Source organism: Eleutherodactylus coqui, chromosome 2, assembly GCF_035609145.1.
Source record: "Eleutherodactylus coqui strain aEleCoq1 chromosome 2, aEleCoq1.hap1, whole genome shotgun sequence".
NCBI classification, from domain to species: domain Eukaryota; kingdom Metazoa; phylum Chordata; class Amphibia; order Anura; family Eleutherodactylidae; genus Eleutherodactylus; species Eleutherodactylus coqui.
This window is the reverse complement of record NC_089838.1, coordinates 1,166,703-1,310,881: the sequence shown is the minus strand read 5'-3', so window position 1 is coordinate 1,310,881 and position 144,179 is coordinate 1,166,703. Positions and strand designations below refer to the sequence as shown.

The following is a 144,179-nucleotide window of genomic DNA, read 5'->3' as shown; positions in this document are numbered from 1 at the left end:
TCACCTTTGTGCCCCGCCCATCTCTGGGGGGTGTACAGGGCTTCATGGCGGAGCTCGAGCAGCGTACGTCCTCCCGGGTCTGCAGCTACTTTTAAGAGGCAGAGGACACCCAGAGCACCAGGTGGAAGGCAGGCAAGTCTGAAGATCCCGGCCCGATATCGGTCGCAAGACCTCTGGTGTTTTTCGGGAGGCTTCACCCTCACCTTTGTGCCCCGCCCGTCTCTGGGGGTGTACAGGTGCACTTATTGCTGTAGGATTATTTGTTTGGGCTGAATCTGTCTTTTTACAGGACTTTATGGTGGAGCTCGAGCAGCGGGCGGCCTCCCGGCTCTGCAGCTACTTTTAAGAGGCCGAGGACACCCAGGCGTCCATCTTGTGAGGAGTGCAAGACAGTTCAATTGAGTCGGAGGTCTGTGCTGACCTCCCGCCGCTCCGAAGGGACAGCTACTCCCCTGGTGACGCAGGTGCTTCAACAACACACTGGTGGATAAATGTGGAATACAGAATCAGGAGGGGTAGAACCAGAACCGGCATCATGACCTCCACTGGGCAGCTTGTAGCTGGGTGCTCCTTGAACTGACGCTCCGCACTGCACCACTTGTGCCGGTTGGATCATTTAGAGTCTAGAAGCCCGGTGATTGGACGAGAGCTACAAGAGGTTATTTTGTCGTTGGTGTTGCAATAAAAGTCGAGATGAGGGAACGTACTCGTCCGAACTTGATGCCTGCTCAAGTATTAGGGTGTACGAGATGCTCGTTACACTAGATGAACACCACGCGGTACTCGAGTCAATTCCATTTCCTTCCCTGCATGTTTAGCGCCATTTTCTGGCCAATACACATGCAGGGAAGGCATTACAACTTCCTCCTGTGACGTTCCTTCTTAGGGCCACATCTGACCGTGTGCATTACTGTTGTGGCTGCTGGGAGCAGTTTTGCACAATTTATTTTTTTTCATCTCGGGCTGTGCAGGCTATTACAGCTATAGAGTTCTCAGTCTGCAGTCAATTATACACAGAGTATAGGGGCAGTACTGGTGAGGCAGGGACAGTGATAGTGTAGAATCCTGTTAACAAGTACCCCAAAAAAGCTCCTTCTTAGGGCTACCTGTGACCGTGTGCATTATACTGCGTCGCTGCTGGTAGTTGCCTCACTATTACCAAGCTCGGCCTTTTGGCAGCCTTGCGTAAAATTTTTTTGGACTGCAGTTTGCGTTACATAACCGCTGTCTGCCTCCAACTGCACACCAATAATCGCAAAATTATTCAGACCGCTCTGTGTCTGCTCTATTCGTAATCCACCATGCTGAGGGGTAGGCGTAGGCCTAGAGTATGTGGACGTGGATGTGGGCGAGGACGCGGAGGTCCAAGTGAGGGTGTGGGCACAGGCCGAGTTCCTGGTCCAGGAGAATCGCAGCCGGCTGTGGGATTAGGAGAGAGGCAAGTTTCTGGGGTCCCCAGCTTCATATCACAATTTGTGCGTCTGCGTGGTAGACCTTTATTACAAACAGCAGTGTGAGCAGGTCCTGTCGTGGATAGCAGAAAATGCATCCAGCAATGTATCGACCATCCAGTCTTCTATGCCGTCCACTGCTGCAACTCTGAATCCTCTCGCTGCTGCTCCTCCTTCCTCCCAGCCTCCTCACTCCATGAAAATGACACATTCTGATGAGCAGACTCCCAGGAACTGTGCTCGGGCCCCTGCCTTGATTGGGAAAAAATTGTTTCTTTCTCAGCTGAGGAGTTTGTCGTGACCGATGCCCAACCTTTGGAAAGTTCCCGGAGTCCGAGTGATGATGCTGGGGACTTCCGGCAACTGTCTCAAGAGCTTTCGGTGGGTGAGGAGGTCAATCATGATGAGACACAGTTGTCTATCTGTGAGGTAGTAGTAAGGGCAGTAAGTCTGAGGGAGGAGCGCACCGAGGATTCGGAGGAAGAGCAGCTGGACGATGAGGTGACTGACCCCACCTGCTTTGCTAAGCCAACTGAGGAGAGGTCTTCAGAGGGGGAGGCAAGTGCAGCAGCAGGGCAGGTTGGAAGAGCCAGTGGGGTGGCCAGGGGTAGAGGCAGGGTCAGAGCCAAGAACCCCCCAACTGTTTCCCAAAGCACCCCCTCGCACCAAGCCACCCTGCAGAGGGCTAGGTCTTCAAAGGTGTGGATGTTTTTCAGTGAGAGCGCGGACGACCGACGAACAGTGGTGTGCAACCTGTGTCGCGCCAAGATCAGCCGGGGAGCCACCACTATCAGCCTCACCACCACCAGCATGCGCAGGCATATGATGGCCAAGCACCCCACAAGGTGGGATGAAGGACATTCACCACCTTCGGGTCACACTACTGCCTCTTCCCCTGTGCCCCAACCTGCCACTCAGATCCAACCCCCCTCTCAGGACACAGGCACGAGCACCTCCCGGCCTGCACCCACACCCTCACCTCCGCTGTCCTCGGCCCCATCCAGCAATGTCTCACAGCGCGGCGTCCAGCTGTCGCTAGCACAAGCGCAAATATGCCGCCACACACATGCACGCTCAAGCTTTAAAGGTGCACATTGCCAAATTGATCAGCCTGGAGATGCTGCCGTATAGGCTTGTGGAAACGGAGGCTTTCACAAACATGATGGCGGCGGCGGTCCCACGCTACTGGGTTCCCAGTCGCCACTATTTTTCCCTGTGTGCCGTCCCAGCCCAACACCAGCACGTCTCCCGCAACATCAATCGTGCCCTCACCAACGCGGTTACTGGAAAGGTCCACATGCACACGTGGACAAGTACTGGCGGGTAGGGCCACTATATCTCCCTGACGGCACATTGGGTGAGTTTGGTGGAGGCTGGGACCGAGTCAGAGCCTGGGACTGCACACGTCCTACCCACACCCAGAATTGCGGGTCCTTCCTCGGTTCTGGTATCTGCGGCGGTCTATGCCACCTCCTCTAAACCCTCCCCCTCCTCCTCCTCCTACGCAACCACTACCTCTCAATTAAGAAATGTGAGCAGCACGTCGCCAGCAGTCAGAGTGGCGCAGCAGCTCAGCGGTGGGCAAGCGTCAGCAGGCCTTGCTGAAACTACTCAGCCTAGGTAACAAGAGGCACACGGCCCCCGAGCTGTTGCATGGTCTGACTGAGTAGACCGACCTCTGGCTTTCACCGCTGAGCCTCCAACCGGGCATGGTCGTGTGTGACAACGGCCGTAACCTGGTGGCGGCTCTGCAGCTCGGCAGCCTCACACCAGTGCCATGCCTGGCCCACATCTTCAATCTGGTGGTTCAGCGGTTTCTGAAAAACTACCCGCACTTGTCAGACCTGCTCGGCAAGGTGCGCCGCGTCTGCACACATTTCCGCAAGTCCACCACTGACGCTGCCACCCTGCAACATCGGTTTAATCTGCCAGAGCACCGGCTGCTTTTCTGACGTGCCCACACGGTGGAACTCTACGCTCCACATGTTGTCCTGGCTGTATGAGCAGCGTAGAGCAATAGTGGAATACCAACTCCAACATGGGCGGCGTAGTGGGAGTCAGCCTCCCTAATTCTTTACCGAGGAGTGGGCCTGGATGGCAGATATCTGCCAGGTCCTTGGAAACTTTGAGGAGTCTACCCAGATGGTGAGCGGCGATGCGGCAATCATTAGCGTCACCATTCCTCTGCTATGCCTGCTGAGAAGTTCGCTGCAAAGCATTAAGGCTGACGCTTTGCGGTCGGAACAGGAGACGGGGAAGAGAGTATGTCGCTTGATAGTCAGAGCACCCTCATGTCTATATCTCAGCGCGTTTTGGAGGAGGGGGAGGAGGGGGAAGAGACAGCTGGGCCCACTGCAGAGGGTACCGATGCTGCTTGCTTCCCATCTGTTCAGCGTGTATGGCCTGTGGACAAGGAGGAAGAGGAGGATCCTGAAAGTGATCTTCCTAGTGAGGACAGCTATGTCTGCGTACTGGCACCCTGGCACACATGGCTGACTTCATGTTAGGCTGCCTTTCTCGTGACCCTCACGTTAGACGCATTCTGGCCACTACCGATTACTGGGTGTACACCCTTCTCGACCTCCGTTATAAGGAGAACCTTTCCACTGTCATTCCCGAAGAGGAAAGGGGTTCGAGAGTGATGCAATGCCACAGGGCCCTGGTGGACAAACTGATGGTAAACTTCCCATCTGACAGCGCTAGCGGCAGAAGGTGCAGTTCCGAGTGCCAAGTAGCAGGGGAGGCACAGAGATCAGGCAGCATGTTCAGCGCAGGCAAGGGAACACTCTCCAAGGCCTTTGCCAGCTTTATGGCTCCCCAGCAAGACTGCGTCACCCCTCCCCAGTCAAGGCTGAGTCAGAGGGAGCACTGTAAAAAGATGGTGAGGGAGTACGTAGCCGATCGTACCACCGTCCTCTGTGATGCCTCTGCTCTATACAACTATTGGGTGTCAAAGCTGGACACGTGGCACGAACTTGCGCTGTATGCCCAGGAGGTGCTGGCTTGCCCTGCCGCTAGCGTCTTTTCAGAGAAGGTGTTTAGTGCAGCTGGGGAAATCATCACAGATAAGCGTACCCGCCTGTCAACTGCCATGCCGACATGATTACACTCATCAAGATGAACAAAGCCTGGATTTCCCCAGACTTCTCTTCTCCACCAGCGTAGAGCAGCGGAACCTAAAGATTCTTTTTGCTGCAACCGCAGATAAAAGCACTCTTCTCTATCACCGGGAAAACGGGGCATTTCTCTTTGTCAATCTGTCTCTGACATTAGTCCTCCTCCTGCTACTCCTTCTCCAGAAACAACATGTCATCGCGCTGAATGGCCAATTTTTCTGCGGCTCAAAAGCCTCATCTACATCTAACAATGTTTTTACAATTTTGCTAAGTTTCGAAAGTATTGATACTTTAACATGAACCAATTTTTTCAACAGGGCTGCCTCCAGGCTCTGTTACTAATTAAGCAACAGTGAGCTGTATCTTTCAAAAAATGTTTATGGGTTTCACCTGCCCTCTCGGTTGATAAATTTTTCAGAGGTACACTTGTACTCTTGGTACACTAATTTTTGGGGCCCACGCCTATACTCTTATCCAACTAATTTTTCCGGCCTTCGCCTACGCTCATGGTACCCCAATGTTTCAGATGTAGGTCTATACTATTACTAGAGAAATTTTACTGGGGTCTGCCTGCCTATACTTCTGCTACAAGAAAGTTACAGGGGTCTGCCTACACTGCTGCCACTTGAATGTTACAGGGCTCTGCCTATACGTCTGCCACGTAAATGTTACAGGGGTCTTCCTATACTGCTGCCACAAGGATGTTACTGGGGTCTGCCTATACTGCTGCCCCGTTAATTTTCCAGGGGTTTGCCTATACTGCTGCCACAAGGATGTTACTGGGGTCTGCCAATACTGCTGATGCATTAATGTTACAGGGGTTTGCCTATACTTCTGCTACAGAAATGTTACTGGGATCTGTCTATAGTGTTACTACAGAAATGTTACAGGGGTCTGCGTATACTTCTGCTACAAAAATGTTACTGGGGTCTGCCTATACTGCTGCCACGTACATTTTACAGGGGTCTGCCTATACTTCTACTACAGAAATAGTGCTGGGGTCTGCCTATACTGCTGCTACAGAACTGATACTGGGGTCTGCCTATACTGCTGCTACAAAAATGTTACTGGGGTCTGTCTATACTTCAACAACAGAAATGGTGGAGGGGTCTGCCCATACTGCTGCTACATAACTGTTACTGGGGTCTGCCTATACTTTTGCCACATTAATGTTAAAGGGGTCTGCCTAAACTACTGCCACTTAAATGTTACAGGAGTCTGCCTATACTTCTGCTACAAGAATGTTACTGGGGTCTGCCTATACTTCTGCCACGTAAATGTTACACGGGGGTTCTGCGTATACCTCTGCTACAAAAATGGTACTGGGGTCTGCCTATGCTTCTGCTACAGAAATGTTACAGGGGTCTGCTTATACTGCTGCTACAGAAATGTTACAGGAGTCTGCCTATACTGCTGCTACATAACTGTTACTGGGGTCTGCCTATACTTCTGCCACATAAATGTTACTTGGGGGTCTGCGTATACTTCTGCTACTAAAATGCTAATGGGGTCTGCCTATACTTCTGCCACGTAAATGTTACAGGGGTCTGCCTATACGTCTGCTACAGAAATGTTACTGGGGTCTGTCTATACTGTTACTACAGAAATGCTGCTGGGGTCTCCCTAGACTTCTGCAACATAACTATTACTGGGTTCAGCTTATACCTTTGCTACAGGAATATTACAGGGGTCTGTGTATACTATGGGTGCACTAAGTCTTCCCATCGTGGTGTTCTACCTATCTGGCCCCCAAAAAAACCACGACTGACTAGGGCATGGATTGTGGGCCGCAGCCAACATGTATTTCCTCTCACGTAACCTCTGCTTTCCAGGGCACTGCAATGGGATTTCTTTATGTACCGTCTGTGTGTTCCTGCTAGCCACCCATGCTGTGGGTGCACACAGATTTGCCATAGCGGAGTTGTACCTGTCTGTCCCCAAAACACTGACAGACTTGGGTAGGGTGCAGAGTGCAGATGGTTTACGCCTTGCATTGTCGATTGAGGTATCCGACACCCAAACAGAATGAGTAGTGTGTGGACACATGGAGTCCCCATTGCTATGTCACTCGCGGCACCTTGGGCCACACAAGGTGTTTGCTGGGACAGAGGCTGACCCAGGGCCCGCTCACATACTTCCCACACCGAGTATTGCTGCATTGTGGAGATGTGTAGAAGTGCTGGGCTGGCACCTGAGTCCCCTTTATGCCCACGTTTGCAGCTCCCGACGGAGGTGGCACAGGATTGGAATGAAGATTGAACGTCAATCTATTATCAATTCTTAACAGCATTGTGTGCTATCGCCCCTCCCCTTTTAAAGAGGGTCGCTGCCTGGCCCTGCCAACCCTCTGCAGTGTGTGCCTCCGGTTCCTCCTCATGGCAGACGCACTTATAAATAGACATGAGGGTGGTGTGGCTATGAGGCCAGCGTGTGGCATGAGGGCAGCTGAAGGTTGCGCAGGGACACTTTGGTGTGCGCTGTGGACACTGGGTCGTGCAGGGGGGTTGGGCAGCATGTAACCCAGGAGAAGAGGCAGCGGTGTGTCCCGAAGGCAGTGATTGTGCTTGGTTGGAGGTAGTGTGGTGCTTAGCTAAGGTGTGCCTTGCTAATGAGGGTTTGTCCGAAGTAAAAATTGTTAGGGGGGTGGCCCAGTCTTGCCACTATTGTGGCTTAATAGTGAGACCAGGGAGCCTGAGATGCAGCCCAACATGTAGCCCCTCGCCTGCCCTATCCGTTTCTGTGTCGTTTCCATCACTTTCGTAGGTTTTGCAGATTTTCACCAATTAAAACCTTAGCGAGCATCGGCGATATACAAAAATGCTCGAGTCGCCCATTGACTTCAATGGGATTCGTTACTCGAAACGAACTCTCGAGCATCACGGAAAGTTCGACTCGAGCAACGAGCACCCGAGCATTTTGGTGCTCGCTCATCTCTTCTAGGGATTACTCACCCCTCAATTTGGCTGTCATCAGATTGTTTGATACTCTTGTGAAGGCAGGTTTGCTTGAATTTAGAGGCAGAAGCCGGACTAGAGGGGTCAAGGATAGAGTTATCAGAGAGAAAGCGTGTGAAGTACGAGATGAAGAGCAGGTTGGAAATGGGTTGGTAGTTGGCAGTGTCAAGGGTCTCCCTTTATATGATGGAGTGTTTGAATGAGGAGGGGAAAATACCTGAGGACAGGGAGAGGTTGAAGATGGTGGTGAGGGAATGACAGCTGGGGAAAGGGACTAAAGGAGGGGAGAGGGTCGCTAGCCCAGTTGGTGGGTCAAGCAGCGAAGAGTAGAGTCTTCTTCCTCTGTCGTTATTTCTAGTATAGATAGTGGGTGTCAGGGCTTGAACCCACAACCTCTTACTTTCTAGTCAAGAGCTCTCTCCGCTAATCAGCTCCACTGCTACCTCATCCTCTGTAATGCCACATGAGACCACCTGCTAACGACTCGGCTTCCACTTGACTACGATTCCTGCCTCATCCTCTGTACTGCAACTGAGACCACCTGCCAACGACCCGGCTTACACTTACATAGTAACAAGTATGTAAGGCCGAATGAAGACATTGTCCATCTAGTCCAGCCTGTCTATCCTCCTGTGTTGATCCAGAGGAAAGCAAAAAACCCCAAGGCCAGAAGCCAATTAGCCCTTTTGGGGGAAAAATTCCTTCCTGACTCCCTAATGGCAATCAGACTGATCCCTGGATCAACCCCTAATAGTTCCTACCTGCCTGTATACCCGGATTAACAATTAGCCTAAGATTTATATCCTGTAATATCTTTCCGCTCCAGAAAGACATCAAGTCCCTTTTAAACTCCTCTATGGATTTTGCCATCACCACGTCCTCAGGCAGAGAGTTCCACAGTCTCACTGCTCTTACAGTAAAGAACCCCCTTCAGTGTTGGTGATGAAACCTGCTTTCTTCTAGACGTACCGGATGCCCTCTTGTTTCCGTCGCAGTCCTGGGTATAAACAGACCATGGGGGAGATCCTTGTGTTGTCCCCTCATGGATTTATACACAGTTATTTGGTCGCCCCTTAGCTGTCTTTTTTCCGGGGTGAATAATCCCAGTTTTGGTGCCTCTCTGAGTATTCCAGTCCCTTCATTCCATGTATTAGTTTAGTTGCCCTTCTTTGAACCCCCTCCAGCACTGTGACATCCTTCCTGAACACCGGTGACCAGAACTGTACGCAGTATTCCATGTGAGGCCTGACAAGTGCCTTATATAGTGGGAGGATGATGTTCTCGTCCTTCGCCCCTATACCTCTTTTACTGCACCCAAGACTTTATTTGCTTTTGCAGCAGCTGACTGGCATTGGTTACTCCAGTTCAGTCTACAGCCCACTAGTACGCCAGGTCTTTTCTCTAGCAGTACCCCATTTAGTGTATATTGGTGACATCCGTTTCTCCTGCCCATGTGCATAGTCTTACATTTATCAACATTGATCTTCATTTGCCATTTTTCTGCCCAAGCCCCCGGCTTATCTCGGTCCGTTTGTAGCCGCACATTGTCCTCCGTTGCATTGGTTATATTGTATAATTTTGTGTCATCTGCAAATATTGATATTTTGCTGTGCAGTCCCTCTATCAGGTCGTTGATAGATATGTTGAACAGAATGGGGCCTAATACTGAGCCCTGTGGCCCCTAACTAGTGACGGGGGCCCAATCAGAGTATGAACCATTTATTACCACTCTCTGCTTTCTATCATTGAGCCAATTTTTTACCCACTTACACACGTTTTCGCCCAGTCCGAGCTTCTCATTTTATATATTAACCTATTATGCGGCACGGTGTCAAATGCTTTAGAGAAGTCCAGATATACGAGATCAATAGACTCTCCCAGGTCCAGCCTAGAACTTACTTCATCGTAGAAGCTGATCAGATTGGTCTGACATGATCGACCTCTCATGAACCCGTGCTGGTGAGGAGTTATTCCCTTGTTCTCCTTGAGGTACTCTTTGATGGCATCTCTCAGAAACCCCTCAAATATTTTTCCCGTTACTGAAGTGAGACTTACTGGCCTGTAGTTTCCAGGCTCACTTTTGGTTCCCTTTTTGTAAATTGGAACCACGTTGGCAATGCGCCAATCCAATGGTACAACCCCGGTCTTGATATTATCCACAAATATTAGATATAGCGGCCTAGCTATCACATCACTTAGTTCCCTAAGTACCCTTGGGTATATTCCATCTGGGCCTGGCGATTTATCGATTTTAATCTACTTTAACCGGTTCCACACTTCCTCTTGCATTAGGTATGAAATATTTTGTGAGGGGTTCATTTTATTCCCCTGCATCTCGTGTGGCATTTCCTTTTCGTTTGTGAATACGCTTGAAAAGAAACTATTTAATAGATTTGCCTTCCCTCCATCATCTTCAATGATTTCCCCTGCATTATTCGTTAAAGGGCCAGCGCTCTCCCTGCAAATCCTTTTGCTGTTAATATAGTTGAAGAATAGTTTTGGGTTGTTTTTGCTCTCTTTGGCGATCAGTCTCTCTGCCTCCTCCTTAGCAATTTTGATCTTTCCTTTACATATTTAGTTTTTTCCCTGTATTTTAGCGCTTCTTCGCTGCCTTCTTGCTTTAGTAGTTTGAACGCTTTCTTTTTTTTCGTTTATTGCCCCCCTTACCGTCTTGTCAAGCCACATTGGTTTCCTTTTACTTGAAGTTCCTTTATTTTTAAAGGGAATGAACTGCTCACATGAGGTGATTAGGATCCTTTTGAAATTTTCCTATTTGTCCTCTGTACTGATATTTTTGAGGATGTTGTCCCAATTAGTGTTTAGTTTGTTTGTCGCTCCTTGATGAGGCTTCTTATTGAATGGCAGCTGGAAGTTCATTATATTGTGGTCACTGTTTCCCAAGTGCCCCTCAACTTCTACCCCCTTTATTCGGTCCCCTTTATTGACTACGATTCCTGCCTCATCCTCTGTACTGCAACTGAGACCACCTGCTAACGACTCGGCTTCCACTTGACTACTCTCCAGTCCGGCTTGGCTACTACACCTGGGCTCCAATCCAGTGCTGGTAACACTTTACAGTGGGAGTGAGATGGATGCAGTGCTGAAGAGACCGGGATCGCTGCTATCCATATAATATTCGGAGATTTCTTTGCGGATGTTTTCGATTTTTGGTTTTTTCGCTTTAAAGTGGGCTATTAGCTCTCCAGCACTGAGATCCATCACGGGTGCCTGTTCTCTGCAGCTGAGCAGGGAGTTGAAGGTATTGAAGAGTTTTTTGGGGTTGTGGGATAGTGAGGAAACAAAGGAGGTGAAATAAACTGGTGATGGGTGAGGTTGTAGGGTTGGACCATAAATTTACAGTGGGTGAAGTCTGTGGACTGTTTGGATTTGCGCCACAGACGTTCACCACACCTAGAGAATCACCAGATAAGGCACGTTTGGGGCATGAGCCAAGGTTGTCATGGTCTGCAGTAGACTGCTCGGGTCACAGGGGGCATGAGAGGAGAGAGATGGGGGACAGGGAAGACTGTAGGGTCTTGGCAAGCTGTTGGTTGTGAACGGTCTGGAAGCTCCTAGAGGTGAGATAGGAGGGAGGGTCTTGGGAGATGCTAGGGTGCCTAATGGAGAAGGAAAGGAGATTGTGGTCAGAGTGGGGGACGTTAGTGAAGTGGGAGGCAGCTCAGAGACAGAGGAAAACTGAGACAAAAACTGAGAGCCAGGATGAGATCTCATTTCCACTCAATTAGAGATGAAAAGACTGAATTACCTGTGGCAAAACATTTTTGTGGTCATTGACACAGCATAGAGCAGATGAGAGTTATCATACTGAAGGGCAACTTCAAGTCACAGCATCACAGAAGGATTTGGGAGTATAAATTTATGGCCATTCTTGATGACCTCAAGAATGGAGTAAACCTCGGAGTGGAGTTCTTGCATCACTGGAGAATATAAAAGGTCTGAAGGAGGCAAGAGGCTGTGTCCTTAAGGAAAGCACCCCAGGGGATGCGTGGAGACACCTGGGACGGCATTGTCTCTCCCCAAAGAGAGCACCCAGAAGGGATGCAACTCCCAATCATTGTTTTATAGACTTTGTAAAAACACACACATTAATTTGAAGGAATTCTGTCATCCAATAGGGATTGTTCTATTTTCCCTGTTTTCAGGTCTAAAGTAAAGATTCACAGGCCTTGTCACGGGACTAATTATTTTCTGTTATGGTCATTCCTCCCTGCTATTTATCCCAACATGCCTGTGCCCTCTCACCCTCTGTCTCTGATATTTCTGAAAACTAAGTTCTCCATGTTTCTGCCCTCTCATGTGATCATGTGTATTTATTAAATACATCTGTATATTTGTTCCATTATAATCCTGAGGAAGGACCGTGCGCAGGTCCCAAAGCTCCCTATAACATCATGTACTTTTGTTGGCCATTAAAAGGTCTCATATCTACAAGATGACTTGGTTTCTCTTACTGAGAACAATCACATTTTGCTCTATTGGCGACACCGGACCAAACTTTTTTTTTTTCCATTTTACTCCATTCACTGTAACTGTAGACTGAAATCTAGACCTCTGTTCTCCTCTAGCTGATTATGGGGTTAATAAATATCTCAGCCTTCCTTGTACAATGTCACATGTGCTAGAACACGCCCTATAAAGTAAACTTTCAGTTTACGCTCTCTGAAGTCATGGCGTCTGCTGATGTGGGAGACGAGCTGCTCTGCTCCATCTGTCTGAGCATTTTTACAGACCCTGTAACCCTGAGATGTGGACACAACTTCTGCCGGGTCTGTATGGATGAGTTCCTGAAGACACAAGATAGGGCTGGAGTTTATTCCTGTCCCGAATGTAGAGCAGTGTTCCAGGAGCGGCCAGCGCTGCAGAGGAACGTAACTCTACATAATGTAGCAGAACGTATCCTGTCTACTCAGCCGAATCAGGAGGAGATCATCGGGATCCGCTGCACTTACTGCATTCACTCTCCTGTACCGGCTGTTAAATCCTGTCTGCTGTGTGAGGCTTCGCTGTGTGATAACCACCTGAGAGTTCACAGCAAGGCAGCAGAACACGTCCTCACTGAGCCCAGCGCCAACCTGGAGGACAGGAAATGTTCTGTCCACAAGAAGATCCTGGAATATTACTGCACCGAGGACGCCGCTTGTATCTGTGTTTATTGCTCAGCAGGAGACCATCGGGGCCATCGGGTGGAGATGCTGGATGAGGCCTCTGAGAGGAAGAAGGAGAAACTGAAGAATGTTCTCCAGAAACTGACCACAAAGAGAGAGAAGACTGAGGAAAGAGTCCGGAATCTGGAGGAGCGATGGAGAAAAGATCAAGAAAAGGCATCTGGGGAAGTAGAGAGAGTCACTGCCCTGTTTATAGGCATCAGGAGACATCTGGACCACCTGGAGAAGAGGGTCCTGAGGGAGATCTCCAGGCAGGAAGAGCTGATGTCACTGTCACTGTCTGATGTCATCCAGAAGCTGGAAGTAAAGAAGGACGAGCTGTCCAGGAAGATGAGGCACATGGAGGAGCTGTGTAACATGACTGATCCATGGACTGTCTTACAGGAGCCAGACATCGGGGACTTGTATGATCCTGAGGAGGAGGGAGGTGAGGAGGCCGTAGGGGGACATGATGGAGGTGATGGGGACACAAGGGGTCCTGATGGAGGTGAGGAGGCCATAAGTGGACCTGATGAAGGTGATGAGGCCACTGGAGGACATGAGATACCTGATTTAGGTGCCGATTTAATTTCACAGATGTTACATGCAGGTATCTCTGATATAATGACATATCTACAGACCATCTTACCCACAAAACCAAAAATGCTGAGGCCACAACCCCACAGCGTCCGATCTCCACCCCATCACACACAAGGTTTACCTTCCTCAGGTACAGAATATGGGGGTGATGGTGTAACTGTCAGGACTGAGGGTGTTGGAGGGAAAGTAATGGCTACAGGAGGTGCAGGGATCTATGTGGAGGGTCCTGCAGATATATTACTGGATGTAAACACAGCTGGTTATAATCTCCGTATATCAGACGACCTGAAAACTGCAATCTGGGAATCAGAAAAGCAGAATCATCCAGAAAGTGCAGAGAGATTCGAGTATAATCAGGTGATGAGCAGGGGGGGATTTTCCTCAGGAAGACATTACTGGGATGTGAAGGTCAGCAGATCAGGGGATTGGAGGGTGGGGATGTGTTATCCCAGTATTGACAGAAGGGGGCGCCAGTCATACATTGGATATAATAACAAGTCCTGGAGTTTATGTAGAGGACTTTGGTGTCATGAAAACAATCAGTATTCAGTGATACATGACAGTAAAGTGATTCAGTTACGTCACCAGATCTCCGATGATAGATTCAGGATCTATGTGGATTATGAGGCCGGGCAGTTGTCCTTTTATGGGCTGTGTGACCCTATCAAACACTTACACACCTTCACAGCCACCTTCACCGAGCCGCTTCACGTCGCATTCCGTGTATGGGCAGGTTGGATAACGATATCAAAGGGGAGGAGTGACTGAGAGAAATAGAAACATGTGATTGTAGGAGCATTGGGCCTGGGCTGTATCTGGGAGGGGGCGGAGGGTGGGACAAGCGGGGCATGTGCCCCAAGCGCAGCTAGCACTGGGTGAAGGAGGAGTCACAGGCCAAACACTATCTTGGCTAATTCACTCAATAATGTCAACTTCACAAGTCCGTGTCCGTGTGCTTTCTGCAAGGCAGACTCCAAAAACCCCAGTACAATCAATAAGACGATGGCTCACCCCTAATGAATGCGGAATCCACACCTCTACATCTAAATAGCAGTCGCAGCTTGGCTCTCAGGAACACTCAAATATCATTTTCATCCACCAAATTCATTAAATAAGAGACATGATATAATTGCACACGGGAGTCACTGTGAAGCCGCGCAGCAAACCAACTGCAAGGTCAGCAATATACTGAAAACAAAGGTCCGGCACCGCGGTGAAATATACTATATTGTATAACATGACAAATGCATTATAGCCACATCAACAGTCCGCCCATATAATAACCCACAGCCTGAATCAGACCCGGCATGGAGAGAGTCTTCACCCTCGCTGCAGCGCAACGTACTTGCCCATGCGTGAGGTTGGCGGAGGTCCACTTGAGCACCAGTCTGCACATATTACCGTACCTGCTTTCGCACACAGAGCCAGTTCACACGTGCGACAAACCCTTTCCGTGAATTGAAAGGCTATTTAACCTAATGAAACCCAGATGTGTTTTTTTTTCGCCTGCGTCTTGCGCAGTGTTTCATGCCTCCTCTTGCGTATTTGCGCATCTCCCATAGGCTTTTATGGGAGCCTTTAATGTACAAAACACAGAACGATTGAGCAGGTCCTACTTTTTTCTGTGCACGTGAAATGTGCGCACAAAACACGCCGATGGGAACAAACCAACTGAAATCAATCGGTTCTATTCCCTGTGTTTAGCATCCATACATTTTCTCGTGGTGTGCAGCAGCCTCACCGCTGATCGCTCACACACATACGGCCGTGTGCAGCAGCCCCTACGCTGAACGCTCACACACATACGGCCGTGTGCAGCAGCCCCACCGCTGATCGCTCACACACATACGGCCGTGTGCAGCAGCCCCACCGCTGAACGCTCACACACATACGGCCGTGTGCAGCAGCCCCACCGCTGAACGCTCACACACATACGGCCGTGTGCAGCAGCCCCTACGCTGAACGCTCACACACATACGGCCGTGTGCAGCAGCCCCTACGCTGAACGCTCACACACATACGGCCGTGTGCAGCAGCCCCACCGCTGATCGCTCACACACATACGGCCGTGTGCAGCAGCCCCACCGCTGATCACTCACACACATACGGCTTTGTGCAGCAGCCCCTACGCTGATCGCTCACACACATACGGCCGTGTGCAGCAGACCCACCCCTGATCACTCACACACATACGGCCGTGTGCAGCAGACCCACCCCTGATCACTCACACACATACGGCCGTGTGCAGCAGACCCACCCCTGATCGCTCACACACATACGGCCGTGTGCAGCAGCCCCACCGCTGATCGCTCACACACATACGGCCGTGTGCAGCAGCCCCACCGCTGATCGCTCAGCGCCATAATAACATTGTCATATGAGATATCACTGCTATAGCTTTAGGTGGTCTATTAATGCCGTTGTCACTTTATAGCCGCATCGTTTTATCATTGTAGTTGGTACACTTGCTGCTCGCTGGTGAAATGGATATTTAAGGGGTCTTGAAAGCCACAATTTCGTGTGCCGTCTGTCAATCATGGCGGCCCCCACAATCAAAGAGCAGAACATCAAGGGCGGACCTGAAGCGATCTACCAGCCGTAGACGGGCGAGCCGCCCCCACGTATCCTCCACCGGCTGTGACTACTAAACCCTTATCAACAATTGTCCAACAAAACACGGCAAAGAAGTAGGGAAAAAACATGGCTGCAAGAAGCCGAGACCACTAGTGAAGTGGGGGAGGGGTATAAAGCCTATAGGAACAACCACTACCGTAAGGGGCGTCAAGACAGACCACTGCTAAGGGGGTGGGGCAGGGGGAAGTGGAGGGGATACCAAAAGTACCTCATAACTCAACAGCGCCACCCTGTGGAGCAGGAATGATGACCCTCTGCTTAGTATATTTGCTGAATCCGCAGATATTAACCTATTATTACACAGAAACAAGAGGAAAAAAGGGGGATGGGGAGAGACAGAAAATAAGCAGAGGGCTTAGGCCTAATGGTCACGGACGGATTTCTGCCACATTTCCCGCGGCTATTAGGTTCTATTGACCCTAATAGCTTTCTGCCTGCCAATGCTCACATAGCAGCATTTCTGCTGCGTGAAAAAAATTGCGCCATGTTCTATTTCTATTACTACATAGTATTATGGAGGCCGCAGAAATGCGCGATCACTCGCAGGCACTAGCGATTTTAAACGCAGTACTCCCACGGCGTAAATCCACGGGCATATCCCACAACGTTTGTGGGCATGAGCCCTTATAACCAGAAAGTGCTTAGGCCTCATGTCCATGGGTGGGTGGGATTCTACCTGCGGGAGCCCACAGCGGGATTCTACCTACGGCAATGGACATTTTCTTACCTGTCCAGGTGTGGTGCGGGTCTTCTCTGTCTCGGCCTGATCCTCCTTCTTCTGCACGGCGGATGCGTGCCGGGCGCATGCGCAGTATTTTTTTTTAATCTCCTGCTATCCTACGGATCCGTGGCAGCGGCTCGGACGGCTTCTATTGACTTTAATGGAAGCCATCAGTGCCGGATCCACAGAAAAATGCAACCTGGATTTGTTTTCTGGATAGAAAGGTCCGCAAATCAAATCCGCGCGTTTTAACCGACCTGCGGATGCCCATGTATCCCTCAGGCAGCCTGATGTGCAGATCTTCCACGTGGGTGACCCACAAATCAGCTCCGCCGTGGACATGAGGCCTTGAAGAGAACGTCTCCACAACACCATAGGCCCTGGTGCCGTTAGGGGAGGTGACGGGGAGCGGGGCTGAATGCTTTATACTCCCCCACCCCCAGGATCCTGTGTGCGCTCTCCCATAGACTTGTATGACAGCACTGGATCACGGGCGAGTATGAGACAATCCCTGGCCCCTATCACCTCCTCTCAAGGAGCCTTCATATAGGACAGCGAATATGTGCCATCTTGCATAATAATCTACCCCAAAATCCACAGTTAGCAGGGATGGCAGACTCTGCTGAAAGCACACGGACCACGTATACAGGCGCATGAATAAGCCCTAAGCCGGGCAATACAGCAGCCGCCAGGCAGACTTATCACCGACCTGTAAGTACGCCAGCTTGGGAACTCTCAGTCGTATTGACATTTAGGCCACTCCCACTCATGCCACGAATTTGATTGCGGCACTTTGCTGCAATTTTACAGCTGCTTTCGGCCGCAGGCTCCGGCCTCCCACAGTGGCTTTTAGTTCACCCCGTCATTGTGATGGTGATGAGGTGCACTAAATATGCACAGTGCTCGAAAACCAAGCGCATGTCTGCGAGGCCCCATTGAAATCGCTGGGAGTGTTATTACGGGATTACCGCAATGTTCCAAGTATCACCGTAATAGCGGTAAAAAGCGGATGTGAGAGAGTGGCCTGAGGAAAGGCGATCCTGCAGCAGCCAGTCACAGCTATATGAGAGCCCACCATTCCTCACGCCCAGCGCTATAATGTGGCTTGTGTTGTTTCCTGCAGACCATATTAGTCCTTGTATCCACATTCACTTACAGCTATCAGTGTTATTAATGTAAGAGTAATCGGATCAGCAGCTCCACTCTTTAGAACCCTTTCAAGGGGAGGCTTACTCACTCTGCAGAGCTGGACCAGGGACTGAACTCCGCTCCCCAAAACGGCACAAAGTTTGATGAAAACCGACAGCAGCCGACCAATCTCCAATGCATAAAAACCTTGACCAATTGATTTCTCAATATGCAGGTAAACAAGACCACGCAACGCTTCGACCAGCTGCTATTAATGTATGCAGGCGTGACATTATGTATCCGGCAGCACTGCCCTTCTGTAATGACTCAATACTCTTCCCCTGCAATAAGGTGTAACTCGGGGTGCTGCCCCTGTGATTGGACCGCCACACACTGCTTTGTTCTAATTTGCACTATTAATAAAGTTAACACTGAGCTCCTCAGAGGACAATAGCGCCTCCACACACAGCTGTCTCTTGTTCTTTCTCCCATGATCATTGTTAGCTAATTTGGACCTCGCAAAAGTCGCAGCATATTTGGGATGTTTAAATAGTCAGACCATGGTCGCCGCGTCCTGAGGAAACCCTCCATACGGTCAGCCCTCAATGTTTCACTGATCATCATTTTGGAAATTCTACCATGGTTCCTCAAAAATAAGACAGTGTCTTATATTAATTTTTATTCAAAAAGGTTTAACTTTTTTACATGTATAGCTGCCTGGACACTATTTAAATTGACTTTTTTAATTAACTGTTAGCAGGGCTTAATTTTAGAGTAGGGCTTATATTTCAAGCATCCTCAAAAAGCCTGAAAAATCATTTTGCATCCTCAAAAATTCTGGAAAATCATGCTATGTCTTATTTTCAGAGTATGTCTTATTTTCAGGGAAACAGGGTAGCTATGATGGTGTTTAGATCACAGAGGGCTTCAACCATTGGGATGCTATATAAATCCTGGCCACCATACAGATAAATTAGGAATTTATTTTATACTCCTTAATCCGCTACATTTGGATTATTCCTAATTAAGCATGCTAGGGGTTCAATGGTTACATCGGGGAGAGGGGGCACCCCTGCCTCGTGCATCTCTGGATACGGATTGGTTTCAGGTCCGTGCATGGGCATTTCAGTGTAGCGGATGGAGAGGAGTGATGGGCTTGTACAGCCATAATGGAGGCTCCGTGTGTTCTCACTTTATCTAGGACTGCAAACAGATAGCTGCAGGAAAGGCTGTCCAAAGCCTTCCCTATACCCAATGTAGGAGCCATGGTAGGTGTCTTCTTCAGGTGTGCGATATGAGAGTGGTTGAGGACTTTCCTGACATTATCTGGGCCCTGTCTTGAGGGTCTGAATCCTACCTGGTCTTTGTGAATAAGATGTGGGAGTGGCAGGCTTAAACATTTGGCGAATACACCTGTCAGCATTCTGTAATCTAGGGTTAATAATGGTATTGAGTGAAGTGGGGTCCTTGTTTGGTTTCGGTATTACCGTCATATGGGCATCAAGGAATTCTCCGGGTGTGCCTCCCTGCTGGGATCTCATGGTGAAGGAGCGGAAGTGAGAGCAGTGATACATTTCTGTAGTGCCGGGCCATGAAGCTGTCGGGGCCAGGGCCTAGTTTGAAGTTATTTCTCAGTTCTTCTATTTCCTCCTCCGTTATTGAGTTGTTGATTATAGGAGGGCTTAGGTTGTAGAAGAGACAGGTGTGTTAATGAATCTCCCGGGGCTGACAGCTGGCCGTGGGGTTTGTCATTGGGTGCTGTAAAATTTGTGAAAAATTTGGGCAATTCTATATGGATCCGAATTACAAGCCCCAGTTCAGGTTCTAATGGAACGGACTAAGTTAATCCATTCTCTGGACTCGGAGTTGGGCCGCTAAGAGTTTAAGCCAAAAAAGAGATGTGGGCTCACCTCACCAGCAGTAACTTTCAATGTTGCAGGAAGATCTGGGATCCAACAGGAGCTCCATCCTCAAGTAGCCGACGGCAAACGGCCAGATTCCATATGAGCAGAAAATAGAGATGGAGGGGAGCTGCTACCGTTAAAAATTTCCTTCTTTATTGAATAAAATAAAGCATACAGCTCACAAGTGCACGCTGAACGCGTTTCGGCAAAAGCCTTTGTCAAAGGCTTGTGCCGAAACGCGTTCAGCGTGCACTTGTGAGCTGTATGCTTTATTTTATTCAATAAAGAAGGAAATTTTTAACGGTAGCAGCTCCCCTCCAACTCTATTTTCCGCTAAGAGTTTGCCTGGGTTGTTTGTGAGTTTGTAGCATAGTGATTGGGTCCATTGTAGGGCTTTTTCCGTGGCCGAGGTGTAAAGAAGATTTAATTGCAATTTTACATCTCTTATGTCTTTAGCTTGTGAGATACTTAGTCTCTGTTGATTGGCCACTTCTAGAAGAGACAGCCGCCTCTCCAGATCTATCAAGGCCTGCGACTTTCTTTTTTTTTTCTTTGCCGAAATGCAAGCAATTTGTCCCCCCATGAAGGCCTTATGAGCCAACCATACCCATGTAGGCCTTATGAGCCAACCATACCCATGTAGGCCTTATGAGCCAACCATACCCATGTAGGCCTTATGAGCCAACCATACCCATGAAGGCCTTATGTGCCAACCATACCCATGTAGGCCTTATGTGCCAACCATACCCATGTAGGCCTTATGAGCCAACCATACCCATGTAGGCCTTATGTGCCAACCATACCCATGTCGGCTGCAAGTCCGAATTAACATTTGTGATAGACATAGGGTTAGCTGCTGTGGAATGTCTGTAAAAATTGTTGGGTCCTTCAGGAGGGTTTGGTTTAATCTCCATCTCTTCGGTGGTCTCAAGCCTTTTTGAGTCAAGCAGTGAGAGAAGAGTAGATCGTGATCAGACCAGGCACATGGACTATGCGTAGCCTTTGTCAGTGTGGGAACAAGGTGTGTAGATATCAATGTCCAATCTATACAGGAGCAGGATCTGTGGGGCTGTGAATAGAGGGTATAACCGTTCTGCATGCTGTCAACCTCTCTCCAGGCGTTTGCCAATGCCAAGTTCTCCATTGTAGCATTCATGGTGGCTCTTCAGGAAGCACCACGTTTGTCAGGCCCAAGTGAAGAGCAATCCAGGGCAGGTAAGAGGATCATGGTAGAAGCTTCCATCAATGTATGTCAGAATTATGGGAGCTCCTTAGCTTGTTTGCAATATGAGAGAAGAGTTTAAATGGCTGATCAGCTGGGGCATGTGAAGTAATAATTGTGATATTTTGGTCCTAGAAGGAGCCATGTAAGAGTACGTACCTGCTATGCCGGTCTATTTCTGATTTGCTAATGGAAATAGGGAGGGAGTTGTGTAAGAGTATGGAGACACCCCGTGTTTCTGGGGGCCCACTGATGAGAAGACTCTAGAGTACTGAGAGTGGAGGCATCTTGTGGTATATTATATTCGGCTTCTCTAAGATATTGTAAAAGGGCTTTACCCATTTTAGTGGGGAATTGAATCCCTTTACGTTGTGGGAGATTAGAACTACTATTTTGGAGATAGAGAATTGGCTAAGACAATCTAAATATGAGTGGAAGGGATAAGGTCATGGTCATCTGTCTACAACCCGCAGAGACCCCAATACTTACCTGCGGATCCGGTGTCCTACGTCCCACATGACGTTTTGGCGTGATGCGCCGCAGCATCATGTGACACACCGGCCACGTCACATGACACGCCCACAGCATCACATTTTGCTGAGTTGATATTGTAATAGGAAATCTTCCCACAATATAATAATAGCTCAGAAGCCCCCCTGAGAGACTCTAGGGTAGAAGTCAGCATTAGTATCATGTCGTCGGCAAAGAGACTACGTTTGTGCTGCCTGGATGCTAGAGGCATGCCTCTGATATTGCCGTTCATGCAGATTGCTTCAGCCAGGGGTTCCATAGTTAAGATAAACAAAGTAGGGGATAGAGGGCACCCCTGTCTGGTCCCATTGGTAATATTGAATGGGTTAGATACATCCCCTATTTATTACAATTCTAGCAGTGGGGGAACCATATAGAGCTTGAATTGCACCTAGAATTGTTCCCTCAAATCCCATCCTTGAGTGTCGAGAAGGCGTATTCCCAGTGGATCCTGTCCAACATCTTCTCTGCATCCAAAGTCAGGAGTAGACAAGGTTGGAGAGGCCTCCACTCTTCCCACTACATCCAGCAGTCTCCTGGTAGCATCTGATTGTCTCCCTCTAACAAATCCCGTCTAATCACTGTGAAGAAGGTCAGGCATTATCTCTGGAAGTCGTAGGGCTAATATGTTACCCTAATATTTAGTATCATTGTTAAGAAGGGAAATTGGTCTGAAATGAGCTGGAGAAGAAGGAGGGTCTTTGCCAGGTTTGGGTATTGTAACTGTTTGCCTGAAGCAATTCCAGAGGGGGGAAACCCTCCAGTATAGCTTGGTGGAATGTGTTAGGCCTCATGTCCACGGGGAAAATCAGGCCCGCTACGGATTCTACATGGAGAATCTGCAGCGGGTCCCTCCTGCCCCGCGGACATGAGGGCTGAAAATAAGAATTTAAAAGTATTTACCTATCCGTAGCGGGCGGGGAAGGTCAGCTGTTCCTCACGGCCGGATCTCCTTTTCCGGCCGGCGGATGAATTCGTCATGTCGGCGACGTGCCGCGCGCATGCGCCGGGCACATCCGCCGAGCCGAAGCAAGAAAGATCCGGCCGTGAGGAAGAGAAGACCTTCCCCGCCCGCTCCGGATGGGTAAATACTTTTAAATTCCTATTTTAGGTCTCCCGCGGATCCGGACGGCTTCCATAGGCTTCAATAGAAGCCCGCGGGAGCCGTCCCCGCGGGAGACCCGCACAAAAATGGAGCATGGTCCAGATTTTTTCATGCTCCATTTTTTTTTAAATCCCTTTTATTGACCATCCGCAGGTATTTATCTTCCCGCGGGTGGTCAATGCATCCCTATGGGGTGCGGATCCGCATGCGGGAGATCCGCTGCGGATCTTAAATCATATTTTGCCCGTGGACATGAGGCCTTAAGCATTTGGGTTGCTAGTTGTAACTTGAGAGTTTTATCATATCCGTTGGTGAAGCCGTCTGGGCCTACAGCCTTGTCGTTCTTGGATTTATTGAGAATATGCAAAATTTCTTTTAAAGAAATAGGAGCATTTAGATCCTCCAACTGTTTTTATTTAATTTTGGGAGTTGGATGGAGGACAGAAAGTGGTCTGTGACAAGGAGGGCTCTTTGTTAAGGTTATACAGGGACTGATAGAAGTTTCTAAAGACTTCGGCTATTTCTGTTGGGTTCGAGATTTTATTGCCCAAAGTTGGATCCACTATAGAAGGAATCCTTTTCTTTGTTCTTTTTGTTTTACTCTGTTGGCCATTAGCTGAGTGAATTTAATATTATTGATATAGTAGGAGGGCTTGAGGCTTTTTAGATTTTTCTCATGTTTATCTATAAGGATATTACGTGCTCTAAGTCTCATATTCCTACATTTGTTACGCAGAGCGGTCAATGGTGCGTTTTGTAGATCTTTTTCTAACCCCCCTAGCTCCGTTAATATGTTTTTGAAGATCATATCTCTTTATTTTTTTGTAAATGGAGCCCTGTTGAATCATCACTCCTCTGATCACAGATTTGTGAGCATTCCACAGAATGGATCAACATGCTCCAGGGGAGTCATTGAACCTGAACTAGTCTTCAAGAGCTTCCCGAACAACCTTCTGGAATTTATGGTTTTTCATTAAGAATGTATTATTTCTCCAGTTTCCGAAAGATGGAACCTGGGGACCTAACTTCAATTTAAGTGTAATTGGGATGTGGTCTGACCATGAAGTCACACCGACCTTAGCTTCTTGGACTCTCTTTAAAATTGGGAAATCTGCCAAGAACATATCAATCCTAGAAAATGATTTATGGCGAAATGAATGGAAGGAGTACTCTCAGGAGTTAACATTTAGACATCTAAAAGTAGTCAAACAGGTTTGTTCTGTGGAGCCAGGGGGATAAGGTCGGGCCTCCTCTTCCACCAGAGGAGCTAGTGTCTAGAGTATTATCTGCTATGGAGGTTAAAGTCTGCACACAAGACCAGGTCGCCCTGTTGGGCCTTCTTTAGTCTCCTCATCACCCTGTCCAGGAATCTAATTTGCTTTTAATTTGAGCATAAATGTTGGATATGGCCAAGGGGAGACCCTCAATCCTGCAGACAAGAATCAGGAACCTTCCCCCAGAGTCCACGATTTCTTCGACAAGTTGAAATTCTAATGAGTGTCTTATAGCTATTAGGACACCAACCTTCTTCTTGGGGGCATTAGCTAAAAAGCTTTTGGAATGCTTGGGGTGAGAGAGTGGAGACCTTGTTCTGGCCGAAGTGAGTCTCCTGGACGCAAACAATGTCCACCTTAGAAGAGATAGCCTCTCCCCACAAAGCTGATCTCTTGTGAGGTGAGTTGAGGCCTTTAGCATTTAGCGATAGCAAATTTAACTCCATTTGGCTTTCCCGGGAAGGAGCCTATGAAGACCCATTTTAGTCTAAGCAATATGTCTTATTCGCAAATGGTTGTTCTGGTGATAGGTCATGGTGGACAAGAGGAGATTCTGGAAGGTGATGCTATTTTGGAGTGGAGAGGGTAGGGAAATATAGCTTTTGGTAAGAGAAAAGAAATCGGTTTTAGAACATTGAAAAACCAACTTGTAAAGAATTAAAGAAAGTGAGCCTTTACGGAGCTTAGGGGCAAATCCAAGCCCGCACATGAAAGGCCATAGTTGGGGGTGTTAACAGTTCAGCCTACCAACGGATGACACCCCTTTGTGTGTCTGAGGACCTCAGGGTAAATTGGCAATCTTTCAGTGCATTAGTCATTGCTGGTTCTTGGAGCCTGTTAGCGTGACCAGTCCTTGGTGACATGAGGAGGTGCAGACTCTAGAGTTATAATGTTGGAAGTACCTTCTTTGTTGATGAACAGTTTGGTGACACTATCCCCTCTCAAAAAAAGGGGCCTCTGGACTCTTGGCGCAAAAAAAATATATATTTATATATCAACTCCTTCAATGGACGGAACGTCTTACAGGACTTATGCATACGGGCATATTGTGACACAATCAGCCTCAGTCACAATAGTCTGTAATGAACAGGTGTACGAGCCAGAGGGGAGCCAAAAAAAATCATTACTTTTCCCAGAACCGGGATGAGAGCTAATAGTCCCTGACAGGGGTGTTCGCAGGAATACACTTGGTTACACAATGGGTTCCCCACCCAGAAATCTCATTAGAAACCCAGTTGACAATTGGGTTATGAATTTTAAACCAGGGTAATCCAAGGATTATATCAGAGGGCAGGCCCTCACATACATACAAGGATATAGCTTCCACATGGAACCGCCTGACCCTTAAACGCACATCCGCAGCAATGTGCCTCAGCATAACGGGGACGGGTCTACAGTGGGAAGTGACATTGGTTTAGGGAGAGTCTCTATCGTCAGATCAGCTTTTAGGGCAAACTGAGAATTATTCCCATTACTGTCCGACCCGCTATGCAGACAAACACCAGCAGATATGAGGTTATCATCTAATATTACCTCAGCCGAGACGTCTTGCCTGGACTTCGCCAACCAAGCAACTTGAGGATCCCGCTGAATCACTGGTCGCTTGTTCTGGGGTCTCACTGGACAACTGTGAATAAAGTGCTCATCATGCCCACAATAGAAGCACAAACCTCTCATTAGGCGAATATCCCTATGTGCTTTATTAGTAGAGACTGTCCCTATCTCCATAGGTTCATCCGCAACCTCTTCAGAGGATATGGACGATGAGGAAGGAGACTCAAACATAGTCTTCTGCTTTCTCTAACGCAGGCAGCAATCAAGCCTTATAGCCAAGGCCATGGCATCCTCCATCGTGCAAGGTGTAGTACTGAACCATTGCATTCATCACCCTGCATGACAGACCAAAACAGAACTGGCTTCTCAAAGCTGGATCATTCCACTGGGTCTCGTTTGCCCAGCGCTGAAACTCCGCACAGTAGTCCGGCAGGACGGTTGCCTTGTAGTATCATGCGGATTTTACTTTCAGCGAGGGCCAGACGATCCGGATCCTCATAGAGCAAGCCTAGAGCTGAGAAAAAACTGTCAACTGAAGACAGTAGATGAGGCAGGAGAAAGGGAAAATGCCCAGGCCTGAGGGTCTCCCGGGAGATAACTATGCCCAGGCCTGAGGGTCTCCCTGTAGCCGGGAGATAACTATGCACAGGCCTGAGGGCCTCCCTGTAACCGGGAGATAACTATGCCCAGGCCTGAGGGCCTCCCGGGAGATAACTATGCCCAGGCCTGAGAGTCTCCTGGGAGATAACTATGCCCAGGCCTGAGGGTCTCCTGGGAGATAACTATGCCCAGGCCTGAGGGTCTCCCTGTGACCAGAAGATAACTATGCCCAGGCCTGAGAGTCTCCCTGTAACCGGAAGATAACTATGCCCAGGCCTGAGGGTCTCCTGGGAGATAACTATGCCCAGGCCTGAGGGTCTCCTGGGAGATAACTATGCCCAGGCCTGAGGGTCTCCCTGTGACCAGAAGATAACTATGCCCAGGCCTGAGGGTCTCCCTGTGACCGGAAGATAACTATGCCCAGGCCTGAGGGCCTCCCGGGAGATAACTATGCCCAGGCCTGAGAGTCTCCTGGGAGATAACTATGCCCAGGCCTGAGGGTCTCCTGGGAGATAACTATGCCCAGGCCTGAGGGTCTCCTGGGAGATAACTATGCCCAGGCCTGAGGGTCTCCCTGTGACCAGAAGATAACTATGCCCAGGCCTGAGGGTCTCCCGGGAGATAACTATGCCCAGGCCTGAGAGTCTCCTGGGAGATAACTATGCCCAGGCCTGAGGGTCTCCTGGGAGATAACTATGCCCAGGCCTGAGGGTCTCCCTGTGACCGGAAGATAACTATGCCCAGGCCTGAGGGCCTCCCGGGAGATAACTATGCCCAGGCCTGAGAGTCTCCTGGGAGATAACTATGCCCAGGCCTGAGGGTCTCCTGGGAGATAACTATGCCCAGGCCTGAGGGTCTCCCTGTGACCGGAAGATAACTATGCCCAGGCCTGAGAGTCTCCTGGGAGATAACTATGCCCAGGCCTGAGGGTCTCCTGGGAGATAACTATGCCCAGGCCTGAGGGTCTCCCTGTGACCGGAAGATAACTATGCCCAGGCCTGAGGGCCTCCCGGGAGATAACTATGCCCAGGCCTGAGAGTCTCCTGGGAGATAACTATGCCCAGGCCTGAGGGTCTCCTGGGAGATAACTATGCCCAGGCCTGAGGGTCTCCCTGTGACCGTAAGATAACTATGCCCAGGCCTGAGGGTCTCCCGGGAGATAACTATGCCCAGGCCTGAGGGTCTCCCTGTAACCGGGAGATAACTATGCCCAGGCCTGAGGGTCTTCCGGGAGATAACTATGCCCAGGCCTGAGGGTCTTCCGGGAGATAACTATGCCCAGGCCTGAGGGTCTTCCGGGAGATAACTATGCCCAGGCCTGAGGGTCTCCCTGTAACTGGGAGATAACTATGCCCAGGCCTGAGGGTCTTCCGGGAGATAACTATGCCCAGGCCTGAGGGTCTCCCTGTAACTGGGAGATAACTATTCCCACACGCTGGGCCTCATCCCCTGAGGAAACTGGCCTTAAACGAAAATATAACTTGCAGGCTTCAGGAAAAGAAGGTCTGGTAGATCAAGCCTGGGTTCAGATTGTGCAGACAAATCAAAAGCTGCAGGCACGGACTTAATGGCGGACAGCAGCTGCATGATGTCCGTTATCTGCAGCATTAACGCCAGCACTTGCAGAACTAGGATCCTGTACAGACATGATACGAAACTGGCTGGTAAGTGCCTGAACCAGATCCACACTGCGTCTAGCACAGTTTATTACGCTACTAGTAGTGTGCACAGGTACGCACGGCGTGGGGCTCCCTGAATCTCACCCACACCAATGTCCCTTCCTGGAGGTAGCCCCAAAGAAAAAAATTATTAAAAATGACACAGTTGCATTTCCCCCACTCCTAAACATTTAGAGGTTTTTAAAGGTTTTCCAGTACATTAAATGGTACCATGAAAAAATACATCCTGCAACAAAGAAGCCCTAAAGTAGGTGTGTCACTAGAAAAATAGCAGTGGGGAGGAGACAGAGGACAAGGGGTTAATCTTGTCTTGTAGATTGGATACACATTCCTGTCATCTTGTACAATCCTAACATAAGGCGCAGTATTACAGAAAGCATGGAGGAGACCAACAAAAGCCGCATTGTGAACCGGCCTACATTAAGGTCATATGAGGGCACTCGCAGGGGGATTACTCAGAACCAAGGACTGCCTTCGCTGTTGGAGGGGTTTTCCTGCATTACACTTTTGATTGGACAGTAATAAAGGGAAGCCGGCTCTGTGCCCTCCTAGCAGATCCAGTACCCTGTAAGGGCACCAACGCCACTACTCAAGCACTTCTATACTTAGCTACCTACCGGTCTGACACGGGAGGTGGAGCGAGACAAGTTTCCAGATACGATGGAGCCAACAGAGTAAATATTACTGATATGGGACTCAACAAACAGCCTTCACTCTACTGTTACCTAAAGGGGTATTCCAGAGAGAATACTGTCCTCAGGGTAGGTCATCAATAGTTGATCGGCTGGGGTTTGTTGCTCGGGACTCTGGCCCATCAACTGATTGTGCGCCCTTTGACAGCGCCCCAAATACACAGGGGCCGTAGTGGAAGTCTCTGCTCCAACCTCTGAAGTGGATGGTGCTTGTAACTGCAGGCATGGCTCAAATTGATTTCAATGAGAACCGCACTTGCAGTTCCAAGCTCCAGCTACTTCACAGACGGCCGCTCTGAGCTCCGTACATTTGCGGCGCTGTCAGCGGGCGCACAACCAGTTGGTCGGCCAGGGTGGATGGAGGGTGTTGGGGCGGAGGAAGAAAGTGTTAAGGCTTGTAGTGAGGATAGTCGTGGAGGTTGGCGTGAAGATGAGGGTATTAATGTGCAGGGTATGAGTGAGCATGGAGTTTATCTGCCTCCTGCCCTGTTGAGCTGCGTCATGTGACTGCATTGACACTTGACCCCGGACACCCATGGGTGCCACCAGATTTATAGGTCAAGCCACAAGACTACAGCTGGGAGTGGCTTGTTAGATTACACGAGTCCAGCGGCTGACCCCATCCTTGTACAGCTAATGAACGGGATGGAGGGGTTTATTGCCCAGCAACACTAGAGGAGACAGAAGTGGGAAAATGCATATAGTAACAAATGAGCCAAAAAGATAGAAAACTGCTATTTAACCCCTTAAGGACACAACCATTTTTGCGGATTTTCATTTCCCTTTTTCAAAAGCCATAACTTTTTTACTTTTCTGTCGCTGCGGCCGTATGAGGGCTTGTTTTTTGTGCGGCGAACTGTACTTTTTCATGGTGCTGTTTTTGGGTCCGTTGACTACATTGTAAAACTTTCATTAATCTTTTTACGATCGCAGGGAGAGAAAACGCATCAATTCTGCCATAGATTGTGGGGTTTTTTCATAGCGTTAGTCATGCAGCATAAATGACACAACCCATTTTTTCTGCGGTCGGTACGGTTACAATAATACCAAAATTCTTATATTTTTTTTTTCGGTTTTTCCCTTTTTCTGCGATAAAACCCTTTTTGGGACATCTTTTTTTTTTTCCAAGTCGCTGCATTTAAAGTCCTGTAACTTTTTTATTTTTCCATGGACGGAGCTCTGTGAGGGCGTGTGTTTTGCGAGACGAGATGTAGTATTTATTGGTACCATTTTGGGGAACATACGGCTTTTTGGATCACTTTTATTGCATTTTTTGGGAGGCAAAATGCTAAAGATTTGTTTTTTGGCGGTTTCTTTATGCTTTTTGCCGTGCAGAATAAAAAGCATGTTCCCCTTATTGTACGCGGCGTTACGGACGTGTTGACACCAAATATGGGGGATTTTCATTTTTTGTTTTTTACCTTTTTTATGCTAATCTAAGAAAGAGCACCTAAAAGGTTTTTTTTTTACATTTTTCTTTTTTGTACATTTTTTTGTCTTTTTTTACACCATCTGTGTCCCTCTGAGGGACTTACACTGCTGCACTGATGATCGCTGTGATAAGGCATGGCAGGACTTCTGTCCTGGCATGCCTTATCACTTAAACAGCGATCACAGGCTCTGCCAATACAGAACGCTGGTATCTGGCGTCCTGTTGCCATGGCAACCAGCCGGGCTCTCTGCGATTATATTGCGAGAGCCCGGCAACTTCACAGAAGGCTCTACATAGATCACAGCAGGGAAGGGGTTAACAGCGGGGGGTGCATCTCTGATGGACCCCGCTGTAGCAGTGGGAGGCCGGCTATGACTGACATCCGGCTCCCGCTGCGGGATAGCGTGAGATCTGTCATGATCTCGCACTATCCCTATGACGAAAGGGTACGTCATTTTGCGGGAAATACCCGGCTCCCATGACATACCCTTACGTCATGGGGAGGGAAGTTGTCTTTGTAAGAAAGCAGCCATGTTTTTCTAACCCCAGACAACCCCTTTAAGATGGACATTCACTTTAAAGGAGTTTTAGGTATCTGGGAAAAAATTGGCAACTTTTTTTGTTCCAGAAATAGCGCCACTCATGTCTCTGTGGCTGTGTTTGGTATTGCATCCTGGCTCAGTTCCTGCGACGACCAGATACCATAGAAGAATGGCAGAGCAGATGGGGTTTTTTTGTGCCATAAGCCCACTTTAAGAATCTAGTAATGCACAAAGCTGTATGTTGTAAGCGAGAGCCCAGCGATCAGTGGTGGAGCTATAGGGGTCACAGTTGTAAACTGCTCCCCCTGACTGCTAGTGCTGTATGAATGAGCCACTTAGGAGACCAAGTGATGCAGCTGAAGGTGATGGACAGGCTGCAGCAGTGAAAAGAAATTGCGTGTGGCAGGGGAAGTCAGACTTTTTGCGCCATGCTCCATGAGTATTTAGCCACGCCCCTGAAGGTGACGATCTGAGTGACGGGACGACAGGCGGATCGCAGCAGCTCCTCCTGAGGAAGAAACTTGTTCCTGGCTGGTTTACTTCTGTTATCAAACTTGCACAGATGAAATTTTACTCCATAACGCCAACCCAAGTGATGTCACACGGGGAAATGGGAGGGGCGGGGCTCATTCTTTATGTGCTTTATAAATACTAAAATATTTATCAAATATTAAATCCATTCCGCTGTTTGTTTCATTTACAATCATTTCAGTATAGACAAAAAAATATTACTGCATTCTATTAAGGTGCCACAAGGTGGAGACAGAGTACAAAGTCTATCTTACATAGGCACAACAGAAGCCTATGGATGACAAGAACATCCTTTACTGCCATCTTGTGGCAGCTGAACAGAAGACAGGTACATCCAAGTGAGGAGTCTGCAATTCACATTGCTGCTACTAGGTGGAGACAAACTACAGTCCAGCTTCGTCTAGAGATGAGGGCAAGAAAGGAAAAGAGTAGCATCTGCTGCCACCTAGCGGGTGCCTAGCAGATTACAGAGAAGTGCACAGACAATTTACTAAAAATGTTATGATTTATCTGTATAGCTATAGGCAGGGGACTCGTAGCTCTGTGTCAGAAAATTGGAACTCAGACCAATATAATGTTGACAACGGGGTCTGGTGGTGGGGTGTCACCAGGTGTAGAGCTGACAATGGGGTCTGGTGGGGGGGATGTCACCAGGTGTAGAGCTGACAACGGGGTCTGGTGGGGGGATGTCACCAGGTGTAGAGCTGACAACGGGGTCTGGTGGGGGGATGTCACCAGGTGTAGAGCTGACAACGGGGTCTAGTGATAAGGTGTCACCAGGTGTAGAGCTGACAACTGGGTCTGGTGGGGGGGTGTCACCAGGTGTAGAGCTGACAACTGGGTCTGGTGGGGGGGATGTCACCAGGTGTAAAACTGACAACGGGGTCTGGTGGGGGGATGTCCCCAGGTGTAGAGCTGACAACGGGGTCTGGTGGGGGGATGTCACCAGGTGGAGGGATGACAACGGGGTCTGGTGGGGGATGTCACCAGGTGTAGAGCTGAAAACAGGGTCTGGTGGGGGGATGTCACCAGGTGTAGAGCTGACAACGGGGTCTGGCGGGGGGATGTCACCAGGTGTAGAGCTGACAACGGGGTCTGGCGGGGGGATGTCACCAAGTGTAGAGCTGACAACAGGGGCTGGTGGGGGGATGTCACCAGGTGTAGAGCTGATAATGGGGTCTGTTGGGGGGATGTCGCCAGGTGTAGAGCTGACAACGGGGTCTGGTGGGGGGGGGATGTCACCAGGTGTAGAGCTGACAACGGGGTCTGGTGGGGGGGATGTCACCAGGTGTAGAGCTGACAACAGGGTCTGGTGGGGGGATGTCACGAGGTGTACAGCTGACAATGGGGGCTGGTGGGGTGATAGCTCTACACCTGGTGACGACAACAGGGTCTGGTGCGGGGATGTCACCAAGTGTAGAGCTGACAACGGGGTCTGGTGGGGGGTTGTCACCAGGTGTAGAGCTGACAACGGGGTCTGGTGAGGGGATGTCACCAGGTGTAGAGCTGACAATGGGGTCTGGTGGGGGGATGTCATCAGGTGTAGAGCTGACAACAGGGTCTGGTGGGGGGATGTCACCAGGTGTAGAGCTGACAACGGGGTCCGGTGGGGGGATGTCACCAGGTGTAGAGCTGATAACGGGGTCTGGTGGGGGGATGTTACCAGGTGTAGAGCTGACAACGGGGTCTGGTGGGGGGATGTTACCAGGTGTAGAGCTGACAACGGGGTCCGGTGGGGGGATGTCACCAGGTGTAGAGCTGATAACGGGGTCTGGTGGGGGGATGTTACCAGGTGTAGAGCTGACAACGGGGTCTGGTGGGGGGATGTTACCAGGTGTAGAGCTGACAACGGGGTCTGGTGGTGAGATGTCACCAGGTGTAGAGCTGACAACGGGGTCTGGTGGGGGGATGTTACCAGGTGTAGAGCTGACAACGGGGTCTGGTGGGGGGTTGTCACCAGGTGTAGAGCTGACAGCGGGGTCTGGTGGGGGGATGTCACCAGGTGTAGAGCTGACAATGGGGTCTGGTGGGGGGATGTTACCAGGTGTAACGCTGACAACGGGGTCTGGTACGGGGTCTGGTAGGGGGATGTCACCAGGTGTAGAGCTGATAACGGGTTCTGGTGTTGGGATTTCACCAGGTGTAGAGCTGACAACGGGGTCTGGCGGTGGGGGGGGGGATGTCACCAGGTGTAGAGCCGTCAACCGGGTCTGGTGGGGGGATGTCACCAGGTGTAGAGCTGAAAACAGGGTCTGGTGAGGGGATGTCACCAGGTGTAAAGCTGACCACGGGGTCTGGTGGGGGGATGTCACCAGGTGTAGAGCTGACAACGGGGTCTGGTGGGGGGATGTCACCAGGTGTAGAGCTGACAACGGGGTCTGGTGGGGTGATGTCATCAGGTGTAGAACTGACATCAGGGTCTGGTGGGGGGATGTTACAAGGTGTAGAGCTGACAACGGGGTCTGGTGGTGGGATGTCACCTGGTGTAGAGCTGACAACGGGGTCTGGTGGGGGGATGGCACCAGCTGTAGAGCTGACAACTGGGTCTGGTGGGGGGATGTCACCAGGTGTAGAGCTGACAATTGGGTCTGGTGGGGGGATGTCACCAGGTGTAGAGCTGACAACGGGGTCTGGTGGGGGGATGTCACCAGGTGTAGAGCTGACAACGGGGTCTGGTGGGGGGATGTCACCAGGTGTAGAGCTGACAACGGGGTCTGGTGGGGGGTTGTCACCAGGTGTAGAGCCGTCAACGGGGTCTGGTGCGGGGATGTCACCAGGTGTAGAGCTGACATCGGGGTCCGGTGGGGGGATGTCACCAGGTGTAGAGCTGACAGCGGGGTCTGGTGGGGGGATGTCACCAGGTGTAGAGCTGACAATGGGGTCTGGTGGGGGGATGTTACCAGGTGTAACGCTGACAACGGGGTCTGGTAGGGGGATGTCACCAGGTGTAGAGCTGATAACGGGTTCTGGTGTTGGGATTTTACCAGGTGTAGAGCTGACAACGGGGTCTGGCGGTGGGATGTCACCAGGTGTAGAGCCGTCAACAGGGTCTGGTGCGGAGATGTCACCAGATGTAGAGCTGACAACGGGGTCTGGTGGGAGGTTGTCACCAGGTGTAGAGCCGTCAACGGGGTCTGGTGGTGGGATGTCACCAGGTGTAGAGCTGACATCGGGGTCTGGTGGGGGGATGTCACCAGGTGTAGAGCTGACAGCGGGGTCTGGTGGGGGGATGTCACCAGGTGTAGAGCTGACAATGGGGTCTGGTGGGGGGATGTTACCAGGTGTAACGCTGACAACAGGGTCTGGTAGGGGGATGTCACCAGGTGTAGAGCTGATAACGGGTTCTGGTGTTGGGATTTTACCAGGTGTAGAGCTGACAACGGGGTCTGGCGGTGGGATGTCACCAGGTGTAGAGCCGTCAACAGGGTCTGGTGCGGGGATGTCACCAGATGTAGAGCTGACAACGGGGTCTGGTGGGAGGTTGTCACCAGGTGTAGAGCCGTCAACGGGGTCTGGTGGTGGGATGTCACCAGGTGTAGAGCTGACAACGGGGTCTGGTGGGGGGATGTCACCAGGTGTAGAGCTGACAACAGAGTCTGGCGGTTAGATGCCCCCAGGTGTAGAGCTGACAACGGGGTCTGGTGGGGGGGATGTCACCAGGTGTAGAGCTGACAACGCGGTCCGGTGGGGGGATGTTACCAGGTGTAGAGCTGACAACGGGGTCTGGCAGGGGTTATGTCACCAGGTGTAGAGCTGAAAACAGGGTCTGGTGAGGGGATGTCACCAGGTGTACAGCTGACATCAGGGTCTGGTGGGGGATGTCATCAGGTGTAGAGCTGACATCAGGGTCTGGTGGGGGGATGTCACCAGGTGAAGAGCTAACAACGGGGTCTGGTGGGGGGGATGTCACCAGGTGTAGAACCGTCAACCGGGTCTGGTGGGGGGATGTCACCAGGTGTAGAGCTGAAAACAGGGTCTGGTGAGGGGATGTCACCAGGTGTAAAGCTGACCACGGGGTCTGGTGGGGTGATGTCATCAGGTGTAGAACTGACATCAGGGTCTGGTGGGGGGATGTTACCAGGTGTAGAGCTGACAACGGGGTCTGGTGGTGGGATGTCACCTGGTGTAGAGCTGACAACGGGGTCTGGTGGGGGGATGGCACCAGCTGTAGAGCTGACAACTGGGTCTGGTGAGGGGATGTCACCAGGTGTAGAGCTGATAACTTGGTCTGGCAGGGCGATGTCACCAGGTGTAGGGCTGACAACGGGGTCTTGTGGGGGGATGGCACCAGGTGTAGAGCTGACAACAGGGGCTGGTGGAGGGATGGCACCAGGTGTAGAGCTGACGACGGGGTCTGGCGGGGGGATGTCACCAGGTGTAGAGCTGACAACGGGGTCTGATGGGGGGATGTCACCAGGTGTAGAGCTGACAACGGGGTCTGATGGGAGGATGTCACCAGGTGTAGAGCTGACAACGGGGGTCTGGTGGTGGGATGTCACCAGGTGTAGAGCTGACGACGGGGTCTGGCGGGGGGATGTCACCAGGTGTAGAGCTGACAACGGGGTCTGATGGGGGGATGTCACCAGGTGTAGAGCTGACAATGGGGTCTGATGGGGGGATGTCACCAGGTGTAGAGCTGACAACGGGGTCTGATGGGGGGATGTCACCAGGTGTAGAGCTGACAACGGGGTCTGGTGGGGGGATGTCACCAACCAATCAGTACGGACATTGCAGCTTCTGGACCTTCCAGAGTCCACTGTTGGCCATGTTATTGGGAGATGGAAGCCCTCCGGTGTGTGCGGTGCCACCACGTTCAGGGAGACTTCGTAAACTGACAGAATGTGGACAGCGAAGCCTTGTAGGAGCTGTGAAGACATCACACACATTGTCTGCCCTCGCTCAGGGGGTCTCACAGGCTGTTGGGACATCCATTAGCACCAGAACTCTCCGTAGGGAACGGCATGTGAAGGGTTACCATGGACGAGCGGCTGCACAAAACATCACAGCAGTGACTGCACAGCGGCGCCTGCGATGGGGCTCGGAGCGACGGACTGTAAGTGAGTGGAAGCAAGTGTTGTGGATGAATCACAGGACCCAATCTTCTGGTTGGAATGCGGCACTTGGGTCTGGCGGTTGCCTGGAGAGCGGTTTCTATGTGACTGCATCGTCCCAACAGTGAGGTCTCGAGGAGGTTCTGTTATGGTGTTGGGGGTTTTCTGCTGGGAAGGATGAGGACCACTGGTTATAGTGAGGTCCACCCTCACCAACGGGTACAGAGATATTCTGGTCAATGCGGCATCACCTACCCGTGGCCATACTTGGGTGCAGCTCCGTGTCTCTACAAATGTGGATACAATTACATTTCACCCCCTTCTATGTGCATCCCAATACTTCTGTCAGCAGGGTGTATATCAGGGGTGTCAAACTCATTGTCACCGAGGGCCACATCGGGCTTATGGTGACCTTCAAAGGGCCGGTTGTAAGACAGTATAGTAAGGACTCGTTCACACCAGCGTATTTGCATACATAATATGCAGTGAATAGAAGCCATTGCTGTCAGTGAGTCATTCACATGATGTATATTGTCACACAGCAGGACCTATATTGTTACATACTGCACCCCGATAGGCCATTGGAGTGAACGGGCCGCGCAAATACCTGGTGAATGCGCAGGAAGCCTATGTATTCTCTTTATATATGCGCACCATCTCAGGGGCCCATCTGCGTTCTTTCTTACATACGCAAATATGCGGGCATAAGCGATTATCGATTGTGCAAATACGCAGCGTATCTGTGCGACCGAAATACGATTACACCCGTGTGAACGAGCCCTAATAGTGACCCCTATAGTGGTCGCAGTAAAAATATTGACCCCCCCACAGAGGCCCCAGTAGTGATAGCGACATAGTAATATATACCCCCTCTCTAGTAATAACCCCTCAGCAACATCATCCCCAGCAGCAGTAATATTAACCCTCCCCCAACCCATATACTTACCTGCTCCCTGCAATCAGCGCTGCTCTCCTTCTGCTCGCGCTGAGCTCGGCTACACACTGACGTCAGTGTGTGCGCCCGACACGCTTCCTCCCTGAGTCCTCTCCTGTGGAACTGAAGAGCAGGGGACTCAGGGGAGGAGGATCCCAGCTGCACACTGACGTCAGTGTGTGTGCCGGGATCAGCAGTAACAGGGGGGAGCTGCGGCACCCCAGCTAGTAATCGCTACAGTGGTGAGCGGCGTCGGTACGCCGCGGGCTACATAACACGAGGCAGTGGGCCTTGTGTTTGACACACATGATGTATATGAAGTCACTGCGTACAGGACGTTGGGTCTACAAGGGACATTCCCTTTAATGCATCGGTATATATAGAACGGTACATGAACCTTCTCTTGTGCTGTAGCATCAGACGCTGGACAGGATTGTGGGGGCGAGAGACACGTGGCTCGCCAGTCGGATGTTATAGGAGGAGTTAGCCAAGTATTTCTGCAGGACGGACCCCGGAGGCGATGAATATCCCAGGTACAGGACTCCTCTGGAATTGGGCTGCAAGAGAAAGAGCAACACATCAGCGTGACGCCAGTGACCGATCCGACACAGGCCGGCTTCCATCTACTGAGGGGGTGCAGCCTGGAGCCCGGATGATACATGGGGGGCAGTAATCACACCACATCAGCGTGACGCCAGTGACCGATCCGACACAGGCCGGCTTCCATCTACTGAGGGGGTGCAGCCTGGAGCCCGGATGATACATGGGGGGCAGTAATCACACCACATCAGCGTGACGCCAGTGACCGATCCGACACAGGCCGGCTTCCATCTACTGAGGGGGTGGAGCCTGGAGCCCGGATGATACATGGGGGTCAGTAATCGCACCACATCAGCGTGACGCCAGTGACTGATCCGACACAGGCCGGCTTCCATCTACTGAGGGGGTGCAGCCTGGAGCCCGGATGATACATGGGGGTCAGTAATCACACCACAATCCTGATTGATCTACGGCATCCAGATCCCCGGGACGTGGGAGGGGGATGCGGCTTCAGAAGTTGGAAATGGAGGTTCTGTACCGCAAAGTGCGTAACGCTGTCCGATGCTGCGCAGAGACGGAGGAGGAGCTTCCAGGCAGAAGTCTTAGGGCCAATGTCCACGGGCGGATGTTATTAGCGGAATCCGCGTGGATTTGACCGCCCCTAGACATGAATGGAGCTCCAGCGATGGATTTTATGGTATTTATTTACTATCCGCGCCGATCTAAGATCGCAGCATGCTCCGTTTTATTGTGGATTCCAGGCGGATCTTGCACCATTGAAGTCTATGGGAGTCGCAGATCCGCGGCGATCCGCACACACATTTAAATACATTTTCGGATCACAGGCGCGGATTTGAAGCCTGGTAGGTGGGAAAAGGGGATTTCTCAGAAACATCTGTCGGCCATTTTGTTTTTCATTAATTTCCGTGCGGAATCGCAATTCAAATCAGCGTCCACCAGTGCGGAAAAAACAGAATCCGCGACCACCCGCAATTAATCTGAGGCTCAGATCCGCAGCGGCGCACTGCGTGCCGCGGACATGAGGCCTCAGAGCCCCGCCTTAACAGACGGACATCTATTAGATCCCCATCAGCGATGTGCCGTCCTCCTGGACAGGAGGGCATACACTGAGGTGCCACGAGTAGGTGGATGATGAAGGGGCCTTACTGCAGGTGATCGGGGCATCTGTTACCACCACAACACCGGGCACAGCGCCTCACCTGCTACCCGGAGCCTAGAGGGCTGGCACCGGGCGTCCGATGAGTCACAGTACCGGCTGTTTCAGGCTGGTGGTTGGGTTCCCATGTGGCCCAGACCCCATGTAGCCGCGGTGCAGGCTGGTGGTGGCTCCATACCGGGCGGTGCTCTCAGGGCATGGGTTGGGTCCACTGGTCCGCCTAAACACGTCACTGACCGCTTCCCGCTATGTTTCACTGTAGCCCCTTCATGGACTTCATGTCCCCCACAATGATGGGATACTCCAGCAGGATAATGCGCCGAGCCATCGGGCCCAAGTTGTCCAGAACCGGTTGGAGGAGCGTTCTGGAGAGTTCTATGAATGTTTCGGCCGGCACGTTCCCCTGACATGAGCCCGATCCAGCATTTATGGGAAGTGGTGGAGAGGTCCATTCACACCTACAAATACCCCGAGGCTGTGGGGGCATCCAGACGGCACAACATCCTACCAGACGTCTTCTGTCCACTTGTGGAGTCAATGCCACGTCAGGTTGTTGGGCTAGAGGGGTCCTACACAGTACTAGTTCCTGTCCCATGACTTTTGGCACATCAGTGTATTATCCTGCACGCTCTCCAGTTACCAGCTTTCAACAAACTGTGACTGCTACTGCTCTGCCAGTGTGTCAGTCTTCACCGCAGTTCTGGTATTCTATTCAAATCTGGGGAATATTAGAAAGCTTGAAATTAGCGTTGCTGTAGGCTTGATCTCTCTTGGAGAGGGCATGCAGTTCCATCTCTGCACACTAGATGTCCCTGTTGGCATTCAGGAAATCACTTCTGCAGTGGCCCTAATGAGAAGCTGAGGTGTAACTATCGGGGTGTGGAGGCTGTGGCCCTGTAGTCTGAGGGGCCCCAAGGTATTTCTTGCCTTTACACATTGGATGTGCGACCTTTGCTCTTCAGACCACATTTACCCGGGCGAGCGGCGGGCGAGCGCTGAGAGACTTGCATGAACAGCGGACTCACGATGCACAAAGCTGCGCCCTGTACATACAGTCCTGAGGGCATCGTAGGGTAAGGTTTTGCGCCTCCTCGGGGGCCGGCCTCCCCTCACAGTTGCTTTCCGCGCCCGGCGGTAACGGCGTCGATTCTCCTGATTACCATCTTTATCGGCTTCTTTGCAAAAGTTATTACAATCCTGAAAGCGTCTGCAGGTCACAAGCGGAACCAACCTGCAGCACATCGCGCCAGGGCAGATAGAGGCAGGGGGGGCATCACCCCCAGCCTTAATGCTGCCCCTCCCCATCCTGGCAAGAAAACCCAATCATTTTACAAAGCAGCAATACCCAAGATACCAACAGATATGTAACCCCCATAGTAAGTGCCCCCCTTAGTGACCCCCATAGTAAGTACCCCCCTTAGAGGCCTCCATAGTAAATGCCCCCCTTAGTGACCCCCATAGTAAGTGCCCCCCTTAGAGGCCTCCATAGTAAATGCCCCCCTTAGAGGCCTCCATAGTAAATGCCCCCTTAGTAACCCCCATAGTAAATGCCCCCCTTAGTGACCCCCATAGTAAGTGCCCCCCTTAGTGACCCCCATAGTAAATGCCCCCCTTAGTGACCCCCATAGTAAGTGCCCCCCTTAGAGGCCTCCATAGTAAATGCCCCCCTTAGTGACCCCCATAGTAAGTGCCCCCCTTAGAGGCCTCCATAGTAAATGCCCCCCTTAGTGACCCCCATAGTAAGTGCCCCCCTTAGAGGCCTCCATAGTAATGGTAACCCCCTTGCTCACCCCAAGTGACCTTGCTAGTGATCCTAGTAGTAATATTGACCCCCCGGTATTAATAGTGTCCTTTGTAGTGACCCTCGTAGTGGCCCCAGTAGTAACAGTGATCCCCATAGTGGCCCCAGTAGTAACAGTGATCCCCATAGTGGCCCCTGTAGTATCAGTGACCCCCATAGTGGCCCCTGTAGTATCAGTGACCCTCATAGTGGCCCCTGTAGTATCAGTGACCCTCATAGTGGCCCCTGTAGTATCAGTGACCCCCATAGTGGCCCCTGTAGTATCAGTGACCCTCATAGTGGCCCCTGTAGTATTAGTGACCCCCATAGTGGCCCCTGTAGTATCAGTGACCAGTAAGGAATAAATAGCAGCCGGCTGGCACCCTAGTGCCACCCCCTGAGGTCCTGCAGTCTCAGGTGGCCTCATGGAAGGGGTGCCCCTGCCCACAGGATGAACCTACTCTACGCGTATGATACTAAGGGGGGGGGGATAGGCAGGGGGTCAGTGTGGCTGTTACCCAAATGCTCTCCTAGACCAGAGCCGGCCTTTAAGGGAACATGGGTACATATATACACCCCATGCAGATGTTGCTCCTAGGTAACCATGGTAATTGGCAGCTTTATAACAAGAAACATCATTATAAGGGAGCAAACTGTAAAATCAGCCATCAGGAGCCAATAGTAATTAATGCCGCAGTCAGTCTGGGTGGTACAGTACATTCAAGGGGTTGTTCAGCTGTAAACTACTCATGGCCTGTCCTCAGGACCAGTCATCAACAGTAGATGGACACAGGCCATTGTCAGAGCACCTTAGTAATCAGCTGTTTGCCAGGCCAGCACACTCATAAACTGAACTGAACTCTGCAAGAAGCAGACAGCTCCATTTTTAGTGTAGTGGCCAGACTTGGTATTACAGGCCAAGTTCCCATTCAAATGAATTGAAACTTTGCCTGTAGTACCAAGCCTGGCCACAACAGTAAGAACGTAGCTGTCTGCTTCCTTTAGAAATCAGCTCAGAGCACAAGCACAGGGGGTCCCAGGCGACAGACTACCGCTAGTCTACTACTGAGGACTTATCCTGAGGATAGGAAACCAACAGTTTATACCTGGACAGCATTACAGATGTCCCCCCAGCCCTGGTCCACAGTGGAAAGCTGACGTCTTACCCCTGCTGAACGGACGGGCCCGCGGTAGTTCTTGCGCCTTCGGTGTCCATTTGGATCTTTGCTATTTCTCTGCCCCGTGCTCAGGACATCTGCCGGACAAAATGGGGGCATTCCCATTAACAATTCATCATGGCGTCCTCCTCTTCGTAAGCCGTAGTGTGACATACAAAGACAAGTATCCATGAGGGTGTACATTGTGGCCCTCCACTTCAGTGCTAAAGCATGCGAAGCAATCGGTCTGGAGTACGGCGGGATTCATCCCCAGCACTGGCGGGGGGCAGCTTGCTGCTGGAGAAACCTTCTCAGCCTTGATTTTGATAGAATTAGGCCATCAGTGTAATTCTTGTTCCTTACCTGCAGAGGGAGCTGCATTAGCAGTGTGAGACCTCGTCTGGCGACACAAGCCATTTCCATCCCTTCCCAACAACAGGAGGCGGTCGGGGCTGAAGTCAGGGTGGGTGGGAGATCCGGTACTCTGCGCCCATGGACTGCATGTAGCTGGAAGGACGACGGCCGGGATCTTCTCTCTGTAGAAGAATAACACTTCTGTCACTATACGAGGTTCCGCAGCAGCTGAGGAAGCACAGGGGAGCATTCTACCTTCTCAGTAGACGCGGCACTTTCTCCAGTTTACCATAAACCGGTGGCGACTTTGGTGTCCGGCGTCTTCCGTCCTTCGTGGCCTCCACCTCCGCTGGCTCTGACAAAGGGGTTTTAGGTTCAGATTTGACGATTTCGTATTTTTCCAATGATTTTCTTGTTTTGTCCTTGAGAGGTGTGAACCAAGCCAGCGCCTACACATCACGCAGGAAAGGGGAATACACCTTATCAATAGATTCCTTCCAACTTGGGTAAAGGTCTGGGCCCTCTGTTCATGGGCCACGCATGCGGGCGCATAACAAAAGGGGCGCAGATAGACCTGGACTAGCAGAAGGACCCATGGGGCCTCTATCACCTGTAGGACCGAGGCCGGTCTCCAACACCCACCTCTTGTCTACACCGACTCCTCTGACCCACCACACCCTGGCAGACAGTCACTATTGATATGGGTAGTCTGTACTGCTCAGTAAAATGAAGAGGGGGGGGGGTAGTGAAAACTTTTCTGTGACCCTTTACAGATGACACATTCATGGGCGCTCTCCATTAGGTCTACAGCTGGATGATTTCTGAAACTCCCAAAGAACTCATAGGACGGCCAATGTCTGGTGAGCACAGTAGGAGGTCCGGATCCCAGAGAGGCATTGGACGGTGCCTCCCTCACAGTAATAGTGCCCCTCAGTGCCTCCCTCACAGTAATAGTGCCCCTCAGTGACTCCCTCACAGTAATAGTATCTCTCAGTATACCCTGCACATTAGTAGTGCCCCTCAGTGCCTCCCTCACAGTAATAGTGCCCTTCAGTGACCCCTTCACATTATTAGTACCCCTCAGTGCCTCCCTCACAGTAATAGTGTCCCTCAGTGCCTCCCTCACATTAATAGTGCCCTTCAGTGACCCCTTCACATTATTAGTGCCCCTCAGTGCCTCCCTCACAGTAATAGTGCCCCTCAGTGACCCCCTCACAGTAATAGTGCCCCTTAGTGACCCCCTCACAGTAATAGTGCCCCTCAGTGACTCCCTCACAGTAATAGTGCCCCTCAGTGACCCCTCACAGTAATAGTGTCCCTCAGTGCCTCCCTCACAGTAATAGTGCCCCTCAGTGGCCCCTCACAGTAATAGTGTCCCTCAGTGCCTCCCTCACATTAATAGTGCCTCTCAGTGACCCCTCACAGTAATAGTATCTCTCAGTATACCCTGCACATTAGTAGTGCCCCTCAGTGCCTCCCTCACAGTAATAGTGCCCTTCAGTGACCCCTTCACATTATTAGTGCCCCTCAGTGACTCCCTCACAGTCATAGTGCCCCTCAGTGGCTCCCTCACAGTAATAGTGGCCCTCAGTGGCCCTTCACAGTAATAGTGCCCCTCAGTGGCCCCTCACAGTAATAGTGCCCCTCAGTGCCTCCCTCACAGTAATAGTGCCTCTCAGTGACCCCTCACAGTAATAGTATCCCTCAGTAAACCCTGCACATTAGTAGTGCCCCTCAGTGCCTCCCTCACAGTAATAGTGCCCCTCAGTGCCTCCCTCACAGTAATAGTGCCACTCAGTGCCTCCCTCACAGTAATAGTGCCCCTCAGTGCCTCCCTCACAGTAATAGTGCCCCTCAGTGCCTCCCTCACAGTAATAGTGCCCCTCAGTGCCTCCCTCACAGTAATAGTGTCCCTCAGTGCCTCCCTCACAGTAATAGTGTCCCTCAGTGCCTCCCTAACAGTAATAGTGCCCCTCAGTGCCTCCCTCACAGTAATAGTGCCCTTCAGTAAAATCCTCACAGTAATAATGCCCCTCAGTGATCCCCTCACATTAGTAATAGTGCCCCTCAGTGACTCCCTTACAGTAATAGTGCCCCTCAGTGACTCCCTCACAGTAATAGTGCCCCTCAGTGCCTCCCTCACAGTAATAGTGCCCCTCAGTAAAATCCTCACAGTAATAATGCCCCTCAGTGATCCCCTCACATTAGTACTAGTGCCCCTCAGTGACTCCCTTACAGTAATAGTGCCCCTCAGTGACTCCCTCACAGTAATAGTGCCCCTCAGTGACTCCCTCACAGTAATAGTGCCCCTCAGTGACTCCCTCACAGTATGTGTCCCTCAGTGACCCCCTCACAGTAATAGTGCCCCTCAGTGACTCCTTCACAGTAATAGTGCCCCTCAGTGACTCCTTCACAGTAATAGTGCCCCTCAGTGATCCCCTCACATTAGTAATAGTGCCCCTCAGTGACCCGCTCTCAGTAATAGTGCCCCTCAGTGACTCCCTTACAGTAATAGTGCCCCTCAGTGACTCCCTCACAGTAATAGTGCCCCTCAGTGACTCCCTCACAGTAATAGTGCCCCTCAGTGACTCCTTCACAGTAATAGTGCCCCTCAGTGACTCCCTCACAGTAATAGTGCCCCTCAGTGACTCCTTCACAGTAATAGTGCCCCTCAGTGACTCCCTCACAGTAATAGTGCCCCTCAGTGACTCCCTCACAGTAATAGTGTCCCTCAGTGACCCCCTCACAGTATGTGTCCCTCAGTGACCCCCTCACAGTAATAGTGCCCCTCAGTGACTCCTTCACAGTAATAGTGCCCCTCAGTGACTCCTTCACAGTAATAGTGCCCCTCAGTGATCCCCTCACATTAGTAATAGTGCCCCTCAGTGACCCGCTCACAGTAATAGTGCCCCTCAGTGACCCGCTCACAGTAATAGTGCTCCTCAGTGCCTCCCTCACAGTAATAGTGCCCCTCAGTGCCTCCCTCACAGTAATAGTGCTCCTCAGTGACCCCTCACAGTAATAGTGCCCCTCAGTGCCTACCTTACAGTAATAGTGCCCCTCAGTAAAATCCTCACAGTAATAATGCCCCTCAGTGATCCCCTCACATTAGTAATAGTGCCCCTCAGTGACTCCCTTACAGTAATAGTGCCCCTCAGTGACTCCCTTACAGTAATAGTGCCCCTCAGTGACTCTCTTACAGTAATAGTGCCCTTCAGTGACGCCCTCACAGTAATAGTGCCCCTCAGTGACCCCCTCACAGTAATAGTGCACCTCAGTGACCCCCTCACAGTATTAGTGCCCCTCAGTGACTCCCTTACAGTAATAGTGCACCTCAGTGACCCCCTCACAGTAATAGTGCCCCTCAGTGACTCCCTTACAGTAATAGTGCTCCTCAGTAAAATCCTCACAGTAACAGTGCCCCTCAGTGACCCCCTCACAGTAATAGTGCCCCTCAGTGACCGCTGGCAGTAATAGTGCCCCTCAGTGACCCCCTCACAGTAATAGTGCCCCTCAGTGCCTCCCTCACAGTAATAGTGCCCTCAGTGACCCCTTCACAGTAATAGTGCCCCTCAGTATACCCCTCACGGTAATAGTGCCCCTCAGTAATCCCCTCACAGTAATAGTGCCCCTCAGTGCCTCCCTCACAGTAATAGTGCCCCTCAGTGCCTCCCTCACAGTAATAGTGCCCCTCAGTGCCTCCCTCACAGTAATAGTGCCCCTCAGTAAACCCTTCACAGTAATAGTGCCCCTCAGTGACTCCCTCACAGTATTAGTGTCCTTCAGTGACCCCTCACAGTAATAGTGTCCCTCAGTGACCCCCTCAGTGATACCTATGGCACGTAATGGAGCTGCAAAAATGTCACCCTTCACTTCTTATATAAAGCTGATTAATGTGAAATATCTTACTTGTCCATGTGGGTTACACAATATGGTTGTGCACTTTGGTTCCGTCACAAACTTGTTCTGCTCTTTCCACACGAAGTCAGTGGGAGGTTTATGAGGGACACCGGCCACAGACGCCCAAACCTGGGATCAATATGGAAAAGATGACATCATGTTTGTATTGCTGTCATACATTGTAGTGTTGACTGTTTTTGGTATTAATGGTAGGTCACCATAAAGTATCTTGTATTATGGAAAAAAGGTCCCTCGGATGCTTCTATATGGACAAAACTGACCCCATGAAGGGATAGGAGAGTCATAGATCTGTTCATCTTTTCAACTTTTGTAGGAGAGAATGACACCAAGACCCTTGAGTCAAATCCCACCTTCCTTGTATACTAGCACTGCTTTGACTATGAAGGCGAAGAAGACTTGCAAAGATTGGCTGCGCCTATAGGGGAAGGGAATAGGACAACCACCTTCCCTCGGGCACCATAGAAGGTATAGTAGTTGCTTTTCTGTTATGTTGCCCTTGACCCCTGTATAGTTCTCACCTATGAGACGTTGACTTTCAGAAATGTTGGCCTATCAAGCAGCCTCTTCAACAAAGGCCAGGTTTTCAAAGCAAGATGAACTATAGAGAGGTCAGGGTGTTAAGAGCTGGTCTAAGAAGAGATGTTTCACTCACCTAGTAAGAACTGAAACCAGTTTTTCTTTAATGTCACTAAAGCACTGGCCAACCCATCATTAAGATCTAATAAGATGTGTCCTCGACTCGTACAATTCATCTTCAAAACCCAACTACTAAATAACTTATTCAAAACTAGACAACTGAAAAAAATAATCTCCAAGATGTGACCACTCATCTGCAGTCCAGTAAACTCATCTTAATCCTACTTCACTCAAAAACTCTCCCTTAAGACCTGACCACTGAAGAAGCCTTTATCCAAGGCTAACCACAGAAAAAGCTGTCAAGCTCAGACTGTTAAAGAACTGGTCTTCAAGACTCAACCATTGAGCAAGCCTTCTTCAAGATCAGACAGCTGAAGAACTCATCAACGAGAACTGAACAAGTCTCCTTCAGGGCCTGACAACTGAAGAACAACTCTTCAAGACATGAGCCATGAACAAGCCTTCTTCCATAAGTGACCACTGATGAATTCTTCAAGAGGAGACCACAAAAAGCCTTCTTCAGGACCTGACATTTGAAGAACCTTTCTTGAAGACCTGACTATTGAACAAGTTTTGTTAAAGATGTGACCTCACAACAGGTTTCCCCTTCCCCTTGGCTTACAGTGACTTCACAGCTTGCGAAGACTCTAGATTTTGGTGGAAACCGATAGATGGACACAGGATGTCCACGAATGTTCTGCTGCAGGAGGTAACTGCCAATGTCTTCTTCTTTATCAAGTGATCGGTTAGTGATCCTCACAAAGTGGCCTTCAGGATGAACCTCTGTGATTTCCAGATCTCCAAGGGCACTGAAGGGTTCATAAACATACGAGAGAAGTAAACGTTCACATGTCACAACAAGTAACCCCCATAGCCTGAAAACCTGGAGATTCAACGTATCGTGATGTCATTCTATGCAGTACATGATGTCATCATACACATTGGCCTCAGTTGGGGCCTCATGGAACTTTTCCATCAGGGCTATACCTTTATGCACATAACACGGCTAAAAATAAGTGCACCTCCCTTAGGTTTGCCGTTTCATCTACACCCATGCAAATTACTTAAGAGTCCTTCCATATCGCCCCTCTTAGTCTAGCAATGTGTGATCCCAGCTATACAAAGATGGGGAGACCTGCTGATGGGGGGTGATTGTGTTGGGAGCTGCTGCTCGGTGTTATATATATCAGCCTGAATTATTGAGTAAGTCTGGTTTATGTAACTTCACTCTCAGCACATCCTGACACATAACATGTCTGAGAAAAGCAAAAGTATGTAAAGCCCGGGGCGAGCAGAGACAAAAATATCAATCTGTCTGTTTGCTCAGGAGCAAAGACACCTGGAGGATCAGGCATCTTGCCGACGGACGGGCAGAATGTGAAGGAGCTTCTGCAGAATGTATCACTTATATTTCAGGGATCATTGCTGATCTTTCTTTACGTATTTTTGCTTTAACTGTGGAATACATGGGGCAAAATAAAGGGGCAAAACAGGACTCCTGGCCGGCGTTACTGCACAAAACCACAAATTCCTCCAAGAACAGGAGGTCCTGCACCTGTTCATTCCTCTTCTTCCTTGGAGGCATATCCCTTGGGCCATCTCCTCCTTGTCGGCTTTGTTTTCGAAGAGGCTGTAACCTGTGTAGGTCTATAATACCCCAAAGGACAGGGGATGGAAAGCCCTGGTGGTGTGACCCTGAGGTCAGATCCCCTTCCGTGTCCATTTTGTTTTTGGAGAGGGCGTGACCTATGTAGGTTTATACTGCCCAATAGGAAAGTGGAAGGCAAAACCTACTGATGCCGTGACCCTCAGGGCCGGACGCCCCTACTTGTCTGCTTTGATTTTGGAGTGGGTGTCACCTGTGTAGGTCTGTAATACCCAATAGGAAATAGATGGAAAACCCGAGGGGTGTGAATCTCAGACCAGATCTCCTTCCTTATCCACTTTGATGGTGGAGGGTGCAACTGGTGTAGGTTTATACTACCCAACAGAAAAGGGAATGGCGAAACTCAGAAGTGCTGCGAGCCTTGGGGCCAGATATCACCTTGTTGTCTGCTTTGTTTTTGGAGAAGGTATGACCTGTGTAGGATTATATTACCCCAATAGGGATGGGGACAGTGAAACCTCATGGTGGTGGGACCCTTGGACCGCCTACCCCTCCTTGTCCACTCTGTTTCTGGACAGGGTGCAGCCTGCGTAAGGGTCCTTTTACAGGGGCCGAACGTTCGCTTTTTCTACGTCATTCAGTGTCTGCATGCATGAAGCTGAATGACAGATCGGTCCGTGTAAACAGACAGGCTTTCATCTATGAACGACTGCCGGCTTACTGTGAATGGAGGCGGGTTGGAACGATCTCCGGCGCACTCCGCCTCCATTCATTCAGCGATGCTCGTTCCTGTGTGAAAGCTCGGGAATGATTGGCGCTGGGACGACCCTTCGGGCATCTGTGCCCAACAGATTATCCTGTGTAAAAGGGCTCCCAAGTCTTTAATACCCAATGGGAAACGGGATGGAAAAACCTTGAGAAGACAGGAGAGTGAAGTCCTAGGACCTTGGCTGCGACGAATGTCAACAGGTATAAAAAAATAAATGACAGAAAGCGGCCATATAGTCCCTGAGACACGAGGCGGGTCTGAACGCCACTTATCCTTCAACATGCAGACAGGCCGGCGGGTGTGAGTGGCTTCTCATCAGTGTCCTCCATATCCGTTACTTGCTCCTCCATATAGCAGCCGGGCTGTCTGCATGTTGAGGGATAAGAGGTGTTCTCGCCGCCCTCGTGTCTCAGGGACTATATGGCCGCTTTCTGTGATTTATTTTTTTGTCTTTTATATTTCCTTTCTGCGATTTTCAACAGGTACAAGCATCAAAAACATTGCTCAACCGACTGTTTCATTTGGGGGTTCCACCAATAGGCTCCATAGTCCAAGAAAGGCAATAGGACGGTCTGTTGGTCTCTCAAGTGGCCGGGTTTTGGGGCGCTTAACAGTTAACCAACTGGACATTCCTTGCCTATAACTTGAGAAATCTCCGAAAGTGAGTTAGGGTGACAGACGTTTATGGTGAGTCAAGGGCCATCAAATCAACAAATGCCAACTGGTAATCAAATCTATAATCTAAAATCCAAGTAATGGAAAATCTATGAACCCAATATTTTTCCCAGAAGAGACGGAAAGAGAAGGGTCTACCAAATTGACACAACCTGAACCTCAAAGTGGTGGGATACTCTTCTGGTCATGGTGGCATCTTCTAACCAAGAAACACCAAATCAGAGTTTTGGTGGGCAGGTCTAAGGCATTTACTTGGACACACGCAATCGAGCAATGGTGGACGTACCATAAAGACAACACCTGTAGCTGCTATGGGGTCCAGTTAAGGTTTCCTCATCCAGGTAATCACACATTGAACTCATTGAGGCTACGATTTAGAGACTTTCGATGAGCATTGATGACGTGTCCGATGGTGAACTGACCTGGATACAGCTGCTTTGGTGCCACTACCAGTCATGGAAGAAGTACTGGTAAGGACTTCAGGGTCCGCAGTGTTTTCCATCATGGAGGCTAAAGAGCATTGTCTTTTGCTATTGTCGGAAGCGATGACACTCAAGATGGGTGCAGTGGACGGCCTCATCACTGGCTCACTGCGCTGACCTTCATCTTCTAGTAGATCTAAAAAGACGTTTACAAAGAGGCAATGTTCAGTTTGGTTTGTGATAATTTGACTGCTAGGTGGCGCTGCTGCATTGCTGATATTGATCTATGACCAGCATACAACAGTCCTGTTACTTGCACAGCCCATATCTTCCTGATCAGTGACCCACCATGGACACAAACGTCTTACCAGGTTTTCCCTCTTCTGATGAAATGTTGTGGTCTGACGCATCTGGGACGCTAGACACCATACTGGAACGTGATGGGGTTAATTTGGGCGCAAGATCACTGGTGTTGGTGTAGTCAGATAGCGGGCTGAAGACCGGTGACTGAAAAGGTTCTGCTAATAAATGTGAGGGAGACGTCGGGGTGTGGAGAGCGTGCAGCGAGCCGCCGGTCATCCTGCATGGAAGAGAGAGACCGTTAGTGGACACAATGATGGCAGAGCCCCGGGCGGCCATGCGAGGAGTCAGTTACTCTTCTTCCTCCCACCATATAACCTCGCAGTGCTCTGTCTGATACATTTGGCCACTCATATCTACACTCAGTGGCCCCTGCATTACAGACCCCCATCAGTAGCCCATTAGAGCTCTTTCGGCATTCAGATCCGCGGCAATTTGTCGTGGCGTAAACTTAACCAGATGATTAAATCATCCTGCAGGAATACCGGCCCCTGCGGACAGCAAGCTTCTTGTAGATGGCGGTGCTGACGTGTTCTGACCGGCTGACGGGAAGGGGTCAGCGATTCATGCTGCTTGCACCAAATTCTGACCTCCCATCAGCAACAGAGATCAGGCTCCATCTGACCAGGGGATGTTTTTCCGTTGCTCAGTGACACAAGTTCTTCCCCCCGGAGTCTCCCCTTTCTGTTTCTCTAAGATGCAATGATGCTGGAACTGGTCGCCCGCTGTTATACCATCCGTGCGGAGGAGCGGTATACTGTACGTTCGGACACGTTAGTTGGAGCTCCAGCGTTGTATTCAGCTGACTGTGCAGCCTGTTGGTCAGAACGATTCCTGACATCCTCCTCCGACCCCTTTCAGTGATGAGTTGTTTCCATCCGCAGGATCTCGCTTCTTTGGATGGTTGCTTTTCTTGATCGCGCCATTCTCAGTATACTCTCCACACCGTTACATGGGAACCCCCACGCGACTGACAGTGAAGCGCTGGCCTCTGACCGGCCTCGGTGGAAGTCACTCCGAGTTGTTACCGTCTGCAGGATCCCTTTTCGCTGGATGTTTTCCTCAATCACGCCATTCTCTGTATACTCTCCACACCGTTACATGATAAACCCCCCGCGGTTGGCGCTGAGACCCCGGCTAGTCTAGCTCCGATGACCGGCTTCACTGGAAGTCGCTCCGATCGCTGGATCTTCCATCTAATGTGGATTCACACTGAAACTGATCCACGGAAAACTTGTCACGTGACTTTATACGGCGCTCTGGCGTCACGGGGAGAATTACCGTACAGGGGGCGCCAATCATGAAAGGAACAGGAGCTCTAACAAAGTGGTCATTCAGCGTATGTACTTATTGCTCCCTCATTATCTGTCCGCCTCACCCTTTATATAAGCCCAGCATTTAGATATAAGGGTGGAGGGATTACACATCAACATGAATCCACCCTAAACCGACCGCACACAAAGGGGAATGAAATTCATCCACCTCCATGCTCTCAAATGATGCTGAACCAGCAGAGGGCGACACTGAGATGTGAACTTCTGAAGACAGCTCTGGATGTGAGTAGAGCATAAGATCCACCTATCCCAGGTGAGGCAGAGCAGCTCAGTGTCAGAGATAGAGTTACCGGTAAAGAGAGAGGAGATGAGTTTACAGACCATAGAGAACATGCCAACTTAAAGGGGTCGTTCACTCTAAACAGTCTCTTTAGGTGTCCTCTACCAGTAACCTGGTCACAGATGGTGGGACCACCTGATGGTGGCACCCCCAGCGATCAACTGTAACCTGGAGTTCAACATTGCAGCAAGTCTTCAATCTCCACCACAGGCTACATGAGGCATTTCAAAGTCCTCATTGCAGTCAATGACATGCTGGGTACAATACCCCACACAACCTGTGGATGGGGATGGCGCCCAAGCCTGGACAAGCTGTACAGTATGAATCTCTGAGCCCAAATACAGACCTCAATACTGGATCCTACACATATCACCTATAGCAGAGGACTACCCGGATCTCTGATAGGAGGCACTTGGCTTCGGGATCACTTACTGCTGTTCTTCTTCCTCCAGCATGGAATTCAGGGCATCCAGCTCGTTCCTCAGGGATACGTTGGTTTCTTCGAAGGTATTCAGCTCCTTTATTTTGGCCAAGAGAAGATCCTGCAGCTCCTGGAAATACAGAAGATATCAGGGTCATCATGGGGAGGTCTTCATCTACGGCAGACAGACAGGAGACAGACAGACAGACAGACAGACAGACAGACAGACAGACAGATAGATAGATAGATAGATAGATAGATAGATAGATAGGAGATAGATAGATAGATAGGAGATAGATAGATAGGAGATAGATAGATAGATAGGAGATAGATAGATAGGAGATAGATAGATGATAGATAGATAGGAGATAGATAGATAGGAGACAGATAGATAGGAGATAGATAGATAGATAGATAGATAGATAGATAGATAGATAGATAGATAGATAGATAGGAGATAGATAGATAGATAGATAGATGGATAGATAGATAGGAGATAGATAGATAGATAGGAGATAGATAGATAGGAGATAGATAGATAGATAGGAGATAGGAAATAGATAGGAGATAGATAGGAGATAGATAGATAGATAGATAGGAGATGGATAGATAGGAGATAGATAGATAGGAGATAGATAGATAGATAGATATGAGATAGATAGATAGATATGACATAGATAGATAGGAGATAGATAGGAGATAGATAGGAGATAGATAGATATGAGATAGATAGATAGATATGACATAGATAGATAGGAGATAGATAGGGAGATAGATAGGAGATAGATAGGGAGATAGATAGGAGATAGATAGATAGGAGATAGATAGATAGATAGATATGACATAGATAGATAGGAGATAGATAGGAGATAGATAGATAGATAGATAGATATGAGATAGATAGGAGATAGATAGATGATAGTAGGATAGATAGATAGATAGGACATAGATAGATAGGAGATAGATATGAGATAGATATGAGATAGATAGATAGATAGATATGAGATAGATAGATGGAGAGATATGAGATGGATGGAGAGATATGAGATGGATGGAGAGATATGAGATGGATGGAGAGATATGAGATGGATGGAGAGATATGAGATGGATGGAGAGATATGAGATAGATGGAGAGATATGAGATAGATGGAGAGATATGAGATAGATGGAGAGATATGAGATAGATGGAGAGATAGGAGATAGATAGATTAGGAGATAGATAGATAGATAAATATGAGATAGATAGATAGATAAATAGATATGAGATAGATAGGAGATAGATAGATAGATAGATAGATAGATAGATAGATAGATAGATAGATAGATAGATAGATAGATAGATAGAGAGGAGATAGATAGACAGGAGACAGATAGATAGATAGATAGACAGGAGACAGATAGATAGGAGACAGGAGACAGATAGATGATAGATAGACAGGAGACAGATAGACAGGAAACAGATAGATAGATAGATAGATGGATAGATAGATAGATATGAGATAGATACAGAGATAGATAGATGATAGATAGACAGGAGACAGATTGACAGGAGACAGATAGGAGATAGATAGATAGATAGATAGATCAGAGATAGATAGATCAGAGATAGATAGATAGGAGATAGATAGATAGATAGGAGATAGATAGATAGATAGGAGATAGATAGATAGATAGGAGATAGATAGATAGGAGATAGATAGATAGGAGATAGATAGATAGATAGGAGATAGATAGATAGATAGGAGATAGATAGATAGATAGGAGATAGATAGATAGATAGGAGATAGATAGATAGATAGGAGATAGATAGATAGGAGATAGATAGATAGGAGATAGATAGATAGATAGGAGATAGATAGATAGATAGGAGATAGATAGATAGATAGGAGATAGATAGATAGGAGATAGATAGATAGGAGATAGATAGATAGGAGATAGATAGATAGGAGATAGATAGATAGGAGATAGATAGATAGGAGATAGATAGATAGGAGATAGATAGATAGGAGATAGATAGATAGGAGATAGATAGATAGGAGATAGATAGATAGATAGGAGATAGATAGATAGGAGATAGATAGATAGGAGATAGATAGATAGGAGATAGATAGATAGGAGATAGATAGATAGGAGATAGATAGATAGGAGATAGATAGATAGGAGATAGATAGATAGATAGGAGATAGATAGATAGGAGATAGATAGATAGATAGGAGATAGATAGATAGATAGGAGATAGATAGATAGATAGATAGGAGATAGATAGATAGGAGATAGATAGATAGGAGATAGATAGATAGGAGATAGATAGATAGGAGATAGATAGATAGGAGATAGATAGATAGGAGATAGATAGATAGGAGATAGATAGATAGGAGATAGATAGATAGGAGAAAGATAGATAGATAGGAGATAGATAGATAGGAGATAGATAGATAGGAGATAGATAGATAGGAGATAGATAGATAGATAGGAGATAGATAGATAGGAGATAGATAGATAGATAGGAGATAGATAGATAGGAGATAGATAGATAGATAGATAGGAGATAGATAGATAGGAGATAGATAGATAGGAGATAGATAGATAGATAGGAGATAGATAGATAGATAGGAGATAGATAGATAGATAGGAGATAGATAGATAGATAGGAGATAGATAGATAGATAGGAGATAGATAGATAGGAGATAGATAGATAGGAGATAGATAGATAGGAGATAGATAGATAGGAGATAGATAGATAGGAGATAGATAGATAGGAGATAGATAGATAGGAGATAGATAGATAGGAGATAGATAGATAGGAGATAGATAGATAGGAGATAGATAGATAGGAGATAGATAGATAGGAGATAGATAGATAGGAGATAGATAGATAGGAGATAGATAGATAGGAGATAGATAGATAGATAGGAGATAGATAGATAGGAGATGGATAGATAGGAGATAGGTAGGAGATAGATAGATAGATAGGAGATAGATAGAGAGATAGATATGAGATAGATAGAGAGATAGATATGAGATAGATAGAGAGATAGGAGATAGATAGATAGATAGATAGATAGATAGATAGATAGATAGATAGGAGATAGATAGATAGATAGATAGATAGATAGATAGATAGATAGATAGATAGATAGATAGATAGATAGATAGATAGATAGATAGATAGATAGGAGATAGATAGAGATAGATAGATAGATAGATAGATAGATAGATAGATAGATAGATAGATAGATAGGAGATAGATAGATAGATAGATAGATAGATATGAGATAGATAGATAGATAGATATGAGATAGATAGATAGATAGATATGAGATAGATAGATAGATAGGAGATAGATAGATAGATAGGAGATAGATAGATAGATAGATAGATAGATATGAGATAGATAGATAGATAGATAGATATGAGATAGATGATAGATAGATAGATAGATATGAGATAGATAGATAGGAGATAGATAGATAGATAGATAGATAGATAGATAGATAGATAGGAGATAGATAGATAGATAGGAGATAGATAGATAGATAGATAGATAGATAGATAGATAGGAGATAGATAGATAGATAGGAGATAGATAGATAGGAGATAGATAGATAGATAGATAGATAGATAGATAGGAGATAGATAGATAGATAGATAGGAGATAGATAGATAGATAGATAGATAGATAGATATGAGATAGATAGATAGATAGATATGAGATAGATAGATAGATAGATATGAGATAGATAGATAGATAGATATGAGATAGATAGATAGATAGGAGATAGATAGATAGATAGGAGATAGATAGATAGGAGATAGATAGATAGATAGATAGAACATAGATAGATAGGAGATAGATAGATAGGAGATAGATAGATAGGAGATAGATAGATAGGAGATAGATAGATAGGAGATAGATAGGAGATAGATAGATAGAAGATAGATAGATAGGAGATAGATAGGAGATAGATAGATAGATAGATAGATATGAGATAGATAGATAGGAGATAGATAGATAGGCGATAGATAGATAGATAGATAGATAGGAGATAGATAGGAGATAGATAGATAGGAGATAGATAGATAGATAGATATAAAATATCCTGTCTGACAAGAAGCTTTCTAGGAACATTTTGTCTCCATTAGGGGAACGTTCCGCCATTACCGCCCCCCCCCCCCCCCCCCCGGCCGCTGATTGTAATGATCTGCGTTCAAGGACTTTGCTGAGCAGCAATAAGAACTCTAATTGAACCTCAGACAATTTCTTTTGTAAGTCTGCGGCGCGGCGGACGCATCATGTGACCTCGGCCAATAACTGGATCCGCTCCAGAATGCTCGATCTTTCCTCTCGAGAAAAACAATTAGGGGCGACAGAATGGAGACGGAATTACTGCGCCGCGTGATTTACAGCATAACGAGCGCACAATTATCTGCCGCGCCGAACACCGCCACATCATTACCTAGAAATGACCCGACTATCACCCTCCCCGAGACATGAGGCTCATCAGGAAAATGATGGTGCGTTCAGGACCACACCTGCGGTCTCATTTACTGAGCAGCTGAATGCAATCTATCTCTCCCTGTTATCAGCCATTCAGGGTGATTGTAGTGTTCTTCAATGACATGAGTGCAGAAACCTCCCGGGCCCCCCTGTAATCACTGCTTTATGTCTGCAGTACGGATATAACCTCCTCATATATGCCTGATATCAGACGCTCCTCTTATAACACCCCGGCACTATTATAAGCCCCCCCTCTCCAGGGTTAGAAGCCCTTTAGATCTGAAGTGAAAATCTAGTTTGGGGCCACTTTAGTGTATTTGGGAATTATTATTAAATATATACTATATATACAGCCTGAATGCTGCCACACAGTGCTGAATAACATCTAGATACAATGACCCCATAATAAAGCTATACAATGCCGGAATAATACCCCCATATGGTGTTTAATGCCTCCTGTACGAGCGCACAGTGCCTACCGCTTATCACCATATACCCCACACAATGCTGCCAGTCAGGGTAAACATACTACTGCCATATAACCCCAAATACACTACCTAAAAGCGGCCAGCCCAGAGTGCCCACATAACACCGCCATCTCCTTCTCACCCCGTATTACATCCAATGTAAAAATAATTAATACTACCAGTAGAGAGGAGCGTTGGACCAGACTGTTAGGGGGTGTTAGGACCAGTGGATGGGGGCACACAAGGTGACCGGGCTCAGGACGCCCCTACAGACCACCAGTAGAGAGGAGCATCTGACCAGACTGTTAAGGGGTGTTGGGACCAGTGGATGGGGGCACACAAGGTGACCGGGCTCAGGACGCCCTCTACAGACCACCAGTAGAGAGGAGCGTCTGACCAGACTGTTAGAAGGTGTTGGGACCAGTGGATGGGGGCACACAAGGTGACTGGGCTCAGGACGCCCCCTACAGACCACTAGTAGAGGGGAGCATCTGACCAGACTGTTAGGAGGTGTTGGGACCAGTGGATGGGGGCACACAAGGTGACTGGGCTCAGGACGCCCCCTACAGACCACTAGTAGAGGGGAGCATCTGACCAGACTGTTAGGAGGTGTTGGGACCAGTGGATGAGGGCACACAAGGTGACCGGGCTCAGGACGCCCCCTACAGACCACCAGTAGAGAGGAGCGTCTGACCAGACTGTTAGGAGGTGTTGGGACCAGTGGATGGGGGCACACAAGGTGATGGGGCTCAGGACGCCCCCTACAGACTACCAGTAGAGAGGAGCGACTGACCAGACTGTTAGGAGGTGTTAGGACCAGTGGATGGGGGCACACAAGGTGACTGGGCTCAGGACGCCCCCTACAGACCATCAGTAGAGAGGAGCGTCTGACCAGACTGTTAGGAGGTGTTGGGACCAGTGGATGGGGGCACACAAGGTGACCGGGCTCAGGACGCCCCCTACAGACCACCAGTAGAGAGTAGCGTCTGACCAGACTGTTAGGAGGTGTTGAGACCAGTGGATGGGGGCACACAAGGTGACCGGGCTCAGGACGCCCCCTACAGACCACCAGTAGAGAGGAGTGTCTGACCAGACTATTAGGAGGTGTTGGGACCAGTGAATGTGTGAGGGCACACAAGGTGACCGGGCTCAGGACGCCCCTATAGCCCACCAGTAGAGGAGCGTCTGACCAGACTGTTAGGGGGTGTTGGGACCAGTGGATGGGGGCACACAAGGTGACCGGGCTCAGGACGCCCCCTACAGACTACCAGTAGAGATGAGTGTCTGACCAGACTGTTAGGGGGTGTTGGGACCAGTGGATGGAGGCACACAAGGTGACCGGGCTCAGGACGCCCCCTATAGCCCACCAGTAGAGGAGCGTCTGACCAGACTGTTAGGGGGTGTTGGGACCAGTGGATGAGGGCACACAAGGTGACCGGGCTCAGGACGCCCCCTACAGACCACCAGTAGAGAGGAGTGTCTGATCATCCGACAAGCACGAGCACCTCCAATATTGTCCGCCATCCAGAGACAGGGGGCACCATTGTTACACCCCTGTGACAGAACCATTTCCAGGCACTTTGGCATGAGGACATTTGCTCTCGCGGCCCCCATTATCGCCCCCATTACATGTACGGCCTGTGACCCCCGCCGTCGCCCCCATTACATGTACGGCCTGTGACCCCCGCCGTCGCCCCCATTACATGTACGGCCTGTGACCCCCGCCGTCGCCCCCATTACATGTACGGCCTGTGACCCCCGCCGTCGCCCTCATCACATGTATGGCCTGTGACCCCCGCCGTCGCCCTCATCACATGTACGGCCTGTGACCCCCGCCGTCGCCCTCATCACATGTACGGCCTGTGACCCCCGCCGTCGCCCCCATCACATGTACGGCCTGTGACCCCCGCCGTCGCCCTCATCACATGTACGGCCTGTGACCCCCGCCGTCGCCCCCATTACACGTATGGCCCCTGACCCCTGCCTCCCCCATCACATGTACGGCCTGTGACCCCCGCCGTCGCCCCCATCACATGTACGGCCTGTGACCCCCGCCGTCGCCCCCATTACACGTATGGCCCCTGACCCCTGCCTCCCCCATCACATGTACGGCCTGTGACCCCCGCCGTCGCCCCCATCACATGTACGGCCTGTGACCCCCGCCGTCGCCCTCATCACATGTACGGCCTGTGACCCCCGCCGTCGCCCCCATTACACGTATGGCCCCTGACCCCTGCCTCCCCCATTACATGTACGGCCCCTGACCCCCGCCGTCGCCCCCATCACATGTACGGCCTCTGACCCCCGCCGTCGCCCCCATCACATGTACGGCCTCTGACCCCCGCCGTCGCCCCCATCACATGTACGGCCTGTGACCCCCGCCGTCGCCCTCATCACATGTACGGCCTGTGACCCCCGCCGTCGCCCCCATCACATGTACGGCCTGTGACCCCCGCCGTCGCCCCCATCACATGTACGGCCTGTGACCCCCGCCGTCGCCCCCATCACATGTACGGCCTGTGACCCCCGCCGTCGCCCCCATCACATGTACGGCCTGTGACCCCCGCCGTCGCCCCCATCACATGTACGGCCTGTGACCCCCGCCGTCGCCCCCATCACATGTACGGCCTGTGACCCCCGCCGTCGCCCCCATCACATGTACGGCCTGTGACCCCCGCCGTCGCCCCCATCACATGTACGGCCTCTGACCCCCGCCGTCGCCCCCATCACATGTACGGCCTCTGACCCCCGCCGTCGCCCCCATCACATGTACGGCCTCTGACCCCCGCCGTCGCCCCCATCACATGTACGGCCTCTGACCCCCACCGCCGCCCCCATTACATGTACGGCCTCTGACCCCCGCCGTCGCCCCCATCACATGTACGGCCTCTGACCCCCACCGTCGCCCCCATTACATGTAAGCTTCTGACCCCCGCCGTCGCCCCCATCACATGTACGGCCTCTGACCCCCACCGTCGCCCCCATTACATGTACGGCCTCTGACCCCCACCGTCGCCCCCATCACATGTACGGCCTCTGACCCCCACCGTCGCCCCCATTACATGTACGGCTTCTGACCCCCGCCGTCACCCCCATTACATGTACGGCCTCTGACCCCCACCGTCGCCCCCATTACATGTACGGCCTCTGACCCCCGCCGTCGCCCCCATCACATGTACGGCCTCTGACCCCCACCGTCGCCCCCATTACATGTACGGCCTCTGACCCCCGCCGTCGCCCCCATTACATGTACGGCCTCTGAGCCCCGCCGTCGCCCTCATTACATGTACGGCCTCTGACCCCTGCCGTCACCCCCATTACATGTACGGCCTCTGACCCCCGCCGTCACCCCCATTACATGTACGGCCTCTGACCCCCGCCGTCGCCCCCATCACATGTACGGCCTCTGACCCCCACCGTCGCCCCCATTACATGTACGGCTTCTGACCCCCGCCGTCGCCTCCATTACATGGACGGCCTCTGACCCCCGCCGTCGCCCCCATTACATGTACGGCCTGTGACCCCCGCCGTCGCCCCCATTACATGTACGGCCTCTGACCCCCGCCGTCGCCCCCATTACATGTACGGCCTCTGACCCCCGCCGTCGCCCCCATTACATGTACGGCCTGTGACCCCCGCCGTCGCCCCCATTACATGTACGGCCTGTGACCCCCGCCGTCGCCCCCATTACATGTACGGCCTCTGACCCCCGCCGTCGCCTCCATTACATGTACGGCTTCTGACCCCCGCCGTCGCCTCCATTACATGGACGGCCTCTGACCCCCGCCGTCGCCCCCATTACATGTACGGCCTGTGACCCCCGCCGTCGCCTCCATTACATGTACGGCCTCTGACCCCCGCCGTCACCTCCATTTGCAGTGATGTGATGAGCGATGAAGCTGGATGCTACAGAGGAACCGGGTGTCTGCAGTGATGAATCCAGGTTTAGTTTGGTCGCTGACTACGGCCGTGTTCGTGTCTGGAGACCTCAGGGTGACGCTTCAATCCTGACTTAGCTGTGGAGCGGCACACTGCCCCCTACCGGTGTGGTGGTCAGGCGGGGGGGAGGGGGGTCATGTTTAATGTGCTGCAGGGGTCACGTGTGCACACTGCCCCCTACTGGTATGATGGTCTGGGGGGCATCACATACAACAGTCGGTCCCCTTAGTGGTGGTATGAGGGACAATGACCGCTCAGCGATATGTTCCGGACATCTGCAGCCAGGATAATGCTCGGCCGCACACACAAGGGGGTCCCAGGAGCCCCCCAACATTGTCACACTGCCCTGGCCGCCCGGTCATCAGATGTATCACCAATATAACATGTATGGGACCGTCTGGGACGCCAACTTCACCAGCCCAGGAAGTCTCACTGCCCCACGGTTCAGTCCTTGCATTCTATTCATGAAGCAGGAGGCTCAGGATGGACGGGAATCATTGTCCACAGACAGAATCCTGACCGACGGGGACTTCTCCCAAATCTGATGTATTATTGGGGATTCAACTTTTTGGCCAAAAATCAAAAATGTCGCCGTGTCCCTATGTTCCCTGTTGCAGGGGCAGGAAGCGCTGCGAGCGGCGATAATGAGGCTGTGAATGGCCCCATTGTTGGGGGAGGGGCGGCGCCGGATGCACAATTACCCATATTATTGGCTGGAATGGGAAATTAATAAGAGGGTCTCCACCTGTGGCTCGCGGAGCCCCCACTGACCTCCAGCCGGACCCCCAGGGCCTCCATGTGCTGCCGGCCTCCCGTGCGCTCGGCCTCCAGCTTCTCCAGCAACGTCCTCTTATCGGAGGCTTCAGAGAAGAGCTGCAAACAGGAGAGACACATTAATGCTGAACACCTGAATACAAGCTATTACTCTCTGCTATCGGCCATTACCTCCCCACCCTTCACAGGGATTACTGCTCCAATCCTGAGAACCTCTAGAGATATCTCCATCCACAGCTGTGATGGTAACGGGGGATCTTAGGGCACAATTATGAGGGCTTCTTCTATGTAATCCCGCCCATGAGCAGAGGCCACGCCTCCATAACCTGCCAGAAGAGTGCCCAATAATCAATGCCAGCAGAGCGCCCCAAAATCACATGACTACAATTAGAGTGCGCCCCTCATAAACGGGGTCCACCGAGCGCCCCAACAAACACTAGCGCTGACCCCTTACCCCTCACAGGTAGCGTCGGGCCATTTTGTTTCCTTCACGCAGCTATTGAGATAAATGATACAAATCTGGCTGCCAGCACTAGGGGGCGCTCACTGCATCCACCATCACTCAGGACCTCTAGGGTGGCCCCAACAGGAAGTCCCAGGGGGCCACTCAGATTAATAGCATGCAGTACATGGACGGGCTGAGCCCCTCTATTCCGGGTCATTGTGGGGGCTTCCAGATTATTGCACTCAGTAACAAATGTCAGACTATTGGATTTCGGTTCATGCGGTTGCTTATTGCAGTAGTGGCGGGTCACGTTAAGGCGCCGTCTCCAGGTCTTAGAAGACCTTTTTGGTGCGGTTTTCCTTTAAAAGCCATCATAGACCATCCGGCCTCATCAGGTGATGGATACGTTCCAAGCGGCGTACGCAGCGGGCGCCATGCTGTTTACAGGCAACGCCATTCCCAGACTCTCCGGGCTCCGAACCATAAAGGGGCCGCGGCTCAGGAGCAACATCAGGTAATGTGGACACGGGAAGACGCGGTTCAAACGTGGTTATGGCGCGGCAGCTGTGTGCGCTATTGTGACTTCACCGACGCACTAAACCGTAGAGAGAGGCATGAAGCGTACGAGGGGGCGCTCACTCGTCCAAGATCCCCGGTGCAGGAATTTCTGGGACTGATCTATATATGTGAATCCGCACACGCTGCGCAACTGCACTGCGACCGCCACACGGTGACACCGCCATGGCCGGCCATAGCTGCAGGAAGCCTCCTCTAGACTCAGTCTCTGATCTTTGAAGGAGGCCTGCAACACAATCACTTAGTTCTGCTACTGTATTCATCTTATTAGCTTAGTTCTGAGGCCCTTATGAGCCTTGTTCTGGTGCTGTAATTATTTTGTGCTGAGCTTGGTTTTGGTATTGTATTTATGTACACAGTTTGGTTCTCGAGCTGTACTCCAGTAGTGAGCTTGGTTCTGGTGCTGTATTTAAGGTATGGGCTTAGTTCCGAGGCCCTTATGAGCCTTGTTCTGGTGCTGTATTTATTTTGTGCTGAGCTTGGTTTTGGTATTGTATTTATGTACACAGTTTGGTTCTCGAGCTGTACTCCAGCAGTGAGCTTGGTTCTGGTGCTGTATTTAAGGTATGGGCTTAGTTCTGAGGCCCTTATGAGCCTTGTTCTGGTGCTGTATTTATTTTGTGCTGAGCTTGGTTTTGGTATTGTATTTATGTACACAGTTTGGTTCTTGAGCTGTACTCCAGTAGTGAGCTTGGTTCTGGTGCTGTATTTAAGGTATGGGCTTAGTTCTGAGGCCCTTATGAGCCTTGTTCTGGTGCCGTAATTATTTTGTGCTGAGCTTGGTTTTGGTATTGTATTTATGTACACGGTTTGGTTCTCGAGCTGTACTCCAGCAGTGAGCTTGGTTCTGGTGCTGTATCTATTATATGAACTTAGTTCTGGTGCTGTATTTATGTTCTGAGCTTGGTTCTGGTTCAGCATTCATTCACGGAGTTGTTCCGGTATGGGCACGCTGCTAGCTGTCTGCACAATCAAAATAGAAGCAGACTGTCTATGAGTGAAATATACATCACTCTCCTCTTGGCTGGGAGGTAAGGGGGGGGGGCACATTCCACACATGGTGCCATCTACAACAAGGCTGGCACAGATACAGCAGCACACATGCAGCACTGAGTAATGAAGACACTGCGCCACAAGGGCGCTGCAGCGCTGCCGCATACACGTGATTTTATGCTCCAGCGATTTTAGGACCGCACAGCTTGGCAAGTGCGACAAAGTCGTATGACAGTCATGGTTGGCGGGTGTAACTATAGTAGGAGCAGCGGCGGGATAAGCAGCACAGGAACTTGTCTCCCTGCTGCGGGTCATTGGCGTCATCACCAACACCGCATTCTAAATAGATGAGTGGCGCCCTTAAAAAATGCGCCAAAGATTTCCATAAAAGCGTAGTAAAGACGTGACCGTAAACTCCTGGCCTGCCCCTCGCTGCCTCTCCGACGGCCCACCTCTTCCAACTGTGACTTCTGCAGAAAACTTGGGAGTAGAGAACAGTAAGGAGGCGATGATCCCTTCAGGAGCCGGGAAAGCTGGGTGCCAAGATGGCCGCTTTATTAGCGTCTAAAATGGCAGTCATCCAACCGCAAAGTAGAATATGACACAGCCTGACAATGTTTTTGGGGTACATGCGGGTTAACTCCTCGTCTGCCACCCCCACTATTCCCCCGCAAGTACGGTAAATGGTTTTTGGTCCATGTTGCAGTACCCCGCCTCACGGCGGTCACACCTGCGCCTCTACAATTAGTCCAGCTGAATAAACACTGGCGATGCATTATTAAGTATGTGCCCCCCTTTGAAGAAGACCCAGGTGTTCAGTTCCTGCCTCTGGAACAGAGAAAAACAGGATTCATCCCCATCTATACAATGGAGGGGGCGGGGGAGGGGGGACTGCCAGAAGTATCAGCGCCTAACAAGGCTGAGGGGCACCGGGAGACGCGGTAATGAGGGCTCTGTATGCCTCCTCAGGCTTCTGTCCTCAACCAGAAGCCTGGGTGCAAGATGCTGGCGGGGGAATCAATATGAATGGGCACACACGCCAATTATATGCCCACAGATAACAGCGCTCTATTAATCTGTTAATTTGTTACTGAAAAGGGTCCAAAACACAAATATTTACATACAAATTGATTCTAATGAGAGATTTGCATCTTGTGCTCATTTCTGCCCCTACAGTACGAAAGAGGAACAACAGCGCCAGCTAACAAGTGCGCTATTGTAACAGGGAAGTGGAGGAGAGCGCAGGTCAGAGGTCAGCGTGAGAAAGAGGGGCAACTGTTCCAGAAAAAACCCTTTAATCAGTAACTGTTGTGAAATATCATCAGAGTAACAGAGAGGAAATAATAACCCAAGTCACCGGTAGCCGAGCAAGGAGGTAATGGATTCCAGATTTGGTCTCGGTTCAGAGATCACAAAACTTCTGGGTATTAATGAAAGAGTAATCTATTAAAGGCTAATTATAAAACGACAGAAGAAGTTTCATCAGAATATAACTACTATAATACTGCTCCTATGTACAAGAATATAACTACTATAATACTGCCCCCTATGTACAAGAATATAACTACTATAATACTGCCCCCTATGTACAAGAATATAACTACTATAATACTGCCTCCTATGTACAAGAATATAACTACTATAATACTGCTCCTATGTACAAGAATATAACTACTATAATACTGCTCCCTATGTACAAGAATATAACTACTATAATACTGCCTCTTATGTACAAGAATATAACTACTATAATACTGCCCCCTATGTGCAAGAATATAACTACTATAATACTGCCCCCTATGTACAAGAATATAACTACTATAATACTGCCCCCTATGTACAAGAATATAACTACTATAATACTGCCCCCTATGTACAAGACTATAACTACTATAATACTGCTCCCTATGTACAAGAATATAACTACTATAATACTGCTCCCTATGTACAAGAATATAACTACTATAATACTGCCCCTATATACAAGAATATAACTACTATAATACTGCCCCCTATGTACAAGAATATAACTACTATAATACTGCCCCCTATGTACAAGAATATAACTACTATAATACTGCCCCCTATGTACAAGAATATAACTACTATAATACTGCCTCCTATATACAAGAATATAACTACTATAATACTGCTCCTATGTACAAGAATATAACTACTATAATACTGCCTCCTATGTACAAGAATATAACTACTATAATACTGCCCCCTATGTACAACGATATAACTACTATAATACTGCTCCCTATGTACAAGAATATAACTACTATAATACTGTCCCCTATGTACAAGAATATAACTACTATAATACTGCCCCCTATGTACAAGAATATAACTACTATAATACTGCCCCCTATGTATAGGAATATAACTACTATAATACTGCCGCTATGTACAAGAATATAACTACTATAATACTGCTCCTATGTACAAGAATATAACTACTATAATACTGCCCCCTATGTACAAGAAAATAACTACTATAATACTGCCCCCTATGTACAAGAATATAACTACTATAATACTGTCCCTATGTACAAGAATATAACTACTATAATACTGCCCCCTATGTACAAGAATATAACCACTATAATACTACCCCCTATGTACAAGAATATAACTACTATAATACTGCCCCCTATGTACAAGAATATAACTGCTATAATACTGCCATCTATATACAAGAATATAACTACTAGAATACTGCCCCCTATGTACAAGAATATAACTACTATAATACTGTCCCTATGTACAAGAATATAACTACTATAATACTGCCCCCTATGTACAAGAATATAACTACTATAATACTGCTCCCTATGTACAAGAATATAACTACTATAATACTGCCCCCTATGTACAAGAATATAACTACTATAATACTGCCTCCTATGTACAAGAATATAACTACTCTAATACTGCCCCCTATGTACAAGAATATAACTACTATAATACTGCCCCCTATGTACAAGAATATAACTACTATAATACTGCCCCCTATGTACAAGAATATAACTACTATAATACTGCCCCCCATGTGCAAGAATATAACTACTATAATACTGTCCCCTATGTACAAGAATATAACTACTATAATACTGCTCCTATGTACAAGAATATAACTACTATAATACTGCCCCCTATGTACAAGAATATAACTACTATAATACTGCCTCCTATGTACAAGAATATAACTACTATAATACTGCCTCCTATGTACAAGAATATAACTACTATAATACTGCCTCCTATGTACAAGAATATAAATACTAGAATACTGCCCCCTATGTACAAGAATATAACTACTATAATACTGTCCCCTATGTACAAGAATATAACTGCTATAATACTGCCCCCTATGTACAAGAATATAACTTCTATTATACTGCTCCCCATGTACAAGAATATATCTACTATAATACTGCTCCTATGTACAAGAATATAACTACTATAATACTGCCCCCTATGTACAAGAATATAACTACTATAATACTGCCCCCTATGTACAAGAATATAACTACTATAATACTGCCCCCTATGTACAAGAATATAACTGCTATAATACTGATCCTATGTACAAGAATATAACTACTATAATACTGCTCCCTATGTACAAGAATATAACTACTATAATACTGCTCCCTATGTACAAGAATATAACTACTATAATACTGCCCCCTATGTACAAGAACATAACTACTATAATACTGCCCCCTATGTACCAGAATATAACTACTATAATACTGCCTCCTATGTACAAGAATATAACTGATATAATACTGCCCCCTATGTACAAGAGTATAACTACTATAATACTGCCCCCTATGTACAAGAATATAACTACTATAATACTGCCCCCTATGTACAAGAATATAACTACTATAATACTGCCCCTATGTACAAGAATATAACTACTATAATACTGCCCCTATGTACAAGAATATAACTGCTATAATACTGATCCTATGTACAAGAATATAACTACTATAATACTGCCCCTATGTACAAGAATATAACTACTATAATACTGCCTCCTATGTCCAAGAATATAACTGATATAATACTGCCCCCTATGTACAAGAACATAACTACTATAATACTGCCCCCTATGTACAAGAATATAACTACTATAATACTGCCCCCTATGTACAAGAATATAACTACTATAATACTGCCCCCTATGTACAAGAATATAACTACTATAATACTGCTCCCCTATGTACAAGAATATACCTACTATAATACTGCCCCCTATGTACAAGAATATAACTACTATAATACTGCTCCCCTATGTACAAGAATATAACTACTATAATACTGCTCCCCTATGTACAAGAATATAACTACTATAATACTGCCCCCTATGTACAAGAATATAACTACTATAATACTGCCCCCTATGTGCTACAATATAACTACTATAATACTGCCCCCTATGTACAAGAATATAACTACTATAATACTGCCCCCCTTGTACAAGAATATAACTACTATAATACCGCCCCCTATGTACAAGAATATAACTACTATAATATTGCCCCCTATGTGCTACAATATAACTACTATAATACTGCCCCCTATGTACAAGAATATAACTACTATAATACTGCCCCCTATGTACCAGAATATAACTACTATAATACTGCCCCTATGTACAAGAATATAACTACTATAATACTGCTCCTATGTACAAGAATATAACTACTATAATACTGCCCCCTATGTACAAGAATATAACTACTATAATACTGCCCCCTATGTACAAGAATATAACTACTATAATACTGCCCCCTATGTACAAGAATATAACTACTATAATACTGCCCCTATGTACAAGTATATATCTACTATAATACTGCCTCTATGTACAAGAATATAACTACTATAATACTGCCCCCTATGTACAAGAATATAACTACTATAATACTGCCCCCTATGTACAAGAATATAACTACTATAATACTGCTCCCTATGTACCAGAATATATCTACTATAATACTGCCCCCTATGTACAAGAATATAACTACTATAATACTGCCTCCTATGTACAAGAGTATAACTACTATAATACTGCCCCTTATGTACAAGAATATAACTACTATAATACTGCTCCTATGTACAAGAATATAACTACTATAATACTGCTCCTATGTACAAGAATATAACTACTATAATACTGCCCCCTATGTACAAGAATATAACTACTATAATACTGCTCCAATGTACAAGAATATAACTACTATAATACTGCCTCCTATATACAAGAATATAACTACTATAATACTGCCCCCTATGTACAAGAATATAACCACTATAATACTGCCCCCTATGTACAAGAATATAACTACTATAATACTGCCCCCTATGTACAAGAATATAACTACTATAATACTGCCCCCTATGTACAAGAATATAACTACTATAATACTGCTCCCTATGTACCAGAATATAACTACTATAATACTGCCCCCTATGTACAAGAATATAACTACTATAATACTGCCCCCTATGTACAAGAATATAACTACTATAATACTGCCTCCTATGTACAAGAGTATAACTACTATAATACTGCCCCTTATGTACAAGAATATAACTACTATAATACTGCCCCCTATGTACAAGTATATATCTACTATAATACTGCCTCTATGTACAAGAATAAACCTACTATATTACTGCCCCCTATGTACAAGAATATAACTACTATAATACTGCCCCCTATGTACAAGAATATAACTACTATAATACTGCTCCTATGTACAAGAATATAACTACTATAATACTGCCCCTATGTACAAGAATATAACTACTATAATACTGCCCCCTATGTACAAGAATATAACTACTATAATACTGCCTCCTATGTACAAGAATATAACTACTATAATACTGCCCCCTATGTACAAGAATATAACTACTATAATACTGCCCCCTATGTACAAGAATATAACTACTATAATACTGCCCTCTATGTACATGAATATAACTGCTATAATACTGCCCCCTATGTACAAGTATATAACTACTATAATACTGCCTCCTATGTACAAGAATATAACTACTATAATACTGCCCCATGTACAAGAATATAACTACTATAATACTGCCCCCTATATACAAGAATATAACTACTATAATACTGCCCCCTATATACAAGAATATAACTACTATAATACTGCCCCCTATGTACAAGAATATAACTACTATAATACTGCCCTCTATGTACAAGAATATAACTACTATAATACTGCCTCCTATGTACAAGAATATAACTACTATAATACTGCTCCCTATGTACAAGAATATAACTACTATAATACTGCCCCCTATGTACAAGAATATAACTACTATAATACTGCCTCCTATGTACAAGAATATAACTACTATAATACTGCCCTCTATGTACAAGAATATAACTACTATAATACTGCCCCCTATGTACAAGAATATAACTACTATAATACTGCCTCCTATGTACAAGAATATAACTACTATAATACTGCTCCCTATGTACAAGAATATAACTACTATAATACTGCCCCCTATGTACAAGTATATAACTACTATAATACTGCCCCTGTGTACAAGAATATAACTACTATAATACTGGCCCCTATGTACAAGAATATAACTACTATAATACTGGCCCCTATGTACAAGAATATAACTACTATAATACTGCCTCCTATGTACAAGAATATAACTACTATAATACTGCCCCCTATGTACAAGAATATAACTACTATAATACTGCCCCCTATGTACAAGAATATAACTACTATAATACTGTCCCCTATGTACAAGAATATAACTACTATAATACTGCTCCCTATGTACAAGAATATAACTACTATAATACTGCTCCTATGTACAGGAATATAACTACTATAATACTGCCCCCTATGTACAAGAATATAACTACTATAATACTGCCTCCTATGTACAAGAATATAACTACTATAATACTGCACCCTATGTACAAGAATATAACTACTATAATACTGTCCCCTATGTACAAGAATATAACTACTATAATACTGCCCCCTATGTACAAGAATATAACTACTATAATACTACCCCCTATGTACAAGAATATAACTACTATAATACTGCCCCTATGTACAAGAATATAACTACTATAATACTGCTCCTATGTACAGGAATATAACTACTATAATACTGCCCCCTATGTACAAGAATATAACTACTATAATACTGCCTCCTATGTACAAGAATATAACTACTATAATACTGCCCCCCTATGTACAAGAATATAACTACTATAATACTGCCCCCTATGTACAAGAATATAACTACTATAATACTACCCCCTATGTACAAGAATATAACTACTATAATACTGCCCCCTATGTACAAGAATATAACTACTATAATACTGCTCCTATGTACAAGAATATAACTACTATAATACTGCCCCCTATGTACAAGAATATAACTACTATAATACTGCCCCCAATGTACAAGAATATAACTACTATAATACTGCCCCCAATGTACAAGAATATAACTACTATAATACTGCTCCCTATGTACATGAATATAACTACTATAATACTGCCGCCTATGTACAAGAATATAACTACTATAATACTGCCCCCTATGTACAAGAATATAACTACTATAATACTGCCCCCTATGTACAAGAATATAACTACTATAATACTGCCCCCTATGTACAAGAATATAACTACTATAATACTGCCCCCTATGTACAAGAATATAACTACTATAATACTGCCCCCTATGTACAAGAATATAACTACTATAATACTGCCCCTATGTACAAGAATATAACTACTATAATACTGCCCCCTATGTACAAGAATATAACTACTATAATACTGCCCACTATGTACAAGAATATAACTACTATAATACTGCCTCCTACATACAAGAATATAACTACTATAATACTGCCCCCTATGTACAAGAATATAACTACTATAATACTGCTCCCTATGTACAAGAATATAACTACTATAATACTGCCCCCTATGTACAAGTATATATCTACTATAATACTGCCCCCTATGTACAAGAATATAACTACTATAATACTGCCCCCTATGTACAAGAATATAACTACTATAATACTGCCCCTATGTACAAGAATATAACTACTATAATACTGCCCACTATGTACAAGAATATACCTACTATAATACTGCCCCCTATGTACAAGAATATAACTACTATAATACTGCCTCCTACATACAAGAATATAACTACTATAATACTGCCCCTATGTACAAGAATATAACTACTATAATACTGCCCCCTATGTACAAGAATATAACTACTATAATACTGCCCCCTATGTACAAGTATATAACTACTATAATACTGCCCCCTATGTACAAGTATATATCTACTATAACAGTGACCCCATTCACACCACTAAGGGTTTGTTACAATGTAGCAGTGCAGTCAGGCTGGGTGGTGTAGGACAGGGGTCCCCAACCGCCGGGCTGCGGACCGGGGCCGGGCCGTTGGGTGTTTAGCGCCGGTCCGCGGCACCGCCAGGAACTTTTGCTCTAAACACAAGGCCCGCGGGCCGAATCCGGCCCTCTGCCTTGTGCTATGTGGCCCGCGGCGTGCCGACGCCGCCGACCACTGAAGTGATTACCAGCGGGGGCGCCGCAGTTCACCGCTGGTAATCGCGCTGATGCCGGCGCACACACTGACGTCTGTGCAGCCAGGATTCTCTTCCCCAAGTCCCCTGCTCATTAGTTCCGCAGGAGAGGACTCGGGGAGGAAGCGTTCCGGGCCGACGTCAGGGCAAGCAGACAGAGAGCGACAGCAGGGAGGAGGTAAGTATATGGGTTGGGGGGCTGCCTATTACGGGGGGGGGGGCTACTTATTACTGGGAGGGCTACTTACTACTGGGGGACCTGCTTATTACTTGGGCGGGGGGGGTGCTTATTACTGGGAGAGGAGGGCTACTTATTACAGGGGAAGGGGCTGCCTATTACTGGGGGGGCTACTTACTACTGGGGGACCTGCTTATTACTGGGGGGGGGCTACTTATTACAGGGGAAGGGGCTGCTTATTACTGGGGGGGGGCTACTTATTACAGGGGAAGGGGCTGCCTATTACGGGGGGGGGGGGCTGCCTATTACTGGGGGGGGTCCTGCTTATTACTGGAGGGGTTGCTTACTGGGGGGGCTGCTTATTACTGGGGGGGGTACTTATTACAGGGGAAGGGGCTGCCTATTACTGGGGGGGGGCTGCCTATTACTGGCTGGGGGAACCTGATTACTGGGGGGACCTGCTTATTACTGGGGGTGTTGCTTACTGGGGGGGCTGCTTATTACGGGGGGGGGGGTACTTATTACAGGGGAAGGGGCTGCTTATTACTGGGGGGGGGGACCTGCTTATTACTGGGGGGGGGACCTGCTTATTACTGGGGGGGGATTGCTTACTGGGGAGTGGCTGCTTATTACTGGGGGGGATTGCTTACTGGGGGGGGCTGCTTATCACTGGGGGGGGGCTGCTTATTACTGGGGTGGGGTGGGGGCTACTTATTACAGGGGAAGGGACTGCTTATTACTGGGGAGGGCTGCCTATTACTTGGGGGGGGCGCTGCCTATTACTGGGGGGGACCTGCATATTACTGGGGGGGACCTGCTTATTACCAGGGGGAGGGGCTGCTAATTACTGAGAGGTGGGGGCTGTCTATTACTGAGGGATAGGGGCTGCCTATTACTGGGGGGGGAGATAAATTATATGCTGCCCTATGTGTGTACTGGGGGGGGGGGGGGGGAGATTATACACTGCCCTATGTGTGTACTGCCAGGACATTCTAAATGTCATAACTAAATAAGAATGCACTAAACTCCAACCCCCTTCATAACCCCGCCCCATATAACCAAAGCCCCGCCCATGTCCCGCCCAACCCTGCTGGGCCTTGTAAAAATGGTCTTGCTTGAAGCCGATCCTTGGTGCCAAAAAGGTTGGGGACCCCTGGTGTAGGCGGTCCGCTTTAGCTCGCTCTGCATGCTCTGACTGATACAGTGTAGCAGTAATCGCTGAGGATATGTTCATTAGGATGATTGAGCTTTATTTACATGAGACTTGAGGTCTGGATTGATTCTTTCCTCCTGCAGTCCGACGTCTCGCAGTAAACAGGTTCTTGAGTCGTCTTCTGCGCTTCCTCCCTGCTGTACATCAGGTTTTGGCTTTGATGTGTTCTAAAAGGCAAACTCATCTTAAGCGGCTCCACTTTTGCTCCCCATCACCCGGTGACAGTAGGACTGAGTGAGGGGGGAGGGAAGACCCCGGTGACCCCTTGTTTTACCTGTCACTGACATGATTGCTTCTCACTGATGACTTCCATCTAAGTGACGGTTACAAGATCTTATTTTCCCGTCTTCTATAATCAGTGGGGGCGGCCGGCGGCGGCTCCTCGTCTGCACCACTGCAAACCTGATTGCTCCTAATTTCGATACTAACGCAATTAGTTGTGAGAGTAAAGGGGTCTTTTAACCTCTTCTGTGACAGGTGGTGGAGGAGGCGAACATGAGGGGACACAAGTGTTGAGTCTAAGGGACCCCATTGGCTCGCAGTTCGGCATGCTTAGAGCAGTAGTATGTGCTCCCCTTGAAGCCATAAAGCGAGAGTCAACCATTTTCGAGGATGTAGAGAATTATCTTTGGTCAACTAACTTCCCAAGGGGGCGTGACTATAGGGGGCAGAGGAATCTGTCCTGTATGCTGGATATGACTTTAGACAAGCTTCAACTGTATGTTGGATATGACCCAAATAAGCTCCGCCTGTATGTTAGTGACAACCCCAGATAGCTCTTGTCTATGACCCTAGAGATGTTCTGGCCTGTATGTCGATATGACCCTAGATAAGCTCCGGCCCGGCCATCCTGTGCTCCGGGAGCCTGAGCCCGGCCATCCTGTGCTCCGGGAGCCTGAGCCCGGCCATCCTGTGCTCCGGGAGCCTGAGCCCGGCCATCCTGTGCTCCGGGAGCCTGAGCCCGGCCATCCTGTGCTCCGGGAGCCTGAGCCCGGCCATCCTGTGCTCCGGGAGCCTGAGCCCGGCCATCCTGTGCTCCGGGAGCCTGAGCCCGGCCATCCTGTTTTCCGGGAGCCTGAGCCCGGCCATCCTGTTTTCCGGGAGCCTGAGCCCGGCCATCCTGTTTTCCGGGAGCCTGAGCCCGGCCATCCTGTTTTCCGGGAGCCTGAGCCCGGCCATCCTGTTTTCCGGGAGCCTGAGCCCGGCCATCCTGTTCTCCGGGAGCCTGAGCCCGGCCATCCTGTTCTCCGGGAGCCTGAGCCCGGCCATCCTGTTCTCCGGGAGCCTGAGCCCGGCCATCCTGTTCTCCGGGAGCCTGAGCCCGGCCATCCTGTTCTCCGGGAGCCTGAGCCCGGCCATCCTGTTCTCCGGGAGCCTGAGCCCGGCCATCCTGTGCTCCGGGAGCCTGAGCCCGGCCATCCTGTGCTCCGGGAGCCTGAGCCCGGCCATCCTGTGCTCCGGGAGCCTGAGCCCGGTCATCCTGTGCTCCGGGAGCCTGAGCCCGGTCATCCTGTGCTCCGGGAGCCTGAGCCCGGTCATCCTGTGCTCCGGGAGCCTGAGCCCGGTCATCCTGTGCTCCGGGAGCCTGAGCCCGGTCATCCTGTGCTCCGGGAGCCTGAGCCCGGTCATCCTGTGCTCCGGGAGCCTGAGCCCGGTCATCCTGTGCTCCGGGAGCCTGAGCCCGGTCATCCTGTGCTCCGGGAGCCTGAGCCCGGTCATCCTGTGCTCCGGGAGCCTGAGCCCGGTCATCCTGTGCTCCGGGAGCCTGAGCCCGGTCATCCTGTGCTCCGGGAGCCTGAGCCCGGTCATCTTGTGCTCCGGGAGCCTGAGCCTGGTCATCCTGTTCTCCGGGAGCCTGAGCCCGGTCATCCTGTTCTCCGGGAGCCTGAGCCCGGTCATCTTGTGCTCCGGGAGCCTGAGCCCGGTCATCCTGTTCTCCGGGAGCCTGAGCCCGGTCATCCTGTTCTCCGGGAGCCTGAGCCCGGTCATCCTGTTCTCCGGGAGCCTGAGCCCGGTCATCTTGTGCTTCGGGAGCCTGAGCCCGGTCATACATTGGGTCTTATATGATTCTGGACTTCTCTGTTTGTTCCTCTCGCCGTCCAGGTCATACGCAGCAGCTTTCGCCAGCAGCTCCAACGCATCAATCCTCTTCCTATCAGCTTTCCTGGCAGTCCCGCTCTCACCTCCATGCATGGCTCTAGGATAATGGTGGTATGCACTATCCTGCGTTTAGTTGCTATGCCGATATCCCTTCTTTTCCAGATTTTCTCCATGTTTAGCCTTGCGCTTCGGCCCAATGTTATCCTACGTTTTATCTCTGGCATAGATTCGCCAGCCTGGGCAATTTTTGAGCCGAGGATGATGAAGTCTCGCCACATTCTACGGCCTCGTTGTCCATTTGAATTTGGCCATTTTTGGGTAAGATCTAAATAATTTTGGGCCTGTATGTTGTAGACAAATCCAGAAGAGCTCCGAGCTGTACGTTGGCTGCAGTCTGAAGAAGCTCCAGCATGTCCATAGGGACAATGCCATTGAAGACTAGAACATGGGGAGACAACCCCGGCAGGAGTCATCATGGCGGCCAGCGAGGTTCGGCTTAGATCGTAGAGGAAGAGCGTTTTATGCGGGGGTTACAACCGCTCGCCGGAGAGGCCGCTTCTGAAAGCTGTCGACTCTTACAGACGACTTGTCCCGGCTCCAGCATGACATCACCTGCGTATGCTGAGCGTTCATGAGCAGCACGGATCTACACATGTACCTCCCGTAACCCGCGGGGTGCGCCCAGCGATTATACCTCATGCAGGGCAGGACGCTGATCGTATCCAGGGAAGGCCGAGTATAGGGAGATTACCATGCAGAGCACATGCAGCCAGGCCGGCCGGCGGCACGCTGCGCCGCTGATCACATAGCGTCCGCCCGTCGCATCTGTATTCGCTCTGTTAATATTTGCTTACGTAATAATTCATCGGCACGAGGTGCGGCGGACGGCGATCCGGATAACTGCATCTCGGGATTCACAGGACGGCCGCACTAACCCTAATGTTATAATGTGCGGCGGAGGGGGGGGGGGCAGATATTTACATGCGGCGCGTCTTATTTTTAACCCTTTAAAAGGACCCCGTTGAACAGAACTCTAAAGATATGCAGAGATTTTCGGATTTTTTGGGATAGGAGAAAATTATGAAATTGTCGCAAAAAGACCATTTCTGCTGCTGCTTGTCATCGTTCTTTATCAGTCCGTTCGTTAATCATCAGTGGCGCAGAGACGGTCGGCAGTCATTAAGGCTCTGAGGGGTTCATCTCATTAATGCTGACAACGTTTGGAGAAGCCTGTTTTGTATCTTTTGATGGACCCTTCCTCTCTTTGATGCTTTGTCCTGTGATGATCGTTTTCCGTTATCTACAGAGCGGCCCCTTAGTTGGAGCTCCGCCCTCTTTATCCGGGCTCCGTCACGCCGGCGTTTGTAACGGGAGTTTTTCCGTATGTCAAAAAATTTGCACTAGAAGCAATGCTTTACAACGGCAGCGGTCACATGTGCGAATGTTACATGCGGAAAAACGCCTGCTGGGAATATTATAGGGCGCCAATTCGCAGAACACACGGGACTGCGGCAAACCGATGTCTGAGTAGGGAAACCCCCTGGATGCGGTCAGTTTCAGTGTGAATCCACATTAGATGTGAAGATCCAGCGATCGGAGCGACTTCCAACGAGGCCGGTCATCGGTGCTAGACTAGCCGGGGTCTCACCGCCAACCGCGGGGGGGGGGGGGGGTATCATGTAACGGTGTGGAGAGTATACAGAGAATGGCGTGATCGAGGAAAACATCCAGCGAAAGGGGGATCCTGCGGACGGAAACAACTCATCACTGAAAGGGGTCGGAGGAGGATGTCAGGAATCGTTCTGCCCAACAGGCTGCACAGTCAGCTGAATACAACGCTGGAGCTCCAACTAACGTGTCCGAACGCACAACTCGCCGTTCCTCCGCACGGATAATATAATAGCGGGCGACCAGTTCCAGCGCCATTGTGTCTAAGAGAAACAGACTCCAGCGGGCAAAAGAGCGCAAAACTTGTATCACTGAGCAGCGGGAAATCATCTCCTGGTCAGATGGAGCCAGATTTATGTGCTGATGGGGGTCAGAATTTGGCACAAGCAGCATGAATCGCTGACCCCTTCCTGTCAGCCGGTCAGAACATGTCAGCACCGTCATCTACAAGAAGCTTCCTGTCCGCAGGGGCCGGTATTCATCTATGACTTTTATCAGTTCTCAATGCTAAAGGAGGTCTAGCACGCTACTGGATGGGGGAGGGGCGCTAATTAAGGGGTCATTTAATGTATAAAACAATATTTAATGAAAAGCATTTCCCCAAAAACATAAAGAAGAAAAACAAAACTAAAAATTCCTCAGTCGTCTGTTTTTGTTTAATATATCTGATTTTAGAAATGTTTTTTTTATTTTTACCTTTCTTACAATTTTTAATATGTTAGTAAATAGAAAACTAAGACACAACCACGCCAAGACACAACCACGCCAAGACACAACCACCCCAAAGCACAACCACGCCAAGACACAACCACCCCAAAGCACAACCACCCCAAAGCACAACCACCCCAAAGCACAACCACGCCAAGACACAACCACCCCAAAGCACAACCACCCCAAAGCACAACCACCCCAAAGCACAACCACCCCACAGCACAACCACCCCACAGCACAACCACCCCACGGCACAACCACCCCACGGCACAACCACCCCACGGCACAACCACCCCACGGCACAACCACCCCACGGCACAACCACGCCAAGGCACAGCCACGCCAAGGCACAGCCACGCCAAGGCACAGCCACCCCAAGGCACAACCACCCCAAGGCACAACCACGCCAAGGCACAACCACGCCAAGGCACAACCACGCCAAGGCACAGCCACGCCAAGGCACAGCCACCCCAAGGCACAGCCACCCCAAGGCACAGCCACCCCAAGGCACAGCCACCCCAAGGCACAACCACGCCAAGGCACAACCACGCCAAGGCACAACCACGCCAAGGCACAACCACGCCAAGGCACAACCACGCCAAGGCACAACCACGCCAAGACACAACCACGCCAAGGCACAACCACGCCAAGGCACAACCACGCCAAGGCACAACCACCCCAAGGCACAACCACCCCAAGGCACAACCACCCCAAGGCACAACCACGCCAAGGCACAACCACCCCAAGGCACAACCACCCCAAGGCACAACCACCCCAAGGCACAACCACCCCAAGGCACAACCACGCCAAGGCACAACCACGCCAAGACACAACCACGCCAAGACACAACCACCCCAAGGCACAACCACCCCAAGGCACAACCACCCCAAGGCACAACCACCCCAAGGCACAACCACCCCAAGGCACAACCACGCCAAGGCACAACCACGCCAAGACACAACCACGCCAAGACACAACCACCCCAAGGCACAACCACGCCAAGGCACAACCACGCCAAGGCACAACCACGCCAAGGCACAACCACCCCAAGGCACAAACACGCCAAGACACAACCACCCCGAGGCACAACCACGCCAAGACACAACCACCCCGAGGCACAACCACGCCAAGGCACAACCACGCCAAGGCACAACCACGCCAAGGCACAACCACGCCAAGACACAACCACCCCAAGCTCTGGCGGATCAGTTTGGCACATCTTTAGGACTTTGTAAAAAAAATTTGGATTTTTTTAAGCTAAAATTTTAGAATTATTTTAATTTGCCTAATTTTTCATGAATACTTTGGAGATTTGTTATCATTTCCGTTTGTTTTATATTTAATGACGGCCATTTCTTCCACCCTTCAGAACTAAAATCTCCTTGAGTCGTCTTCCCTCAAGCTGTTGGACATTTCTACTTTACCTCTGTTTCCAGGACAGCTGGGTGCGGACCGGAGGGCCAGGTTGGCTGTCATGCAGCTTTCGCTGTGCGCTATGGGTTACCGCTGAGGTGATAAGTGGTGCCCAGATACCTCCGGCGCCACTTCTGTTGGGAAACAATGGGATCGGACACATTAGATATCGGACTTGAAGCATTCTTGCGTCTGCTGTCAGGTGATTGACTTTCGAAGTGACCGATATCCACTGACAGATGCGATGTGTACGGACAGCGTTGATCTTGTACGTGACGCCGCGGTGAGGCAATATGAGGAGGTAATCTGGGCGCCGTCCTAAGGACCCATCCAATGTTATCTGGCTGCCGCACATTCCTTGTAAGCAGCCACACGATTACAGCTCAGTCCTAAGATTTGTAGTGCTGTCTTCCCGCCCTCACAGGTAGATGTAGACGGTCCCTGTGCTTTGTGTGGCTCCCGGCCGTTTACATCACTAGTTTCAAAAAATAATATATCTTTGTAAACCCGCCTCCCCTTTACCCTCCCGCACACATTTATGCTGCACGCTACAAACAAAAAAAAGCCAGCATGCTTCAGGTGTTCATTTCTTCTCCCAAAAACCCAATCCGCGATGAGACTGCAGCAAAACACAAGGCCTCCCGGGGAATGAGGCCGCGTCCTCCGAGGTGGGACCGATGAGACTGCAGCAAAACACAAGGCCTCCCGAGGAATGAGGCCGCGTCCTCCGAAGTGGGACCGATGAGACTGCAGCAAAGCACAAGGCCTCCCGAGGAATGAGGCCGCGTCCTCCGAGGTGGGACCGATGAGACTGCAGCAAAACACAAGGCCTCCCGAGGAATGAGGCCGCGTCCTCCGAGGTGGGACCGATGAGACTGCAGCAAAACACAAGGCCTCCCGAGGAATGAGGCCGCGTCCTCCGAGGTGGGACCGATGAGACTGCAGCAAAACACAAGGCCTCCCGAGGAATGAGGCCGCGTCCTCCGAGGTGGGACCGATGAGACTGCAGCAAAACACAAGGCCTCCCGAGGAATGAGGCCGCGTCCTCCGAGGTGGGACCGATGAGACTGCAGCAAAACACAAGGCCTCCCGAGGAATGAGGCCGCGTCCTCCGAGGTGGGACCGATGAGACTGCAGCAAAACACAAGGCCTCCCGGGGAATGAGGCCGCGTCCTCCGAGGTGGGACCGATGAGACTGCAGCAAAACACAAGGCCTCCCGAGGAATGGGGCCGCGTCCTCTGAGGTGGGACCGATGAGACTGCAGCAAAACACAAGGCCTCCCGAGGAATGAGGCCGCGTCCTCCGAGGTGGGACCGATGAGACTGCAGCAAAACACAAGGCCTCCCGAGGAATGGGGCCGCGTCCTCCGAGGTGGGACCGATGAGACTGCAGCAAAACACAAGGCCTCCCGAGGAATGAGGCCCGGCATGGAATGCAGAGAGGCTTCAAAGAAAAATTCTAATTCTCCCCAAAAATTTATTGCACAAAAACACATGATTTTGGTGTTGTGGAAACCGGCCGGACGACAGGAAGAGTCCTCGCCCCGTGCAGAGTCCTCGCCCCGTGCAGAGTCCTCGCCCCGTGCAGAGTCCTCGCCCCGTGCAGAGTCCTCGCCCCGTGCAGAGTCCTCGCCCCGTGCAGAGTCCTCGCCCCGTGCAGAGTCCTCGCCCCGTGCAGAGTCCTCGCCCCGTGCAGAGTCCTCGCCCCGTGCAGAGTCCTCGCCCCGTGCAGAGTCCTCGCCCCGTGCAGAGTCCTCGCCCCGTGCAGAGTCCTCGCCCCGTGCAGAGTCCTCGCCCCGTGCAGAGTCCTCGCCCCGTGCAGAGTCCTCGCCCCGTGCAGAGTCCTCGCCCCGTGCAGAGTCCTCGCCCCGTGCAGAGTCCTCGCCCCGTGCAGAATCCTCGCCCCGTGCAGAATCCTCGCCCCGTGCAGAATCCTCGCCCCGTGCAGAGTCCTCGCCCCGTGCAGAGTCCTCGCCCCGTGCAGAATCCTCGCCCCGTGCAGAATCCTCGCCCCGTGCAGAATCCGCTGGTGCCGACGTAGTAGCTGGTGCCGACGTAGTAGCTGGTGCCGACGTAGTAGCTGCTGGTGACTGAGCTACTCATGCTGATGGAGCCACTGGTGCAGACGGAGCCGCTGGTGCTGAAGAGCCGCTGGTGCTGAGGAGCCGCTGGTGCCGACAAAGCCGCTGGTGCCGACGGAGCCGCTGGTGCTGATGGAGCCGCTGGTCCCGACGGAGCCGCTGGTGCTGATGGAGCCTACGGAGCCGCTGGTGCTGATGGAGCAGCTGGTGATGACGGAGCCGCTGGTGCTGACGGAGCAGCTGGTGATGACGGAGCAGCTGGTGATGACGGAGCCGCTGGTAATGACGGAGCCGCTGGTGCTGAGGAGCCACCGATGCTGAGGAGCCGCTGGTGCCGACAAAGCCGCTGGTGCTGACGGAGCAGCTGGTGCTGACGGAGCCGCCGGTGCCGACGAGCCGCCGGTGCCGACGAGCCGCCGGTGCCGACGGAGCCGCCGGTGCCGACGGAGCCGCCGGTGCCGACGGAGCCGCCGGTGCCGACGGAGCCGCCGGTGCCGACGGAGCCGCCGGTGCCGCCGGAGCCGCCGGTGCCGACGGAGCCGCCGGTGCCGACGGAGCCGCCGGTGCCGACGGAGCCGCCGGTGCCGACAAAGGCACTGGTGCTGATGGAGCCGCTGGTCCCGACGGAGCCGCTGGTGCTGATGGAGCCTACGGAGCCGCTGGTGCTGAGGAGCCGCTGGTGCCGACAAAGCCACTGGTGCTGATGGAGCAGCTGGTGATGACGGAGCCGCTGGTGATGACGGAGCCGCTGGTGATGACGGAGCCGCTGGTGATGACGGAGCCGCTGGTGATGACGGAGCCACCAGTGCTGAGGAGCCGCCGGTGCCGACAAAGCCACTGGTGCTGACGGAGCCGCTGGTGCCGACGGAGCCGCTGGTGCCGACGGAGCCGCTGGTGCCGACGGAGCCGCTGGTGCCGACGGAGCCGCTGGTGCCGACGGAGCCGCTGGTGCCGACGGAGCCGCTGGTGCCGACGGAGCCGCTGGTGCCGACGGAACCGCTGGTGCTGAGGAGCCGCTGGTGCCGACGGAGCCGCTGGTGCCGACGGAGCCGCTGGTGCTGAGAAGCCGCTGGTGCCGACAAAGCCGCTGGTGCTGATGGAGCTGCTGGTGCCGACAAAGCCGCTGGTGCTGATGGAGCTGCTGGTGCTGAGAAGCCGCTGGTGCCGACAAAGCCACTGGTGCTGATGGAGCTGCTGGTGCCGACAAAGCCGCTGGTGCTGAGAAGCCGCTGGTGCCGACAAAGCCACTGGTGCTGATGGAGCTGCTGGTGATGACGGAGCCGCTGGTGCTGACGGAGCAGCTGGTGATGACGGAGCCGCTGGTGATGACGGAGCCGCTGGTGATGACGGAGCCGCCGGTGATGACGGAGCCGCCGGTGATGACGGAGCCACCAGTGCTGAGGAGCCGCTGGTGCCGACAAAGCCACTGGTGCTGATGGAGCAGCTGGTGCCGACAAAGCCGCTGGTGCCGACGGAGCCGCTGGTGCTGAGGAGCCGCTGGTGCCGACAAAGCCGCTGGTGCTGATGGAGCTGCTGGTGCCGACGGAGCCGCTGGTGCTGATGGAGCCGCTGGTGCTGAGAAGCCGCTGGTGCCGACAAAGCCGCTGGTGCTGATGGAGCTGCTGGTGCTGATGGAGCCGCTCTGGTGCTGCTCTTACGGCACATTAAAGTCCACGCCGCAGCCGTAATTCCGTGGCGCGTGTTTTCTGCTCCCTGTAGACGACATTTCACTAAAGCCCGTTCATTTGCAGTGAGCGCGCTGCGGATCGTCCGACGGGAATTGCGCCTGCGTTTTTTAAGATGTTTCGTAGTACGTGACAAACAACCGCGCAGTGCCGGGTATACTGTGGTGGTCGGCTCCGATGTGGGCACTGTGCATTCAGCGTGCGCGCAGATACACGGTACAGGCGTGTTTGCTGCATACCATACCATACGTGTAATGCGCGGACGACAGACGCCCGTACGAGCGAGTCCTTACTGAGAAGCGGAGCGTAAAGGTCGCCTTCGTCTGCAAACCTGCCACATACCCGCGTAATGACCTAAACGAGCGGCTCCTTATGACGAGGCTCTGCGGGGACTATAAATACGAGTCGCCCTACTTCTGGAGATAACGCGCCGTCATCGTTACATGTGCGCCAAATATAACCACACGTGCGCCCCACAGGGGGCTCAGACCTATACCCTACAGTCTGAGCGAAGGAAGAATACTTCTCAAGCCTCAGCTACTTAAAGGGACAGTACACCTACAGTGAAAGTGTAGCTACTGCTCCCTGTTATCAGCCATTTATTTAAGGACAAACAATTGGAGTAACCCTGCTCTGCTGCACAGCTGACAAAGGGGGGGACTGTGGCAATGAAGTAAGCTCAGCTCGTCTATTTGGGATGGTACGGATGTAGCAGAGCTGAGTTGGTCATCTAGTGACATAGCAGAGCTGATGAGCAATCACTTGGATAAAATACTGTGTCCTCACTACGTGCTGCACCAAATGACAAACCCTGCTGCGCACGAGAGGACGAATGGAGCTCTGCTATACCGGGGATAACAGATGAAGAGCAGCACATACAACAAGCTTAGATACATGGCGTATGACACATTATAGGCTTAGATACTCGGCTCAGCAGGCAGTACAATATATAATTAGCTCAGAAGGCGGTATCACACATAGTTTAGATACACAGCTTAACAAACAGTATCACACATGATGACTTAGATACACGGTTCAGCAGACCGTATCACAGATTTTAAACTTAGACAGTATCACACATTCTAGGATTAGATACACAACTCAGGAGACAGTATCACACATGATGGAATTAGATACACAATTCAGGAGACAGTATCACACATGATTAGATACACCAGCTAGCACAAGGTTGTCAGTTTGTCTGTTGCAGCAGTGATAGGTTTGTCATACGTAGCAGAGCCGAGTAGGTCAGATGAAGAAGAGCTGAGTTTGTCAAGAACAGCACATATCAGTTTGTCAGATGCAGCAGAGCTGAGTATGTCAGCAGCAGGCAGTTTGATAGCAGCAGCCGGCCTGGGTTGTCCGAGGCAGCAGTGAGATGTTTGTTAGATGTAGTGGAGCCGAGTTTGTCATGAACAGAAGCCATCAGTCTGTCTAAATGGGATGATTGTACAGTTTAATAAACCCATGTGTGCTTCCTTCTACAGACAGCGCCCCCGTTAGGTGAATATAGATTGTGGGCCCCGTACTGTCATGTGATGCACAGCGCCACGGAATATGCAGGCGCCGTATAAATAACCTGCATTCCCTTCAACAAGGCTGAGCTGCAATACCACAAACAGCCTGCGGACAAATGTGGCGCTCTTCAGTAAGTCCTGTGCAGCCCCTTCCAGCGCAGCGATGAGTTTGTCACTCGGCTCCTCATGATGATATTGGATTGTGGCCACTATGTGAACCGCAACAAACCAAGTAAAGGGCGACACGATTAACTCAGCTCTGCTACATCCGCGCTATATAAACCCCAACGCCGTCCTTTCGCGGTCGCGATAACGATACGGTCTCTTGGCCAATCCCCACGTGTGCGAAATCAAAGAAACCATAAGTTTTCTGGCGTGGCATGCAAGCTATTGTTCTCTGGTGTCAGCCGGGCAGCGCTGACCTGGGAGTGTTCTTCAGTGGCATGACGGCACTTTCATAGGGTTAAAGTAGATCTACAAAACTACAACCCCCAGCATGCGCCGCCGCAGAGCATCGTGGTACTCAGAGGGGCCCCGGGGTCCTACCTGCCTCTGCAGTGAGGTCACCTCGCAGGTTAATTCTTCCACCCTCCGCTGCAGTCGCTCGCTGTCCTCCTGCGCCCGTCGCAGCAGCATCTGGTCGTTGTGCAGCCGCATCTGTAGCTCCAGCAGCTGCCAGAGACCAGAGGAGAGCGTGAGCCACGGACGGCTTAGATACACTACACAGTATCATGCAGGATAAGCTTAGATACATGGCTTCTGCAGTCAGTACCGCACATCATAAGGTCAGCAGATAGTAGAATACATAATAAGCTTAGATACACAATCTCAGAAAGGTGTATCGCACATAACAGAGTTAGATACACAGGATTAGCAGACAGTACCACACGTTAGGCATAGACACATGGCAAGCTTAGATACACAGGGTTAGCAGACTGTATCTAACATGATGGGCTTAGATACATTGGCTCACCAGACAGTATCACGTAGAAAAGCATTAGATATACAGCCCATAAGACAACATCACATATTACAGGCTTAGGTACATCTCTCAGCAGGGTGTATCTAACATCATAGTCTTAGATATTTGGCTCAGAAGATGGTATAACACATAATTGGGGATTGGGGAACAGTATCACACAGCTGAGGATTAGATACACGGCTCAGCAGACAATATCACACAGCTCAGGATTAGATACACGGCTCAGCAGGCAGTATCACACAGGATGGGATTAGATACACGGCTCAGCAGGCAGTATCACACAGGATAGGATTAGATACACGGCTCAGCAGGCAGTATCACACAGGATAGGATTAGATACACGGCTCAGCAGGCAGTATCACACAGCTGAGGATTAGATACACGGCTCAGCAGACAGTATCACACAGGATAGGATTAGATACACGGCTCAGCAGACAGTATCACACAGGATAAGATTAGATACATGGCTCAGCAGACAGTATCACACAGCTGAGGATTAGATACATGGCTCAGCAGACAGTATCACACAGCTGAGGATTAGATACACGGCTCAGCAGGCAGTATCACACAGCTGAGGATTAGATACACGGCTCAGCAGACAGTATCACACAGGATAGGATTAGATACACGGCTTAGCAGACAGTATCACACAGGATAGGATTAGATACACAGCTCAGCAGACAGTATCACACAGATAGGATTAGATACACGGCTCAGCAGACAGTATCACACAGCATATGATTAGATACACGGCTCAGCAGACAGTATCACACAGGATAGGATTAGATACACGGCTCAGCAGACAGTATCACACAGGATAGGATTAGATACACGGCTCAGCAGACAGTATCACACGGGATAGGATTAGATACACGGCTCAGCAGACAGTATCACAGGATAGGATTAGATACACGGCTCAGCAGGCAGTATCACACAGCTGAGGATTAGATACACGGCTCAGGAGGCAGTATGACACAGGATAGGATTAGATACACGGCTCAGCAGGTAGTATCACACAGGATAGGATTAGATACACGGCTCAGCAGGCAGTATCACACAGCTGAGGATTAGATACACGGCTCAGCAGACAGTATCACACAGCATATGATTAGATACACGGCTCAGCAGACAGAATCACACAGGATAGGATTAGATACACGGCTCAGCAGACAGTATCACACAGGATAGGATTAGATACACGGCTCAGCAGACAGTATCACACAGGATAGGATTAGATACACGGCTCAGCAGACAGTATCACACAGGATAGGATTAGATACACGGCTCAGCAGACAGTATCACATAGGATAGGATTAGATACACGGCTCAGCAGGCAGCATCACACAGCTGAGGATTAGATACACGGCTCAGGAGGCAGTATGACACAGGATAGGATTAGATACACGGCTCAGCAGGTAGTATCACACAGGATAGGATTAGATACACGGCTCAGCAGGCAGTATCACACAGCTGAGGATTAGATACACGGCTCAGCAGACAGTATCACACAGCATATGATTAGATACACGGCTCAGCAGACAGAATCACACAGGATAGGATTAGATACACGGCTCAGCAGACAGTATCACACAGGATAGGATTAGATACACGGCTCAGCAGACAGTATCACACAGGATAGGATTAGATACACGGCTCAGCAGACAGTATCACATAGGATGGGATTAGACACACGGCTCAGCAGACAGTATCACACAGGATAGGATTAGATACACGGCTCTGCAGGCAGTATCACACAGGATAGGATTAGATACACGGCTCAGCGGACAGTATCACACAGGATGGGATTAGATACACGGCTCAGCAGACAGTATCACACAGGATAGGATTAGATACACGGCTCAGCAGACAGTATCACACAGGATAGGATTAGATACACGGCTCAGCAGACAGTATCACACAGGATAGGATTAGATACACGGCTCAGCAGAGAGTATCACACAGGATAGGATTAGATACACGGCTCAGCAGACAGTATCACACAGGATGGGATTAGATACACGGCTCAGCAGACAGTATCACACAGCTGAGGATTAGATACACGGCTCAGCAGACAGTATCACACAGGATAGGGTTAGATACACGGCTCAGCAGGCAGTATCACACAGGATAGGATTAGATACACGGCTCAGCAGGCAGTATCACACAGGATAGGATTAGATACACGGCTCAGCAGGCAGTATCACAGGATAGGATTAGATACACGGCTCAGCAGACAGTATCACACATGATGGGATTAGATACACGGCTCAGCAGACAGTATCACACAGGATAGGATTAGATACACGGCTCAGCAGACAGTATCACACAGGATAGGATTAGATATACGGCTCAGCAGACAGTATCACACAGGATAGGATTAGATACAGCAGCTCAGACAACAGTATCACACAGGACAGGATTAGATACAGCAGCTCAGACAACAGTATCACACAGGACAGGATTAGATACACGGCTCAGACAACAGTATCACACAGGATAGGATTAGATACACGGCTCAGCAGACAGTATCACACAGGATAGGATTAGATACACGGCTCAGCAGACAGTATCACACAGGATAGGATTAGATACACAGATAAGCGGACAGTATCACACAGGATAGGATTAGATACACGGCTCAGCGGACAGCATCACACAGGATGGGATTAGATACACTGCTCAACAGACAGTATCACACAGGATGGGATTAGATACACTGCTCAACAGACAGTATCACACAGGACAGGATTAGATACACGGCTCAGCAGACAGTATCACACAGGATGGGATTAGATACACTGCTCAACAGACAGTATCACACAGGACAGGATTAGATACACGGCTCAGCAGGCAGTATCACACAGGATAGGATTAGATACACGGCTCAGCAGACAGTATCACAGAGGATAGGATTAGATACACGGCTCAGCAGACAGTATCACAGGATAGGATTAGATACACGGCTCAGCAGACAGTATCACAGGATAGGATTAGATACACGGCTCAGCAGACAGTATCACACAGGATAGGATTAGATACACGGCTCAGCAGACAGTATCACAGAGGATAGGATTAGATACACGGCTCAGCAGACAGTATCACAGGATAGGATTAGATACACGGCTCAGCAGACAGTATCACACAGGATAGGATTAGATACACGGCTCAGCAGACAGTATCACAGGATAGGATTAGATACACGGCTCAGCAGACAGTATCACACAGGAGAGGATTAGATACACGGCTCAGCAGACAGTATCACACAGGATAGGATTAGATACACGGCTCAGCAGACAGTATCACAGAGGATAGGATTAGATACACGGCTCAGCAGACAGTATCACAGAGGATAGGATTAGATACACGGCTCAGCAGACAGTATCACAGGATAGGATTAGATACACGGCTCAGCAGACAGTATCACACAGGAGAGGATTAGATACACGGCTCAGCAGACAGTATCACACAGGATAGGATTAGATACACGGCTCAGCAGACAGTATCACACAGGATGGGATTAGATACACTGCTCAACAGACAGTATCACACAGGACAGGATTAGATACACGGCTCAGCAGGCAGTATCACACAGGATAGGATTAGATACACGGCTCAGCAGACAGTATCACAGAGGATAGGATTAGATACACGGCTCAGCAGACAGTATCACAGGATAGGATTAGATACACGGCTCAGCAGACAGTATCACAGGATAGGATTAGATACACGGCTCAGCAGACATTATCACACAGGATAGGATTAGATACACGGCTCAGCAGACAGTATCACAGAGGATAGGATTAGATACACGGCTCAGCAGACAGTATCACAGGATAGGATTAGATACACAGCTCAGCAGACAGTATCACACAGGATAGGATTAGATACACGGCTCAGCAGACAGTATCACAGAGGATAGGATTAGATACACGGCTCAGCAGACAGTATCACAGAGGATAGGATTAGATACACGGCTCAGCAGACAGTATCACAGGATAGGATTAGATACACGGCTCAGCAGACAGTATCACACAGGATAGGATTAGATACACAGATCAGCAGACAGTATCACACAGGATAGGATTAGATACACGACTCAGCAGACAGTATCACACAGCACAGGATTAGATACACGGCTCAGCAGACAGTATCACACAGGATAGGATTAGATACAGCAGACAGTATCACACAGGATAGGATTAGATACAGCAGACAGTATCACACAGGATAGGATTAGATACAGCAGACAGTATCACACAGGATAGGATTAGATACAGCAGACAGTATCACTCAGGATAGGATTAGATACAGCAGACAGTATCACACAGGATAGGATTAGATACAGCAGACAGTATCACACAGGATAGGATTAGATACAGCAGACAGTATCACACAGGATAGGATTAGATACAGCAGACAGTATCACACAGGATAGGATTAGATACAGCAGACAGTATCACACAGGATAGGATTAGATACAGCAGACAGTATCACACAGGATAGGATTAGATACACGGCTTGTCCTTCACTGGAGGGGTTCACTTACTTCCCCCTCAGCCCGGACCTCCCAGGACACTCCTGCTCTTTGTAGAACAAGCAGCCCCCTTCTGACCTCCTCACATGGTGGTCTGGATGTCCACTTATCAGGGGGTCATCAGAAGGAGGGGGAGGAGGGGGGCTTCCTTCTGTCCTAGTGACCCCCAGGAAAACCCTACTGCTTCCTCAGGGCCGGGGCCCCATCTAACCCCCGGAGGGCGCTGTAGAGTAACCAGCTGTACAAGAACATCTGGCTGCTGTGTCCGTCCATCACCCAGCTCTCCCAGGAGCAGATAAGGAGCTGCTCCGTGCGCGCTGGCCCTTTAAATGTTACTTACCTAAAGACGAGGGAATCAAGTTATAATACTTAGAGGATTGTCAGAACACGACTGCCACCCCTCAAATGTAGCAGAGCCCAGTGCGTCAGAACGTGCAAGGCGTTTGTCAGTTGTTGCCGAGCTGAGCTTGTGATACACTGCAGAGCCGAGTGCACCGCATGCAGCAGAGCTGAGCTTGTGATATGCTGCAGAGCTGACTGCACCGCATGCAGCAGAGCTGAGCTTGTGATACACTGCAGAGCCGAGTGCACCGCATGCAGCAGAGCTGAGCTTGTGATATGCAGCAGAGCTGAGCTTGTGATACGCTGCAGAGCCGAGTGCACCGCATGCAGCAGAGCTGAGCTTGTGATATGCTGCAGAGCCGAGTGCACCGCATGCAGCAGAGCTGAGCTTGTGATATGCTGCAGAGCCGAGTGCACCGCATGCAGCAGAGCTGAGCTTGTGATATGCTGCAGAGCCGAGTGCACCGCATGCAGCAGAGCTGAGCTTGTGATATGCTGCAGAGCCGAGTGCACCGCATGCAGCAGAGCTGAGCTTGTGATATGCTGCAGAAGTGACTGCACCGCATGCAGCAGAGCTGAGCTTGTGATATGCTGCAGAGCCGAGTGCACCGCATGCTGCAGAGCCGTGTGCACCGCATGCAGCAGAGCTGAGCTTGTGATATGCTGCAGAGCTGACTGCATCGCATGCAGCAGAACTGAGCTTGTGATACACTGCAGAGCCGAGTGCACCGCATGCTGCAGAGCTGAGCTTGTGATATGCTGCAGAGCTGAGCTTGTGATATGCTGCAGAGCCGAGTGCACCGCATGCAGCAGAGCTGAGCTTGTGATGTGCTGCAGAGCCGAGTGCACCGCATGCAGCAGAGCTGAGCTTGTGATATGCTGCAGAGCTGAGCTTGTGATATGCTGCAGAGCTGACTGCACCGCATGCAGCAGAGCTGAGCTTGTGATATGCTGCAGAGCTGAGCTTGTGATATGCTGCAGAGCTGACTGCACCGCATGCAGCAGAGCTGAGCTTGTGATACACTGCAGAGCCGAGTGCACCGCATGCAGCAGAGCTGAGCTTGTGATATGCTGCAGAGCCGAGTGCACCGCATGCAGCAGAGCTGAGCTTGTGATATGCTGCAGAGCCGAGTGCACCGCATGCAGCAGAGCTGAGCTTGTGATATGCTGCAGAGCCGAGTGCACCGCATGCAGCAGAGCTGAGCTTGTGATATGCTGCAGAGCCGAGTGCACCGCATGCAGCAGAGCTGAGCTTGTGATATGCTGCAGAAGTGACTGCACCGCATGCAGCAGAGCTGAGCTTGTGATATGCTGCAGAGCCGAGTGCACCGCATGCTGCAGAGCCGTGTGCACCGCATGCAGCAGAGCTGAGCTTGTGATATGCTGCAGAGCTGACTGCATCGCATGCAGCAGAACTGAGCTTGTGATACACTGCAGAGCCGAGTGCACCGCATGCTGCAGAGCTGAGCTTGTGATATGCTGCAGAGCTGAGCTTGTGATATGCTGCAGAGCCGAGTGCACCGCATGCAGCAGAGCTGAGCTTGTGATGTGCTGCAGAGCTGACTGCACCGCATGCAGCAGAGCTGAGCTTGTGATACACTGCAGAGCCGAGTGCACCGCATGCAGCAGAGCTGAGCTTGTGATATGCAGCAGAGCTGAGCTTGTGATACGCTGCAGAGCCGAGTGCACCGCATGCAGCAGAGCTGAGCTTGTGATATGCTGCAGAGCCGAGTGCACCGCATGCAGCAGAGCTGAGCTTGTGATATGCTGCAGAGCCGAGTGCACCGCATGCAGCAGAGCTGAGCTTGTGATATGCTGCAGAGCCGAGTGCACCGCATGCAGCAGAGCTGAGCTTGTGATATGCTGCAGAGCCGAGTGCACCGCATGCAGCAGAGCTGAGCTTGTGATATGCTGCAGAAGTGACTGCACCGCATGCAGCAGAGCTGAGCTTGTGATATGCTGCAGAGCCGAGTGCACCGCATGCTGCAGAGCCGTGTGCACCGCATGCAGCAGAGCTGAGCTTGTGATATGCTGCAGAGCTGACTGCATCGCATGCAGCAGAACTGAGCTTGTGATACACTGCAGAGCCGAGTGCACCGCATGCTGCAGAGCTGAGCTTGTGATATGCTGCAGAGCTGAGCTTGTGATATGCTGCAGAGCCGAGTGCACCGCATGCAGCAGAGCTGAGCTTGTGATGTGCTGCAGAGCCGAGTGCACCGCATGCAGCAGAGCTGAGCTTGTGATATGCTGCAGAGCTGAGCTTGTGATATGCTGCAGAGCTGACTGCACCGCATGCAGCAGAGCTGAGCTTGTGATATGCTGCAGAGCTGAGCTTGTGATATGCTGCAGAGCTGACTGCACCGCATGCAGCAGAGCTGAGCTTGTGATACACTGCAGAGCCGAGTGCACCGCATGCAGCAGAGCTGAGCTTGTGATATGCTGCAGAGCCGAGTGCACCGCATGCAGCAGAGCTGAGCTTGTGATATGCTGCAGAGCCGAGTGCACCGCATGCAGCAGAGCTGAGCTTGTGATATGCTGCAGAGCCGAGTGCACCGCATGCAGCAGAGCTGAGCTTGTGATATGCTGCAGAGCCGAGTGCACCGCATGCAGCAGAGCTGAGCTTGTGATATGCTGCAGAAGTGACTGCACCGCATGCAGCAGAGCTGAGCTTGTGATATGCTGCAGAGCCGAGTGCACCGCATGCTGCAGAGCCGTGTGCACCGCATGCAGCAGAGCTGAGCTTGTGATATGCTGCAGAGCTGACTGCATCGCATGCAGCAGAACTGAGCTTGTGATACACTGCAGAGCCGAGTGCACCGCATGCTGCAGAGCTGAGCTTGTGATATGCTGCAGAGCTGAGCTTGTGATATGCTGCAGAGCCGAGTGCACCGCATGCAGCAGAGCTGAGCTTGTGATGTGCTGCAGAGCCGAGTGCACCGCATGCAGCAGAGCTGAGCTTGTGATATGCTGCAGAGCTGAGCTTGTGATATGCTGCAGAGCTGACTGCACCGCATGCAGCAGAGCTGAGCTTGTGATATGCTGCAGAGCTGAGCTTGTGATATGCTGCAGAGCTGACTGCACCGCATGCAGCAGAGCTGAGCTTGTGATACGCTGCAGAGCTGAGCTTGTGATATGCTGCAGAGCTGACTGCACCGCATGCAGCAGAGCTGAGCTTGTGATATGCTGCAGAGCTGAGCTTGTGATATGCTGCAGAGCCGAGTGCACCGCATGCAGCAGAGCTGAGCTTGTGATGTGCTGCAGAGCCGAGTGCACCGCATGCAGCAGAGCTGAGCTTGTGATATGCTGCAGGGCCGAGTGCACCGCATGCAGCAGAGCTGAGCTTGTGATGTGCTGCAGAGCCGAGTGCACCGCATGCAGCAGAGCTGAGCTTGTGATACACTGCAGAGCTGACTGCACCACACGCAGCAGAGCTGAGCTTGTGATATGCTGCAGAGCTGAGCTTGTGATATGCTGCAGAGCTGACTGCACCGCATGCAGCAGAGCTGAGCTTGTGATACACTGCAGAGCTGACTGCACCGCATGCAGCAGAGCTGAGCTTGTGATACGCTGTAGAGCCGAGTGCACCGCATGCAGCAGAGCTGAGCTTGTGATATGCTGCAGAGCCGAGTGCACCGCATGCAGCAGAGCTGAGCTTGTGATACGCTGCAGAGCCGAGTGCACCGCATGCAGCAGAGCTGAGCTTGTGATACACTGCAGAGCTGACTGCACCGCATGCAGCAGAGCTGAGCTTGTGATATGCTGCAGAGCCGAGTGCACCGCATGCAGCAGAGCTGAGCTTGTGATATGCTGCAGAGCCGAGTGCACCGCATGCAGCAGAGCTGAGCTTGTGATACACTGCAGAGCTGACTGCACCGCATGCAGCAGAGCTGAGCTTGTGATATGCTGCAGAGCCGAGTGCACCGCATGCAGCAGAGCTGAGCTTGTGATATGCTGCAGAGCCGAGTGCACCGCATGCAGCAGAGCTGAGCTTGTGATACACTGCAGAGCTGACTGCACCGCATGCAGCAGAGCTGAGCTTGTGATATGCTGCAGAGCCGAGTGCACCGCATGCAGCAGAGCTCAGGTTGTGATACGCTGCAGAGCCGAGTGCACCGCATGCAGCAGAGCTGAGCTTGTGATACACTGCAGAGCCGAGTGCACCGCATGCAGCAGAGCTGAGCTTGTGATATGCTGCAGAGCCGAGTGCACCGCATGCAGCAGAGCTGAGCTTGTGATGTGCAGCAGAGCTGAGCTTGTGATATGCTGCAGAGCCGACTGCACCGCATGCAGCAGAGCTGAGCTTGTGATATGCTGCAGAGCCGAGTGCACCGCATGCAGCAGAGCTCAGGTTGTGATACGCTGCAGAGCCGAGTGCACCGCATGCAGCAGAGCTGAGCTTGTGATATGCTGCAGAGCCGAGTGCACCGCATGCAGCAGAGCTGAGCTTGTGATGTGCAGCAGAGCTGAGCTTGTGATATGCTGCAGAGCCGACTGCACCGCATGCAGCAGAGCTGAGCTTGTGATATGCTGCAGAAGTGACTGCACCGCATGCAGCAGAGCTGAGCTTGTGATATGCTGCAGAGCCGAGTGCACCGCATGCAGCAGAGCTGAGCTTGTGATATGCTGCAGAGCCGACTGCACCGCATGCAGCAGAGCTGAGCTTGTGATATGCTGCAGAGCCGAGTGCACCACACGCAGCAGAGCTGAGCTTGTGATACGCTGCAGAGCCGAGTGCACCGCATGCAGCAGAGCTGAGCTTGTGATATGCTGCAGAGCTGACTGCACCGCATGCAGCAGAGCTGAGCTTGTGATATGCTGCAGAGCCGAGTGCACCGCATGCAGCAGAGCTGAGCTTGTGATATGCTGCAGAGCCGAGTGCACCGCATGCAGCAGAGCTGAGCTTGTGATACGCTGCAGAGCCGAGTGCACCGCATGCAGCAGAGCTGAGCTTGTGATACGCTGCAGAGCCGAGTGCACCGCATGCAGCAGAGCTGAGCTTGTGATACGCTGCAGAGCCGAGTGCACCGCATGCAGCAGAGCTGAGCTTGTGATACACTGCAGAGCTGACTGCACCGCATGCAGCAGAGCTGAGCTTGTGATATGCTGCAGAGCCGAGTGCACCGCATGCAGCAGAGCTGAGCTTGTGATATGCTGCAGAGCCGAGTGCACCGCATGCAGCAGAGCTGAGCTTGTGATATGCTGCAGAGCCGAGTGCACCGCATGCAGCAGAGCTGAGCTTGTGATACACTGCAGAGCTGACTGCACCGCATGCAGCAGAGCTGAGCTTGTGATATGCTGCAGAGCCGAGTGCACCGCATGCAGCAGAGCTCAGGTTGTGATACGCTGCAGAGCCGAGTGCACCGCATGCAGCAGAGCTGAGCTTGTGATACACTGCAGAGCCGAGTGCACCGCATGCAGCAGAGCTGAGCTTGTGATATGCTGCAGAGCCGAGTGCACCGCATGCAGCAGAGCTGAGCTTGTGATATGCTGCAGAGCCGAGTGCACCGCATGCAGCAGAGCTGAGCTTGTGATGTGCAGCAGAGCTGAGCTTGTGATATGCTGCAGAGCCGACTGCACCGCATGCAGCAGAGCTGAGCTTGTGATATGCTGCAGAAGTGACTGCACCGCATGCAGCAGAGCTGAGCTTGTGATATGCTGCAGAGCCGAGTGCACCGCATGCAGCAGAGCTCAGGTTGTGATACGCTGCAGAGCCGAGTGCACCGCATGCAGCAGAGCTGAGCTTGTGATACACTGCAGAGCCGAGTGCACCGCATGCAGCAGAGCTGAGCTTGTGATATGCTGCAGAGCCGAGTGCACCGCATGCAGCAGAGCTGAGCTTGTGATGTGCAGCAGAGCTGAGCTTGTGATATGCTGCAGAGCCGACTGCACCGCATGCAGCAGAGCTGAGCTTGTGATATGCTGCAGAAGTGACTGCACCGCATGCAGCAGAGCTGAGCTTGTGATATGCTGCAGAGCCGAGTGCACCGCATGCAGCAGAGCTGAGCTTGTGATATGCTGCAGAGCCGACTGCACCGCATGCAGCAGAGCTGAGCTTGTGATATGCTGCAGAGCCGAGTGCACCACACGCAGCAGAGCTGAGCTTGTGATACGCTGCAGAGCCGAGTGCACCGCATGCAGCAGAGCTGAGCTTGTGATATGCTGCAGAGCTGACTGCACCGCATGCAGCAGAGCTGAGCTTGTGATATGCTGCAGAGCCGAGTGCACCGCATGCAGCAGAGCTGAGCTTGTGATATGCTGCAGAGCCGAGTGCACCGCATGCAGCAGAGCTGAGCTTGTGATATGCTGCAGAGCCGAGTGCACCGCATGCAGCAGAGCTGAGCTTGTGATATGCTGCAGAGCTGAGTGCACCGCATGCAGCAGAGCTGAGCTTGTGATATGCTGCAGAGCCGAGTGCACCGCATGCAGCAGAGCTGAGCTTGTGATATGCTGCAGAGCCGAGTGCACCGCATGCAGCAGAGCTGAGCTTGTGATATGCTGCAGAGCCGAGTGCACCGCATGCAGCAGAGCTGAGCTTGTGATATGCTGCAGAGCCGAGTGCACCGCATGCAGCAGAGCTGAGCTTGTGATATGCTGCAGAGCCGAGTGCACCGCATGCAGCAGAGCTAAGCTTGTGATATGCTGCAGAGCCGAGTGCACCGCATGCAGCAGAGCTGAGCTTGTGATATGCTGCAGAGCCGAGTGCACCGCATGCAGCAGAGCTGAGCTTGTGATACGCTGCAGAGCCGAGTGCACCGCATGCAGCAGAGCTGAGCTTGTGATACGCTGCAGAGCCGACTGCACCACATGCAGCAGAGCTGAGCTTGTGATACGCTGCAGAGCCGAGTGCACCGCATGCAGCAGAGCTGAGCTTGTGATACGCTGCAGAGCCGAGTGCACCGCATGCAGCAGAGCTGAGCTTGTGATACGCTGCAGAGCCGAGTGCACCGCATGCAGCAGAGCTGAGCTTGTGATATGCTGCAGAGCCGAGTGCACCGCATGCAGCAGAGCTGAGCTTGTGATACGCTGCAGAGCCGAGTGCACCGCATGCAGCAGAGCTGAGCTTGTGATACGCTGCAGAGCCGAGTGCACCGCATGCAGCAGAGCTGAGCTTGTGATACGCTGCAGAGCTGACTGCACCGCATGCAGCAGAGCTGAGCTTGTGATATGCTGCAGAGCCGAGTGCACCGCATGCAGCAGAGCTGAGCTTGTGATATGCTGCAGAGCCGAGTGCACCGCATGCAGCAGAGCTGGGGGGGAGGGATTTTAGGTTCACCGTTGCTCAGTTTATTAGTTGCAAACGGATGCGTCTATCAGATGCAGCAGAGCCAAGTTTGTCAGATGCAGTAGATCTGAGTTTGTCATATACACAGTAACAGAGTAGTTTATAGTTCATTGCAGAACCGAGTTTTTCATATGTAGCAGTGCTGAGATTATAATATGCTGCAGAACCAGGTCTGTCCGGGGCAGTAGAGCTGAGTTTGTCAGCTGCCGCACTGGTGACACCACAATCCCAGGCAGGGAGAGCCGATCAGTTAGTGCAGGGAATCATCACGCTGCATTACTGATACGGCTCTGCTACATCTGATTGGCCCGATTCCCCTTTAGTTAGGAGGACCGTCTGGAGGCGGACGAGACACAAGGACTGGGGGGCTCTCCAATCCTCGCCCCCCTGTACCTTCCTGCGACACAGACAGCGCTTATATAACGGAGGACACTAAAATTAGCAGCACAGGATGAGTCACGCTGCGCAGAGACGATGGAAGCCATCGCTGCGGGGATCTATAGTCAGCCCCCAGATACAAGGGCTGAGGGACCCCCAACGGGCGCCGGGGGCCGGGGGCAGCAGTGAGATCTAGGAACTGAAGGGGTTTCCTGTTTACAAGCTGCAAGTCTGTAACCATTTCCAAGATCTCTGCTCCCTGTCAGTGAATAGAAGCCCTGTTATTTACTTGTCCCAATGTATCGGTGTAGGGGGGGGCGCACTGCCCTGCACTTGTACACGGTGGTTCCATTCACTGACAGCCATCATACCCTGTAATGGGCCCAGACACTCACGCTCTGACTGTAGGCGGTCTCGCTCTGGTCCTGCAGTCTCCTCACTTCTGCCTCACTGGCCTGCTGGAGCTTCTGCAGGGTCTCCATCATGGCGGGGCCGCCGCGGCGCAGCTGCTCTTCTAGCCGGAGGGCCCGGGCCTCGGACTGGCCCACTTGGGCTCGCAGCTCCTGCGACTCCTGACAACACACAACACAGAGCCAATGATATACTGCAGTAGTGGTGGGAAAGCTGGGTGACCCTCGTTACCCACCATCACCAAACTCCCAGATATTCCAAAACCTCGCTCACATATTGCTACATAGTCCCATCAGGACTCTAGGAAAGCTGGGTGGCGGAATGCACAGTCATTATTACAGCTCGCCACTCAGCTTTCCCAGATACCAGAAGGCAAATTTCGTAAATGTAGACTGATTTCTCGCACTCGCTACATAGTTTTTCTGTTCAGGAATTTAGGAAAGCTGGGTGGCAGAATGCGGGGTCATCATTACAGTCCATCACCCAACTTTCTTACATATGCAGCAGTCTTTCTCTCGCTCCCATGCAGCTACACAGTCCTGCCTTCAGGACTGCTGACAGCCAGGATGGTTTTTATGACAGCTGACCACCCAACTTTTCCAGAAACCAGAGAACAAGCTTTCCTAGGTGTGGAGCAATCTATCCTCACTCACATGATCGTACCGCTCAGGACGGAGGAGAGCTGGTGACAATCACTGTCATCATTGCCGCCCACATTAGGTGGTCACCCAGCTTTCCCTAGTTCCTGAATGGCAGATCTGATTAGTTGTACAGCGACAGATCTCTTCCCCACCCTATAAGAGAGGGAGGACTCCTCCATGAGGCCGGATTCACACAGGCAGGCGCGATATGGATCCGAGGATCTCCGCCTTCGCGCTCGTAAACCTGCGATGTTCCCCGGAGTGCGATGCGATTTTTTACGTGTGGAAAAACCGTGATCCGCGATGCGCCATTCTTGCAAAATAAATCGCGCTCACACAGAAAGTTGCAGGAATACAAGAGCGGGAGGAACGCGAGCGCGGCGGCGGGGCCGAGAAGGTCCGGCGCTCCGTCAGCAGCCGGAGGCCGGTGTCACACGGGCGATGAAATGGCGCAGAATCATGAAGCCGGCGCCCTCCAGTGGTCCCCTCACTCATGCCGCCCGGCGCGCTGCGCTCCGCTTTTTCTTCATCTCCCGCGTTTCCTCCTTTTTATCGCTTGAACTTGCGCCTTTCGTGCGACGCGTTTCTAACAATACAAACTCCTATTGTCATTCGCCAGAAGCAGCATGGCTGCCGTGCAGACGAGCGCCGCCAGCGTGACGGACCCCGAACACAACGCTTTAGGCCGGGGGTCTGCGGAATCCGCGATTGTCCCCCGCATGTACGATCCGCAGTAATAGAGCATGAGCGCCCGATGGAAGCCGTCCGATCCGCGGCCCGCCACGACTGACATGGCTGGTAGGCTGCGCTATCTGCGTCATTGCGGCGCCTGTCCGCCGGCGAGCGTCCGCGGTCATCCTCAATACAGGCACGCACGGCCGGGGACAGCGCCACATCCCGCTGACCGCTCCGGCATCCTCAATCCCAGCGGCCTTAGTTATTGGAAACTGTCAGCAAGCAGGAGCTTGACTCCAGGAGCGCCCACCTGCCGGTGCTGACACGTCTGCGCCTCCATCTGTTGGGCCAACGCCATGACTTCCTCCTCGAGGGTTAAACGCCGCGAACACTCGTCCTCGTACCTGCGGAGAGCGGTCACACAAGCACGGCTCACAATTAGGGCTCTGCGTGCCGAAAATCGGAACAAGACAACAAGTGAATGAAATGATGTATCAGACACCAATCACAGCCGAAGCTGCACTCAAACCGCCTGCTTACAGGGAAGACCAGAGCCTTCTGTCACATGATGTCTGCAGAGCAGAGAACACAGCAGAGTCGGCTGCCACGGGCGAACAGCATGATGTTGAGTGCAGCTTTGGATGTGACTGGAGTAGGAGAACACAATGCAGCTCAGAATCAGCCCATAATGAGTCAATGGCTGAACTGCTGATTGTTTGTATAGGGAGAGTGTCAGATGTGTGGGAGCGCAGAAACAACAGGCGGAGGAGGCGACCCTGACCGCATCAATGGCTGCTCTTGTCTCTGGAATCACAACACATAACATGGGGCCGACCTGCTGCGAGACGATATCACACACGGAAGATGCCCAGCTTATACCAGCTGTACATATATTATATGCAAGAGATCCCCAGGTTATACCAGCATGCTCCATATCACTATATACAGGGGGATGTATAACGTATACCAGCTGTACATGTATAATTATATACAGGAGATCCCCAGGTTATACCAGCATGCTCCATATCACTATATACAGGATGTATAACTTATACCAGCTGTACATATATAATTATATACAGGAGATACCCAGGTTATACCAGCATGCTCCATATCACTATATACAGGAGATGTATAACTTATACCAACTGTATACATATATAATTATATACAGGAGATCCCCAGGTTATACCAGCATGCTCCATATCACTATATACAGGAGATGTATAACTTATACCAGCATGCTCCATATCACTATATACAGGAGATACCCAGGTTATACCAGCATGCTCCATATCACTATATACAGGAGATGTATAACTTATACCAGCTGTACATATATAATTATATACAGGAGATACCCAGGTTATAGCGGCATGCTCCATATCACTATATACAGGGGGATGTATAACGTATACCAGCTGTACATATATAATTATATACAGGAGATCCCCAGGTTATACCAGCATGGTTCATATCACTATATACAGGGAATGTATAACTTATACCAGCTGTACATATATAATTATATACAGGAGATACCCAGGTTATACCAGCATGCTCCATATCACTATATACAGGGGATGTATAACTTATACCAGCTGTACATACATAATTATATACAGGAGATCCCCAGGTTATACCAGCATGCTCCATATCACTATATACAGGAGATTTATAACTTATACCAGCTGTACATACATAATTATATACAGAAGATACCCAGGTTATACCAGCAAGCTCCATATAACTATATACAGGAGATGTATAACTTATACCAGCTGTACATATATAATTATATACAGGAGATCCCCAGGTTATACCAGCATGCTCCATATCACTATATACAGGAGATTTATAACTTATACCAGCTGTATATATATAATTATACAGGAGATACCCAGGTTATACCAGCATGCTTCATATCACTATATACAGGAGATGTATAACTTATATCAGCTGCACATACATAACTATATACCGGAGATACCCAGGTTATACTAGCATGCTCCATATCACTATATACAGGGGATGTATAACTTATACCAACTGTACATATATAATTATATACAGGAGATACCCAGGTTATACCAGCATGCTCCACATCACTATATACAGGAGATGTATAACTTATACCAGCTGTACATATATAATTATATACAGGAGATACCCAGGTTATACCAGCATGGTCCATATCACCATATACAGGAGATGTATAACTTATACCAGCTGTACATATATAATTATATACAGGAGATCCCCAGGTTATACTAGCATGCTCCATATCACTATATACAGGATGTATAACTTATACCAGCTGTACATATATAATTATATACAGGAGATACCCAGGTTATACCAGCATGCTCCATATCACTATATACAGGATGTATTACTCATACCAGCTGTACATGTATAATTATATACAGGAGATCCCCAGGTTATACCAGCATGCTCCATATACTCTATATACAGGAGATGTCTAGCTTATACCAGTAGTACATATATAATTATATACAGGAGATCCCCAGGTTATACCAGCATGCTCCATATCACTATATACAGGAGATGTATAACTTATACCAGCTGTACATATATAATTATATACAGGAGATCCCCAGGTTATACCAGCATGCTCCATATCACTATATACAGGATTATAACATATACCAGCTGTACATACACTACCGTTCAAAAGTTTGGGGTCACATTGAAATGTCCTTATTTTTGAAGGAAAAGCACTGTATTTTTCAATGAAGATAACTTTAAACTAGTCCTAACTTTAAACAAATGCACTCTATACATTGCTAATGTGGTAAATGACTATTCTAGCTGCAAATGTCTGGTTTTTGTGCAAAATCTACAAAGGTGAATAGAGGCCCATTTCCAGCAACTATCACTCCAGTGTTCTAATGGTACAATGTGTTTGCTCATTGGCTCAGAAGGCTAATTGATGATTAGAAAACCCTTGTGCAATCATGTTCACACATCTGAAAACAGTCTAGCTCGTTACAGAAGCTACAAAACTGACCTTCCTGTGAGCAGATTGAGTTTCTGGAGCATCACATTTGTGGGGTCAATTAAAAGCTCAAAATGGCCAGAAAAAGAGAACTTTCATCTGAAACTCGACAGTCTATTCTTGTTCTTAGAAATGAAGGCTATTCCATGCGAGAAATTGCTAAGAAATTGAAGATTTCCTCCAACGGTGTGTACTACTCCCTTCAGAGGACAGCACAAACAGGCTCTAACCAGAGTAGAAAAAGAAGTGGGAGGCCGCGTTGCACAACTAAGCAAGAAGATAAGCACATTAGAGTCTCTAGTTTGAGAAACAGACGCCTCACAGGTACCCAACTGGCATCTTCATTAAATAGTACCCGCAAAACACCAGTGTCAACATCTACAGTGAAGAGGCGGCTGCGGGATTTTGGGCTTCAGGGCAGAGTGGCAAAGAAAAAGCCATATCTGAGACTGGCCAATAAAAGAAAAAGATTAAGATGGGCAAAAGAACACAGACATTGGACAGAGGAAGACTGGAAAAAAGTGTTGTGGACGGACGAATCCAAGTTTGAGGTGTTTGGATCACAAAGAAGAACGTTTGTGAGACGCAGAACAAATGAAAAGATGCTGGAAGAATGCCTGACGCCATCTGTTAAGCATGGTGGAGGTAATGTGACGGTCTGGGGTTGCTTTGGTGCTGGTAAGGTGGGAGATTTGTACAGGGTAAAAGGGATTCTGAATAAGGAAGGCTATCACTCCATTTTCCAACGCCATGCCATACCCAGTGGGCAGCGCTTGATTGGAACCAATTTCATCCTACAACAGGACAATGACCCTAAACACACCTCCAAATTGTGCAAGAACTATTTACAGCAGAAGCAGGCAGCTGGTATTCTATGGGTAATGGAGTGGCCAGCGCAGTCACCAGATCTGAACCCCATTGAGCTGTTGTGGGAGCAGCTTGACCGTATGGTACGCCAGAAGTGCCCATCCAACCAATCCAACTTGTGGGAGATGCTTCTAGAAGCGTGGGGTGCAATTTCACAAGCTTACCTCCACAAATTAACAGCTAGAATGTCAAAGGTGTGCAATGCTGTAATTGCTGCAAAAGGAGGATTCTTTGACGAAAGCAAAGTTTGATGTAAAAACAATGTTATTTCAGATACAAATCATTATTTCTAACCTTGTCAATGTCTTGGCTCTACTGTCTATTCATTTCACAACGCATGGTGGGGAATAAGGGGGACTTTTCATGGAAAACACAAAATTGTTTGGGTGACCCCAAACTTTTGAACGGTAGTGTATATAATTATATACAGGAGATCCCCAGGTTATACCAGCATGCTCCATATCACTATATACAGCGGATGTATAATTTATACCAGCTGTACATATATAATTATATACAGGAGATCCCCAGGTTATACCAGCATGCTCCATATCACTATATACAGCGGATGTATAATTTATACCAGCTGTACATATATAATTATATACAGGAGATACCCAGGTTATACCAGCATGCTCCATACCACTATATACAGGAGATGTATAACTTATACCAGCTGTACATATATAATTATATACAGGAGATCCCCAGGTTATACCAGCATGCTCCATATCACTATATACAGCGGATGTATAATTTATACCAGCTGTACATATATAATTATATACAGGAGATACCCAGGTTATACCAGCATGCTCCATACCACTATATACAGGAGATGTATAACTTATACCAGCTGTACATATATAATTATATACCGGAGATCCCCAGGTTATACCAGCATGCTCCATATCACTATATACAGGAGATGTATAACTTATACCAGCTGTACATATATAATAATATACAGGAAATACCCAGGTTATACCAGCATGCTCCATATCACTATATACAGGAGATACCCAGGTTATACCAGCATGCTCCATATCACTATATACAGGATGTATAACTTATACCAGCTGTACATATATAATTATATACAGGAGATACCCAGGTTATACCAGCATGCTCCATATCACTATATACAGGAGATACCCAGGTTATACCAGCATGCTCCATATCACTATATACAGGAGATGTATAACTTATACCAGCTGTACATGTATAATTATATACAGGAGATACCCAGGTTATACCAGCATGCTGCATATCACTATATACAGGAGATACCCAGGTTATACCAGCATGCTCCATATCACTATATACAGGGGATGTATAACTTATACCAGCTGTACATATATAATTATATACAGGAGATACCCAGGTTATACCAGCATGCTCCATATCACTATATACAGGGAATGTATAACTTATACCAGCTGTACATATATAATTATATACAGGAGATCCCCAGGTTATACTAGCATGCTCCATATCACTATATACAGGATGTATAACTTATACCAGCTGTACATATATAATTATATACAGGAGATACCCAGGTTATACCAGCATGCTCTATATCGCTATATACAGGAGATGTATAACTTATACCAGCTGCACATATATAATTATATACAGGAGATACCCAGGTTATACCAGCATGCTCCATATCACTATATACAGGAGATGTATAACTTATACCAGCTGTACATATATAATTATATACAGGAGATCCCAGGTTATACCAGCATGCTCCATATCACTATATACAGGAGATGTATAACTTATACCAGCTGTACATATATAATTATATACAGGAGATGCCCAGGTTATACCAGCATGCTCCATATCACTATATACAGGATTATAACATATACCAGCTGTACATATATAATTATATACAGGAGACACCCAGGTTATACCAGCATGCTGCATATCACTGTATACAGGATGTATAACTAATCCCAGCTGTACATATATAATTATATACAGGAGATCCCCAGGTTATACCAGCATGCTCTGTCACTATATACAGGATGTATAACTTATACCAGCTGTACATATATAATTATATACAGGAGATCCCCAGGTTATACCAGCATGCTCCATATCACTATATACAGGAGATGTATACCTTATACTAGCTATACATATATAATTATATACAGGAGACACCCAGGTTATACCAGCATGCTCCATATCACTATATACAGGAGATGTATAACTTATACCAGCTGTACATATATAATTATATACAGGAGATCCCCAGGTTATACCAGCATGCTCCATATCACTATATACAGGAGGTGTATGACTATATACAGATTACATGGAGAGTCCATTACTGTGCTGTGTGAGGTCTGGCAGGAGAAGATGACATTAGATATGAGGGAACAGACCTCTGGGAGATAAGATAAGTTATCTGGATACTTCTGAGGACCACAAGTATGGCAGACATGTTCCAGGTCCGCTGAGTCCTCCAGTCCCGGGTACTCACATCAGCTCTGCTTACCCTCTCCATTACCGGACCAAGTAATTCCGACAGCCCGGCCGTCTGAAGACTTGTATATATTACCGCCCTCCGTATAATGTGCTGGAGGACTTGTATATATTACCGCCGCCCTCCGTATAATGTGCTGGAGGACTTGTATATATTACCGCCCTCCGTATAATGTGCTGGAGGACTTGTATATATTACCGCCGCCCTCCGTATAATGTGCTGGAGGACTTGTATATATTACCGCCGCCCTCCGTATAATGTGCTGGAGGACTTGTATATAATACCGCCCTCTGTATAATGTGCCGGAGGACTTGTATATATTACCGCCCTCCGTATAATGTGCCGAAGGACTTGTATATATTACCGCCCTCCGTATAATGTGCTGGAGGACTTGTATATAATACCGCCGCCCTCCGTATAATGTGCTGGAGGACTTGTATATATTACCGCCCTCCGTATAATGTGCTGGAGGGCTTGTATATATTACCGCCCTCCGTATAATGTGCTGGAGGGCTTGTATATATTACCGCCCTCCGTATAATGTGCTGGAGGACTTGTGTATATTACCGCCCTCCGTATAATGTGCTGGAGGACTTGTGTATATTACCGCCCTCCGTATAATGTGCTGGAGGACTTGTGTATATTACCGCCCTCCGTATAATGTGCTGGAGGACTTGTATATATTACTGCGCTCTGTATAATGTGCTGGAGGACTTGTATATATTACCGCGCTCTGTATAATGTGCTGGAGGACTTGTGTATATTACCGCCCTCCGTATAATGTGCTGGAGGACTTGTATATATTACCGCCGCCCTCCGTATAATGTGCTGGAGGACTTGTATATATTAAAGCCACCCTCCGTATAATGTGCTGGAGGACTTGTATATATTAAAGCCACCCTCCGTATAATGTGCTGGAGGACTTGTATATAATACCGCCGGGGTCCGTATAATGTGCTGGAGGACTTGTATATATTACCGCCGCCCTCCGTATAATGTGCTGGAGGACTTGTATATATTACCGCCGCCCTCCGTATAATGTGCTGGAGGACTTGTATATATTACCGCCGCCCTCCGTATAATGTGCTGGAGGACTTGTATATATTATCGCCGCCCTCCGTATAATGTGCTGGAGGACTTGTATATATTACCGCCGCCCTCCGTATAATGTGCTGGAGGACTTGTATATATTACCGCCGCCCTCCGTATAATGTGCTGGAGGACTTGTATATATTACCGCCCTCCGTATAATGTGCTGGAGGACTTGTATATATTACCGCCGCCCTCCGTATAATGTGCTGGAGGACTTGTATATATTACCGCCCTCCGTATAATGTGCTGGAGGACTTGTATATATTACCGCCACCCTCCGTATAATGTGCTGGAGGACTTGTATATATTACCGCCGCCCTCCGTATAATGTGCTGGAGGACTTGTATATATTACCGCCGCCCTCCGTATAATGTGCTGGAGGACTTGTATATATTACCGCCGCCCTCCGTATAATGTGCTGGAGGACTTGTATATATTACCGCCCTCCGTATAATGTGCTGGAGGACTTGTATATATTACCGCCGCCCTCCGTATAATGTGCTGGAGGACTTGTATATATTACCGCCCTCCGTATAATGTGCTGGAGGACTTGTATATATTACCGCCACCCTCCGTATAATGTGCTGGAGGACTTGTATATATTACCGCCGCCCTCCGTATAATGTGCTGGAGGACTTGTATATATTACCGCCGCCCTCCGTATAATGTGCTGGAGGACTTGTATATATTACCGCCGCCCTCCGTATAATGTGCTGGAGGACTTGTATATATTACCGCCGCCCTCCGTATAATGTGCTGGAGGACTTGTATATATTACCGCCGCCCTCCGTATAATGTGCTGGAGGACTTGTATATATTACCGCCGCCCTCCGTATAATGTGCTGGAGGACTTGTATATATTACCGCCGCCCTCCATATAATGTGCTGGAGGACTTGTATATATTACCGCCGCCCTCCGTATAATGTGCTGGAGGACTTGTATATATTACCGCCGCCCTCCGTATAATGTGCTGGAGGACTTGTATATATTACCGCCACCCTCCGTATAATGTGCTGGAGGACTTGTATATATTACCGCCGCCCTCCATATAATATGCTGGAGGACTTGTATATATTACCGCCGCCCTCTGTATAATGTGCTGGAGGACTTGTATATATTACCGCCCTCCGTATAATGTGCTGGAGGACTTGTATATATTACCGCCCTCCGTATACTGTGCTGGAGGACTTGTATATATTACCGCCCTCCGTATAATGTGCTGGAGGACTTGTATATATTACCGCCCTCCGTATAATGTGCTGGAGGACTGTTTACATTTTTTGGAGGGGAGATTGTACAAAGCTTTCCGGTTTTTATGCTGCTTTATAGAGATCCCGGGCGTGGCGCTGTTCCCTGGCCGCGCTGTTCTCCGCCGGTGCTGCTCCCTGGCCGCGCTGTTCTCCGCCGGTGCTGCTCCCTGGCCGCGCTGTTCTCCGCCGGTGCTGCTCCCTGGCCGCGCTGTTCTCCGCCGGTGCTGCTCCCTGGCCGCGCTGTTCTCCGCCGGTGCTGCTCCCTGGCCGCGCTGTTCTCCGCCGGTGCTGCTCCCTGGCCGCGCTGTTCTCCGCCGGTGCTGCTCCCTGGCCGCGCTGTTCTCCGCCGGCACTCTAGCCTGGCTACGCTGTTCCCTGGCCGCGCTGGTCTCCGCCGGTGCTGCTCCCTGGCCGCGCTGGTCTCCGCCGGTGCTGCTCCCTGGCCGCGCTGGTCTCCGCCGGTGCTGCTCCCTGGCCGCGCTGGTCTCCGCCGGTGCTGCTCCCTGGCCGCGCTGGTCTCCGCCGGCGCTGCTCCCTGGCCGCGCTGGTCTCCGCCGGCGCTGCTCCCTGGCCGCGCTGGTCTCCGCCGGCGCTGCTCCCTGGCCGCGCTGTTCCCTGGCCGCGCTGTTCTCCGCCGGTGCTGTTCTCCGCCGGCGCTCTACCCTGGCACGCTGTTCTCTGCCGATGCTGTTCCCTGGCCGCGCTGTTCTCCGCGGGTGCTGTTCCCCGGCCGCGCTGTTCTCCGCCGGTGCTGTTCCCCGGCCGCGCTGTTCTCTTCTCCGCCGGTGCTGTTCCCCGGCCGCGCTGTTCTCTTCTCCGCCGCTGCTGTTCCCCGGCCGCGCTGTTCTCTTCTTTGCCGGTGCTGTTCCCCGGCCGCGCTGTTCTCCGCCGGTGCTGTTCCCCGGCCGCGCTGTTCTCCGCCGGTGCTGTTTCCCGGCCGCGCTGTTCTCCGCCGGTGCTGTTCCCCGGCCGCGCTGTTCTCCGCCGGCGCTCTACCCTGGCACGCTGTTCTCTGCCGATGCTGTTCCCTGGCCGCACTGTTCTCCGCCGGTGCTGCTCCCTGGCCGCACTGTTCTCTGCTGATGCTGTTCCCTGGCCACGCTGTTCTCTGCCGATGCTGTTCTCCGCCGGCGCTGTTCCCCGGCCGCGCTGTTCTCCGCTGATGCTGTTCCCCGGCCGCGCTGTTCCCCGGCCGGTGCTGTTCCCCGGCCGCGCTGTTCTCCGCCCGCGCTGTTCTCCACCGGTACTGTTCCCCGGCCGCGCTGTTCCCCGGCCGCGCTGTTCTCCGACGGCGCTGTTCTCCGACGGCACTGTTCTCCGACGGCACTATTCCCTAGCCGCGCTGTTCTCCGCTGGTGCTGTTCCCTAGCCGCGCTGTTCCCTGGCCCGCGCTGTTCCCTGGCCCGCGCTGTTCCCTGGCCCGCGCTGTTCTCTAGCTGCGCTGTTCTCCGCCGGTGCTGTTCCCTAGCTGCGCTGTTCTCCGACGACGCTGTTCTCTGATGGGACTGTTCCCTAGCCGCGCTGTTCTCCGCCGGTGCTGTTTCCTAGCTGCGCTGTTCTCCGATGACGCTGTTCTCTGATGGCACTGTTCCCTAGCTGCGCTGTTCTCCACCGATGCTGTTCCCTAGCTGCGCTGTTCCCTGGCCGCGCTGTTCTCCGACGACGCTGTTCTCTGATGGCACTGTTCCCTAGCCGCGCTGTTCTCCGCCGGTGCTGTTCCCTAGCCGCGCTGTCCCGGGCCCGCGCTGTTCCCGTGCCCGCGCTGTTCTCCGCCGGTGCTGTTCCCTAGCTGCGCTGTTCTCCGCCGGTGCTGTTCCCTGGCCGCGCTGTTCTCCGACGACGCTGTTCTCTGATGGCACTGTTCCCTAGCCGCGCTGTTCCTGGGCTGCGCTGTTCCCTAGCTGCGCTGTTCTCCGTCGGTGCTGTTCCCTAGCTGCGCTGTTCCCTGGCCGCGCTGTTCTCCGCCGATGTTGTTCTCCGCCGGCGCTCTACCCTGGCACGCTGTTCTCTGCCGATGCTGTTCCCTGGCCGCACTGTTCTCCGCCGGTGCTGCTCCCTGGCCGCACTGTTCTCTGCTGATGCTGTTCCCTGGCCACGCTGTTCTCTGCCGATGCTGTTCTCTGCCGGCGCTGTTCCCCGGCCGCGCTGTTCTCCGCTGATGCTGTTCCCCGGCCGCGCTGTTCCCCGGCCGGTGCTGTTCCCCGGCCGCGCTGTTCTCCGCCCGCGCTGTTCTCCACCGGTACTGTTCCCCGGCCGCGCTGTTCCCCGGCCGCGCTGTTCTCCGACGGCACTGTTCTCCGACGGCACTGTTCTCCGACGGCACTGTTCTCCGACGGCACTGTTCCCTAGCCGCGCTGTTCTCCGCCGGTGCTGTTCCCTAGCCGCGCTGTTCCCTGGCCCGCGCTGTTCCCTGGCCCGCGCTGTTCCCTGGCCCGCGCTGTTCTCTAGCTGCGCTGTTCTCCGCCGGTGCTGTTCCCTAGCTGCGCTGTTCTCCGACGACGCTGTTCTCTGATGGGACTGTTCCCTAGCCGCGCTGTTCTCCGCCGGTGCTGTTTCCTAGCTGCGCTGTTCTCCGATGACGCTGTTCTCTGATGGCACTGTTCCCTAGCTGCGCTGTTCTCCGCCGATGCTGTTCCCTAGCTGCGCTGTTCCCTGGCCGCGCTGTTCTCCGACGACGCTGTTCTCTGATGGCACTGTTCCCTAGCCGCGCTGTTCTCCGCCGGTGCTGTTCCCTAGCCGCGCTGTCCCGGGCCCGCGCTGTTCCCGTGCCCGCGCTGTTCCCGGGCCGCGCTGTTCTCCGCCGGTGCTGTTCCCTAGCTGCGCTGTTCTCCGCCGGTGCTGTTCCCTAGCTGCGCTGTTCCCTGGCCGCGCTGTTCTCCGACGATGCTGTTCTCTGATGGCACTGTTCCCTAGCCGCGCTGTTCTCCGCCGGTGCTGTTCCCCAGCTGCGCTGTTCTCCGTCGGTGCTGTTCCCTAGCTGCGCTGTTCCCTGGCCGCGCTGTTCTCCGACGACGCTGTTCTCTGATGGCACTGTTCCCTAGCCGCGCTGTTCCTGGGCTGCGCTGTTCCCTAGCCGCGCTGTTCCCTGGCCGCGCTATTCCCTGGCCGCGCTGGGAGGACTTGTGCTTTTGTCCTGCTTTTTATTACATTTTTGGGAGGCGCAGAGGATGATCCCATTTCTGGTGTTCCATTTCTCACTATTTCAGGGCGCTGACCGTGCGTGATAATAAGTCCTCATTGTGCGCGCCGTTTCCAGCGCAGTAACACTAATTACGTCTCTTAGGTTTAGATTTTATTTAAAGACAACCTTTAATGGGACAAATGTGTATTTTTTAAAAACTCGGTTTACTTTATTGATCTTTTTTGAAACAATTTTTTAGTCCCTCACGAAGACGTGATGATTGGAGCGCTAGAATAGTGCGCTGTGTTACTTGTAGTGCATTCTATGGCAGCAGCCTATCAGGATCTGCAGGAGGCGGAGCCCAGGAGGCCGTGTTACATGGCAGACAGAGGTTTGTCAGGCTTCCGTTGTAACTTGTGATCAAACTGCGGGTGCTGGTGGGTGACAAAAGCTACATGATGCAGCGGGTATTGAATGTGGCATGTAAGGGGTTAACCTGCCAGCATCTGAGGTTTCTGCTCTCCTGGCTGTTAGAGCAGGAGCCCCGCTGTCACTAGTCAGCCATAAAAAGGCATATTGGCCGTCACTATGGGTTACCTATTAGGACAACAAGCCCTCTGAGATACCCTATTAGCCAAACGACGGAGCCGCTGCAAAGAGCTGATCCTGTCCTGATTGGACGCCGTGCCATACCACTCTTGTCCTGCAGGGGTGCTGCAGGAGAATGATGCCGTTGCCCAGGAATCACTGTAAGCATCTTATTGCTTCTCCACTGAAGTGACGAGTGTCATTAGCTGCTCTGACGGGCGCTCTATGCCAGGACTGACGCACTGTCTCCGCTATGACACAGTTAGCAGAGGTCCGCCCCCTGGGTGACAAAGGTGGTAATGCGGCTAGTGCATCACCGGCCCTGAAGACCCAATAGCGTTAGAGAAAGAGCAGTGTGTGCCATGTGTGCAGCCGCATGCTCCTGCTGGCGGAGTGGCAAGGGCCAATGCAGATCAGGCCTCTGGGGGACCGAAGGCAGTGGGTCCCAGTAACAAGGACCTAAAATGGTAGGGCCACCAGTAGAGGCCCAACGGAAATAGCCGAAGACGATGAAAGTGGGTCACGAGTGAAGAAAGGCCGCAGCAAGGGCCAAGTGAGCCAGAAGCCCAGCAAAGTCCAGAAGGGGGCAACTGTAAAGGCCGCCACACAGGGAGAGTCCAGTAAGACTGACCATGGTGACTGTGGTGACCAAAGTATGGCCACTGATGACCCGGTGGCATGGCAGGCAAGACGTCCCAGATGACCAGTGTGGCCAGGCCCAGCGTCTTAAGACATCGTTGCTCCCTCCTCGCAATGACCAGCGATGACTCAGTTGCAGACCAAGTCATAATGACCTCAGTGACCAGTCCTAGTGAGAGACGGTGGTGGAACAGGAGAGATGTGGCGGTATGGGCAGCAGCACAGCCTCAGTCTGGAGGGCATGGTGGTAATGACCCCGTTGCCAGTGCATTAGAGGGGTGTCTGGAGTCTCAGTCCAGGGGAACGCATGCCTGGGGGCAGAAAGCCACAGAGAGCCACCAAACAGAACAACGACCGTAACGGGGAGCCTAAAACACAGACTGTAACCTTGTGGGTGCTCAGTCCTCTTCTTCCTGTCTGGATCCCGCATGAGTCTGTGAAGTTCCAGTATGGCGCCCTCCTATGGAGTGGAAGGGTTCGTATACTGCTACTACTAGAGGTTTTTCTTTTGCTGAGCTTTATTGCCTCTATGTATACTGCCATTCATAACACTTCACCTGCATTACAAATACATCATACAGGGTTAAGGCCCATTTACACGCGATCATTTTGCATAAAGTGCTAATGGGCACTAAAGTCCATTAGTAGTGTATTACCCTCATTTGCGTGTAAATGAGCCTCCAGCAGCTGTTTGCAAATCTTTACAATGTAATCAGCTGCTCCTGTGGAGAACACAGCATGCGGTCCCTGCTATCTCTCTCTGGCTGAACGATACATTTTAAGCTCACCTAAAAATCATCCTTCAGCCAAAGAGTGAACGATGGCAGCGTTTACACGCAACGATTATAGCTGAAAAGCCATTGTTTGAATGAATTTTGTGCGATAATGATTGCATGTAAATGAGGCGTTACAACAGTCCAGGCAGATAAGGTCAGGGGGCACTTACTTTGACTGAGCCATCGCAATGCTTCCCTGCAGTTCGCCCAGGTCTTGTTTGGCCATTTCCAGCTGTATGGCTGGGGATATAGCGGCACCCTTTAACGCCTGGATGTCGGACTCCTTCTTGGCCACCATTACTTGTAACGCTCGGATGTCGTCATCTTTTTTCAGAACGTCTCTGTTCATTTCCCAAATTCTACATTATAAGTTAAGATTTGTAGAAGATTATGAGACATCAGTAGCAGGAAATAGAGCACCCATCGGGGTCTTAAAGGAATATGTCACATAATATACACTATAGTGCATGACACAGAGTATGCCTTCCAGTATCAAAAAACTAACCACCACTTGTCTGTATGTATGTGTGTGAGTGCTTCTGATGCTCCGCCCTGCTGATGTCATTGCTCCACCCCCTGGAGACGTCATTAAATGTCCTACAACATATGTGTGTGTGTGTGATGTGTGGGGTGTAGTAGAACTGTGTGTGTGCACATGTACCATGTAGCAGAGCTGTGTGTGATGTGTGGGGTGTACTAGAGCTGTGTGTGCGCGCATGTACCATGTAGCAGAGCTGTGTGTGATGTGTGGGGTGTAATAGAGCTGTGTGTGATGTGTGGGGATTATAACGCATGTACCAAGTAGCAGAGCTGTGTGTGTGTAATGTGTGGGGTGTAGTAGAGCTGTGTGTGATGTGTGGGGATCATAATGCATGTACCATGTAGTAGAGCTGTGTGTGATGTGTGGGGTGCAGTAGAGCTCTGTGTGTGCATGTACCATGTAGCAGAGCTGTGTGTGTGATGTGTGGGGATCATAATGCATGTACCATGTAGCAGAGCTGTGTGTGATGTGTGGGGTGTAGTAGAGCTGTGTGTGATGTGTGGGGATTATAATGCATGTACCAAGTAGCAGAGCTGTGTGTGTGATGTGTGGGGTGTAGTAGAGCCGTGTGTGATGTGTGGGGTTCATAATGCATGTACCATGTAGTAGAGCTGTGTGTGATGTGTGGGGTGCAGTAGAGCTCTGTGTGTGCATGTACCATGTAGCAGAGCTGTGTGTGTGATGTGTGGGGATCATAATGCATGTACCATGTAGCAGAGCTGTGTGTGTGATGTGTGGGGTGTAGTAGAGCCGTGTGTGATGTGTGGGGTTCATAATGCATGTACCATGTAGTAGAGCTGTGTGTGATGTGTGGGGTGCAGTAGAGCTCTGTGTGTGCATGTACCATGTAGCAGAGCTGTGTGTGTGATGTGTGGGGATCATAACGCATGTACCATGTAGCAGAACTGTGTGTGATGTTTGGGGTGTAGTAGAGCCGTGTGTGTGCATGTACCATGTAGCAGAGCTGTGTGTGTCGGTCAGAGGAAGGATCGAATGTAGCGACTGCAGGTGTCGGTCGGAGGAAGGATCCAATGTGGCTACTGCAGGTGTCGGTCGGAGGAAGGATCCAATGTGGCTACTGCAGGTGTCGGTCAGAGGAAGGATCCAATGTGGCTACTGCAGGTGTCGGTCAGAGGAAGGATCCAATGTGGCTACTGCAGGTGTCGGTCAGAGGAAGGATCCAATGTGGCTACTGCAGGTGTCGGTCAGAGGAAGGATCCAATGTGGCTACTGCAGGTGTCGGTCAGAGGAAGGATCCAATGTGGCTACTGCAGGTGTCGGTCAGAGGAAGGATCCAATGTGGCTACTGCAGGTGTCGGTCGGAGGAAGGATCCAATGTGGCTACTGCAGGTGTCGGTCGGAGGAAGGATCCAATGTGGCGACTGCAGGTGTCGGTCAGAGGAAGGATCCAATGTGGCTACTGCAGGTGTCGGTCAGAGGAAGGATCCAATGTGGCTACTGCAGGTGTCGGTCAGAGGAAGGATCCGATGTGGCTACTGCAGGTGTCGGTCAGAGGAAGGATCCGATGTGGCTACTGCAGGTGTCGGTCAGAGGAAGGATCCAATGTGGCTACTGCAGGTGTCGGTCAGAGGAAGGATCCAATGTGGCTACTGCAGGTGTCGGTCAGAGGAAGGATCCAATGTGGCTACTGCAGGTGTCGGTCGGAGGAAGGATCCAATGTGGCTACTGCAGGTGTCGGTCGGAGGAAGGATCCAATGTGGCTACTGCAGGTGTCGGTCAGAGGAAGGATCCAATGTGGCTACTGCAGGTGTCGGTCAGAGGAAGGATCCAATGTGGCTACTGCAGGTGTCGGTCAGAGGAAGGATCCAATGTGGCTACTGCAGGTGTCGGTCAGAGGAAGGATCCAATGTGGCTACTGCAGGTGTCGGTCAGAGGAAGGATCCAATGTGGCTACTGCAGGTGTCGGTCAGAGGAAGGATCCAATGTGGCTACTGCAGGTGTCGGTCGGAGGAAGGATCCAATGTGGCTACTGCAGGTGTCGGTCGGAGGAAGGATCCAATGTGGCTACTGCAGGTGTCGGTCGGAGGAAGGATCCAATGTGGCTACTGCAGGTGTCGGTCGGAGGAAGGATCCAAAGTGGCTACTGCAGGTGTCGGTCAGAGGAAGGATCCAATGTGGCTACTGCAGGTGTCGGTCAGAGGAAGGATCCAAAGTGGCTACTGCAGGTGTCGGTCGGAGGAAGGATCCAAAGTGGCTACTGCAGGTGTCGGTCAGAGGAAGGATCCAATGTGGCTACTGCAGGTGTCGGTCAGAGGAAGGATCCAATGTGGCTACTGCAGGTGTCGGTCAGAGGAAGGATCCAATGTGGCTACTGCAGGAGTCGGTCAGAGGAAGGATCCAATGTGGCTACTGCAGGTGTCGGTCAGAGGAAGGATCCAATGTGGCTACTGCAGGAGTCGGTCAGAGGAAGGATCCAATGTGGCTACTGCAGGTGTCGGTCAGAGGAAGGATCCAATGTGGCTACTGCAGGTGTCGGTCGGAGGAAGGATCCAATGTGGCTACTGCAGGTGTCGGTCAGAGGAAGGATCCAATGTAGCTACTGCAGGTGTCGGTCAGAGGAAGGATCCAATGTGGCTACTGCAGGAGTCGGTCAGAGGAAGGATCCAATGTGGCTACTGCAGGTGTCGGTCAGAGGAAGGATCCAATGTAGCTACTGCAGGTGTCGGTCGGAGGAAGGATCCAATGTGGCTACTGCAGGTGTCGGTCGGAGGAAGGATCCAATGTGGCTACTGCAGGTGTCGGTCGGAGGAAGGATCCAATGTGGCTACTGCAGGTGTCGGTCGGAGGAAGGATCCAATGTGGCTACTGCAGGTGTCGGTCAGAGGAAGGATCCAATGTGGCTACTGCAGGAGTCGGTCAGAGGAAGGATCCAATGTAGCTACTGCAGGTGTCGGTCAGAGGAAGGATCCAATGTGGCTACTGCAGGTGTCGGTCAGAGGAAGGATCCAATGTAGCTACTGCAGGTGTCGGTCGGAGGAAGGATCCAATGTGGCTACTGCAGGTGTCGGTCAGAGGAAGGATCCAATGTAGCTACTGCAGGTGTCGGTCAGAGGAAGGATCCAATGTGGCTACTGCAGGTGTCGGTCAGAGGAAGGATCCAATGTAGCTACTGCAGGTGTCGGTCAGAGGAAGGATCCAATGTGGCTACTGCAGGTGTCGGTCAGAGGAAGGATCCAATGTAGCGACTGCAGGTGTCGGTCGGAGGAAGGATCCAATGTGGCTACTGCAGGTGTCGGTCGGAGGAAGGATCCAATGTGGCTACTGCAGGTGTCGGTCAGAGGAAGGATCCAATGTGGCTACTGCAGGTGTCGGTCAGAGGAAGGATCCAATGTGGCTACTGCAGGTGTCGGTCAGAGGAAGGATCCAATGTGGCTACTGCAGGTGTCGGTCAGAGGAAGGATCCAATGTGGCTACTGCAGGTGTCGGTCAGAGGAAGTATCCAATGTGGCTACTGCAGGTGTCGGTCAGAGGAAGGATCCAATGTAGCTACTGCAGGTGTCGGTCGGAGGAAGGATCCAATGTGGCTACTGCAGGTGTCGGTCGGAGGAAGGATCCAAAGTGGCTACTGCAGGTGTCGGTCAGAGGAAGGATCCAATGTGGCTACTGCAGGTGTCGGTCAGAGGAAGGATCCAATGTGGCTACTGCAGGTGTCGGTCAGAGGAAGGATCCAATGTGGCTACTGCAGGTGTCGGTCAGAGGAAGGATCCAATGTGGCTACTGCAGGAGTCGGTCAGAGGAAGGATCCAATGTGGCTACTGCAGGTGTCGGTCAGAGGAAGGATCCAATGTGGCTACTGCAGGAGTCGGTCAGAGGAAGGATCCAATGTGGCTACTGCAGGTGTCGGTCAGAGGAAGGATCCAATGTGGCTACTGCAGGTGTCGGTCAGAGGAAGGATCCAATGTAGCTACTGCAGGTGTCGGTCAGAGGAAGGATCCAATGTGGCTACTGCAGGAGTCGGTCAGAGGAAGGATCCAATGTGGCTACTGCAGGTGTCGGTCAGAGGAAGGATCCAATGTAGCTACTGCAGGTGTCGGTCGGAGGAAGGATCCAATGTGGCTACTGCAGGTGTCGGTCAGAGGAAGGATCCAATGTGGCTACTGCAGGTGTCGGTCGGAGGAAGGATCCAATGTGGCTACTGCAGGTGTCGGTCGGAGGAAGGATCCAATGTGGCTACTGCAGGTGTCGGTCGGAGGAAGGATCCAATGTAGCTACTGCAGGTGTCGGTCAGAGGAAGGATCCAATGTGGCTACTGCAGGTGTCGGTCAGAGGAAGGATCCAATGTGGCTACTGCAGGTGTCGGTCAGAGGAAGGATCCAATGTAGCTACTGCAGGTTTCGGTCGGAGGAAGGATCCAATGTGGCTACTGCAGGTGTCGGTCAGAGGAAGGATCCAATGTAGCTACTGCAGGTGTCGGTCAGAGGAAGGATCCAATGTAGCTACTGCAGGTGTCGGTCAGAGGAAGGATCCAATGTGGCTACTGCAGGTGTCGGTCAGAGGAAGGATCCAATGTAGCGACTGCAGGTGTCGGTCGGAGGAAGGATCCAATGTGGCTACTGCAGGTGTCGGTCAGAGGAAGGATCCAATGTAGCGACTGCAGGTGTCGGTCGGAGGAAGGGCTGCTGGCTTCTGTCTCTGCAGCTACAAGTAGTCTTGCTGACAGATGGCTGCTGAACACTGAAACTTCTGTTTTACCGCTTCCCATTTTTAGCGCACCCTAGTATTAGACTAATGGTCTACCAGGACCTGCACCGATCAGCGGCACAAAGGGGGGGGGTGCGTGCTGCTGGTCTCATACAGTACCTGATATAGTGATAACCTTGTGGCTGTGGCGGTCCGGGGCCTGCAGATCGCCCATGCTCGGCACCAGTACCTGATATAGTGATAACCTTGTGGCTGTGGCGGTCCGGGGCCTGCAGATCGCCCATGCTCGGCACCAGTACCTGATATAATGATAACCTTGTGGCTGTGGCGGTCCGGGGCCTGCAGATCGCCCATGCTCGGCACCAGTACCTGATATAGTGATAACCTTGTGGCTGTGGCGGTCCGGGGCCTGCAGATGGCTCATGCTCGGCACCAGTACCTGATATAATGATAACCTTGTGGCTGTGGCGGTCCGGGGCCTGCAGATCGCTCATGCTCGGCACCAGTACCTGATATAGTGATAACCTTGTGGCTGTGGCGGTCGGGGCCTGCAGATCGCCCATGCTCGGCACCAGTACCTGATATAGTGATAACCTTGTGGCTGTGGCGGTCCGGGGCCTGCAGATCGCCCATGCTCGGCACCAGTACCTGATATAGTGATAACCTTGTGGCTGTGGCGGTCCGGGGCCTGCAGATCGCCCATGCTCGGCACCAGTACCTGATATAATGATAACCTTGTGGCTGTGGCGGTCCGGGGCCTGCAGATCGCCCATGCTCGGCACCAGTACCTGATATAGTGATAACCTTGTGGCTGTGGCGGTCCTGGGCCTGCAGATCGCTCATGCTCGGCACCAGTACCTGATATAGTGATAACCTTGTGGCTGTGGCGGTCCGGGGCCTGCAGATCGCCCATGCTCGGCACCAGTACCTGATATAGTGATAACCTTGTGGCTGTGGCGGTCCGGGGCCTGCAGATCGCCCATGCTCGGCACCAGTACCTGGATGCAGTTGAGCTGCGCAGGGCTGCTCTGAGCATAGATGGAGCCCTGTGTGCAATTATTTGTGCCCTCCCATCATAAGAATAAAAACAATATATATGGCACTGATAGGCAGTCTGATTGTAGAAAGCAGGACGATAGCAACTTACCCACAGGAAGACAGCTCAGTGATAAGTATTATACCAGGACCAAACTCATAACACAAATACAGCACCAGAACCAAGCTTATAACATATATACAGCACTAGAACCAAGTGTGGTATATAGATACACGACAATAAACAACCTCAGTGTATGTAAATACGGCACCAGAACCAAGCTAATAACATCAATACAACATCAGAACAAAGTACATAACAAAAATACAGTAGCAGAGCCAAGCTAGTAAGAATATAGCACTAGAACAAGCCTCAGTACATAAACACAACAGCAAATCCAAGCTCATAACATATAGTACCAAAACTAAGCTCAGTACATAAATACATCAAGAGGACCAAGCTAATAGTATAAATACAGTACCAGAACCAAGCTTATAGCATAAATAAAGGACCAGAACCAAGCTCAGTATCTAACTACACTATGAGAGCTGCGTTCATGACATGAATAAAACACCAGACCCAAGCTAAAAACATAAATACAGCACCAGAACCAAGCATTTAACAAACACAGTAGCAGAACTAAGCGACTGTTGTATAGGGGTGTCAATGGGTTTACAGCGGCACCTCAGAGGAGACAGAGCCAGGAGGAGGATAGTTCATGTAGCTCCACGAGACGAGAAAGAAGATCATCACAATGGATGGACCTAAAGGAGGGAATTGCCCTCAGCCTACATCTGCCATGGGTGGCATGTAAGTAAAGCTGCCCATGAGCTGCAGTACCAAGCACTGGCACACACTAGGGGCAGCACGGTGCCATCAATGCAATAACTCGAAAAGTCACTGCGCCATATCTTAGCTTCCCAGTCTGCTCTGTGGGTCATGATGAACCGATACAGAAAGTCTTTGGAGTCACATGGAAAACTTTCCTGACTTGAGTTCCCCTTTAAGTAATGGAAATCGTCCCACATGGCAGGACTGTAGGCGCCGGCCAGGTATAGGCAGGATACAATAGCGTGTAATTACCTATGCTGGTACTCGGAGACTAGAGCCGTGGTGATGCCCTCGCCATCCTGCGCCCTATAGCTCCGCTCCAGCTGTTCTCGCAGGCTTCCAACCTCCTGCTGGTACATATTGTGGATGGTGATCACCTCATTCTGGAGATGCTGGACCGCGGACGCAGCGTCCGTCTGCACAAAGAGAAAATCATTGCGTTATTACTGGCGCCATTCGCAGCCGCTCTAGGCGGAAGACATTCCGAAATGAGAAAAAAATAATAGAGCTTTATCGTCTATATAAACGCGTCAGAGCGAGCGCGGCGGCCATTACTAACCCAGAACAGCTCATGTGGGACATGGTCTGTATCCCTGGAACGCTCGAATATCTCCTCTCTTATGGGCGTGCAGTTACCTCCGCTCATCGCCACATTCCCTTATGTATCATTGTTCTAACGAGTCTGTGTGTTCACGGGCGTTAATAGAACAGACAGTATATAAACCAATCACAAGTATCACTGTGCGCTCTGTGCCCCTCGTAGGCCTGAGAGCAATAAGCTGCAGGGGCCACTATTAGCAGCTACAACAGTCATGTAATCATAGGGGCCCCCAAAGACATTAAAGTGCAGAGAAACTTCTCCCTCCCGTACTCATCGTAAAGGAAAATGGCCATATAAAAAATATAACAACTATAATACCGCCCCCTATGTACAAGAATATAACTACTATAATACTGCCCCCTATATACAAGAATATAACTACTATAATACTGCCCCCTATGTACAAGAATATAACTACTATAATACTGCTCCCTATGTACAAGAATGTAACTACTATAATACTGCCCCCTATGTACAAGAATATAACTACTATAATACTGCTCCCTATGTACAAGAATATAACTACTATAATACTGCTCCTATGTACAAGAATATAACTATAATACTGCCCCCTATGTACAAACATGTGAAGCAATGCATAAAAGTCTTTACTATGGGCGGGGCAGACATACTTTCCTGTGCGTCGGAGAACTGTTCTGGGTGGGAAGTCTCCATTTTTAGGATTTTCCAGGACCTTCTAGGAGAATTTATAAGTGTGCATCTGGTTAGAACCCGCGGTCTTAGAGCAGCGCTGTAGGAGTCGGGACGTGATTTCACTACAGAGCGCTTTCATTGTGGCATTCAGTGGGGATCCATGATCATAGATGTCACCATCACATGCAGCTATGACAGAGGAGCAGAGCATTTTTAGTGCATTACCCCTTTTAATAAACTCTGAGGAAACCTTCTTCAGGGTCAGTGAGCGGCGGTTGTACTCTGCAGGCTCTTACACGCCCGACTTCATGTGCTATAAACATTTTATATTAGATTCAACGGCCATAAAGTGATAAAAGCTCTAGAATTCTGAGAAAAGCCGAGTCCCATGATCCCTACACTGCCAGGAATCAGTCAGTAAGGTTCATCTAATGTAAGTTGTAAAATTATATTAACACAAAAATGCTTATCTCCAAGAACCCCCTGTAGACCACCGAGTGTACTGCAATATACCTGCTCACTACAATATACGAAAACCACTCTACACCGTAACGGAGACTGGAATCATATAGTGTTATATGTATACACCAGTAGCAGTATTATAGTAGTTATATTCTTGTACATAGGGGGCAGTATTATAGTAGTTATATTCTTGTACATAGGGGGCAGTATTATAGTAGTTATATTCTTATACATAGGGGGCAGTATTATAGTAGTTATATTCTTGTACATAGGGGGCAGTATTATAGTAGTTATATTCTTGTACATAGGGGGCAGTATTATAGTAGTTATATTCTTGTACATAGGGGGCAGTATTATAGTAGTTATATTCTTGTACATAGGGGGCAGTATTATAGTAGTTATATTCTTGTACATAGGGGGCAGTATTATAGTAGTTATATTCTTATACATAGGGGGCAGTATTATAGTAGTTATATTCCTGTACATAGGAGGCAGTATTATAGTAGTTATATTCCTGTACATAGGGGGCAGTATTATAGTAGTTATATTCTTGTACATAGGGGACAGTATTATAGCAGTTATATTCCTGTACATAGGAGGCAGTATTATAGTAGTTATATTCCTGTACATAGGGGGCAGTATTATAGTAGTTATATTCTTGTACATAGGGGGCAGTATTATAGTAGTTATATTCTTGTACATAGGGGGCAGTATTATAGTAGTTATATTCTTGTACATAGGGGGCAGTATTATAGTAGTTATATTCTTGTACATAGGGGGCAGTATTATAGTAGTTATATTCTTGTACATAGGGGGCAGTATTATAGTAGTTATATTCTTGTACATAGGGGGCAGTATTATAGTAGTTATATTCTTGTACATAGGGGACAGTATTATAGTAGTTATATTCTTGTACATAGGGGGCAGTATTATAGTAGTTATATTCTTGTACATAGGGGGCAGTATTATAGTAGTTATATTCTTCTACATAGGGGACAGTATTATAGTAGTTATATTCTTGTATATAGGGGGCAGTATTATAGTAGTTATATTCTTGTACATAGGGGGCAGTATTATAGTAGTTATATTCTTGTACGTAGGGGGCAGTATTATAGTAGTTATATTCTTGTACATAGGGGCAGTATTATAGTAGTTATATTCTTGTACGTAGGGGGCAGTATTATAGTAGTTATATTCTTGTACATAGGGGCAGTATTATAGTAGTTATATTCTTGTACATAGGGGGCAGTATTATAGTAGTTATATTCTTGTACATAGGAGCAGTATTATAGTAGTTATATTCTTGTACATAGGGGGCAGTATTATAGTAGTTATATTCTTGTACATAGGGAGCAGTATTATAGTAGTTATATTCTTGTACATAGGGGGCAGTATTATAGTAGTTATATTCTTGTACATAAGGGGCAGTATTATAGTAGTTATATTCTTGTACATAGGGGGCAGTATTATAGTAGTTATATTCTTGTACATAGGGGGCAGTATTATAGTAGTTATATTCTTGTACATAGGAGCAGTATTATAGTAGTTATATTCTTGTACATAGGAGGCAGTATTATAGCAGTTATATTCTTGTACATAGGGGGCAGTATTATAGTAGTTATATTCTTGTACATAGGGGGCAGTATTATAGTAGTTATATTCTTGTACATAGGGGCAGTATTATAGTAGTTATATTCTTGTACATAGGAGGCGGTATTATAGTAGTTATATTCTTGTACATAGGAGCAGTATTATATTAGTTATATTCTTGTACATAGGAGGCGGTATTATATTAGTTATATTCTTGTACATAGGAGCAGTATTATATTAGTTATAGTCTTGTACATAGGGGGCAGTATTATAGTAGATATATTCTTGTACATAGGGACAGTATTATAGTAGTTATATTCCTGTACATAGGAGGCAGTATTATAGTAGTTATATTCTTGTACATAGGGAGCAGTATTATAGTAGTTATATTCTTGTACATAGGGGTCAGTATTATAGTAGTTATATTCTTGTACATAGGGGGCAGTATTATAGTAGTTATATTCTTGTACATAGGGGACAGTATTATAGTAGTTATATTCTTGTACATAGGGGGCAGTATTATAGTAGTTATATTCTTGTACATAGGAGGCAGTATTATAGTAGTTATATTCTTGTACATAGGAGCAGTATTATAGTAGTTATATTCTTGTACATAGGGGGCAGTATTATAGTAGTTATATTCTTGTACATAGGGGGCAGTATTATAGTAGTTATATTCTTGTACACGGGAGCAGTATTATAGTAGTTATATTCTTGTACGTAGGGGGCAGTATTATAGTAGTTATATTCTTGTACATAGGGGCAGTATTATAGTAGTTATATTCTTGTACGTAGGGGGCAGTATTATAGTAGTTATATTCTTGTACATAGGGGCAGTATTATAGTAGTTATATTCTTGTACATAGGGGGCAGTATTATAGTAGTTATATTCTTGTACATAGGAGCAGTATTATAGTAGTTATATTCTTGTACATAGGGGGCAGTATTATAGTAGTTATATTCTTGTACATAGGGAGCAGTATTATAGTAGTTATATTCTTGTACATAGGGGGCAGTATTATAGTAGTTATATTCTTGTACATAAGGGGCAGTATTATAGTAGTTATATTCTTGTACATAGGGGGCAGTATTATAGTAGTTATATTCTTGTACATAGGGGGCAGTATTATAGTAGTTATATTCTTGTACATAGGAGCAGTATTATAGTAGTTATATTCTTGTACATAGGAGGCAGTATTATAGCAGTTATATTCTTGTACATAGGGGGCAGTATTATAGTAGTTATATTCTTGTACATAGGGGGCAGTATTATAGTAGTTATATTCTTGTACATAGGAGCAGTATTATAGTAGTTATATTCCTGTACATAGGGGGCAGTATTATAGTAGTTATATTCTTGTACATAGGGGGCAGTATTATAGTAGTTATATTCTTGTACATAGGGGGCAGTATTATAGTAGTTATATTCTTGTACATAGGGGGCAGTATTATAGTAGTTATATTCTTGTACATAGGGGGCAGTATTATAGTAGTTATATTCTTGTACATAGGGGGCAGTATTATAGTAGTTATATTCTTGTACATAGGAGCAGTATTATAGTAGTTATATTCTTGTATATAGGGGGCAGTATTATACTAGTTATTCTTGTACATAGGGGGCAGTATTATAGTAGTTATATTCTTGTACATAGGGGGCAGTATTATAGTAGTTATATTCTTGTACATAGGGGGCAGTATTATACTAGCTATGTTCTGGCACATAGGGGCAGTATATTAGTTATAGTTTGCTCCACCCTGGGTAAAGAGGGACATTAAGAATAAAATAACAGGTAATTAGCAGGATCGGTTTTACTACATGACTCATGCATAATTACGGTATCAGTTGTGATTTTTATTTCTCTGTATGTTGGGTTTACACATAATGACTCCATGGTTTTGCGGCAGTGATGGCTGGTCGACCCCCGACCCAACGACACATGAGTCAGTAATCTAAAACACGTGTTGAATGCAAAACACTAAACCTTAATCCCTCCCAAATCTTCCTTAATACCGTCTGCTAACAAAGAGCCACAATTACTTGTCATCTGCAGCAACATCTTAATGACAGCAGTGATAATTACCGAGGGGCTGTGTGTTGGCATATAATTATCAGCAGGGGATAACAGGACCCTCTTCAGCCACATTGTGCTCTAATCCAATGTTACCAAAATGTAATTAAATGAAGAGATTTGATAGCAGACAAAGAGGAACAAGTCCGAAGAGCGGAAAGAAATGAGAGACATTAAAGGGACAGGACACGATTTTCTTTTCCGCCTTGTACATTTTTGGCATTCGGATAGCAGTCTGGTGTTATTCACTATATTGCAGATCCTATGTACTCCATGAGGCGGCGTGTTATTTGCACAGTGTGGCAGTCTTACATACATATTAGATTGCGGTGGGACGGCTGATTATGTAATGTGTCTCAGTATATTCTCCCCCGATAGGCGGCGGCAGCGGACAGAAGGGTTTCAGCATGCCTGAGGCTTTATTTCCCATGGGACATATGAGCTTTCCCCTCTCTCTAGTGGCCTCCTTTATGTATGTACGGTCTGGCGGTGCTATGCTTGCACTGAGCGGCACTTATGTAGCACATAGCAGGATTGATACTCTGGCAGCATTAGTAGTGCCCTCGTGGCACTCGATGCCAGCAGTATTTGTGCGCGGTTTAGTCTTGTTTTGCTGTTTTATCGGCTTATTATGCTCAAGTTACACCACATTCTGACCCCTCCGTCGACGCGGTACAACAGAATCCTGGATGCATTCGACCAGGCGATGTTTTCTTGCTGATTCCTATTTGCCCGCCGGAGTCTTGCATTTCTATTTCTCTTACGCAATGGCGCTGGAACTGGCCGCCTGCTGTTATACCATCCGTGCGGAGGAACGGCGAGTTGTGCGTTCGGACACGTTAGTTGGAGCTCCAGCGTTGTATTCAGCTGACTGTGCAGCCTGTTGGTCAGAACGATTCCTGACATCCTCCTCCGACCCCTTTCAGTGATCAGTTGTTTCTGTCCGCAGGATCCCCTTTCACTGGGGGCTTTTCCTTGATTGCGCCATTCTCGGTATACCCTCCACACAGTTGCACAAGAAAATCCCACGTGGTTGGCAGGTTTTGAAATACTGGTCCAACGCTGTGCGAAAAACTGTTTTCCACTACTCGCTCTACCGTAATAAAAGATTTATGTGAATGCGGGATATGAATGACATAATATATGACACCGCCGCGGGGAAGAACTCCCCCGCTCCAGCAGCAGACGGAACAATGCAGTGTTTCTGGGAGCGCCGCGATCTGCGCATTTCTTTTCATCCCCAGGGAAGGTATTCTGATACGGAGGATGAATGGATCCGATAATGTTGTCCCGAGAACACGCCGCCCTTAATGGGGTAATTACTTGGCAATAGCTCCTCCAAGTAATGATAGAGATGGGGGGTGTCAGCGCCCGGGAAATCTGCGCCAAGGAAAGCGACGAGCTATTGTCCTCCTAAGACCTTCATGGGAAACATTATTTTCCACAAAAACCGCCCTTTGGGGTCTCCATTATGTGCAAACAATGCTGTCCTTCCCGGGCGAGAACCAACGCTCAGCCTGTACGGAAAATAATGGCGGTGTAGAAAATGTCATCAGAAAAGCAATTCTGTCCAAAAAACCTATTCAGACTTTGCTTTTGGGAAAGCTGAGTGACAGCCGAGTGATGGGCATGAGGGCTCCGAGGGGCTGCCACGCTGCTTCACCAGATCCCGGACTGCCAATATTGCCATATTAAACAACACTATTCAAAAAATACCACCATAGAGTGCCAGCGTTGCCATATACTGTATCTCCACAAGTCTACTGCCTGCAGTGCCCACACCATACTGTCCTTCACAGACTATCGCCCTGCGATGCATGAATAATACCGCCACAGAACCACGGTAGATACGACGTAGACAACGTCTTCTTTCTGTGGAGGGTGATGGGCAGCTGGGTGATGGGCGGCTGGGTGATGGGCGGCTGGGTGATGGGCAGCTGGCCACCAAGTGTATTTCATGGATGAACTCCCCTCCGCCCAACTTTCTGCCAGCAGTTCTACCTTGACGAGACGCTCTTTCTTGACCTCCATCTCACCAGGAATTCGGGCAAATCCATTCAACCCAAAGACATTCTGTACCAGGTAACGTCCAGTCTTCTGAACGCCCAGAGTGCCCACCATCAACCCTGGTTAACGAATGTCCCCTTCGGACAATGTAAGTGGGCGCGGAGGGATCGCTTGGGTGACAGGGCTTCCCAGCTCCGAACCAACAGGCAAAAACTCTGCTGAACACCTGAGTGCAGGTAAAAGGTGCGGCCGGCTGATGGTTTCCGGAAGGCTTCCCCTTCAGCTGATGACCATGTTTTTACCCACAACGTCCTTACCACCTTCACCAAGGTTGGCCCAGAGCAGTACTGCGCAGACCATTCTGCTCGGTGATCCTCGGCTTGCCAAAGCTTCCATTCCGACAGTCCACCGCCCTGCGTGACCTACTGGCCTTCTAGGCCCTTCCCTCCTGCCGTCATCGGGGGGTTCCTGAATATTGGACATAAGTGTCAGACCGAACTTACTTTGGGGTCTTTCTGATTCCGCCTCGCCCAAACAGTGGTTGTGGTTTGGTGATCGATGTAGCTGGGTGTCATGTGGTACGTCGGCAGCACCCGCAGACCCCGCGGAGCCGGCCTCATAGGCCTGATACTTCTCACAAGTTCGCTTTGCACCGTGCATCAAGTCCTTTTATGTCGACCCACAACTGGCCATTTACACCGGGCGATTATCGCGCAAAATTCGCTCAGCGCTTCGTTATGTGAATCAGTGAGCGAGAAGCAAGTGATACTCAGCGGTGACCCGCCTGTCTGAACAATCAGCCTGAGCGCCAACTAGTGGTGACGTCACCCACTCGCACAGACCGTTCAGCCAACCGTCGTCCCGTGTAAAGGTCGCGGATTACACGTCATTGCTAGGCGATGCCGCGGGAAAATCTGTACTGCTCATGTCCAACAGCGATCCGTGCGGACCATCCGCAGCACAGAAGAGAAGTAATGACAGGTGCATGCGGATGTCGGCTGGGCACTGGGTCGGACGCCGCTGCGGGCTCCCACATGTCCAACCCGGTCGTGTGCAGCCGGCTGACGGCAAAAAATACCCAATGGGGTAGAAGGGAAAGAAATTCCTTCCCGACTCCCATCCGGCCATCAGAATAATCCCCGGATCACCGGCCCGTAATCAGGGATAGAACATGTAATATTGTATCGCTCAAGGAAGGCATCCAGAACCTCTTACAATGTCTTAGTCAGGTCCCCATCACCACCTCCTCAGGCAGACGGCTCCACAGTCTCACCGCTCTTACAGTAAAGAACCCCCTTCTATGTCGGTGTAGAAACCTTCTTTCCTCTAGACGTAGAGGCGCCCCCTTGTTACAGTCCTGGGTATAATCGATGTTACCAGTTGGGTGGTATATGCTCTGTCTGGTTCTGCCTTTCCCCTCCTATCCCATACCTTACATGTATTTCCCATGACTCGTTATAGTTCTGCTCTCTTCCTTTGATGTTTTATGTCTTTTGCTCGTGTCGTATTCATCCTGTTGATCTAATCATTCGCCACACTTGCTTGGAATGTAAGATAATTAGTTGTTTTATGGCCGTGTGTCTTGTCCCGTGGCTGCCGTGACGTCAGTGGCTGCCGTGACGTCAGTGACCGCGGCTCCTCCCCGTTTGTGCTTGTTTTTTATCTAATGTTCTTCTCTTGTATATCGCTTACTTTATATACTGAAGGGGTTCTCTTCTGCGGATTCATCCTCCCCCCACGTGACACTTGGAGGTCCTAGTGGTCATGTGACTTGTTTGCGGTGACGTCATCCTGCGCCGTTTGGTAATATTTCATCTCCTGTATTAAGATTTGTGCCACTATATTCCTTCTACAGATGGAGAGGTTTTTATTGTCTTTTTCACTAGTTTTCATGGATATATATATATATTTACACACCCCAAGAGGTCATCACATGACCACTGTGCCGTCACCCGCCGCCGGTCGCTCGGTTCATTTACATACCGGTCATTCCCTATTTTGTACTTGAATTTGCCAAATAAAAGTGCGGAAACCCGTTGCTTTAATAGAAGGATTGCTTCCACCTCTCTCCGCCTCCTGCCAAGCGCGCCATTTAGGGCATCTTCTGTCCTACCGCGCTACAATGGAGCACTATTTTCTTTTATGTTTCAGTTTTCATACAATGCCGACACAATCCTGCCATACACCGCCCAGATAATACCGTACCACCATACAGCGCTAAAATAATAGCGTAGACTAGCCAAATAATACTACTATGTAATGCCCACACAAAACTGCCAAGCAATGACCACATAATACCGCCATACCACAACTAAATAATACCGCCATACAGTTTAATGCCACTCTATTGATTTAAATAGGAGGTAATTACTACTAAATAAAGCCCACACAACATATGTAACCAAAGAGGACTAGACGGGTTTCAGGCAACGGACCCTGTGCTACCGGGAGGTTGGCATGGCCCTACCTAAGCGGGAACATTGCCCCAATAAGGGCAGCCCAGCGGTCTTTGGATCTGAGCCCTAGCTGATCCTAGGACCCACGCACCAGAACAGGACACATTGACATGCCACATGACAGGGACTGAACAACAGGACACACCGAGCCAGAAAACACAGCATACAGCAGCCACAATGCAACCACTAATAGCAGATGATAAGCAGAATATAAATGCGAGGTATTAGTTGACATTTTGTACAAAACATGGAAGCTAACGGGCCACTTCACGGCTCCTGGTTATACTGCTACTCCCTACACTAACCAGGAGTCCAGCAGAAGCGGACAGACTTCACACAGAACGCTGCAATAGGACAGGACACAGATAGCAGGTCACACAGAAAGCTGCCACAAAACTGATAGAAAATAAACGTACAAACAGACATGAACCAGCAAGACACAGATCACACAGCAAGCTTCACCAGACAAGGATTCATGACTGCTCACCCTGAACACCAGACAGAGACTGACCAGAGGCTGGGTTTATATGTGAGCACAGACCCAGGAGATTGGCCAGCAGGAAGAACCACACCCAGCCAGCTCAATCAATTAACCCTGTGAGGGCTGTGCTGCTAGGAAGCTTAGAACTACAGATCCCAGCAGCACACGTAACAACATACTTCCAATGTTATACTGCCATTCAATGACCAAACAATACCTTCATGTCATAATAATAATGCCACCACCATGCCTGAATAATACTGTCATATAGTATCCAATAAAGACCAGCATATATTTCCCACTCTATACTTACATACAATGTTCACACACCATGCAGTTCTGAAACCATACCAACAGGCCCTCACCAAATAATACCACCATATAATGCCCAGAGAACACTTTCATTCACTCCCAATGCCATTCAATGACCAAATAATAACACTAAACCACAATGAAATAATACCGCCATACCATGCCTACATAATACCGCCATACCATGCCTACATAATACCGCCATACCATGCCTACATAATACCGCCATACCATGCCTACATAATACCGCTATACCATGCCTATATAATACCACCATACCATGCCTACATAATACCGCCATACCATGTCCATATAATACTGCCATACCATACTTACATAATACCGCCATACCATGCCTACATAATACCGCCATACCATGCCTATATAATACCGCTATACCATGCCTATATAATACCACCATACCATACCTACATAATACCGCCATACCATGTCCATATAATACTGCCATACCATGCTTACATAATACCGCCATACCATGCCTACATAATACCGCCATACCATGCCTACATAATACCGCCATACCATGCCTACATAATACCGCCATACCATGCCTACATAATACCGCTATACCATGCCTACATAATACCGCTATACCATGCCTATATAATACCGCCATACCATGTCCATATAATACCGCCATACCATGCTTACATAATACCGCCATACCATGCCTACATAATACCGCCGTACCATGCTTATATAATACAGCCATACCATGCCTACATAATACCGCCATACCATGCCTACATAATACCGCCATACCATGCCTACATAATACCGCCATACCATGTCCATATAATACTGCCATACCATGCTTACATATTACCGCCATACCATGCCTACATAATACCGCAATAAACGTACAAACAGACATGAACCAGCAAGACACAGATCACACAGCAAGCTTCACCAGACAAGGATTCATGACTGCTCACCCTGAACACCAGACAGAGACTGACCAGAGGCTGGGTTTATATGTGAGCACAGACCCAGGAGATTGGCCAGCAGGAAGAACCACACCCAGCCAGCTCAATCAATTAACCCTGTGAGGGCTGTGCTGCTAGGAAGCTTAGAACTACAGATCCCAGCAGCACACGTAACAACATACTTTCAATGTTATACTGCCATTCAATGACCAAACAATACCTTCATGTCATAATAATAATGCCACCACCATGCCTGAATAATACTGTCATATAGTATCCAATAAAGACCAGCATATATTTCCCACTCTATACTTACATACAATGTTCACACACCATGCAGTTCTGAAACCATACCGACAGGCCCTCACCAAATAATACCACCATATAATGCCCAGAGAACACTTTCATTCACTCCCTATGCCATTCAATGACCAAATAATAACACTAAACCACAATGAAATACCATGCTTACATAATACCGCCATACCATGCCTACATAATACCGCCATACCATGCCTACATAATACCGCCATACCATGCCTACATAATGCGGCCATACCATGCCTACATAATACCGCCATACCATGCCTACATAATACCGCCATACCATGCCTACATAATACCGCCATACCTTGCCTACATAATACCGTCATACCATGCTTATATAATACAGCTATACCATGCCTACATAATACCGCAAGACCATGCCTATATAATACCGCCATACCATGCCTACATAATACCGCCATACCATGCCTACATAATACCGCCATACTATGCCTACATAATACCGCCATACCATGCCTACATAATACCGCCATACCATGCCTACATAATACCGCCATACCATGCCTTACATAATACCGCCATACCATGCCTACATAATACCGCCATACCATGCCTATATAATGCTGCCATACCATGCCTACATAATACCGCCATACCATGCCTACATAATGCTGCCATACCATGCCTACATAATACCGCCATACCATGCCTACATAATACCGCCATACCATGCCTACATAATACCGCCATACCATGCCTATATAATACCGCCATACCATGCCTACATAATACCACCATACCATGCCTTACATAATACCGCCATACCATGCCTACATAATACCGCCATACCATGCCTACATAATGCTGCCATACCATGCCTACATAATACCGCCACATACTCTAATGCTATTCTCTTATTTCAAATAGGAGGTAACAGGAATATCCCACTTATGTAGGGCCAACAATAGTGAAGCAGGCCGTGTACACAGACCGCCACTGTGTGCGACACAAAACTCTGCTTCATCAGGAAGTTCTGGGAGGAGATTTTAGGGGAACCCTTGAAAGTCCTATCTGCCCCGTGGTGCATTACAGGCAGCCCAAAAGACGAGGTGCATGATGGAACTGCAGGACTTTTCTGTTTAGGACCTAATTGCAAATGCCATGAACAGTCCGGCCCATTTTTAAGATCTCTGCTTGCCTGCAGTGAATAGGCATGTTCATGATGAGCAGTGCAGTACGTGACACCCGCATGCACCCGTGTGAACGAGGCTGAAATAAGAATGTTTCCATTCACTGACAGCAAGCTCCTCATTGCCCTCCTATGTTCCCCCACTGCTAGACCAATCCCCCAATAACTCGGAGAGGGGGCTTATTTACACAAGTGGGAAAATCGCACGAGTTCTTTGCGTTGCATTACCTCGCGGTCCTGGATGGGTTCGTTCACCCGGCTGGTTTTCCTCTCGCAGCGTGTGCTATTTTTTGGCGCTATCGCAGAATATTCGCCCGCTACTTGCTATGAAACGGTTAAAAATCGCATGTAGTCATTAGAATGAGCCAACGGGCATCTCATAACGCGCAAAACTGGCACGGCTAAAACATGCGTGACGCAGCTGTAGGGCGGGTCAGGCGGGGCGGAATCGCCGTGTAGACTTTCTGCACAAAATGGGTGAAATTAGCAAAAATGACACGCTGCGGAGAAGCGATGAAACTGACACGGCGCACGGAACTCAAACCCGCGGCATGTCAACTATATCGCCGCTGCGACCCTCTATCCTCTCTATGGGGAGACACGGCCGCAGCAGAATGCAGGTGGCGAAGCTGCTGCAAAACCCAGCGAGTTCAAGACCCACAGTATGTCCGTGCGTGCGCCGCGGTCCCTCCACGAGATTCCAGCGCGTGTGACCGCGGCCTCAGAGTGCGATATTAGTCCAAGCCTCGCACCCCTGTAAATACGGCCTGATGGGAACCACCAGTCTGGTCCCACAGAGCGGCCCCGACACCAACGGTCATGGCCCCTGCGCACCTGTGCTGTGCCAGCCTCCCTGGGGAAGTGGCTGATAACAGAGAACATTACTCAGACATTACTAGACGCTTCCCATCACACCTGCTTCAGCTGACATCTCAGTGACTTCACTCCCTGGATGTAGTTCTGGAATCTTTCTGTAATGTCTTGAATTTGGGCTTTTTCGGAACGGCGGCGTGCGGCTCCTGCGGCCGGTGATGGCGCTGCGCTCCGTGCGATCATACTTCCTCTATTAGAAGGGAAAAACATGAAATCCACTCATTATGGTGGCAAAAGATTAAAAAAAAACTCCTGTGCTCCGCTGCGTCCGTCATCCCCGATGGTCTCCACTATGGTGGCCCGACACAGTAACATGTGACCACTGCAGCTAGCCAATGGTCATGTGACCGCAGATTGCAGCGGTCACATGTCCCCCGGGTGGGATGAGGGGAGGACGCTCGCTTCATGTTTTGCAGCGGGCGGCTGTGACATTTTTTTTTTCTCCCTGGAAAACCCCTTTAAAATTAGCTTCACATCAAGCTGCAGAGCTGCATGCAGAATTCTGCTCCTTCCTCTTGCAATGCATTGTGTGAGCTCACATAACCTTTACATAGTTGTCAGGTTCCAAATCTGACAAAGGGGCGGAGCTTGGCTGGTGTTTGGGGGATCTACTCAATCTGCTCCTTATTCTTTGAGATCCATTGTATCCAGATCCAAGTAGCGGCGGCGCTGCAAGGAGCCGAACGATTCCTGATCGGCCCTGCAGCGCCTTCTATGTTACATAGATGTGGTGATGCCGTTTGGGCCGCTCCACACAATCCTGGCCAGAAGAGGCAGAGGACGGAGGGTGCCATGGGGCACAGCAGGGCCTATAAATGAACCGGGGTACAGTGGAGTCTATAAAAGATTCCAGTGACACAGTGGGGCCTATGAATAACTCAGGGGGCACCGTTGGGCGCATAAATGACTCGAGGCAGAGTGAGGCCTATAAATGACTTAAGGGGTCTATTAGGGAAGCCTTTAAATGACTCAGGGGGCACAGCAGGGTCTATAAATAACTGAAAGGGCACAGTTGGGCCTATAAATGACTCAGGGGTCACAAGGGGGCCTATAAATGACTAAGATGGTACAGCAAAGCCTATAAATGATGAAGGGGGCCCACTGTGACTCTATTTCCCAAGGGTCCACACAAACCTGAAGCCCACCCTCCTTGGGGAGTCCACTCTGGGGTCTGAGGTAATGGGGAGCCTAGTCTGGGGAGTCTATTTATTTGGGGTTGTTATGGAGGGGCTTATATGCACTTTTTTGGATTTGAACGCCCTAATTGGGGCGGGACTTGTATAGATGGGCGGGGCATGCTTTGGGCCCCATTCACATCTGTTCTGTACAATCGCTGTCATTCAGCTCCACACAGTGGGGACCCCGGCTGCCCCTGACCCCCACGGCGCCGCGCTGATCCCGTTCGCCTTTTCCTGTGTCGCCTAACGTTTTCCTGGACAATATTTGCCCACATTCTTGTGCCAGGCTTGTACCAGGCTTCTGAAAGGTTGGCACTGACTTAAAGAGGTTGTGCCAATGTGCGTGCCCGGGGGGTCAGCTGGTCCTTCCACAAGCATTCTGAGTCTTGTCCTCATGTCCTGTAGATGCCCCCGTTACTTACCCCCTCCCAGAGACCGGCGCTGCTTCTCTCCCTCAGACGTGGATGGGATCAGCGATCCTCTTCCCTTCAGTCTTGTTGATGGTTTCCAAGGACGCCGCTGGGACTGAAGGCTACAATGCGAGGCGGAGCTGCAAGCGTGAGGCTGCTAGAACTCTGCTGCTGCTCATGGTGCAGGAAGCTGGGTGAAGACCAATACTGGGCCTCCCTGACACGTCCAGCAGGGGCCATCCTCACCATCCTCACCATCTTCACCATCTTCACCATCCTCACCATCCTCACCATCCTCACCATCCTCACTATCCTCACCACCCTCACCATCTTCACCATCCTCACCATCCTCACCATCCTCACCATCCTCACCATCTTCACCATCCTCACCATCTTCACCATCCTCACCATCTTCACCATCCTCACCATCTTCACCATCCTCACCATCTTCACCATCCTCACCATCTTCACCATCTTCACCATCCTCACCATCCTCACCACCCTCACCATCCTCACCATCTTCACCATCTTCACCATCCTCACCATCTTCACCATCCTCACCATCCTCACCATCTTCACCATCCTCACCATCTTCACCATCCTCACCATCCTCACCATCTTCACCATCCTCACCATCTTCACCATCCTCACCATCCTCACCATCTTCACCATCCTCACCATCTTCACCATCCTCACCATCCTCACCATTTTCACCATCCTCACCATCTTCACCATCCTCACCATCTTCACCATCTTCACCATCCTCACCATCCTCACCATCCTCACCATCCTTACCATCTTCACCATCCTTACCATCTTCACCATCCTCACCATCTTCACTATCCTCACCATCTTCACCATCCTCACCATCCTCACCATCCTTACCATCTTCACCATCCTTACCATCTTCACCATCCTCACCATCTTCACTATCCTCACCATCCTCACCATCCTCACCATCCTTACCATCCTCACCATCCTCACCATCTTCACCATCCTCACCATCCTCACCATCCTCACCATCTTCACCATCCTCACCATCCTTACCATCTTCACCATCCTTACCATCTTCACCATCCTCACCATCTTCACTATCCTCACCATCTTCACCATCCTCACCATCCTCACCATCTTCACCATCCTCACCATCCTCACCATCCTCACCACCCTCACCATCTTCACCATGCTCACCATCTTCACATTCCTCCACTTGTTTTGCTGCACAACTAGGCTGATCTACCATTCAGGACTCTGGAAAAGCTGGGTGAAGACCAATACGGTTATATATTCCACAGGGTTGATCACTCAGCTTTCCTAGACCCCTTAATGACAAATCTGCTAATTTGACAATACTCTATTGTGCTAGTTTTCCAGCATAACCAAGTAGATTTGCAATTCAGCACTTTGGAAAAGCTGGGTGAAGACCAACATAGCCAACATTAAAATTGCTACAGGGATGTCGTCCACCTGTCCAAGACTCCAGAATGGTAAATCTGCAAATGCAACTATTCACTTGCTCTTATTTTGCAGCATAATTAGACATATTTGCCATTCAACAGTTTGGAAAAGCTGGGTGATGATCTACATGGCTCCCAATATATACTCCACAGAGCTGTCCTAGACTTCTGAATGTCAAATCAGTTAAACACCATTGTGCTGATTTTGCTGCAGAACTAAGCAGAGATGCTGTTCAGCAGTTTGGAAAAGCTGGGTGAAGACTAATATGGCCAACATCCTGCAGGGATGTCACCCAGCTTTCCCAGACTCCTAAACAGCAAATCTGCCTGGTCATTCAACAATATGTCGCTCCTGCTGTTTAAGCAGTACTGCCGTTCAGGAGCCCAAGACAGCTGGGTGACATTAAACCTCTTACAGGACTTGTCCAGTCTGCACTGGTTACTGAATGATACATCCGCTGCTCTGAAGTATTCAGGAGCGTGGGAAAGCTGGGTCGATTCTGGCATCAGCTTGCCGATTCTGATCCCCCTCGTTACAATGTATCAATGTGAACATTCCGTAAATAAAAAATGGCGGCGCTCATCTCTACTCAACGATTGTGAAAGCAGATTGTATTGCGGTATAATTGCGCCCGCTCGCCATTGTTCGCCCTTCGCCCGGTTGGCGGCCGCTCCTCTGCAGGCAATGGCATTTATCTTGTAATACGGGAAGGCCTATTGTTCACTCTGTGTCCCCCCCCCCCCACGACCCTACAAGTGCGCAGCTGTAGTGGCGCTGTAGTGGCGCTGTAGTGGCGCTCGCGCCCCGCGTGATGCTTTGGATATCTGGACACTTCAGAATGGCTTCTACTTCTTCCATCCGTTGAATCTCACTAGTAGGAAGGACACCTATAGCGAACGGTACTGATGGTGACGCACGGGCGCTATAAGGCCTCCGGCGTGCGGCTGTATTACGGATACGGGATTTGCATCGACTGCCATAAGCCAATAGCGCCCTCCTCTGAGGGACAGACCATGTGGAGAAATTGCAAAAAGGGTTGACTCGCTCTGTAAATAAATAACATTAAGTATGCTCCAGAGCTGCATTCACAAGTCTGCTGGAAACAGACAGCAAGTTTGTCAGCAGACACCATGGCCAACAGCTTACTCCAGCTCCAATAGGGGGGCAAATAAATAGTGCAATGCCAACACTTCCCAGAATGCAAATCTCCAGAGCAAGCTTTGAAGTCCGCAGAATAGTGAGTGCAGCTCTGGAGTATAATACGGGATGTAACTCAGGATCAGTACAGGATAAGTAATGTATGTACACAGTGACTCCACCAGCAGAATAGTGAGTGCAGCTCTGGAGTATAATACAGGATGTAACTCAGGATCAGTACAGGATAAGTAATGTATGTACACAGCGACTCCACCAGCAGAATAGTGAGTGCAGCTCTGGAGTATAATACAGGATGTAACTCAGGATCAGTACAGGATAAGTAATGTATGTACACAGTGACTCCACCAGCAGAATAGTGAGTGCAGCTCTGGAGTATAATACGGGATGTAACTCAGGATCAGTACAGGATAAGTAATGTATGTACACAGTGACTCCACCAGCAGAATAGTGAGTGCAGCTCTGGAGTATAATACAGGATGTAACTCAGGATCAGTACAGGATAAGTAATGTATGTACACAGTGACTCCACCAGCAGAATAGTGAGTACAGCTCTGGGGTATAATACAGGATGTAACTCAGGAGCAGTACAGGATAAGTAATGTATGTACACAGTGACTCCACCAGCAGAATAGTGAGTGCAGCTCTGGAGTACAATACAGGATGTAACTCAGGATCAGTACAGGATAAGTAATGTATGTACACAGTGACTCCACCAGCAGAATAGTGAGTGCAGCTCTGCAGTATAATACAGGATGTAACTCAGGAGCAGTACAGGATAAGTAATGTATGTACGCAGTGACTCCACCAGCAGCAGAATAGTGAGTGCAGCTTTGCAGTATAATACAGAATGCAACTCAGGATCAGTACAGGATAAGTAATGTATGTACACAGTGACTCCACCAGCAGAATAGTGAGTGCAGCTCTGGAGTATAATACAGGATGTAACTCAGGAGCAGTACAGGATAAGTAATGTATGTACACAGTGACTCCACCAGCAGCAGAATAGTGAGTGCAGCTCTGGGGTATAATACAGGATAAGTAATGTATGTACACAGTGACTCCACCAGCAGAATAGTGAGTGCAGCTCTGGAGTATAATACAGGATGTAACTCAGGATATGTACAGAATAAGTCATGTATGTACACAGTGACTCCACCAGCAGAATAGTGAGTGCAGCTCTGGAGTATAATACAGGATGTAACTCAGGATCAGTACAGGATAAGTAATGTATGTACACAGTGACTCCACCAGCAGAATAGTGAGTGCAGCTCTGGGGTATAATAAAGGATGTAACTCAGGATCAGTACAGGATAAGTAATGTATGGACACAGTGACTCCACCAGCTGAATAGTGAGCGCAGCTCTGGGGTATAATACAGGATGTAACTCAGCATCAGTACAGGATAAGTAATGTATGTACACAGTGACTCCACCAGCAGAATAGTGAGTGCAGCTCTGCAGTATAATACAGGATGTAACTCAGGATCAGTACAGGATAAGTAATGTATGGACACAGTGAGTCCACCAGCAGAATAGTGAGTGCAGCTCCATCCACATGGGTTGGGTAGGGGGTAGTGGGGCAGCAAGCTGTAACCCTTCCCGTAACAGCAGGCCCCCCGGTTGTATTTCCTTGCTCTCATACATGTCAGGTCCGGCAGAAGCCTCCTACTTTCCATACTGTCCGCTCAGCATTTCTCGCTTCGGCTGCCCAAATTCAATATGATAAACAGCAATTAAGTTTCCTTCTGTCAGAATGCTGACGATGGGAGCTTCTCGCTGAGATCAGAGGAGCGGAGAAGATTGATGAAGGGTTCTGAGTAACAACCCCTGACTACCAAACAAAGGGGAGCGCCGTGACCGCGCAGTGCGGGGATGGTGGCTTTAGATCCAGCAGGACGTCCCCAGTGACTATGTGCTCCCTGTGCCCTATGCTATACGGCTCTCCTATAGGTGCGGTGTCTGGTGCCCACCAAGTGCCTGCCGTAGGACCCCTACTAAAAACCTCAATAATAGGCTTTGTCAAGGTATCACTACCATAGCAGCTGCCACCAGCACATATAAACATCTCTACCACAGTACCCCAATAATAGTGCCCCCCACAGTGCCCCAATAATAGTGCCCTCCACAGTACCCCAGTAATAGTGCCCTCCACAGTACCCCAATAGTAGTGCCCTCCACAGTACCCCAGTAATAGTGCCCTCCACAGTGCCCCAGTAATAGTGCCCTCCACAGTACCCCAGTAATAGTGCCCTCCACAGTACCCCAATAATAGTGCCCTCCACAGTACCCCAGTAATAGTGCCCTCCACAGTACCCAATAGTAGTGCCCTCCACAGTACCCCAGTAATAGTGCCTTCCACAGTACCCCAATAATACTGCCTTCCTCAGTACCCCAATAATAGTGCCCTCCACAGTACCCCAGTAATAGTGCCCTCCACAGTACCCCAGTAATAGTGCCCTCCACAGTGCCCCAGTAATAGTGCCCTCCACAGTACCCCAGTAATAGTGCCCTCCACAGTACCCCAATAATAGTGCCCTCCACAGTGCCCCAGTAATAGTGGCCTCCACAGTGCCCCAGTAATAGTCCATTCCACAGTACCGCAATAATAGTGCCTTCCACAGTACCCCAATAATACTGCCTTCCTCAGTACCCCAATAATAGTGCCCCCCACAGTACCCCAATAATAGTGCCCTCCACAGTACCCCAATAATAGTGCCCTCCACAGTACCCCAATAATAGTGCCTTGCACAGTACCCCAATAATAGTGCCCTCCACAGTACCCCAATAGTGCCCTCCACAATACCCCAGTAATAGTGCCCTCCACAGTACCCCAATAATAGTGCCCTCCACAGTACCCCAATAATAGTGCCTTCCCCAGTGCCCCAATAATAGTGCCCTCCACAGTACCCCAATAATAGTGCCCTCCACAGTACCCCAATAATAGTGCCTTCCACAGTACCCCAATAATAGTGCCTTCCACAGTGCCCAAATAATAGTGCCCTCCACAGTACCCCAATAATAGTGCCTTCCACAGTACCCCAATAATAGTGCCCTCCACAGTACCCCAATAATAGTGCCTTCCACAGTACGCCAATAATAGTGCCCTCCACAGTACCCCAATAATAGTGCCCTCTACAGTGCCCCAATAATAGTCCGTTCCACAGTACTGCAATAATAGTGCCCTCCTCAGTACCCCAATAATAGTGCCCTCCACAGTGCCCCAATAATAGTCCGTTCCACAGTACTGCAATAATAGTGCCCTCCACAGTACCCCAGTAATAGTGCCCTCCACAGTGCTCCAATAATAGTGCCTTCCACAGTATGCCAATAATAGTGCCCTCCACAGTACCCCAATAATAGTGCCCTCCACAGTACCCCAATAATAGTGCCCTCCACAGTACCCCAATAGTCCGTTCCACAGTACTGCAATAATAGTGCCCTCCACAGTACCCCAATAATAGTCCGTTCCACAGTACTGCAATAATAGTGCCCTCCACTGTACCCCAATAATAGTGCCTTCCACAGTGCCCCAATAATAGTGCCTTCCACAGCACCCCAATAATAGTGCTCTCCTCAGTACCCCAATAATAGTGCCCTCCACAGTACCCCAATAGTGCCCTCCACAATACCCCAATAATAGTACCCTCCACAGTGCTCCAATAAAAGTGCCTTCCACAGTACCCCAATAATAGTGCCCTCCACAGTACCCCAATAATAGTGCCTTCCACAGTACCCCAATAATAGTGCCCTCCACTGTACCCCAATAATAGTGCCTTCCACAGTGCCCCAATAATAGTGCCTTCCACAGAACCCCAATAATAGTGCTCTCCACAGTACCCCAATAATAGTGCCCTCCACAATACCCCTGTAATAGTGCCCTCCACAGTACCCCAATAATAGTGCCCTCCACAGTACCCCAATAATAGTGCCCTCCACAGTACCCCAATAATAGTGCCCTCCACAGTGTCCCAATAATAGTCCGTTCCACAGTACTGCAATAATAGTGCCCTCCACAGTACCCCAGTAATAGTGCCCTCCACAGTGCCCCAATAATAGTGCCCTCCACAGTACCCCAATAATAGTGCCCTCCACAGTACCCCAATAATAGTGCCTTCCACAGTACCCCAATAATAGTGCCCTCCACAGTGCCCCAATAATAGTGCCCTCCACAGTACCTCAATAATATTGCCCTCCACAGTGCCCCAATAATAGTGCCCTCCACAGTACCCCAATAATAGTGCCTTCCACAGTACCCCAATAATAGTGCCCTCCACAGTGCCCCAATAATAGTGCCCTCCACAGTACCTCAATAATATTGCCCTCCACAGTACCCCAATAATAGTACCCTCCACAGTGCTCCAATAATAGTGCCTTCCACAGTACCCCAATAATAGTACCCTCCACAGTGCTCCAATAATAGTGCCCTCCACAGTACCTCAATAATATTGCCCTCCACAGTGCCCCAATAATAGTGCCCTCCACAGTACCCCAATAATAGTGCCTTCCACAGTACCCCAATAATAGTGCCCTCCACAGTGCCCCAATAATAGTGCCTTCCACAGTACCCCAATAATAGTGCTCTCCTCAGTACCCCAATAATAGTGCCCTCCACAGTACCCCAATAGTGCCCTCCACAATACCCCAATAATAGTACCCTCCACAGTACCCCAATAATAGTGCCCTCCACAATA

At 49.6% G+C, this 144,179-nt stretch overlaps 2 protein-coding genes across 6 annotated transcripts; one reads left to right on the top strand and one right to left on the bottom strand.

The window, feature by feature from the left end:
* The first annotated feature begins 12,209 nt into the window (after positions 1-12,209).
* LOC136610944 (E3 ubiquitin/ISG15 ligase TRIM25-like) lies at positions 12,210-18,093 on the top strand. The gene has a single exon (XM_066590151.1). It carries the CDS (start codon positions 12,210-12,212, stop codon positions 14,052-14,054), a length of 1,845 nt encoding a protein of 614 aa, XP_066446248.1. The 3' UTR covers positions 14,055-18,093.
* A 19,065-nt stretch (positions 18,094-37,158) lies between these two features.
* On the bottom strand, positions 37,159-137,130 carry LMNTD1 (lamin tail domain containing 1). Of its 5 annotated transcripts, XM_066590145.1 has the most exons (17): positions 136,886-137,128; positions 135,328-135,475; positions 121,609-121,772; positions 114,457-114,645; positions 100,741-100,834; positions 99,099-99,275; positions 85,732-85,857; positions 61,929-62,030; positions 52,264-52,382; positions 50,226-50,437; positions 49,858-50,053; positions 47,008-47,194; positions 45,738-45,857; positions 42,084-42,277; positions 41,838-42,010; positions 41,484-41,572; positions 37,159-37,377 (listed from the first exon to the last, which is right to left on the bottom strand). In XM_066590145.1, exons 2-17 carry the CDS (start codon positions 135,466-135,468, stop codon positions 37,237-37,239), a joined length of 2,424 nt encoding a protein of 807 aa, XP_066446242.1. In that variant the 5' UTR covers positions 135,469-135,475; positions 136,886-137,128; the 3' UTR covers positions 37,159-37,236. The 5 variants fall into 5 exon arrangements, with proteins under 5 accessions (XP_066446242.1, XP_066446244.1, XP_066446245.1 ...); XM_066590147.1 differs by lacking the exon at positions 41,484-41,572 and having other exon boundaries at positions 136,886-137,130; XM_066590148.1 differs by lacking the exon at positions 99,099-99,275.
* Positions 137,131-144,179: the final 7,049 nt, after the last annotated feature.

Bases quoted from the DNA above. Each gene is read 5' to 3' on its own strand.
- LMNTD1 (XM_066590145.1), bottom strand. From the start codon at position 135,468: ATGATCGCACGGAGCGCAGCGCCATCACCGGCCGCAGGAGCCGCACGC. The intron at 50,438-52,263 runs GTAAGTGATCCC...TCTTCCATGCAG, and splicing joins CTGGAGGAAGAAGAACAGCA to GATGACCGGCGGCTCGCTGC. The intron at 41,573-41,837 runs GTAAGGAACAAG...TTTGTCCGGCAG, and splicing joins TAATGCAGCTCCCTCTGCAG to ATGTCCTGAGCACGGGGCAG.
- LOC136610944 (XM_066590151.1), top strand. From the start codon at position 12,210: ATGGCGTCTGCTGATGTGGGAGACGAGCTGCTCTGCTCCATCTGTCTG.